Source organism: Crinia signifera, chromosome 1, assembly GCF_055691185.1.
Source record: "Crinia signifera chromosome 1, ASM5569118v1, whole genome shotgun sequence".
Taxonomy (NCBI): domain Eukaryota; kingdom Metazoa; phylum Chordata; class Amphibia; order Anura; family Myobatrachidae; genus Crinia; species Crinia signifera.
The window spans coordinates 471740794-471877959 of record NC_139217.1 but is presented as its reverse complement, the minus strand read 5'-3'; the positions used below and the strand labels follow the sequence as shown (position 1 = coordinate 471877959).

The 137166-nt window shown below is 50.2% G+C and overlaps 3 protein-coding genes across 5 annotated transcripts; all 3 read right to left on the bottom strand.

Annotated features, from left to right (window-relative positions):
* Positions 1 to 6326: 6326 nt before the first annotated feature.
* On the bottom strand, positions 6327 to 33960 carry PIGO (phosphatidylinositol glycan anchor biosynthesis class O). 3 transcript variants are annotated; one of them, XM_083155414.1, is made up of 11 exons: positions 33806 to 33960; positions 29121 to 29617; positions 28067 to 28210; positions 27539 to 27662; positions 27130 to 27289; positions 17075 to 17254; positions 14441 to 16013; positions 11830 to 12033; positions 7276 to 7481; positions 7116 to 7186; positions 6327 to 7016 (listed from the first exon to the last, which is right to left on the bottom strand). In XM_083155414.1, exons 2-11 carry the CDS (start codon positions 29605 to 29607, stop codon positions 6887 to 6889), a joined length of 3279 nt encoding a protein of 1092 aa, XP_083011540.1. In that variant the 5' UTR covers positions 29608 to 29617; positions 33806 to 33960; the 3' UTR covers positions 6327 to 6886. The 3 variants fall into 3 exon arrangements, with proteins under 3 accessions (XP_083011540.1, XP_083011539.1, XP_083011541.1); XM_083155413.1 differs by having other exon boundaries at positions 29121 to 29642; positions 33806 to 33890; XM_083155415.1 differs by lacking the exons at positions 6327 to 7016; positions 7116 to 7186 and having other exon boundaries at positions 7291 to 7485; positions 29121 to 29642; positions 33806 to 33893.
* A 9547-nt stretch (positions 33961 to 43507) lies between these two features.
* Positions 43508 to 54988, bottom strand: STOML2 (stomatin like 2). The gene is made up of 10 exons (XM_083155412.1): positions 54847 to 54988; positions 52937 to 53089; positions 52136 to 52235; positions 51741 to 51799; positions 51505 to 51606; positions 50890 to 51024; positions 47063 to 47207; positions 44335 to 44414; positions 43808 to 43936; positions 43508 to 43725 (listed from the first exon to the last, which is right to left on the bottom strand). The coding sequence occupies exons 1-10, from the start codon at positions 54886 to 54888 to the stop codon at positions 43600 to 43602; spliced, it is 1071 nt and encodes a 356-aa protein (XP_083011538.1). The 5' UTR covers positions 54889 to 54988; the 3' UTR covers positions 43508 to 43599.
* A 19401-nt stretch (positions 54989 to 74389) lies between these two features.
* ATOSB (atos homolog B) lies at positions 74390 to 126580 on the bottom strand. The gene is given in 10 exon segments (XM_083155410.1): positions 74390 to 77771; positions 79054 to 79256; positions 80535 to 80603; positions 81098 to 81256; positions 82685 to 82784; positions 82949 to 83001; positions 98962 to 100136; positions 100139 to 100209; positions 100842 to 101042; positions 126292 to 126580. Coding segments are annotated over 9 exon segments (2058 nt in total). The 5' UTR covers positions 100916 to 101042; positions 126292 to 126580; the 3' UTR covers positions 74390 to 77617.
* Between the last annotated feature and the right edge of the window lie 10586 nt (positions 126581 to 137166).

Sequence of the window (137166 nt, the reverse complement as noted above, 5' to 3'; positions counted from 1 at the left end):
AGGGGTGTGTGGGGCAATAACGCAGGACTGAGACGCCAAACTAGGGAGAAAGGGGTGTGTGGGGCAATAACGCAGCACTGAGACGCCAAACTAGGGAGAAAGGGGTGTGTGGGGCAATAACGCAGGACTGAGACACCAAACTAGGAAGAAAGGGGTGTGTGGGGCAATAATGCAGGACTGAGACACCAAACTATGGAGAAAGGGGTGTGTGGGGCAATAACGCAGGACTAAGATGCCAAACTAGGGAGAAAGGGGTGTGTGGGGCAATAACGCAGGACTAAGATGCCAAACTAGGGAGAAAGGGGTGTGTGGGGCAATAACGCAGGACTAAGACACCAAACTAGGGAGAAAGGGGTGTGTGGGGCAATAACGCAGGACTGAGACACCAAACTAGGGAGAAAGGGGTGTGTGGGGCAATAACGCAGGACTGAGACGCCAAACTAGGAAGAAAGGAGTGTGTGGGGCAAGAACGCACGACTGAGACACAGAACTAGGGAGAAAGGGGTGTGTGGGGCAATAACGCAGGACTGAGACACAGAACTAGGGAGAAAGGGGTGTGTGGGGCAATAACGCAGGACTGAGACAGCAAACTAGGGAGAAAGGGGTGTGTGGGGCAATAACGCAGGACTGAGACAGCAAACTAGGGAGAAAGGGGTGTGTGGGGCAATAACGCAGGACTGAGACGCCAAACTAGGGAGAAAGGGGTGTGGGGGGCAATAACGCAGGACTGAGATGCCAAACTAGGGAGAAAGTGGTGTGTGGGGCAATAACGCAGGGCTGAGATGCCAAACTATGGAGAAAGGGGTGTGTGGGGCAATAACGCAGGACTGAGATGCCAAACTAGGAAGAAAGGGGTGTGTGGGGCAATAACGCAGGACTGAGATGCCAAACTAGGGAGAAAGGGGTGTGTGGGGCAATAACGCAGGACTGACACCAAACTAGGGAGAAAGGGGTGTGGGGGGCAATAACGCAGGACTGACACCAAACTAGGGAGAAAGGGGTGTGGGGGGCAATAACGCAGGACTGACACCAAACTAGGGAGAAAGGGGTGTGTGGGGCAATAACGCAGGACTGAGACGGCAAACTAGGGAGAAAGGGGTGTGTGGGGCAATAACGCAGGACTGAGACGGCAAACTAGGGAGAAAGGGGTGTGTGGGGCAATAACGCAGGACTGAGACAGCAAACTAGGGAGAAAGGGGTGTGTGGGGCAATAACGCAGGACTGAGACACCAAACTAGGGAGAAAGGGGTGTGTGGGGCAATAACGCAGGACTGAGATGCCAAACTAGGGAGAAAGGGGTGTGGGGGGCAATAACGCAGGACTGAGATGCCAAACTAGGGAGAAAGTGGTGTGTGGGGCAATAACGCAGGGCTGAGATGCCAAACTATGGAGAAAGGGGTGTGTGGGGCAATAACGCAGGACTGAGATGCCAAACTAGGGAGAAAGGGGTGTGTGGGGCAATAACGCAGGACTGACACCAAACTAGGGAGAAAGGGGTGTGGGGGGCAATAACGCAGGACTGACACCAAACTAGGGAGAAAGGGGTGTGTGGGGCAATAACGCAGGACTGAGACGGCAAACTAGGGAGAAAGGGGTGTGTGGGGCAATAACACAGGACTAAGATGCCAAACTAGGGAGAAAGGGGTGCGTGGGGCAATAACACAGGACTGAGACGCCAAACTAGGGAGAAAGGGGTGTGTGGGGCAATAACGCAGGACTGAAACGCCAAACTAGGGAGAAAGGGGTGTGTGGGGCAATAACGCAGGACTGAGACACCAAACTAGGAAGAAAGGGGTGTGTGGGGCAATAACGCAGGACTGAGACACCAAACTAGGGAGAAAGGGGTGTGGGGGGCAATAACGCAGGACTGACACCAAACTAGGGAGAAAGGGGTGTGGGGGGCAATAACGCAGGTCGACATGGGTTTTTTGACTGTTTTTTTTTTAACCCGAATGCTCGGTACACTATTTTATTCTCCCACCACGCCCTAGTGAATGGTAGGGCATGAAATACCGCCTGTCGGCATATGTCGGCTCCAAAAAAACTGTAAAAATACCCACGTCGACCATTTGACTGTCGACCTAACGCATGTGTCGATCTAGACTATGTCAACCTAGTCCCTTTTTGACCTAGACCCATGTCGACCTTCCTGTATGTTGACCTAATGGTGACGACCTAGTGACTGTCAACCATCTTATGGTCAACCATTCGACTGTATCCCCTTGCACCTATGGTAGTTACGCCCTTGTGTGCGCAAAGAGGAATATCCTTAAAACTTGGACTTTTTGGGGTTTGGAAAATGTATCTAATCATTTAACTCATTCACTATTGGGGGCAGGCCAGGATACAGGAAGACGCAGATCAATGTTATCTATCTTCTGTCTGTGTATATGAGGCGCTTTAAGCACCTCCCAACTATGACAAGATGGCCGGCACGATTACGCGCCTGTGATGAGCGCACAAAAGTTGCGGACATGGCCTAGCATCATGGGGGGTGGCCTAACATTGACGCCAGTTCCTGTCCCATTTTGCCGCTGTGTGGGGCATGGCCAGAGGCTCTGTGAGCTGCTTTCCGCGAACCCCAGCCCTTCTGCCTGTGGGAATAGGTCGCAGGTCTCCGGGGAACAAATGGCGCCTGCATCACGTTCCCAGGACATCTCTATTGCACATGTGCGAATCACCAGAAAAGGTAAACGGCGGCCATTTTCCCAGGGATATTTGAGGAGAGGGGAGTATAGATAAATGGGTGCAGGGTGTGTGGGACCCCATTATACTGTAGACACACCAGTGCTATCTCTATCACACCCTGTATCTAACATTCCCTCCGATACACTAATACATCAGCAGATTGCGTGTAACTGATCATACCTGTGACACACGTGACGTCTGGGTTAATCCGTCAGCTGATCAGAGACAGGAAAACGAGGACACACAGGAAGGAATTTAGCAGGACTCCTCCTTCCCCTCCATGGCTACATACAGAGACGTGGGAGGGAGACGAAGGGGCTGCCATGGCGATGTGCCACTGAATGAAAGGGCACTGTAAACCCCTGCAGCCCTGCCCCTGCCAGCTTCTTCCCACAGTGATTGTCTTATATATATATTATATTTATAACGGCATTGTTCTTCCACGTTCGCTGACATATATTATATACCTGATTTTGACATTTTAAAGGATAATGGGACGATTCAGGCCTGCTCAGTGAGCAGCGAATTCGGCCATGTTTTCGATGGTGGGGGAGTGCAAATGTGCACCCCTTAGGAGCGAGCGCCTTCAGCAAGTTTTACACTCACCGGGGCATTCGTAAATGACGGACAGGCGTGTGGGTGTTCCCATGGACACGCAAGGTGACCCTGCCTGTTTGGGGTGGGCGGATGCCGTCATATTACATCAGCGCCTGCCCCACCATTCGCGAATATACACAGCCTAGTGAGCAGGTCTGAATTACCCCCAGTGTTAGAAGACTATCGGTATATTTGGAATAACGGGCTATTGCATAATCATCAATCAGTTCTAGAATAGAGACAGAACTGCCCTCTCTGTGCTGCTGCTGATATGTACAGTTAGTACCGATGTTCTGTGTGGTACAACAACGCAGCACGCACTGAACTAGAATCGTTACATCGACATAAAGGTCACGACCTCTGTGGAGTTTGCGCCACAGATACTGTGGCATGTGCATGGCATCTGTCCAGAGATCACCTGCCACAGTGACCACAGGCTCCCCAACTTGTCCCACTTGCAGGACCCTGCAGCCAGTGGGAGGAACAGAAGGACAGTCTCCAAATAGCGGCACTGTCCTGCTACAATAGGAACAGTTGGGAGGAGAAGATCTGGGCACTTCAGAAGCTTCCTGCCATCAATGGTGCTTCCCCACCCTACAGAGACATGGAGCATAACTCCACCCCCTGACTCTCACGAAGCCCTGACCCCAGCTTCTGATAGGCCCACGGACCACTAAGTGGAACTTTTGTGAAGACAATTGGTTTGTGCAACCAGCGATGGTCATCTATTGCATAGTATGCAACCATCGATGGTAGGCCATACCCATCATGGGGGCTCCTGTTGCTTTGGCTCTGCATAGGGAAGCTCAGGAAGCGCTGGGCATGCCCTCAGTGTGACAAAAACAGGCACAGGATTCAGTCAACTATCGCAAGACCAGTTCCCTTTTTTCTGCGCACCCCTTACCAGTAGGCACAATCTCCCGTCTCCCCCCAATTCCATGAGGTATGATGGAACTTTGTTACACAGTAATGACCGTTCAGTGTTCAGAACATCAGAGATTTGGGTGAAGTGTTGGTCCTTGATACAGATGCTCCAGCTGGGTAGAGGCCGTACTGTGAGCCATGATCTGTGATGCCATAATGGGAGGGCTGCTGTTACTTCTGCTGCTGCTGGTCGTGTGATCTTATGTGGAGCACCTGTTAGAACCCTGAGGGAGACACATCCCAGGACGGGTCCTACTACGGCTTCTCCCAGGACGGGTCCTACCACGGCTTCTCCCAGGACGGGTCTTACCACGGCTTCTCCCAGGACGGGTCTTACCACGGCTTCCCCAGGACGGGTCCTACTACGGCTTCCCCCAGGACGGGTCCTACTACGGCTTCCCCCAGGACGGGCCTTACTACGGCATCCCCCAGGACGGGCCTTACTACGGCATCCCCCAGGACGGGCCTTACTACGGCATCCCCCAGGACGGGCCTTACTACGGCATCCCCCAGGACGGGCCTTACTACGGCATCCCCCAGGACGGGCAATTTAAGCATTGTATAGATACATTACAAGCTTATTAATTATTCCATGCATGGAAATGCTTCGATATTAGATATTGTGAAGGGAGGATAAAGCTACACAGAGTGGCTATAGTAGGAGACACAATTACACCAAATGGCAGAGGCCAAGCACCTTTAATGCACAACCCTGCATTGACTTATCAGAAGTGTATCTGAAACCCCTGCCTCCTGATTGGCCAAGCAGGTGAAACAGTGTCACAACCCCACCTCTTGCGTTCACCGGTCTCTCTCAGCTGCTGGATAAATCTGTCAGTTTCTACTATTTCCTACTGACAGTTTGTAACATATAGGGGGTATTCAAACCTGAGCGCTGCAGTGCGGATTTGTAATCCAAACGATTATCGAACGACTGCACGTGCATACAGATTGTAGTGCGCATGTGTGACTAGTGTAAGGATCTAACTGCAATTCCCTCGCAGTTTGACTGACAGGAAGCCAGGGTTTGGGGGTGGTTGCCGGCTGTTTTCTGGGATTATCATATAAAACGCTGGTGTGCCCAGGCGTTATAAGGGAGGGTCTATGACATCAACGCTAACCTCTATCAGCCTGTTTGTGCGCACAGTTGTGGATAGGATTGCATGTTTTGTGCTTAATACTGATACTGTGAGCTTGTTATTGCAACTAAGGCCCATATTCCAAGCTGGGGGCGAGCTGTGACAGCGGGCAGGGTCAGTATTCACCTGCATACGCTGTTTCCCCCTCGCTCCGTGTTTGGAGAGAGGGAGAAACGCTGTATGCGGCCACTAAAACAGCGAGACTCGTGGTTAAATGCAGCGGGTTTCCTGCATTAGCCATGACCCTCGTGTTTGGGGGAATACTCACCGTCCTCTGACAGCGAGGATTCCCCCGGAATGTAGAATAGGGTGAGCGGCCGGCGCCATGGGATACACCCCTTTATGCTTTGTATTCACAATACAGTGATTCCTATGGATGGATCCGCCAGGCACTTTACACATGGTAAGGTAAGAATGGTTTAACATTTCATAGTCTGGGAACACAGACGATATATAATCTGATATATTATTACGACAGATAACGGAACACACTATCGGGCATACTGTCTTATGTTCACCTCCAATTGTGCTCTCCCTCGGGTTGATGGCTGGGCAACCCCCAAATGAAAGAACCCTGGACATGATGGAATATCGCCATGACTACAATATATCTTTTAGTGTGTAGGGTTGGGAAACTCATTGTCATCTTATGGAATTTTACAAAGTGTGAATAACTGTCCCTTCCCCAGAATTCTGGTAACCTTACTACAATGTCACGGCGCAGTGGTGTGGTCTGACAAGTGATGTGTGACATCATAGGGAAGGGGGAATTATGTCATTAGGGGCATGGCAAAGGCCAGGTAGATCAGAACTTGAAGGACACAACCCCCTTTTACCTGTAGCCTGCACAGAGGGCTCTGGTACACCATGCCTCCTGCAATAACCACAATGACACATAGGATATGACTTCGGTTACAGGACACCGTAAATAGATTGTGGGTAATACATTGCAGAGAAGTAAAAGTCCTATCCCCATAATTAAGAAAATCATATTAGTTTTTAATTCATGAAGAACAAGCTCCACATTCACACATTGAACAATTCATTCCTTAGTTACCCCTGCGGCCAGCTACGCAATGTGCGCAGCGCACCGCAGTGTGCTGCATCCCCGGTTTGGCAGTAACATTTTGCTTCTTTTCTCAGTATTGTGCATTTCTTCTGACCTAGAATGTAATAGATTATTTCCTATAGTTTACACAGTCCGGTACAGTACAGTAAACGTTGTGGAGAGTCACAGCGGTTGTACTAGAACCTTAAGGAGATTTCCTATTTCATGCATATAGCGCACCGGAACTGCAATAATCAGTTACATCCAACAGCCGGAACGGTTACAGATGCCGCACATGAGCATATAGTCCGCCACAAGCCTTTAGTCTTCCACCGGCTGCAGGTTTATCACCAGACACTGGGTTGTGGATTACGCTGTAGCACATGTTCCGGCAGCTGGGTAGAACGGTTCTTGAGGCACTGAGTGAATTCTGAGCAGCATTTTTGTTGGCTGGTTGATCCGGAATATAGAGGATTAGGACACTCCAGCGCTACCTGGTCTTCTGGTTAATGAGGTTCTTGAACCAGTCACTGACTGTACAATCGACTCTGAAGATCAGCGCTATCCCAAAGAGGAGGAAGATGCTGCTGATGGCAAAACCCAGCGCTTCAAACAGGAACCTGGGGGGTGGGCAGGAGACCAGAGAGATTAGGGATCAGTCTACAACCAATGAAAGGACACGGCAACATCTCCTGGTTATAAAACTATCCTTCACTTACTTTGGTGCAAACACTTTCCAGACCATTAGATGGCGACGCAGGATCATGGCAGCGCAGACGCAGGACAGGAGCTGTCGGGAGGTATAGTGGAGTGAATAAATCAGGTGTGTAATGGGAATGAAGCTCAGCGTATGGGAGCACGGGGCAGTGGTCAGAATACCTGAACTCCCTGGATGAAGAGGTACTTGGTCCCGAGCTGCAGTAGAGCCCTGTAGAACTTGTCTGGGTTCTCCCTCAGCCTCATCTCCATCATGGGCAGGTCATCCTCGCCTGTCTCACCCTCCCGGCTCTCCCCCTTTGTCTTCTTCTTCCGGCTTGTGGGGGCTTCACACAGAAACGGCCAAAGCAGTAACAGACAGGATCCGGCTTCCTCAGGGGAGAACACAGAACTTCATTACAACAGTGACATACAGAAGAATCTATCCAGACCACAACCACCTACTACTCCCCCGATCTGTACTCCACCTGCCCTGACCATGGCCACCTACTACTCCTCCTCATCTGTACTCCGCCTAGTCAGACAACAAGCCCCTACTACTCCCCCCCCCCCATCTGTACTCCGCCTGCCCTGACCACTGCCACCTACTACTCCCCCCATCTGTACTCTGCCTGCCCTGACCAAGGCCACCTACTACTCCTCATCTGTACTCTGCCTGCCCTGACCAAGGCCACCTACTACTCCTCATCTGTACTCTGCCTGCCCTGACCACGGCCACCTACTACTCCCCCCATCTGTACTCCGCCTGCCCTGACCACGGCCACCTACTACTCCTCAACTGTACTCTGCCTGCCCTGACCACGGCCACCTACTACTCCCCCCATCTGTACTCCGCCTGCCCTGACCACCTACTACTCCCCCCATCTGTACTCCACATGCCCTGACCATGACCACCTACTACTCCTCCTCATCTGTACTCCGCCTAGTCAGACAAGCAGCCCCTACTACTCCCCCCCCCCATCTGTACTCCGCCTGCCCTGACCACGGCCACCTACTACTCCCCCCATCTGTACTCTGCCTGCCCTGACCAAGGCCACCTACTACTCCCCCCATCTGTACTCCGCCTGCCCTGACCATGGCCACCTACTACTCCTCATCTGTACTCCGCCTAGTCAGACAACAAGCCACTACTACCCCCCCCCCCATCTGTACTCCGCCTGCCCTGACCACTGCCACCTACTACTCCTCAACTGTACTCTGCCTGCCCTGACCACGGCCACCTACTACTCCCCCCATCTGTACTCCGCCTGCCCTGACCACCTACTACTCCCCCCATCTGTACTCCACCTGCCCTGACCATGGCCACCTACTACTCCCCCCATCTGTACTCCGCCTGCCCTGACCACGGCCACCTACTACTCCTCAACTGTACTCTGCCTGCCCTGACCACGGCCACCTACTACTCCCCCCATCTGTACTCCGCCTGCCCTGACCACGGCCACCTACTACTCCTCAACTGTACTCTGCCTGCCCTGACCACAGCCACCTACTACTCCCCCCATCTGTACTCCGCCTGCCCTGACCACCTACTACTCCCCCCATCTGTACTCCACCTGCCCTGACCATGGCCACCTACTACTCCCCCCCCATCTGTACCCCGCCTGCCCTGACCATGGCCACCTACTACGCCCCCCCATCTGTACAAGGCCTGCCCTGACCATGGCCACCTACTACTCCTCAACTGTACTCCACCTGCCCTGACCATGGCCACCTACTACTCCCCCCCCCCCTCCTCAACTGTACTCCGCCTGCCCTGACCACGGCCACCTACTACTCCCCCCATCTGTACTCCGCCTGCCCTGACCACGGCCACCTACTACTCCTCAACTGTACTCTGCCTGCCCTGACCACAGCCACCTACTACTCCCCCCATCTGTACTCCGCCTGCCCTGACCACCTACTACTCCCCCCATCTGTACTCCACCTGCCCTGACCATGGCCACCTACTACTCCCCCCCCCATCTGTACCCCGCCTGCCCTGACCATGGCCACCTACTACGCCCCCCCATCTGTACAAGGCCTGCCCTGACCATGGCCACCTACTACTCCTCAACTGTACTCCACCTGCCCTGACCATGGCCACCTACTACTCCCCCCCCCCCCTCCTCAACTGTACTCCGCCTGCCCTGACCACGGCCACCTACTACTCCTCAACTGTACTCCGCCTGCCCTGACCACGGCCACCTACTACTCCTCAACTGTACTCCGCCTGCCCTGACCACGGCCACCTACTACTCCTCAACTGTACTCCGCCTGCCCTGACCACGGCCACCTACTACTCCTCAACTGTACTCCGCCTGCCCTGACCACGGTCACCTACTACTCCCATCTGTACTCTGCCTGCCCTGACCATGGCAACCTACTACTCCTCAACTGTACTCCGCCTGCCCTGACCACGGCCACCTACTACTCCCATCTGTACTCCGCCTGCCCTGACCACGGCCACCTACTACTCCTCAACTGTACTCTGCCTGCCCTGACCACAGCCACCTACTACTCCCCCCATCTGTACTCCGCCTGCCCTGACCACCTACTACTCCCCCCATCTGTACTCCACCTGCCCTGACCATGGCCACCTACTACTCCCCCCCCATCTGTACCCCGCCTGCCCTGACCATGGCCACCTACTACGCCCCCCCATCTGTACAAGGCCTGCCCTGACCATGGCCACCTACTACTCCTCAACTGTACTCCACCTGCCCTGACCATGGCCACCTACTACTCCCCCCCCCCCCTCCTCAACTGTACTCCGCCTGCCCTGACCACGGCCACCTACTACTCCCCCCATCTGTACTCCGCCTGCCCTGACCACGGCCACCTACTACTCCTCAACTGTACTCCGCCTGCCCTGACCACGGCCACCTACTACTCCTCAACTGTACTCCGCCTGCCCTGACCACGGCCACCTACTACTCCTCAACTGTACTCCGCCTGCCCTGACCACGGCCACCTACTACTCCTCAACTGTACTCCGCCTGCCCTGACCACGGTCACCTACTACTCCCATCTGTACTCTGCCTGCCCTGACCATGGCAACCTACTACTCCTCAACTGTACTCCGCCTGCCCTGACCACGGCCACCTACTACTCCCATCTGTACTCTCCCTGCCCTGACAATGGCCACCTACTACTCCCCCCATCTGTACTCCGCCTGCCCTGACCATGGCCACCTACTACTCCTCAACTGTACTCTGCCTGCCCTGACCACGGCCACCTACTACTCCCCCCATCTGTACTCCGCCTGCCCTGACCATGGCCACCTACTACTCCCCCCATCTGTACTCCGCCTGCCCTGACCATGGCCACCTACTACTCCCCCCATCTGTACTCCGCCTGCCCTGACCATGGCCACCTACTACTCCCCCCATCTGTACTCCGCCTGCCCTGACCACGGCCACCTACTACTCCCCCCATCTGTACTCTGCCTGCCCTGACCAAGGCCACCTACTACTCCCCCCATCTGTACTCCGCCTGCCCTGACCACTGCCACCTACTACTCCTCATCTGTACTCCGCCTAGTCAGACAACAAGCCACTACTACTCCCCCCCCCCATCTGTACTCCGCCTGCCCTGACCATGGCCATCTACTACTCCCCCCATCTGTACTCCGCCTGCCCTGACCACTGCCACCTACTACTCCTCATCTGTACTCCGCCTAGTCAGACAACAAGCCACTACTACTCCCCCCCCCATCTGTACTCCGCCTGCCCTGACCACGGCCACCTACTACTCCTCAACTGTACTCTGCCTGCCCTGACCACGGCCACCTACTACTCCCCCCATCTGTACTCCGCCTGCCCTGACCACCTACTACTCCCCCCATCTGTACTCCACCTGCCCTGACCATGGCCACCTACTACTCCCCCCATCTGTACTCCGCCTGCCCTGACCACGGCCACCTACTACTCCTCAACTGTACTCTGCCTGCCCTGACCACGGCCACCTACTACTCCCCCCATCTGTACTCCGCCTGCCCTGACCACGGCCACCTACTACTCCTCAACTGTACTCCGCCTGCCCTGACCACGGCCACCTACTACTCCCATCTGTACTCTGCCTGCCCTGACCATGGCAACCTACTACTCCTCAACTGTACTCCGCCTGCCCTGACCACGGCCACCTACTACTCCTCAACTGTACTCCGCCTGCCCTGACCACGGCCACCTACTACTCCTCAACTGTACGCCACCTGCCCTGACCACGGTCACCTACTACTCCCATCTGTACCCTCCCTGCCCTGACAATGGCCACCTACTACTCCCCCCATCTGTACACCGCCTGCCCTGAGCACGGCCACCTACTCCCCTCCCCAACTGTACTCCGCCTGCCCTGACCACGGCCTCCTACTACTCCCCCCAAACTGTACTCTGCCTACCCTGCCCTTGGGGACAAAAACTCTCCTCCCACACTTTCTAGAGTACTGTCCCCCTCACTCTCCTTTTGCATCTAAACTACTGTCTACACTAATTATTATCCCCACCACTATGCTCAAATATCACAGGACTGAGGCTGATTAGCCAGCATGTTGTATGAGGATACCAGGGATAACCCCATCTGTATAATAAGCCGAGATGGGGGAGATACCAGTGGCACGCATACTGCACATATTGCAGTCCCAGGTCTTATTATTGGGAGAAGGCACCATGCATTACAGTAACATATATAGCACAATACAGAAAGGAAAGTGATACAGAACCTGGTCACAGCCATTGTTACCTGAGAAGAGGATGTTAGAGGAGAAGGTATTGGCTGCCACAAGGAGAGCCGGGACCACATTGCCTGTATGTCCATCTTGGAACCCTACGAATGCCGCATTCCAGTGGATGGCTGGGAAGACTGGCTGGTGACCGGTGGAGTAGAAGCTCTGGGTGGCAATGAGTGCCCACGCTATAACGGCGTACCACGGTACATAAAACATATCTGCCGGTAAAAAACAACATACAAGATAACACTGAGCCATTTGTATTTGTACATCTCTTTATGAGAAAATCAATAATTGTTAGTAATGAAGTAATATTAATTTGTTAAGAAGGAGAAATTGCAAAACAAGTTTGGCATTCAAATAAAACTCCTTTTCTTTAACGTTCTTTTCATTTGCTTATTGAGGTGTTTTCACGTCAAATGACAGTGATGCTCCGGCTGAGTGCAGCCATCTTGCAGGATGACCCGTAGGCAGTGCCGGCTGAGTGCAGCCATCTTGCAGGATGACCCGTAGGCAGTGCCAGCTGAGTGCAGCCATCTTGCTGGATGACCCGTAGGCAGTGCCGGCTGAGTGCAGCCATCTTGCAGGATGCCCCGTAGGCAGTTCCGGCTGAGTGCAGCCATCTTGCTGGATGCCCCGTAGGCAGTGCCGGCTGAGTGCAGCCATCTTGCTGGATGCCCCGTAGGCAGTTCCGTCTGAGTGCAGCCATATTGCTGGATGCCCCGTAGGCAGTGCCGGCTGAGTGCAGCCATCTTGCTGGATGCCCCGTAGGCAGTGCCGGCTGAGTGCAGCCATATTGCTGGATGCCCCGTAGGCAGTTCCGTCTGAGTGCAGCCATATTGCTGGATGCCCCGTAGGCTGTGCCAGCTGAGAGCAGCCACCTTGCTGGATGACCGGTAGGCAGTGCCGGCTGAGAGCAGCCATCTTGCTGGATGCCCCGTAGGCTGTGCCAGCTGAGAGCAGCCACCTTGCTGGATGACCGGTAGGCAGTGCCGGCTGAGAGCAGCCATCTTGCTGGATGCCCCGTAGGCAGTGCCGGCTGAGTGCAGCCATATTGCTGGATGCCCCGTAGGCAGTTCCGTCTGAGTGCAGCCATATTGCTGGATGCCCCGTAGGCTAAGCTGAGAGCAGCCACCTTGCTGGATGACCGGTAGGCAGTGCCGGCTGAGAGCAGCCATCTTGCTGGATGCCCCGTAGGCTGTGCCGGCTGAGAGCAGCCATCTTGCTGGATGCCCCGTAGGCTGTGCCAGCTGAGAGCAGCCATCTTGCTGGATGACCGGTAGGTGGTGCCGGCTGAAATAACTGAACTGGTTTCCTCCCTACAACAGCGGTCAAGTCTAACACCGGCTCCCATTTACCTATATTATATGTAGAATATGGACCGCAGTTGTCCTAGGAGCCATTTAATGATACAGCCACTCGGTGGAACAAGCAATCAGTCTGACACTGACTGCTCCTTGTTTCAGCAATTACTGGAAAACCTGGCGCTGCTGGTAAATCGGTATATTCTGGCCGGGGTCACTGTACAGCCATACACATAAATGGCACTTATGTGAGCACAACGCAGCAGGACATTAATCTACAATACAATGATTTGTACAACATCCTGGTGTTACCACGGCGAAAGGCCAAATGTTCACAGTACAAAACTTCCGCTGGGTTCTCTAATTTTATTATTAAAAAGGAAAAAGCCAGAATATTGTTTAAGTCATCTGAAGATTCTTACAGTAGACCAGTGGTTCCCAAACTGTGCGCCGTGGCTCCCTGGGGTGCCTCGGGACACATGCAGGGGTGCCTTGGGTTGGTGGTTCAGGACCAACTCAAATTATTAATGGTTCATTATTTATGAGCAAAACCAGTGCTTGGTGGCTGCCAATCATAAAATGTGTACAAACAGAAGCAAATCCTGTCCTTTACCACATAACTGACCTTAAGAATTGCATATAAACCCAGTCTAATTATTTTATTTTTGGCTTAGGGGTGCCGTGAAAAAATTCTGATACTCCAGGGTGCCGTGATTCAAAAAAGATTGGGAACCCCTGCAGTAGACAATAATACAAATACTGGGTTCTGCGCATCATGTACATAATCTCTGGGACACAAATTTTGTAAAATAAACGTATTAAAAAAAAAACTCAGTATTTACGTAGAGCTCCGGCGCTCGATAAAATATATTACTTTGATCCCGGTATCCAGTCCAACATGGAATTAGCATGTACAAATATACTTTCAATGGAGGGACGGCAATCGGAGATTTGCCACTATAATACATGTATTAAAATGTTATCGCGTAACTCAACATTGCCAAGCTTAAACCACTGTCTTCAGGACAAACACCGTCATTTTATTTTGGTGCATGACATGTTTGTCCTGAAGACAGTGGTTTGAGCTTGGCAATGTTGACTTAGATTTACATTACAAATGTATTAAAGTTCCTGAGTGCTGTGGACACCTGACCAGCAGGGGTGCTGCGCCTCATCTGCCGAATGCGACAGAGACCTCCATTAAACCAATCATTCAATGCAGTGCAGCTTACATTATAATACACTGTAACCGTCATTCTAATGCGATTTACCAGCTGCCATTCATTTCTCTTCTCCCCTGTGGATACAAGTATGTACTCACCAGTTCCATCAGCATAGAGGTTCGACACGTTTCCGTGGATGTGCAGGACAACGTAAGCCTCCAGAATCAGGAGCAGGAACGCTGGGGTCATTCTCTCACTGTGCAGTAATATCAGAACCAAGGTGAGGAGCGTCAGGGTGAGGACCACCGCGGCTGAGTACACACTGCCCAGCCCGTAGGCCTCAACCGATGTCCCTTTCTTTCCGTCCGCCGCCTCACCTCCCTGCTGGAGCCGGCTCTTCAGCGAGCGCTGCATCTTCCGGTAGATCTGTGGGATGATGTGCTGCAGTTCAGCCTGAGAACCAGGGGCTCCCCGGTAGGTGGTTACTGTGCTGTCCGCATTGGGGTCCCGGCTCCTCTTCATAAAAACGGTCATAGGGTTCCAAAGTACCAACAGCAGGCCAAGCCCGGAGAAGACGTAAATAACCCGGGGGCAGGCCACGAGGGCCAGATGCGTGAGTTCTCGTAGGTTGGCCAGGCTGTCTTCCGTCCCTGAGCTAAGGGCCCAGAAGCAGGAGATTCCCAGTGCAATAAGTGGGAACCCCCAGCGTACATACAGCACCGGTGGGGAGGGGCTGTTGAGGTTTCCGTAATGCTGCAGCCACTTCCTGACAAGAAAGATGATAACCCCAAGACACATGACGCAGCAGACATAGGAGAAGTTCTTAATCTGAAGGTCTTGTACACTAGATAGAGGGGTCAGGAATGGGGACGGCTGACAGTCTGGGCTCTCCTCCCGGCAGTTATGAAAGAATCCAGAGAGGCGGGTGCAGACCCCCAAGGCCAGCAGCAGCCACAATAGCCGAGATCCGTCCTTCCTGTACACCGGGGAAGCAGATGGTTTCAGGGACTCGCCCCCTAGTGGGGTTAGAGTGGGGAGTGTTAGCTTGCCGTCCCAGTGTAGTTTCACCACCGTCCACATGAGCAGAGATGTGAGGAAGAAAGGCGCCACTTTCCCCTCTGCCACCACGAAGCTGTCTGAGAACAGGACGCAGCAGCGGAAGAAAAGCACAGCGCAGGGTCCGGAGAGTAAGGCGGACGTGGGATGGGACCACCACCTCAGCTGCACTGACGTCCTTTTTCTGAACACGTAGAAGAAGCTCATCTGAGAGACCGCACAGGCTGAAGCGCAGAGAGAAACGACATCTAGCTCAACCACAGAAGTCCACACACCCAGGCCGAGCGTGGCCAACACCGACGCAGGTAAGGCGAGGGGGTATCCCAGCAAATCCCTGCAGGACACGTTCAAGGTTGGTGCCATCTCCGCGATCATATAACTGAGGAAACAGGACACGGACAGGAGGAGGCAGCCGATGATCATGCGCAGCGGGTGGAAGCGGGCCCAGGTCTCCATGCACATGTCCCTGGCTTGGCGGAGGTAGAGCTTCGGACGTTGTATGAACCGCTGCAGACGGGCCTCCATCTCTGCGCCGGACGCAGTGCGCAGGTCCCACTCCGACATAAGCTGCTCGTACTCCGATTTCACCGAGGAGAAGAGATCTTCTAGGACCCGCATCTTCTCCGGGGGAAGGTCCCCTGCAGCCTGGGAGTAGGAGACCAGGTAACGAGCCACCTGCGAGAGAGGGAAGGCAGCTGTCGGTCATCCATATTATTATTTATATGGTGCCACAAGGGTTCCGCAGCGCCTAACAATACATAAGTGAGCAGAAAGTTACAGTACAAGGCAATTTAGGACAAGTACAAGACAGATCCATCAGGGGACAGGACACTGAAGCAATTATTAGGGTGGCAAAGATCTATATATTACAAGTAAAGCACATGAGGAGAGAGGGTCCTGCTCGTGACGGCTTACATTGTAAAGGGGAGGGGCAGACAGACAGGAGTGACACAGAAAGGGTAGAAGTGACCATAGACAGAAGGTTAGGATGAGAGATGGCTCGGTCTAATGAAGTGGGTCTTAAGAGCCCATTTAAAGTTTTGTAGGGTGGTGGAGAGTCTGATAGGGAGGGGTAGAGAATTACAGAGATAAACGGCCAAAATCTTGGGGAGGAATTCACCAGTTGACAGGAGAGGTGACGTGCATTTGTGGAGCGGAGAGGGTGGGTGGGAGTGTGAAGAGAGACCAGGTCAGATATGTAGGTGGGAGAGGACTGGGTGATGGCTTTGTAAGTGAGGAGCATGAATTGTATTCAGGGTTGAAAGAGATGGGAAGTGGATGTAGTGCATGTGGAGAGGAAGATGAGCCGGGCAGCAGCTCAGCAGATGTCAGGGAGGCCACATAGGATGAGATTACATTAGTCCACGGCTGGGCAACACCGGCCCTCCAGATGTTGATGAACTACACATCCCAGCATGCCTTGCATCAGCTTCAGCATGGCCACATAGCAAAACTAATGCAAAGCATCCTGGGATGTGTAGTTCATTAACATCTGGAGGGCCGGTGTTGCCCAACTCTGCATTAGTCCAATCTGGAGATGACCAGTGAGTGGATGAGGCACATTGTAGCATCCTGTTTGAGATAGGGTCTGATCCTGGGAAGGAGTGGACTGTGAGAGATGCTGAATGTGTGGTTTAAAGGAGAGAAAGGAATCAAGAGTAACGCCGAGGCCACGCACTACATACATATCATCAGCTGGGGTGGATGTATACAGAACAAGGGAACCTACACCGCACCTGCTGGGCGTTCAGCTGATACGCCTGGGCCTTTGTACGAAGAGCCGATAACTTATCTTCATCCGCAGACCACCAGAAGAGGTCGTCCATCACAGCCCCCAGGTTACTGTATGGGATGGGGATTCCCAGCAGCAGGGAAAGGCTCGGCACCAAATTCACCTGAGGGACGGCTGCAGGGGCCTAAAGGAACAACACTATTATATATATGTGTGTGTACATGTACAATCCCCAAATACACCCGGCCATTGCACAGCCCATAGACTCAGATATACACCCGGCCATACCACAGCCCATAGACTCAGATATACACCCGGCCATTCCACAGCCTATAGACTCAGATATACACCCGGCCATTCCACAGCCTATAGACTCAGATATACACCCGGCCATTCCACAGCCTATATACTCAGATATACACCCAGCCATTCCACAGCCTATAGACTCAGATATACACCCAGCCATTGCACAGCCTATAGACTCAGATATACACCCGACCATTCCACAGCCTATAGACTCAGATATACACCCGGCCATTCCACAGCCTATAGACTCAGATATACACCCGGCCATTCCACAGCCTATAGACTCAGATATACACCCGGCCATTCCACAGCCTATAGACTCAGATATACACCCGGCCATTCCACAGCCCATATACTCAGATATACACCCGGCCATACCACAGCCCATAGACTCAGATATACACCCGGCCATTCCACAGCCCATAGCCTCAGATATACACCCGACCATTCCACAGCCTATAGACTCAGATATACACCCGACCATTCCACAGCCCATATACTCAGATATACACCCGGCCATTCCACAGCCTATAGACTCAGATATACACCCGGCCATTCCACAGCCTATAGACTCAGATATACACCCGGCCATTCCACAGCCCATATACTCAGATATACACCCCGCCATACCACAGCCCATAGACTCAGATATACACCCGGCCATACCACAGCCCATAGACTCAGATATACACCCGGCCATTCCACAGCCCATAGCCTCAGATATACACCCGACCATTCCACAGCCTATAGACTCAGATATACACCCGACCATTCCACAGCCCATATACTCAGATATACACCTGGCCATTCCACAGCCTATAGACTCAGATATACACCCGACCATTCCACAGCCCATAGACTCAGATATACACCCGGCCATTCCACAGCCTATAGACTCAGATATACACCCGGCCATTCCACAGCCCATATACTCAGATATACACCCCGCCATACCACAGCCCATAGACTCAGATATACACCCGGCCATTCCACAGCCTATAGACTCAGATATACACCCGACCATGCAACAGCCCATAGCCTCAGATATACACCCGGCCATTCCACAGCCTTTAGACTCAGATATACACCCGGCCATTGCACAGCCCACAGACTCCGATATACACCCGGCCATTCCACAGCCTATAGACTCAGATATACACCCGACCATACCACAGCCCATAGACTCAGATATACACCCGGCCATACCACAGCCCACAGACTCAGATATACACCCGGCCATTGCACAGCCCATATACTCAGATATACACCCGGCCATTCCACAGCCCATAGACCTAGATATACACCCGGCCATACCACAGCTCATATACTCAGATATACACCCGACCATTCCACAGCCCATAGACTCAGATATACACCCGGCCATTCCACAGCCCATAGACCTAGATATACACCCGGCCATACCACAGCTCATATACTCAGATATACACCCGGCCATTGCACAGCCCATAGCCTCAGATATACACCCGACCATTCCACAGCCCATATACTCAGATATACACCCGGCCATTCCACAGCCCATAGCCTCAGATATACACCCGACCATTCCACAGCCCATAGACTCAGATATACACCCAGCCATACCACAGACCATAGCCTCAGATATACACCCGGCCATACCACAGCCCATAGACCCAGATATACACCCGGCCATTCCACAGCCTATATACTCAGATATACACCCGACCATTCCACAGCCCATAGACCCAGATATACACCCGGCCATTCCACAGCCCATAGAATCAGATATACACCCGGCCATTCCACAGCCCATAGCCTCAGATATACACCCGACCATTCCACAGCCTATATACTCAGATATACACCCGACCATACCACAGCCCATAGAATCAGATATACACCCGGCCATTCCACAGCCCATAGCCTCAGATATACACCCGGCCATTCCACAGCCCATAGACTCAGATACACACCCGGCCATACCACAGCCCATAGACTCAGATATACACCCGGCCATACCACAGCCCATATACTCAGATATACACCCGACCATACCACAGCCCATAGAATCAGATATACACCCGGCCATTCCACAGCCCATAGCCTCAGATATACACCCGGCCATTCCACAGCCCATAGACTCAGATATACACCCGACCATTCCACAGCCTATATACTCAGATACACACCCGGACATTCCACAGCCCATAGACTCAGATATACACCCGTTCTTACCACAGCCCATAGACTCAGATATACACCCGGTCTTACCACAGCCCATAGACTCAGATATACACCCGGCCATTGCACAGCCCATAGACCTAGATATACACCCGGCCATACCACAGCTCATATACTCAGATATACACCCGGCCATTGCACAGCCCATAGCCTCAGATATACACCCGACCATTCCACAGCCCATATACTCAGATATACACCCGGCCATTCCACAGCCCATAGCCTCAGATATACACCCGACCATTCCACAGCCCATATACCCAGATATACACCCGGCCATTCCACAGCCCATAGACTCAGATACACACCCGGCCATACCACAGCCCATAGACTCAGATATACACCCAGCCATACCACAGACCATAGCCTCAGATATACACCCGGCCATACCACAGCCCATAGACCCAGATATACACCCGGCCATTCCACAGCCTATATACTCAGATATACACCCGACCATTCCACAGCCCATAGACCCAGATATACACCCGGCCATTCCACAGCCCATAGACTCAGATATACACCCGGCCATACCACAGCCCATAGACTCAGATATACACCCGGCCATTCCACAGCCTATAGACTCAGATATACACCCGACCATACCACAGCCCATAGACTCAGATATACACCCGGCCATACCACAGCCCATATACTCAGATATACACCCGGCCATTCCACAGCCCATAGACCTAGATATACACCCGGCCATACCACAGCTCATATACTCAGATATACACCCGGCCATTGCACAGCCCATAGCCTCAGATATACACCCGACCATTCCACAGCCCATATACTCAGATATACACCCGGCCATTCCACAGCCCATAGCCTCAGATATACACCCGACCATTCCACAGCCCATAGACTCAGATACACACCCGGCCATACCACAGCCCATAGACTCAGATATACACCCAGCCATACCACAGACCATAGCCTCAGATATACACCCGGCCATACCACAGCCCATAGACCCAGATATACACCCGGCCATTCCACAGCCTATATACTCAGATATACACCCGACCATTCCACAGCCCATAGACCCAGATATACACCCGGCCATTCCACAGCCCATAGAATCAGATATACACCCGGCCATTCCACAGACCATAGCCTCAGATATACACCCGACCATTCCACAGCCTATATACTCAGATATACACCTGACCATACCACAGCCCATAGAATCAGATATACACCCGGCCATACCACAGCCCATAGAATCAGATATACACCCGGCCATTCCACAGCCCATAGCCTCAGATATACACCCGACCATTCCACAGCCTATAGACTCAGATATACACCCGACCATTCCACAGCCCATATACTCAGATATACACCCGGCCATTCCACAGCCTATAGACTCAGATATACACCCGGCCATTCCACAGCCTATAGACTCAGATATACACCCGGCCATTCCACAGCCCATAGACTCAGATATACACCCGGCCATACCACAGCCCATAGACTCAGATATACACCCGGCCATTCCACAGCCTATAGACTCAGATATACACCCGACCATACCACAGCCCATAGACTCAGATATACACCCGGCCATACCACAGCCCACAGACTCAGATATACACCCGGCCATTGCACAGCCCATATACTCAGATATACACCCGGCCATTCCACAGCCCATAGACCTAGATATACACCCGGCCATACCACAGCTCATATACTCAGATATACACCCGGCCATTGCACAGCCCATAGCCTCAGATATACACCCGACCATTCCACAGCCCATATACTCAGATATACACCCGGCCATTCCACAGCCCATAGCCTCAGATATACACCCGACCATTCCACAGCCCATAGACTCAGATACACACCCGGCCATACCACAGCCCATAGACTCAGATATACACCCAGCCATACCACAGACCATAGCCTCAGATATACACCCGGCCATACCACAGCCCATAGACCCAGATATACACCCGGCCATTCCACAGCCTATATACTCAGATATACACCCGACCATTCCACAGCCCATAGACCCAGATATACACCCGGCCATTCCACAGCCCATAGAATCAGATATACACCCGGCCATTCCACAGACCATAGCCTCAGATATACACCCGACCATTCCACAGCCTATATACTCAGATATACACCCGACCATACCACAGCCCATAGAATCAGATATATACCCGGCCATTCCACAGCCCATAGCCTCAGATATACACCCGGCCATTCCACAGCCCATAGACTCAGATACACACCCGGCCATACCACAGCCCATAGACTCAGATATACACCCGGCCATACCACAGCCCATATACTCAGATATACACCCGACCATACCACAGCCTATATACTCAGATACACACCCGGCCATTCCACAGCCCATAGACTCAGATATACACCCGGTCTTACCACAGCCCATAGACTCAGATATACACCCGGTCTTACCACAGCCCATAGACTCAGATATACACCCGGCCATACCACAGCCCATAGACTCAGATATACACCCGGCCATACCACAGCCCATAGAATCAGACATACACCCGGCCATACCACAGCCCATAGCCTAAGATATACACCCAGCCATACCACAGCCCATAGCCTCAGACATACACCCGGCATTACCACAGACCATAGCCTCAGATATACACCCGGCCATACCACAGCCCATAGAATAAGACATACACCCGGCCATACCACAGCCCATAGACTCAGATATACACCCGGCCATACCACAGCCCATAGACCCAGATATACACCCGGCCATACCACAGCCTCAGATATACACCCAGCCATACCACAGACCATAGCCTCAGATATACACCCAGCCATACCACAGCCCATAGAATCAGACATACACCCGGCCATACCACAGCCCATAGAATCAGATATACACCCGGCCATACCACAGCCCATAGCCTCAGACATACAGTACACCCGGCCTTACCACAGACCATAGCCTCAGATATACACCCAGCCATACCACAGCCCATAGACTCAGATATACACCCAGCCATACCACAGACCATATTTTATTTATTAACAGTTTTTTATATAGCGCAGCATATTCCGTTGCGCTTTACAAAGGGGACAGTGATACAACAAAACAGGGTATTTACAGACAGTCAAAATGTAGGAGGGCCCTGCTCGCAAGCTTACAATCATAGCCTCAGATATACACCCAGCCATACCACAGACCATAGCCTCAGATATACACCCGGCCTTACCACAGCCCATAGCCTCAGATATACACCCGGCCATACCACAGCCCATAGCCTCAGATGGGTTGGGATCATTTGGTCTATTGCATTATGGTAGAAAGTCATTAGGTCGAATCCATTAGGTCGACATGCTAAAAGGTCGACATGATTCTAGGTCGACATGGGAAAAGGTCGACATGATTCTAGGTCGAAAGGTCATTAGTTCGACAGGTCATTAGTTCGACAAGGTCATTAGTTCGACATTGTCTATGTCGACATTCACAAGGTCGACATGGGGTTTTTCACTGTTTTTTTACCTGAATGTCAACACAGTCGACATGGACACAGTTTAAAGTGCACTGCATCCCCTCGCATCGCTCGCTGCGCTCGCAATGCGTCGGGCACGGTGCCTCGCTACGCTCGGCACACTATTTTATTCTCCCACCACGCCCTAGTGGATGGTAGGGCATGAAATACCGCCTGTCGGCACATGTTGGCTCAAAAAACAGTGAAAAACTCCATGTCGACCTTGTGAATGTCGACATAGACCATGTCGAACTAATGACCTTGTCGAACTAATGACCTGTCGAACTAATGACCTTTCGAACTAATGACCTTTCGAACTAGAATCATGTCGACCTTTTCCCATGTCGACCTAGAGTCATGTCGACCTTTTAGCATGTCGACCTAATGGATTCGACCTAATGACTTTCTACCATAATGCAGTAGACCAAATGACCGCATCCCCCTCAGATATACACCCGGCCATACCACAGCCCATAGAATCAGACATACACCCGGCCATACCACAGCCCATAGCCTCAGATACACACCCGGCCATACCACAGACCATAGCCTCAGATATACACCCGGCCATTCCACAGCCCATAGACTCAGATATACACCCGACCATACCACAGCCCATAGAATCAGATATACACCCGGCCATTCCACAGCCCATAGCCTCAGATATACACCCGGCCATTCCACAGCCCATAGACTCAGATACACACCCGGCCATACCACAGCCCATAGACTCAGATATACACCCGGCCATACCACAGCCCATAGACTCAGATATACACCCGACCATTCCACAGCCTATATACTCAGATACACACCCGGCCATTCCACAGCCCATAGACTCAGATATACACCCGGTCTTACCACAGCCCATAGACTCAGATATACACCCGGTCTTACCACAGCCCATAGACTCAGATATACACCCGGCCATACCACAGCCCATAGACTCAGATATACACCCGGCCATACCACAGCCCATAGAATCAGACATACACCCGGCCATACCACAGCCCATAGCCTAAGATATACACCCAGCCATACCACAGCCCATAGCCTCAGACATACACCCGGCATTACCACAGACCATAGCCTCAGATATACACCCGGCCATACCACAGCCCATAGAATAAGACATACACCCGGCCATACCACAGCCCATAGACTCAGATATACACCCGGCCATACCACAGCCCATAGACCCAGATATACACCCGGCCATACCACAGCCTCAGATATACACCCAGCCATACCACAGACCATAGCCTCAGATATACACCCAGCCATACCACAGCCCATAGAATCAGACATACACCCGGCCATACCACAGCCCATAGAATCAGATATACACCCGGCCTTACCACAGACCATAGCCTCAGATATACACCCAGCCATACCACAGCCCATAGACTCAGATATACACCCAGCCATACCACAGACCATATTTTATTTATTAACAGTTTTTTATATAGCGCAGCATATTCCGTTGCGCTTTACAAAGGGGACAGTGATACAACAAAACAGGGTATTTACAGACAGTCAAAATGTAGGAGGGCCCTGCTCGCAAGCTTACAATCATAGCCTCAGATATACACCCAGCCATACCACAGACCATAGCCTCAGATATACACCCGGCCTTACCACAGCCCATAGCCTCAGATATACACCCGGCCATACCACAGCCCATAGCCTCAGATGGGTTGGGATCATTTGGTCTATTGCATTATGGTAGAAAGTCATTAGGTCGAATCCATTAGGTCGACATGCTAAAAGGTCGACATGATTCTAGGTCGACATGGGAAAAGGTCGACATGATTCTAGGTCGAAAGGTCATTAGTTCGACAGGTCATTAGTTCGACAAGGTCATTAGTTCGACATTGTCTATGTCGACATTCACAAGGTCGACATGGGGTTTTTCACTGTTTTTTTACCTGAATGTCAACACAGTCGACATGGACACAGTTTAAAGTGCACTGCATCCCCTCGCATCGCTCGCTGCGCTCGCAATGCGTCGGGCAAGGTGCCTCGCTACGCTCGGCACACTATTTTATTCTCCCACCACGCCCTAGTGGATGGTAGGGCATGAAATACCGCCTGTCGGCACATGTTGGCTCAAAAAACAGTGAAAAACTCCATGTCGACCTTGTGAATGTCGACATAGACCATGTCGAACTAATGACCTTTCGAACTAATGACCTTTCGAACTAGAATCATGTCGACCTTTTCCCATGTCGACCTAGAGTCATGTCGACCTTTTAGCATGTCGACCTAATGGATTCGACCTAATGACTTTCTACCATAATGCAGTAGACCAAATGACCGCATCCCCCTCAGATATACACCCGGCCATACCACAGCCCATAGAATCAGACATACACCCGGCCATACCACAGCCCATAGAATCAGACATACACCCGGCCATACCACAGCCCATAGCCTCAGATATACACCCGGCCATACCACAGACCATAGCCTCAGATATACACCCGGCCATTCCACAGCCCATAGACTCAGATATACACCCAGCCATACCACAGCCCATAGACTCAGATATACACCCAGCCATATCACAGACCATATTTTATTTATTAACAGTTTTTTATATAGCGCAGCATATTCCGTTGCGCTTTACAAAGGGGACAGTGATACAACAAAACAGGGTATTTACAGACAGTCAAAATGTAGGAGGGCCCTGCTCGCAAGCTTACAATCATAGCCTCAGATATACACCCAGCCATACCACAGACCATAGCCTCAGATATACACCCGGCCTTACCACAGCCCATAGCCTCAGATATACACCCGGCCATACCACTGCCCATAGCCTCAGATACACACCCGGCCATACCACAGCCCATAGAATCAGACATACACCCGGCCATACCACAGCCCATATAGCCTCAGATATACTCCCGGCCATACCACAGACCATAGCCTCAGATATACACCCGGCCATTCCACAGCCCATAGACTCAGATATACACCCGACCATTCCACAGCCCATAGCCTCAGACATACACCCGGCCTTACCACATACCATAGCCTCAGATATACACCCGGCCATACCACAGCCCATAGAATAAGACATACACCCGGCAATACCACAGCCCATAGACTCAGATATACACCCAGCCATACCACAGCCCATAGACTCAGATATACACCCGGCAATACCACAGCCCATAGACTCAGATATACACCCGGCCATACCACAGCCCATAGACTCAGATATACACCCGGCCATACCACAGCCCATAGACTCAGATATACACCCGGCCATACCACAGCCCATAGACTCAGATATACACCCGGCCATACCACAGCCCATAGACTCAGATACACACCCAGCAATACCACAGCCCATAGACTCAGATATACACCCGGCCATACCACAGCCCATAGACTCAGATATACACCCGGCCATACCACAGCCCATAGACTCATATATACATCCGGCCATACCACAGCCCATAGACCCAGATATACACCCGGCCATACCACAGCCCACAGCCTCAGATATACACCCGGCCATACCACAGCCCATAGATTCAGATATACACCCGGCCATACCACAGCCCATAGATTCAGATATACACCCGGCCATACCACAGCCCATATAGCCTCAGATATACACCCGGCCATACCACAGACCATAGCCTCAGATATACACCCGGCCATACCACAGCCCATAGACTCAGATACACACCCAGCAATACCACAGCCCATAGACTCAGATATACACCCGGCCATACCACAGCCCATAGACTCAGATATACACCCGGCCATACCACAGCCCATAGACTCAGATATACACCCGGCCATACCACAGACCATAGCCTCAGATATACACCCGGCCACGTCACACCTCATAGGCACATGTGCCACATCCTGGTTCCCTCATATAAATACCCAGCTGTGCTACAAGCCTGGTACCATCAGACAGACACCCAGCCATGCTACAACCCTGGTACACTCATACAAACCCACAGTACTGTAACACAGGAGACGGATGTCCCCACCCCTGCAGCAGTACCGTATGGAGCTGGTCCATAAACAGCGGGGTCTTGCTGTACAAGAAGAGCGCTGCAGTCACTTCATTCTCGCTGTCGCCTCCGTGGTCACCAGTGTCTGTCATACCGTGGTCTCCAGCCACCACCAGCAGGGTCTTATCATCCAGATGCTCTACGAGTGAGCTGTGGGCCAATAAACAAAGGACATTCTACCTTACTCCTTGTTTGTAACACAACACTTTACATTAACTCATTGTTGCTGTAAAACTACAGAGTAATAAACATTACAGATGATTTGTCACATGAGATTACGGATCTCTAACTGGGGGATTTGGTGAGTACTAGGTGATTATTAATGACGTCCACAGCGCTGGAAGCTGGTCACATAAGCAGTCACAAATGTGCACAACAGAAGCAGCAAGGCGCACTCACCGGATCATGTGATTCATCTGCATCAGCTTCTTGGCGGTCTCTGGGTGGTCCGGGCCGTGTTTATGTCCACAATGATCAACCCCAAGGAAGTGGGCAACCAGGACGTCCCAGTCCCCCCCATCCACTGAGAGAAGAGAAGAGCTGGTGGTTAGGATGCAGTATAGAGGGGTATATACTGTAGCCGCAGCAGATGCATCATTTAGGGAAGCGCTACTCCGTGAAGACGAATCAAAGCAGTATCCAGACGTGTGAACGATACGCCCTATTTACCGATACACCCCAATTTGTTCCTTTGTAAGGACGGAAATGTTACTATTTTCTGCCTTTTCCTTTCATATTAAATATCACAATTACTGCATGTATCAGAGTACACCCAGTTATGAACCAATAGTAATTTCACCCCATAAAAGGGCAGAAGCATATCCAGCATTACCCTGCCTGACCCTCACGTCTCCTGGCTCTGTCCACAGTGGAAGCTCTTCAGTAGATCTGACCTGGACAAGTCTCTGCAGGAGGTCAGACCCTTACCTGTAGGATGCAGGTGCTGCAAGATCCCATCGTCCACGGTGTGCAGGTCCTTTACGTTGAAGGACGGGAAGAAGTAGGACTTGTGGAAGTGTTTGGGGAACAGCCCATCCCAGGTGTCATCTCCCATAAACACGACTCTCTTCCCTGCAAACGGCAATGTACGGTCAGTGCACAGAGTGTATTCTAGGTCAGAGGAAGTTCCATTCACACTAACGATATTATATACCATATGGACAGAAGGTGGTATTCTGTTTCCAGCTCCCTGTTCTGTTACTACGGGGAGAACGCCGATTATCCGGCGTTGTCGGTTCCAGCACTGAGCCAGTTTACAGATTATGCTGGATACATCAGTGGTGTCAACAACATGCAGGGAGCCCCATCATCCAAGTCTCCGCAGTGCAACCCCCCCCCCCTGCATCCAGACACCCTTCTAAGCCCTGCACAGCCCCTTCTACATCTACACCCACCCAAATCCTTACTGCCCCCTGGGTGATACATAGAAATATAGGAGTCTGCTGGTCTTCTTCCTTAAGGCAAATATTAGTGGTGAGATGAGATAAGAAACTATCTAGTCTGACCTAAATACATATATATAGTGTTCCCGCTAGGTTGTTTTAGCGGGGCGCTGCGCCCTGCCCGATTTTTAAAGGGCAAAATGCGCCCTGCCCCTCTCGCAGCACCCCGCTAAAACAGCCTCACGGCGAAGCCCAGCCCGGTGCTTCCCCGGCAGCACAGTGGCTTCGGAGGGGCCGGGCCTTTGATGACGGTGGCGGCCCGGGCACGCCCCAGCTGTGACGTCGGTGTGCCCGGTCCGCCCCCCGGCGCCCTCCCCGCTGTCACTCCTAGAGTGAACACTTCATACACACTGCCACACTACAGTTCAGTTTAATGGAGTATATTAACCAAAACCGGGGCAGCCGCAGGAAACCTACACAAGTACGGGGAGAAAATACAAACTCCCCACAGTTATGGCCATGGTGGGAATTGAACCCATTACACCGTCCACACTGCCATCCTAGGATTCCTGTAAGGGGATCACGTTTTCCACACTCACCGCTCTGCACCAGTTGGTGGATCAGGTTGTCTTCTTGAATGGCGTAGCTGGCAAAGTTACTGCCCACGTCCACGAAGGTTGGCAATGAACCGGTGGTGAAGCCCTTAATCCTCTGCATGGTGGTGGTGGGGGGGTCGGCGCGGAATGGGTAGAGTCTGGCATGCCGTGGCTGAGATGTGGTGAGCTGGTGAATCACTTCCATCTTGTTCTGGTATGGCTTTGGGTTGGCGATTCCCGGGTCATACTTGGCGAAGTCATATTTCAAAGCATCAATAATGATGATGACAGCCTTATCGAACCTCTGCGGAAACCAACAGGAAGTGGCCTCAGGACTCCTCAGAGGCTCCAGGGATGGAGGCTCAGAACACTGACTTTGGTTGTTCAGCTCAATTCTCATGAGAAGGAAGCCGCTCATGAAGAGCCAGATGCTGGAATAATACAGGACGGAAAGCCAGGCCAGGAAAAGTAGCACAGCCCCCTTCTTCATCCTGGGAGATCTAATGGGGAATCGGTACAACGGACCTGGTTACAGAGGATACAGATAACACTGCAGTACTACACTAGGCTATATGTGTTATGGCGGGCTGACCTACACAGGAGTAATGAGGCCTCATGACTGTGGTACAAATAACTGTGACAGGCACTGACTTGTCACAGGCAGCCCAGACTCAGACCCTGAGACTTGTGGCCACTCTGGACTACTGTTGTACACAGATGGAACCGTAGCACGTGGCCAGATGAATGTACAGAACTATGGGTTCACTCCTAACACTGAAAGGAAGCGGTCACTTCTGGAGGTGACTCTGCCGCACCACACAGTCAATCCCTGTGTGCACAGGAGGGTGAGAATAACAGGAAAGGTTGGAGATTAGCACGTGGAGATAACTTGGGTGACCTTGTACAGCTCAATAACAATAGTTACAGGGGCTGCTAATGAGGAGAAATGCTAAGAGAGGAGGGGGGGGTGTCCGGGCTTTAAAGCAGACATTCAGCAGCAGGGGAGAGGGAGGCTCCGGGCTGTAGAACCCGTGCTGTCATCTAGATTGAAGCAGGGAGGGAAGTGTCTTTTCACTGCCGCCCTCTGTCCTCCCATCGCGTCTGCCCCTTCCTGTGACCCCGGCTGCTGCTACTACACTGGGGGTTGGACTGGAGGAGGTCCACAGCGCCGGAGAGGAGGTACCCGGAGTTCTATAGATATATCGGATCTGAAACATCGTGGGTGCTAAAAAGCGCCCATGATGGCTCAGATTCCGATATATCATATGTTCAGCAGGTCCGACCACCTGATCCAATCTGATGAGCACGGGAACGCGCATCAGATTGGATCAGATGTCACAAACATGCGATTTTGGGCAGATTTCACCCGATTTATCGGCCCAAAGTGCCGAAATTGGGTGAAATCGGCCCAAAATCGCATAGTGTATGGGGGCCTTAAGTGTTCATTACCTAAGCACCAGAATATCAGAAAGCACAGATTACCCCACATGGTATCTCAGGGGCCATGGAGTTCCTGACAGGTGTGACTATATGTAGCTCAGGAACCAAGCAGGCAATGCACCTTAAACTGTGCCCAACACCTGGGACCCTCCAAACTGATGTTATTTATGCTGGACGGGAGTACCAAATTATACAGGTGAGGTATACAGGGAGGATATACGGGGTTATTCTAGTTCACTCGCAAAGTCACAATCACTCTCTAAAGGACAAAACCATGTGCACTGCAGGTGGGGCTGATGTAACGTGCAGAGAGAGAGAAGCCCTGTACACACGCTTCAATTTTTGGCTATTTTCGATTAGATTTTGCTTATAGAAGCAATATCGAATCCACATCGAATGGTTTTTAGGACACTCTGCATTCGATTCGATGCGCGCTCCCGTTTTCTCAAAATCGAACAGAAAAATCTACTGTGCAGCCAATGAAATATCGAATTTGATCCAGTAAATCGAATGTGTAGAATGTACCATGAATGTAAATCGAATTCGATATTGAATGCAAAAGTACAGATCTAATGCCAGATCTAATAGAAAATCGAATCTAACATCAAATCTAAAGCAAAAAGAAGTGTCTGTACAGGGCTTTAGATTTGGGTGGGTTTTGTACCTCAAACTAATATCTATATTGCAGTTTAAAAATAAAGCAGACAGTATTTACCCTGCACAGAAACAATAAAACACCCACATCTAATGGTGTGTACACACTTGTACAATGTGCATGAGATTTTGACTATATAGTCAAAATCTCATCTGGATCGCATGCAGATTGCACAGGTTTTAACCCTTGCGATCCCCAAGCCCGCTCCCGTATCGCTGCCAGAAAGTCTTTACATCTGCCCCACCTGCAGTACATATGGTTTTGTCCATTAGAGAGTGATTGTGCCTTTGCGAGTGAACCAGAATAAGCCCCATAGACCAAGCATGTTCAACCTTGGCCCCTAAACTGTTGAGAAACTATACATCCCAGAATGCCTTGCAATAGTTTAAGCATTCCCTAATAGCAAAACTCTGGCAAGGCATGATGGGACTTGTAGTTTCCCAACAGCTGGCGGTTGGAAATGCCTGATATAGACTATAGGTGAGGTACAGAGGAGGCCGTACAGAACACAGGGGATGTACAGAGGAGGCCGTACAGTAAAACGGGGAGGTACAGAGGAGGGCGTATACCGTTGGCTACGTGCTATACAGGTGAGGTATACCGGGGCCTACGCACTATACAGGTGAGGTATACCGGGGACTACGCTTCATACATGTGAGGTATACCGGGGGCTATGCAGTATACAGGTGAGGTATACCGGGAGCTACGCGCTATACAGGTGAGGTATACCGGGGGCTACGCACTATACAGGTGAGGTATACTGAGGGCTTTGCAGTATACAGGTGAGGTACACCGGGAGCTACGCGCTATACAGGGCGTTATACACTTTATAGGTAAGGTATAAAGCATACAGGTGAGGCATACAGGGGATATCCATTAAACAGGTGAAGTTTCCTAGGGTTATATAGTAATAGTATACAGGTGAGTTATACTGGGGGCTACGCGCCATACAGGTGAGGTACACTGGGGGCTACGCGCCATACAGGTGAGGTACACTGCGGGCTATGCGCCATACAGGTGAGGTACCCTGGGGGCTACGCGCCATACAGGTGAGGTACCCTGGGGGCTACGCGCCATACAGGTGAGGTACCCTGGGGGCTACGCGCCATACAGGTGAGGTACCCTGGGGCTACGCGCCATACAGGTGAGGTACCCTGGGGCTACGCGCCATACAGGTGAGGTACACTGGGGGCTACGCGCCATACAGGTGAGGTACACTGGGGGCTACGCGCCATACAGGTGAGGTACACTGGGGGCTACGCGCCATACAGGTGAGGTACACTGGGGGCTACGCGCCATACAGGTGAGGTACACTGGGGGCTACGCGCCACACAGGTGAGGTATACTGCGGGCTACGCACCATACAGGTGAGGTATACTGCGGGCTACGCACCATACAGGTGAAGTATACTGCGGGCTACGCACCATACAGGTGAAGTACACTGCGGACTACGCACCATACAAGTGAGGTACACTGCGGGCTACGCACCATACAGGTGAGGTATACTGCGGGCTACGCGCCATACAGGTGAGGTATACTGCGGGCTACACGCCATACAGGTGCGGTATACTGCGGGCTACGCACCATACAGGTGAAGTATACTGCGGGCTACGCACCATACAGGTGAAGTACACTGCGGGCTACGCACCATACAGGTGAGGTACACTGCGAGCTACGCACCATACAGGTGAGGTACACTGCGGGCTACGCACCATACAGGGGAGGTATACTGCGGGCTACGCACCATACAGGTGATGTATACTGCGGGCTACGCACCATACAGGTGAGGTATACTGCGGGCTACGCACCATACAGGTGAGGTATACTGCGGGCTACGCACCATACAGGTGAGGTATACTGCGGGCTACGCACCATACAGGTGAGGTACACTGCGGGCTACGCACCATACAGGTGAGGTACACTGCGGGCTACGCACCATACAGGTGAGGTACACTGCGGGCTACGCACCATACAGGTGAGGTACACTGCGGGCTACGCACCATACAGGTGAGGTACACTGCGGGCTACGCACCATACAGGTGAGGTATACTGCGGGCTACGCACCATACAGGTGAGGTATACTGCGGGCTATGCACCATACAGGTGAGGTATACTGCGGGCTATGCACCATACAGGTGAGGTATACTGCGGGCTATGCACCATACAGGTGAGGTATACTGCGGGCTATGCACCATACAGGTGAGGTATACTGCGGGCTATGCACCATACAGGTGAGGTATACTGCAGGCTACGCACCATACAGGTGAGATATACTGCGGGCTACGCACCATACAGGTGAGGTATACTGCGGGCTACGCACCATACAGGTGAGGTATACTGCGGGCTACGCACCATACAGGTGAGGTATACTGCGGGCTACGCACCATACAGGTGAGGTATACTGCGGGCTACGCACCATACAGGTGAGGTATACTGCGGGCTACGCACCATACAGGTGAGGTATACTGCGGGCTATGCACCATACAGGTGAGGTATACTGCGGGCTATGCACCATACCTCATAGTGGGGGTGAGGTATACGTGGGGGGAGGGGGGGCTATACATATAGCACAATACAATGAATGTATACACACCTGGGCAGCTCTCAGTCCTCACATTGATTCTGAATTTCTGAGGTCGGGAGGACCCGGAAGAACAGACCAAAGTCACCAGGGTAACGGCACCATAGAGAGGGAGCAGAGAAACCATAGAGAGGACGGCCGCTTGCTGTCACCTACTGGCCGCCTGCGGTACTGCGCCTTGGCTAGCAGCAGACATATACTAGGGCAGTAGAGTGTGTACAGGCAGAACCTGACCACAGTAATTATCAGCTGCTTCATCAAACACTATCTGTGTGTGACATTTACAAATGTATAAAGGGCACATTTATCATTTAATATCTGCAGCTAGTTCCCCCAAAAAACACCCGTTTCCATGGGATAGCCGGAAATATTAAATACCCACCCCTGGAATGTATCACGGAGTGACCGCAGCGCAGCAGTACAATCAGGATCAGTGCTAACCGCGCATGAGCAGGCCCCAGGAATCACAGGGATGGGCTCCTTTCAGATGTTAGGATCGCATATTACAATGCTATCCTGGGTGGTAAGATTCCGCCCAGATCACATTGTATATGCAATCCTTCTTAAATGGGCCCCTAAGTAAAAGAGGAGAGAACATGCAGAATGTGTGATAAAGCAAAATCAGAAATTAGAATGAAAAGTGCGGAAAAGGGGGTATCGACAATTCCGGGCTTTGTCACGTCTGCCTACATTAATAAATGTCCTTCCTAAAATGCCTGCTGCCTTCTGTAGTAACCATAATAACTGTCTCCTCTACAGTGTTGGCCATTTTGGGAGGGACATTCTAAACAGGAGGTAGCATTCCAGTGGTGGTGGTGGTGGGCAGAGGACGGCAACAAGCATGCATTAGTGGTAGCAATAGTTCTTGTAGACCCTCAGTGCCCAAAAGCCACCCAGCGCCTCCAAGCCACCACAGGGTCTGCCAATGGACAGAGATACCACCATATATATTAAGATGCAATTGTGGGAGTGGGTGCACATTGTGAAATATAAGTCGATGATTCTTTAAAGCCCATCCAAGTGAATCGAGCTATTGTCAAGGCTGTAGGTTTGAAGAGCATGTGAGATCGTCCATGGTCATGTAGAGATCAATCCTCTAGAACAGGCCTGGCCAACGTGTGGCTCTCCAGATGTTGTCAAACTACAAATCCCATCATGCCTTTCCACAGTTTTGCTATAAGGGAGTGTTAAAACTGTGTCGAGGCATGCTGGGATTTGTAGTTTCACAACATCTGGAGAGCCACAGGCTGGCCTGTCCTGCTCTAGTCTAGAACCACTGAGAGGTAGGAGGCCGGGTATGGGACCTCCAGAGGAAGGGATGACTGCTCTTGTTGCGTTCATGAGATAGCGGAGTAAAGATTTCTTAAATTGCGATGATCATTACATTAAAAAGCCAGACCCTTGTCCGGGAGCTGGAGACCTGTTGTCAAAATTGTCTCAGCACTGGGCACAGCCGCCAAATGGGGTAACAGACTCCCGACTACACCTCCAGCAGAGGTCAGAGTCGCTCGGAAACATCTGGTGAATATCTAAAGGACATCTTTACCAGCGAGACAATATTTTATATTAAGAGGCAGATGTATCAAGCTTCAAAAAGTGATAAAATGAAGAGAAATAAACAGCCAGCCATTCAGCTCCTAACTGCCACATTACAGACTGTTTGAAACTGGCATTTAGGGGCTGATTGGCTGGTTCTTTTTGAAGCTTGATACATCTGAGTCTCAAGCGCCTGTATGGAGGAGGAGATGGCAATAGTGTAGACAAACATCTGAGACCACTGGTCAGTCAATTCTTTGGACAGCACTGTGCAGATACATCATTAGGCAGAGGGGCTGGCCAGACATATTTGACATAATTTGTATATTAAATGTCTGGGTGGAGGTTGTGTGAGGTATAGAGATTCCCAAGGAGTAGAGTCACACGATACCAATGCGAGGGCAGAAAGTGCCTAACATGAAGGTAAGCCAGAGACCAGAGACACCAGGCTGGATGTACAGATAGTCCCAGCGGTAACTCTGGGTTAGGAGTCACAGGAGTGAGTAATGAGGTACTTGGGTTATACCAAGAGATGAGCGTAGGAGCTAAAGTAGGGTGATGGCAACGAGGGATTTTGTGAAGCCTTGGTTGATGAAAGAAGAGAGTTTGACGGAATGACCTTCAATAAGAGGCCATTAAACCTATATCGTTACTATTCTGGGCAGATCTGCAGTGATAGCTAAGTAAGTGATGGAGTTAAAAGCCACCTCCTGTGAGGTGTTGGATAAGCAGTTTTCTGCCAGCAGCCTAACCCTTTCCGCTAGTGCCTAACCCCCCTCCCGCAGCCTAACCCTAATCCCCCCTTCCCGCAGCCTGACCCTAATCCCCCCTCCCGCAGCCTGACCCTAATCCCCCCTTCCCGCAGCCTAACCCTAATCCCCCCTTCCCACAGCCTAACCCAATCCCCCCTTCCCCACAGCCTAATCCTAATCCCCCTTCCCCACAGCCTAACCCTAATCCCCCTTCCCCACAGCCTAACCCTAATCCCCCCTTCCCGCAGCCTAACCCTAATCCCCCCTTCCCCACAGCCTAACCCTAATCCCCCCTTCCCGCAGCCTAACCCTAATCCCCCCTTCCCGCAGCCTAACCCTAATCCCCCCTTCCCCACAGCCTAACCCTAATCCCCCCTTCCCCACAGCCTAACCCTAATCCCCCCTTCCCGCAGCCTAACTCTAATCCCCCCTTCCCGCAGCCTAACCCTAATCCCCCCTTCCCCACAGCCTAACCCTAATCCCCCCTTCCCCGCAGCCTAACCCTAATCCCCCCTTCCCCGCAGCCTAACCCTAATCCCCCCTTCCCCGCAGCCTAACCCTAATCCCCCCTTCCCCGCAGCCTAACCCTAATCCCCCCTTCCCGCAGCCTAACCCTAATCCCCCCTTCCCGCAGCCTAACCCTAATCCCCCCTTCACCACAGCCTAACCCTAATCCCCCCTTCCCCACAGCCTAACCCTAATCCCCCTTCCCCACAGCCTAACCCTAATCCCCCCTTCCCCACAGCCTAACCCGGTACTTATGTAATATCTGGGCTCCCGGTTTTCTTTTGAGACCGCGTCCCCTCGCCACGCTTCGGGCACGGTGGCTCGCTGCACTCGCCACACTATATAAAATCAACTCCATGCGTAGTTGGATAGTAGGGGTATGAAAAAATGGGGTGCATTTAACATGGGAGCCCAGATAATACATAAATACCCCTAATCCCCCCTTCCCTACAGCCTAACCCTAATCCCCCCTTCCCCGCAGCCTAACCCTAATCCCCCCTTCCCCGCAGCCTAACCCTAATCCCCCCTTCCCGCAGCCTAACCCTAATCCCCCCTTCCCCACAGTTTAACCCTAATCCCCCCTTCCCCGCAGCCTAACCCTAATCCCTCCTTCCCCACAGCCTAACCCTAATCCCCCCTTCCCCACAGCCTAACCCTAATCCCGCCTTCCCCGCAGCCTAACCCTAATCCCCCCTTCCCCACAGCCTAACCCTAATCCCCCCTTCCCCACAGCCTAACCCTAATCCCCCCTTCCCCACAGCCTAACCCTAATCCCCCCTTCCCGCAGCCTAACCCTAATCCCCCCTTCCCCGTAGCCTAACCCTAATCCCCCTTCCCCGCAGCCTAACCCTAACACCCTTTCCCTACACCCTAACCGCCTCTTTCCGCAGCCTAACCCTAACACCCCTACTAGTGCATAAACCTATCCCCTGTACTCTGAGGACCTACCCCCTCCCTAATACTCCCTTCCTCGCCCGCACACTAGTGCGCCGCCCCCTGCATACTTGTTTGACATCGCAGCAGTCGGTATACTGAACACCAGCATTCTGACCATATCCCGTCTCCCCCACCAATGCTCCACTTACAAGAGGTTCCTTACAGGCTCAGAGCCCTGCTTATGGAAAGCTGACTATGGTCTGCCTGTTTTATTGGTGAAGCCCCAGAACCCAGGAATGCCATCGCTGCCATCCCTGTTCCCCCTGTGGATCTCTGCATGCAGATCGGTGCGCCAAGAGTAGTGGTGGATACTGGGCGGGACAGGAGAGGCGGAGCACTGTAGTGGGGGCAGAGATGCCTGACCCACTACCAGAACCTTAACCCTGCCCCCCTGCAGTGTAACCGTACCCCCCCTCCCCCCCCCCCCCAGCTGCATAATCATAACTTCCCTCAGCAGCCAACCTGAAACCCACCAGGCCCTAACCCCCTCCATCTCCGCAACCCTAACCTTAGCCCACTCACACACCCCTGCAGCATAAACCTAACATCCCTCAGCAGTCAATCCCTAAACCGAACCCCCCCCCCCACCCCTGCAGCCTAAATAACCCTAACTCCATCCCCTGCAATGTAATCCTTCCCCCTAACCCCCCCCCCCCCCCCCCCCCCCCCCGTTCGGCTCGCACATTGGATCGGGGTAAATTCTTGGCAAGATCCCATTGAATATATGATCCATATATTTGTTTTTTATACCGCACTTAGCCGCTCCTGAGAAACGGATCGTAAATGTGTGTAAGTAACGAAACATCTGTATTATATCACGGTCATCGATATAGCGTATAATAAACCAATAACATGCAGTGGCCCAAACATCTGTAATCTCGGACCTTGTGGCTCAGCTGTAGAAACATACATCTAAGCAACCAATCAGCTTCTGGGGCAGATGGAATAAGCCTGGTAAATTGATAAAGTGGTCAGTAATAACGCAGCATCCAATAAGCCCCCAACTGTAATTTTCACTTGAGAGGAGATGATTGGTTGCTGCATTATCACCTTCCATGTGATCACTTTTCCAGGTGTAATATACCTGCCCCTCTGTCACTTATCCAGTGCTGAAATAGGTCAGTTAGAAGCTGATTTGGGCAACGCCTCCATGTTATTAGGGAGGTACCCAATGAGGAGAGCTGGGAAGGGGACGGTATAGGGAATTATTCATGGCGATGCGTGAGGGCTGAGATGCAGATGGGCGATATACACTACGCTGCCATGAGTACATGACTAGCGCACCAGCAGTGCCAGCTCTAGACACCCAGCAGCAGCAGAATGGGTCATATGGACCAGCTCAGTGACTCCCAGCGTGACTGCTATAAGGTCTCACCCATCCACCAGGTCAGATCCTGCTCCAGCTGCCCCGCTCTCAGGTCTGTGCTGCTATAAGATCTCACCCATCCACCAGGTCAGATCCTGCTCCAGCTGCCCCGCTCTCAGGTTTGTGCTGCTATAAGGTCTCACCCATCCACCAGGCCAGATCCTGCTCCAGCTGCCCCGCTCTCAGGTCTGTGCTGCTATAAGGTCTCACCCATCTACCAGGTCAGATCCTACTCCAGCTGCCCCGCTCTCAGGTCTGTGCTGCTATAAGGTCTCACCCATCCACCAGGTCAGATCCTGCTCCAGCTGCCCCGCTCTCAGGTCTGTGCTGCTATAAGGTCTCACCCATCCATTAGGTCAGATCCTGCTCCAGCTGCCCCGCTCTCAGGTCTGTGCTGCTATAAGGTCTCACCCATCCACCAGGTCAGATCCTGGTCCAGCTGCCCCGCTCTCAGGTCTGTGCTGCTATAAGGTCTCACCCATCCACCAGGTCAGATCCTGCTCCAGCTGCCCCGCTCTCAGGTCTGTGCTGCTATAAGGTCTCACCCATCCACCAGGTCAGATCCTGCTCCAGCTGCCCCGCTCTCAGGTCTGTGCTGCTATAAGGTCTCACCCATCCACCAGGTCAGATCCTGCTCCAGCTGCCCCGCTCTCAGGTCTGTGCTGCTATAAGGTCTCACCCATCCACCAGGTCAGATCCTGCTCCAGCTGCCCCGCTTTCAGGTCTGTGCTGCTATAAGGTCTCACCCATCCACCAGGTCAGATCCTGCTCCAGCTGCCCCGCTCTCAGGTCTGTGCTGCTATAAGGTCTCACCCATCCACCAGGTCAGATCCTGCTCCAGCTGCCCCACTCTCAGGTCTGTGCTGCTATAAGGTCTCACCCATCCACCAGGTCAGATCCTGCTCCAGCTGCCCCGCTCTCAGGTGTGTGCTGCTATAAGGTCTCACCCATCCACCAGGTCAGATTCTGCTCCAGCTGCCCCGCTCTCAGGTCTGTGCTGCTATAAGATCTCACCCATCCACCAGGTCAGATCCTGCTCCAGCTGCCCCACTCTCAGGTCTGTGCTGCTATAAGGTCTCACCCATCCACCAGGTCAGATCCTGCTCCAGCTGCCCCGCTCTCAGGTCTGTGCTGATATAAGATCTCACCAATCCACCAGGTCAGATCCTGCTCCAGCTGCCCCGCTCTCAGGTGTGTGCTGCTATAAGGTCTCACCCATCCACCAGGTCAGATCCTGCTCCAGCTGCCCCGCTCTCAGGTCTGTGCTGCTATAAGATCTCACCCATCCACCAGGTCAGATCCTGCTCCAGCTGCCCCGCTCTCAGGTCTGTGCTGCTATAAGATCTCACCCATCCACCAGGTCAGATCCTGCTCCAGCTGCCACGCTCTCAGGTATGTGCTGCTATAAGGTCTCACCCATCCACCAGGTCAGATCCTGCTCCAGCTGCCCCGCTCTCAGGTCTGTGCTGCTATAAGATCTCACCCATCCACCAGGTCAGATCCTGCTCCAGCTGCCCCGCTCTCAGGTGTGTGCTGCTATAAGGTCTCACCCATCCACCAGGTCAGATTCTGCTCCAGCTGCCCCGCTCTCAGGTCTGTGCTGCTATAAGATCTCACCCATCCACCAGGTCAGATCCTGCTCCAGCTGCCCCACTCTCAGGTCTGTGCTGCTATAAGGTCTCACCCATCCACCAGGTCAGATCCTGCTCCAGCTTCCCCGCTCTCAGGTCTGTGCTGCTATAAGATCTCACCCATCCACCAGGTCAGATCCTGCTCCAGCTGCCCCGCTCTCAGGTCTGTGCTGCTATAAGGTCTCACCCATCCACCAGGTCAGATTCTGCTCCAGCTGCCCCGCTCTCAGGTCTGTGCTGCTATAAGATCTCACCCATCCACCAGGTCAGATCCTGCTCCAGCTGCCCCACTCTCAGGTCTGTGCTGCTATAAGGTCTCACCCATCCACCAGGTCAGATCCTGCTCCAGCTGCCCCGCTCTCAGGTCTGTGCTGATATAAGATCTCACCAATCCACCAGGTCAGATCCTGCTCCAGCTGCCCCGCTCTCAGGTGTGTGCTGCTATAAGGTCTCACCCATCCACCAGGTCAGATCCTGCTCCAGCTGCCCCGCTCTCAGGTCTGTGCTGCTATTGTGAGGTGACAATGCCTAGGATCGTCACAGAATGGGGCACCGTGTGCTGATGAGAGCAGTGACAGCCTTTCCTTGGCTGCAACAGTCGCTACACAATGTCCTTACTGCCTCTGTAACGTCACCAGGAGCAGCAGGCCTTGTGTTAGTGTGACCCAGCAGCCGGACACAAGTCACCGCGTGCTGTGCCAAAGGTCTCCTGGGCGGGGGTAAAGCATGCCACTACTGGATTCGGAAAGAGTGGAAATGTAGTCTCTGGTGTGGGCAATCATGTCACCACCTGGCAAGTCTGACAGATGAATTCAGATCCGGCAGGTGCCAAGAAAGTTCCCTCAGTCCATACACCTGTGTTCCGGTGCTGGTTTCCAGGGTCTGGCCTGTGACGGGAACATTAATGCCGCAGCAGTGACAGACTACAAGATTGTGCGAATACAACGTTGTGACAACAGTTGGGGGGAAGGGTCTCTTCTGCCCCCTGCCCAGAGCGAGGACCATCACACGGTAGATTCTTCCTCTAGGCCACAGGATCTGGTCGTCAGATCTACGATGTCTAGAACACCACGTAACGGTCAACCAAGCGTCTAGTCGTCTAGTTAGCTGCCTAATGTTAGTCAAATACGTCTACAGTCACGGTGCCAGCCTTAGATCGTCAGCTCCATGGTCCACATTATAGTAGTGCAGGTCAACTTGGTTCATACTTTACCATCCAAGCAGACATAGGACCTTACGCACAGGGCTGATGCTGGGTGCACGCACACGCACACACCCATCCTTGCAGGGGCAGCGGACTAAGCCATTAGCATATGAGAACGCCCAGCATTTCATCAGCATTCCCATGAGAACACTGGGCGTGGTTATGCTAATGAGGCCGTGACGGACATGCGGGGGGCAGGCAGCTGACATCACTGCCGGACCACTTCCCCCCCCGAGTGTACACACATATGTAAGGCAACCTTACATGTGCGTGCACCTTCCACATCCATGGAAACATGTGGGAAGGTCCCAGTGGCATGGGAATGGAGCCATTGCGAACGTACGCGCCTTGTGAACGCTGGGCCGGCATACCACCATTTGCAAGGTGGGATCGCATCCGAGCGATTGAACCAGAATAACCCCCCTAGAGTTATGGGGCCTACACATGTAGTGATTTGACTTAATTTATCTAGATTGCATAGACAATGCCCCTACATCGCGCTGTGTGTGGGGGTCATAGTGATAGCGATGTGCGGTCCGAGAATCTCTATCGCCAGGCGACTAATATCCTGCATGCTGGATAAATCTAGATGTCACCGGTAATCTAGTGGTCTCACCGGAGAGCATCTACCTGTGTATAGGCCCCATTAGATTATAACAGCGAGCCATGCGAGGGGACACTGTTTACGTCGACCTATGTAGACATCGCCACCATAAAAAACTCATATTGACCATGTGACCGTCGATCTAACGCTGGCGTCTAACTTTTGTTGCTTTAGATCTAGGCGCGGTTGACTATTTTTAACTAGACGGTTCGAGTAGGTGTCCTTGTTCGGCTACACCATAACTATGCCCACTGGGATGTAAAAAAAACAAAAAAAAATCTTGAATAATGCATGTCAACCTTTTTCATGTCGACCTTTTGACTGTCTATTTAGACACTGTCCACCTAATGACTGCATCCCCAGGAACCACGGTGCCCACCCGCCCAGCCAGACCCCCGCACACAGCTACATCACCAGCAGGAGGAGCACTGTGGTATAACAGGAAGTGGGGCTGTACAGGGTGGTGCTGGGAGAATTTACACGTTATAACTGCTTCTCCAGAATGTCTTATCAGTAGGCGCTGCCACAATCCTTAATCCGGCCTTTGCCCAATATCAACCCACTAAACATCATTGGGATGATTTGGAACTCGGGCTGCACACTAGGCCTCGGCGCCCAGTGTCAGTGCCTGGCCTCGGTGCCCGGCGTTGTCAGTGCCTGGCCTCGGTGCCCGGCGTTGTCAGTGCCTGGCCTCGGTGCCCAGCGTTGTCAGTGCCTGGCCTCGGTGCCCAGCATTGTCAGTGCCTGGCCTCGGTGCCCAGCATTGTCAGTGCCTGGCCTCGGTGCCCAGCATTGTCAGTGCCTGGCCTCGGTGCCCAGCATTGTCAGTGCCTGGCCTCGGTGCCCAGCATTGTCAGTGCCTGGCCTCGGTGCCCAGCGTTGTCAGTGCCTGGCCTCGGTGCCCAGCGTTGTCAGTGCCTGGCCTCGGTGCCTGGCAATCCCAGGAGACGCGGCAGGAACCCTTCCCAGAACGCGAAGGCTGTTATTAATATGGAGTTGGTCTCACATTTGCTATGAGTATTGCAAAGACGTTCAACCAGCCATATGAGGAGTGATGTTCAGGGTCCACGCCTCTGTCCATGTAGTGCAGGACCCCACACCCAGATTTATTATCTAACACCAGAAAAACGGCCAGAGCCCAAGCAGAAACCCACCACACCTGAACAATGCAAAGGAGACTTGGTTCAAATGTTATATTATTTCATGTGACAATTAATAACAATAATAAAAAAAAAAGTCCTATAAACAATCATTATCTCGGGATAATTCCTCAGTTGCTCTGGGTCACCTCGTCTATCCTCCTGAACCGGTTTTCCTCTGTGCCAGTGTCTGTGAGGCGGCCCGGGCGCCCCTTCTGAGGTAAGCTTTTGGTCAGCGTGCCGTAAATCCCCATAGCCTAGGAGGGACAGAGCAAAGACATTACGCAGAGTTATAGACGGCAATATGGCGTATACAGATCATGTGACCTTTGTACAGACCTGAGTCACCATGCCACTGATGTCACCGGTGTTGGTGGGCAGCAGAATAGTGTTGGACTCCTGTGCCAGCTTGGAGAAGGCGGCCACGTACTGCTCGGCCACAGAAAGAGACGCTGCAGCATCGCCATGCTAGGGAGACAGTATAAGCAGGGCATTAGTACTAAGGTGTGTGCTGTGCTGGCTAAGAATCACTCCAATAACTGCATATTTTGCTTTCCAACTGCAGGGATGGAGTGCAGTACCGTCACATGAATGCAGGTGGCGCTGTTTGACATGTATTAGCTGCTGCCTGTAAACACACTGTGGCATTTGTCTGAGATCCATCCCAGCAGAGGGCGCTGATACATAATATTCACTGCACTATAATGCTCATGTTAGACATGCTACTGCTACTGATATCTCACGGGGCCTTCATTAGAACAAGTTCCTATTTCTATATATCTATAGATGTAATACTTCTATGTAAGCACAGAGGAGTACAGGTAGCAGACATGGTAACCGGAGCACAATCCCCTCTGGGGCAATACCTGCTTTGTGAGCGCCTCAGCTATCATACGGATGGCCTCTCCCCGGGCACTGGCTCTGGCCAAGATGGCGTTGGCTTCACCTGTTGTAATGACACAGAGAGGAATATTACTGTAACAGGAGGAGAGGTGTGTATACAGCGCTGATCAGAGATCAATAAGCTGTGGTAGTTCCCAGGTCACAGTTCTGTGTTACCTGTGATGTCACTAGGAGGGGAGACATGAGGTCACAGTTCTGCGTTACCTGTGATGTCACTAGGAGGGGAGACATGAGGTCACAGTTCTGCGTTACCTGTGATGTCACTAGGAGGGGAGACATGAGGTCACAGTTCTGCGTTACCTGTGATGTCACTAGGAGGGGTGACATGAGGTCACAGTTCTGCGTTACCTGTGATGTCACTAGGAGGGGAGACATGAGGTCACAGTTCTGCGTTACCTGTGATGTCACTAGGGGGGGTGACATGAGGTCACAGTTCTGCGTTACCTGTGATGTCACTAGGGGGGGGGAGACATGAGGTCACAGTTCTGCATTACCTGTGATGTCACTAGGGGGGGGGGGGGAGACATGAGGTCACAGTTCTGCGTTACCTGTGATGTCACTAGGAGGGGTGACATGAGGTCACAGTTCTGCGTTACCTGTGATGTCACTAGGAGGGGAGACATGAGGTCACAGTTCTGCGTTACCTGTGATGTCACTAGGAGGGGTGACATGAGGTCACAGTTCTGCGTTACCTGTGATGTCACTAGGAGGGGAGACATGAGGTCACAGTTCTGCGTTACCTGTGATGTCACTAGGAGGGGAGACATGAGGTCACAGTTCTGCGTTACCTGTGATGTCACTAGGAGGGGAGACATGAGGTCACAGTTCTGCGTTACCTGTGATGTCACTAGGAGGGGAGACATGAGGTCACAGTTCTGCGTTACCTGTGATGTCACTAGGGGGGGGGGGGAGACATGAGGTCACAGTTCTGCGTTACCTGTGATGTCACTAGGGGGGGGGGGGGAGACATGAGGTCACAGTTCTGCGTTACCTGTGATGTCACTAGGAGGGGTGACATGAGGTCACAGTTCTGCGTTACCTGTGATGTCACTAGGAGGGGTGACATGAGGTCGCAGTTCTGCGTTACCTGTGATGTCACTAGGAGGGGAGACATGAGGTCACAGTTCTGCGTTACCTGTGATGTCACTAGGAGGGGAGACATGAGGTCACAGTTCTGCGTTACCTGTGATGTCACTAGGAGGGGAGACATGAGGTCACAGTTCTGCGTTACCTGTGATGTCACTAGGAGGGGAGACATGAGGTCACAGTTCTGCGTTACCTGTGATGTCACTAGGAGGGGAGACATGAGGTCACAGTTCTGCATTACCTGTGATGTCACTAGGAGGGGTGACATGAGGTCACAGTTCTGCGTTACCTGTGATGTCACTAGGAGGGGAGACATGAGGTCACAGTTCTACATTACCTGTGATGTCACTAGGAGGGGAGACATGAGGTCACAGTTCTGCGTTACCTGTGATGTCACTAGGAGGGGATACATGAGGTCACAGTTCTGCGTTACCTGTGATGTCACTAGGAGGGGTGACATGAGGTCACAGTTCTGCATTACCTGTGATGTCACTAGGAGGGGAGACATGAGGTCACAGTTCTGCATTACCTGTGATGTCACTAGGAGGGGAGACATGAGGTCACAGTTCTGCATTACCTGTGATGTCACAAGGAGTGGTGACATGAGGTCACAGTTCTGCATTTCCTGTGATGTCACTAGGAGGGGTGACATGAGGTCACAGTTCTGCATTACCTGTGATGTCACTAGGAGGGGTGACATGAAGTCATAGTTCTGTATTACCTGTGATGTCACTAGTAGGGGTGACATGAGGTCACAGTTCTGTATTATCTGTAATGTCACTGGTTGGACAGGTGTGAGAGGGGAGACATGAGGTCACAGTTCTGCGTTACCTGTAATGTCACTGGGGAGATGGCTGGGAGGGGGGGGCATGAGGTCACAGTTCTGTGATGTCACTGGGAGGAGGTTGGAATAGGAGAAATGAGGTTACAGTTCTGCATACTTGTGATGTCACTGGGGGGACATGAGGTCACAGTTCTGCGTTACCTGTGATGTCACTGGGGGGACATGAGGGACCATTTTTAAGGTCACATTATCCCCAATCTCCTCATACAGGGTTTCCCCAGAGCAGCTGGATTTTCATACACAGCACAGAATGTGGCTGTTAAACAATACATTGCCTTTATTAGTAACAGGGCTGGTAATCCTGGTTCCGAGACCCCGGTGAGAGGAGCACTGGATGCGGCAGGAGCACAGCGGCTATAACCGGTCTGTCATGTCTCACAGAGCCAGAACTACCCACCTCGGGAACAAGACTGCATTGCTGGCTTCCTTATCATCCCGTGTGTATGTGTGTGACAACCCACCTGCCGCTTTGCTGCATATGCACCACCACCCGCTGTGCTTCGATGCAGACGTGCCACCAGCCACTGTGCTTCCCTGCGCGTGCACCACCACCCACCGCTTTGCTTCCCTGTGCATGCGTCACCACCCGCCATCCGCTTTGCTGCACGACAACCCGCCTGCCGCTCTGTGAGACCACCCACCTGCCGCTCTGTGAGACCACCCACCTGCCGCTCTGTGAGACCACCCACCTGCCGCTCTGTGAGACCACCCACCTGCCGCTCTGTGAGACCACCCACCTGCCGCTCTGTGTGACCACCCACCTGCCGCTTTGTTTATTTGCTCAGCTTTCTCCCCTTCGGAGGCCAGGATCTGGGACTGTTTCTGGCCCTCGGCCACGTTGATTGCAGACTCTCTGGCCCCTTCGGACTCTAAGACCATGGCCCTCTTCCTCCTCTCTGCCTCCACCTGGGAATACAGCAGATGGGGTCACCATAAGTCAGCGTTATCCCTGTTACATTTGTAACAACCTAAATGAAAACATGGGGAACATGTCCGGAGATTGGCCCAGAATCTGACAATATCCTCTATGCTGCTGGAGGATATAATCACCCCCACAACACTAATATATCAGAATGGGGACATGACAAATCCTCTGCAGGAGATTATAATGCCTTATACATGATATAATAACCGTCGTACTTCAGGTTATAGGGAGAAGTCACCAGGAAATTCTGTGTCCGCAGAGACTTGTATCATCCCGGATGAAATAATATGTGTTATATACAGGAGGTGATATTACGTAGCTCATACGGGATGCCGTCATTAGGTCGGCACAAGAAAGGTCTACACTCCTAACGTCGACAGGGTCCATTGATTTTTTCCCCACTGTGGTTCCAGAACAGGCAGCATTTCCACTAGGTCATGGAGGGAGAATAGAATAGTGCCGAGCACAGCGAGAGGGTGCCCTACACTTAGACAGTGTCCAGAACTAAAAAATACCTGTCAACCGTCAGTCCCTGTCGACCTTTCATGGGTTGACGCAACGATCCATACCCGCTCATACACCGCACATAATACTGTCACTCCTCCTAATGCTACGAGAGGTCCTACACCGGATCTATGTTCTAAAGCTCTCTCTATCTGCCACCACACGGGATTGCCGACTTACTCCTAGCGTTGTATGTCGGCTTCCTGTTGTAGTTCCGCTCATACAGAATACCACGATATGGAATGAAAGATCAATGCTCCCTATATATAGACACAACTCCATCAGTGTGGGGAGACTGGTCTGACCTGGAGATCATCAGGACACGAGGGACGAGAGGTAAGTGCCGGATGGGCATCAGGACACGAGGGACGAGAGGTAAGTGCCGGACGGGCATCAGGACACGAGGGACGAGAGGTAAGTGCCGGGCGGGCATCAGGACACGAGGGGCGAGAGGTAAGTGCCGGGCGGGCATCGGGACACGAGGGATGAGAGGTAAGTGCCGGACGGGCATCGGGACACGAGGGACGAGAGGTAAGTGCCGGACGGGCATCAGGACACGAGGGACGAGAGGTAAGTGCCGGACGGGCATCAGGACACGAGGGACGAGAGGTAAGTGCCGGACGGGCATCAGGACACGAGGGGCGAGAGGTAAGTGCCGGACGGGCATCAGGACACGAGGGGCGAGAGGTAAGTGCCGGACGGGCATCAGGACACGAGGGACGAGAGGTAAGTGCCGGACGGGCATCAGGACACGAGGGACGAGAGGTAAGTGCCGGACGGGCCTCGGGACACGAGGGACGAGAGGTAAGTGCCGGACGGGCTTCAGGACACGAGGGACGAGAGGTAAGTGCCGGACGGGCCTCGGGACACGAGGGACGAGAGGTAAGTGCCGGACGGGCTTCAGGACACGAGGGACGAGAGGTAAGTGCCGGACGGGCATCAGGACACGAGGGACGAGAGGTAAGTGCCGGACGGGCCTCGGGACACGAGGGACGAGAGGTAAGTGCCGGACGGGCTTCAGGACACGAGGGACGAGAGGTAAGTGCCGGACGGGCATCGGGACACGAGGGACGAGAGGTAAGTGCCGGACGGGCATCAGGACACGAGGGACGAGAGGTAAGTGCCGGACGGGCATCAGGACACGAGGGACGAGAGGTAAGTGCCGGACGGGCATCAGGACACGAGGGACGAGAGGTAAGTGCCGGACGGGCATCAGGACACGAGGGACGAGAGGTAAGTGCCGGACGGGCATCAGGACACGAGGGACGAGAGGTAAGTGCCGGACGGGCTTCAGGACACGAGGGACGAGAGGTAAGTGCCGGACGGGCATCAGGACACGAGGGACGAGAGGTAAGTGCCGGACGGGCATCAGGACACGAGGGACGAGAGGTAAGTGCCGGACGGGCATCAGGACACGAGGGACGAGAGGTAAGTGCCGGACGGGCATCAGGACACGAGGGACGAAAGGTAAGTGCCGGACGGGCATCAGGACACGAGGGACGAGAGGTAAGTGCCGGACGGGCATCAGGACACGAGGGACGAGAGGTAAGTGCCGGACGGGCATCAGGACACGAGGGACGAGAGGTAAGTGCCGGACGGGCATCAGGACACGAGGGACGAGAGGTAAGTGCCGGACGGGCATCAGGACACGAGGGACGAGAGGTAAGTGCCGGACGGGCATCAGGACACGAGGGACGAGAGGTAAGTGCCGGACGGGCATCAGGACACGAGGGACGAGAGGTAAGTGCCGGACGGGCATCAGGACACGAGGGACGAGAGGTAAGTGCCGGACGGGCCTCGGGACACGAGGGACGAGAGGTAAGTGCCGGACGGGCATCGGGACACGAGGGACGAGAGGTAAGTGCCGGACGGGCCTCGGGACACGAGGGACGAGAGGTAAGTGCCGGACGGGCATCAGGACACGAGGGACGAGAGGTAAGTGCCGGACGGGCCTCGGGACACGAGGGACGAGAGGTAAGTGCCGGACGGGCATCGGGACACGAGGGACGAGAGGTAAGTGCCGGACGGGCCTCGGGACACGAGGGACGAGAGGTAAGTGCCGGACGGGCTTCAGGACACGAGGGACGAGAGGTAAGTGCCGGACGGGCATCAGGACACGAGGGACGAGAGGTAAGTGCCGGACGGGCCTCGGGACACGAGGTAAGTGCCGGACGGGCTTCAGGACACGAGGGACGAGAGGTAAGTGCCGGACGGGCATCGGGACACGAGGGACGAGAGGTAAGTGCCGGACGGGCCTCGGGACACGAGGGACGAGAGGTAAGTGCCGGACGGGCATCAGGACACGAGGGACGAGAGGTAAGTGCCGGACGGGCATCAGGACACGAGGGGCGAGAGGTAAGTGCCGGACGGGCATCAGGACACGAGGGACGAGAGGTAAGTGCCGGACGGGCATCAGGACACGAGGGACGAGAGGTAAGTGCCGGACGGGCATCGGGACACGAGGGACGAGAGGTAAGTGCCGGACGGGCATCGGGACACGAGGGACGAGAGGTAAGTGCCGGACGGGCATCGGGACACGAGGGACGAGAGGTAAGTGCCGGACGGGCATCAGGACACGAGGGGCGAGAGGTAAGTGCCGGACGGGCATCAGGACACGAGGGACGAGAGGTAAGTGCCGGACAGGCATCAGGACACGAGGGACGAGAGGTAAGTGCCGGACGGGCATCAGGACACGAGGGACGAGAGGTAAGTGCCGGACGGGCATCAGGACACGAGGGATGAGCGGTAAGTGCCGGATGGGCATCAGGACATAAGGGATGAGAGGTAAGTGCCGGACGGGCATCAGGACACGAGGGAGGAGAGGTAAGTGCCGGACGGGCATCAGGACACGAGGGATGAGCGGTAAGTGCCGGATGGGCATCAGGACATGAGGGATGAGAGGTAAGTGCCGGATGGGCATCAGGACATAAGGGATGAGAGGTAAGTGCCGGATGGGCATCAGGACACGAGGGATGAGCGGTAAGTGCCGGATGGGTCTTCTCTGCCAGCGTAATAATGGCAGCCCCAGATCTGGTGATACCCGGTCATTTTACCCTTGCATACCTGGCATGTGTAGTAGGGTGGGAGGTACACGGGTAACATTACAGGCAGGGCTGGCACGCGGGGAACCCGGGGTAACGCCACTTACTGAGAACCTACCTGCATCTGCATGGCATCTCGGACTTTGGGGGGCACGTGAATATCTTTAATCTCGTACCGCAGACACCGAATACCCCAGTCATCGGCAGCTTGGTTGATGGCGTCCACAATGTTGGCATTCAGACATTCTCTCTCCTGTTAAATAGATTCAGGATACACAATGTATAAGTGCCCGGCCTAGGCATGGTCAGTGCCCGGCCTAGGCATGGTCAGTGCCCGGCCTAGGCATGGTCAGTGCCCGATAGTCCGCAGGTAATATACACAGGGGTTCCGCTACAGGTAGATACAATATCTACATTGGTTCTGCCAGCGTAAGTAGTAAATTGGAATTGCCCAAAGATTGCGTACAACAGTATAAAAGGCATCACAAATATTGTCACATGTAAAAACATTTTCACAATACAAAAACTAAAATCAATTTTACACTGTATCCGGATTCCTAAGTTTCTTTATAATAAGTAACTCAGGCAGCGATGTTTAGCAAGCCAGCTCCTGAAACCACCGTGGCTATGGTTCCTGAGGGATCGAATGTATGGCGCAACCCCATCTCGTCTCGTAATCGCACACATACACACGGCACTGTATGAAGTGTCATTAATTATACACCATACTCACCCTGAACACCTTGTCCAGGGACAGCTTGCCGAGTTCTGAGCGCATGGTGGTCTGCGCCAGCTGCGTCACTGCATATTCAGGGTCTTCCACCCCATAACTGGCCTGGGCACAGAGCATTGAGGAGACGGGTGAGAGGACAGTAATACGGCTCTTATTTTCTCTTTCTGCCTATGTAGCAATCACGGACAATGAAAGCAGAACACAGCTCGCGGTGGTGGTGTGTGTGTGACAGTTACCTTGTATGGATCCATGACCCGCAAATACAGCACTCCGTCTATCTGTAAGCTGACATTGTCTGCAAAATAACACCGCTCATCAGTCACACTACGGTCCAATATAATTACACATCCCTGTTATACGCAGCACACTCGGGTAATGCTTACATAGAATCCTACTAATCCACTGACTATACATCGGCTACTGTTACTCTCATCCTTACATGCCTGACCTGCTCTCCTGCCCCCACACCTTCCTAATACGATTTGCCTGTGTAGATTGTAAGCTCTGATGGCCAGGGCCCTGTACTGTAAACCACAAGAACCCATTGCCATATGCATGCCTCCAGTTATACAATTATTAGTGCAGAGTCAGGTCACAGGGCAGAGGGCAAAGGGCAGAGACCATGACTCACCCAGAGACACAGCAGACTGCTCCGGAACATTGATCACTATTTCCTTCAGGCTCTGTACATAGCGGATGCGATCCAGGATCGGAATGAGCAGATTCAGACCCTACAATCAGGAAGAGATTGTATGTAACATACGACTACTGCCTCTTACACATGACTCTAGCGATGCACCATGTTTTACTCATTGTCCAATAAACATTATATCCGTCACCTAATATTCAGATAACAGAACAGATTCCAAAGCTTAATGGGAACAGAATACAGCGCGCACAGATCTGTACGGATGGGGAGAGATCATTTCTCTGCACAGCAGACTTCCTGCCAGTAAGCGCATGGAAAGACACTGTGACCACTACGCTTTGTTGTCTGGAAAGACTGATAGCAGAGAATACTAGCTTGCATTCAGGCAAGACATAGGTCTTACGCTATGTCATGGTAAGGGACAAGTAACTCCAATATAATGCTATTTGTATTCTAGGCAAACGCCCACTTTTAGGAGGGGGCAACGCTAAAATCAGGTTCAGCTGCAGGAACAGGACAATAACCCCGGAAGTGGAACAGAATAGGGGAACATATTCTCTAACTGGGCTGCAGAGGGAGATCTCGCGTCCGTGGTGACAAGATGACAGCTCCCTTTACCCCTTCTTCTTCCAGAACGGGGACAGCAGGCAGTGTAGACCATTGAGGAATAATAAATAAATGACTTTAGTTTTAGGAGTTCTCCCCCTGGGTGGTCAGTGTGTTCTATAATGCATGCCACTCATATACTAGGATAAACGATGCATCAGACATTACTATACTTACAGGCTCCAGGATACGGTGGAAGCGGCCCATGCGTTCCACTACCCAGGCCTCCTGTTGGGGTACGAACAAAATAGCCGTGTTCATGGGGAGGCCGGAGGAAACACATCGCCGGACTTCATTATTCCAGGTGTTGGGGGCCTTTATCTGGGCACCCTGTAGAGAGAGGGAGAACAATGTGAGTTTAGTGCAGGCAGAACACTACTTAGTGCTGTAGGTAAGTCCTGAAATGCATAATAGGAGGTATCGTAATACCATGTATGGGTGGGTGCCACACTGCTGGGGCTGGTCCTGTAATATATACACTGCAGAACACTTACAACACCCGCTGTAACCTGGGTGCGGATGGGGTGGTGTGAGCTGGATGCAGCTGGTACCATACCATGTATGGGCGGGTGCCACACTGCTGGGGCTGGTCCTGCATTATATACACTGCAGAACACTGACACCATCCGCTGTAACCTGGGTGCGGATGGGGTGGTGTGAGCTGGATGCAGCTGGTACCATAACATGTATGGGCGGGTGCCACACTGCTGGGGCTGGTCCTGCATTATATACACTGCAGAACACTGACACCATCCGCTGTAACCTGGGTGCGGATGGGGTGGTGTGAGCTGGATGCAGCTGGTACCATAACATGTATGGGCGGGTGCCACACTGCTGGGGCTGGTCCTGTAATATATACACTGCAGAACACTGACACCGCCCGCTGTAACCTGGGTGCGGATGGGGTGGTGTGAGCTGGATGCAGCTGGTACCATACCATGTATGGGCGGGTGCCACACTGCTGGGGCTGGTCCTGCATTATATACACTGCAGAACACTGACACCATCCGCTGTAACCTGGGTGCGGAGGGGTGGTGCGAGCTGGATGCAGCTGGTACCATAACATGTATGGGCGGGTGCCACACTGCTGGGGCTGGTCCTGCATTATATACACTGCAGAACACTTACACCATCTGCTGTAACCTGGGTGCGGATGGGGTGGTGTGAGCTGGATGCAGCTGGTACCATACCATGTATGGGCGGGTGCCACACTGCTGGGGCTGGTCCTGCATTATATACACTGCAGAACACTGACACCGCCCGCTGTAACCTGGGTGCGGAGGGGTGGTGTGAGCTGGATGCCGCTGGTATCATACAATTTATGGGTGGGTGCCACACTGCTGGGGTTGGTCCTCTAATATATACACTGCAGAACACTTATACCACCCGCCGTAACCTGGGTGCGGTGGAGTGGTGTGAGCTAGATGCAGCTGGTCCTCCCTCTCACACTTTGCTCTGCAGTTATGTATGGAAATGCAGCAGCAGGTACTAGGAACATACTATTATATATAGATAGAGAGGGACATTTAGTCCTTTAGCTTTGTATTCCAGGGTTCCCACTGAGCTCTACGGCAATGCCAGGGAAACATCGGGGCTCCACGGCAATGCCAGGAGAACCTTGGGGCTCCGTGGCAATGCCAGGGGAACCTTGGGGCTCCGTGACAATGCCAGGGGAACCTTGGGGCTCTGTGACAACGCCAGGGGAACCTCAGGGCTCCGCGACAATGCCAGGGGAATGCCACGGAAACCTCGGGATTCCGCGACAATGCCACGGGAACCTCGGGGCTCCGTGACAATGCCACAGGAACCTCGGGCATTGCGACAATGCCAGGAGACCTGCAAGGCTCCATATCAAAGACAGGATCTGGGGGTGACAGGATTCCCAGGTTCTGTGGAGGCTCTCAGAGTGGTCTATGTACTAAGCCTCGTAGAGAGATAAAGTAGAGGAAGATGAAGCACCAGCCAATCAGCTCCTATCTGCCATGAGTTAGGAACTGCCCTGCTGGTACTTTATCTCTCTGTCTCTCTCTCCAGTACATTAGTAAATCTGCCCCAGTGTCAGAGGTCAGGCTGTCGCACTCTCTTACCCGCAGGAGGGCGCTCCCGGCCCGGCTCGCTGCTCTAAGCATGTTCCTGCGCCGACTCCTACAGTCTGTCTCAGCGCCCTGTGATGACGTCACGTCGCCAGGCTGAGGCTGGGACTGCCGGGTGTAGGCTGGACGCGGCGCTCAGTGATGATACCAAGTGTAGTAGCGCCATATTGTGGAGGGCACGCATACGCAACGGTCGCGCTGTGATGGAACGGCGCCGGTGAGAGTGCCGCCATGTTGTGGTTGGCAAACTAACTCATAGCCCTCACCTTCTGTAACCTCTAGTGTTCATCCTTCTCCTTATTACTGGCTGGTTGCATCATGCAGCTCATGTCCCAGCATCCTATGTATTATACAATGGTGGCCCCTACACCTCATCATCTCCCTCAGATCACCCAGTCACATCCTACTCACTCATAATTATTATTATTATTATTATTATTATTATTAATAAGCTTTATAACATCGGAAGCCGATATCAGCAACCACCAATGTCCCCAATCTGATGTATTTTTCTTTAGGAATTGCCTTCAGCGGGATAACCATCGGTGGTACAATAGATGGTTTACCTTGATGATGGGAAATCATCTGCAAGAGACCATTAGTCTATCGATGGTTTCACCCACCGATGGTCATTACTGCTTTACTAAGCACTGGGATACAGCCAATCAGAGTCTGGGTGTGGGGCGTCATGGGAGCGCTGGGGACGTAGCTAGACACCTTGCAGAAAAGAGAACAAAACATTTGGTGTTTCTGTATCATCAATGTTCTAGCCAATTCATGGTAAAAAGTATTCAACATCGGTCATAGTTTATCGTTGATTTTGAATCATTGATGGCCATCTTTTTCCATCACATTTCAGGTATTGGATAGTTGCCAGACAGTGGCTGCTGCTTTCCGATGCCCATCCGATGTTTGCTGCCTTCTATGTAGCTGCAGATGCCCAGAGATGGTGCTCTGGGCATCTGACTGCGTACAGTAACCATCCATTCTTATACCACCAAATTGCTGGGATATGATGGCAGGAAGATGCCATGCTGGAAGCCCGGCAACCATTGTATGCCAAGGTTCTGATCTCAATACCTAATTCCCACCCACCGAGCGCAGTTCCTGTACTATGGGGTGATTCATTAACAATTGTACCCCTTCCAATGGTGGGGGGGTCTGCGCATGTGTAGACCCCAGGAGCAAATGGCTTCAGCGAGTTTCGCACTTCCTGAACCATTCGCTCCAGTGGGTGGACACCTATATAATAACTGGTAATAATATTCTCTGTACAGCGCTGTGGAATATGTGTGCGCTATATAATAACTGGTAATAATAGTCTCTGTACAGCGCTGTGGAATATGTGTGCGATATATAATAACTGGTAATAATATTCTCTGTACAGCGCTGTGGAATATGTGTGTGCTATATAATAACTGGTAATAATAGTCTCTGTACAGCGCTGCGGAATATGTGTGCGCTATATAATAACTGGTAATAATAGTCTCTGTACAGCGCTGCGGAATATGTGTGCGCTATATAATAACTGGTAATAGTCTCTGTACAGCGCTGCGGAATATGTGTGTGCTATATAATAACTGGTAATAATATTCTCTGTACAGTGCTGCGGAATATGTGTGCGCTATATAATAACTGGTAATAATATTCTCTGTACAGTGCTGTGGAATATGTGTGTGCTATATAATAACTGGTAATAATATTCTCTGTACAGTGCTGCGGAATATGTGTGTGCTATATAATAACTGGTAATAATAATCTCTGTACAGCACTGTGGAATATGTGTGCGCTATGTAATAACTGGTTATAATAATCTCTATACAGCGCGGCGGAATATGTGTGCGCTATATAATAACTGGATAATAATCTCTGTACAGCGCTGTGGAATATGTGTGTGCTATATAATAACTGGTAATAATAATCTCTGTACAGCACTGTGGAATATGTGTGCGCTATGTAATAACTGGTTATAATAATCTCTATACAGCGCTGCGGAATATGTGTGTGCTATATAATAACTGTTAATAATAATAATCTCTGTACAGCACTGTGGAATATGTGTGCGCTATATAATAACTGGTAATAATAATCTCTGTACAGCACTGTGGAATATGTGTGCGCTATGTAATAACTGGTTATAATATTCTCTATACAGCGCTGCGGAATATGTGTGTGCTATATAATAACTGGTAATAATATCCTATGTACAGCGCTGCGGAATATGTGTGCGCTATATAATAACTGGTAATAATATTCTCTGTACAGCGCTGTTGAATATGTGTGCGCTATATAATAACTGGTAATAATATCCTATGTACAGCGCTGCGGAATATGTGTGCACTATATAAATAACTGGTAATAATAGTCTCTGTACAGCGTTGCGGAATATGTGTGCACTATATAAATAACTGGTAATAATAGTCTCTGTACAGTGCTGCGAAATATGTGTGCGCTATATAATAACTGGTAATAATAGTCTCTGTACAGCGCTGCGGAATATGTGTGCGCTATATAATAACTGGTAATAATATTCTCTGTACAGCGCTGTGGAATATGTGTGCGATATATAATAACTGGTAATAATATTCCCTGTACAGCACTGCGGAATATGTGTGCGCTATATAATAACTGGTAATAATATTCTCTGTACTGCGCTGCGGAATATGTGTGCGCTATATAATAACTGGTAATAATATTCTCTGTACTGCGCTGCGGAATATGTATGCGCTATATAATAACTGGTAATAATATTCTCTGTACAGCTCTGCGGAATATGTGTGCGCTATATAATAACTGGTAATAATAGTCTCTGTACAGCGCTGCGGAATATGTGTGCGCTATATAATAACTGGTAATAATAATCTCTGTACAGCGCTGCGGAATGTGTGTGCACTATATAATATAACTGGTAATAATAATCTCTGTACAGTGCTGCGGAATATGTGTGCGCTATATAATAACTGGTAATAATATCTGTACAGCGCTGCGGAATATTTGTATGCTATATAATAACTGGTAATAATACTCTCTGTACAGCGCTGCGGAATATGTGTGTGCTATATAATAACTGGTAATAATAGTCTCTGTACAGCGCTGTGGAATATGTGTGCGCTATATAATAACTGGTAATAATAGTCTCTGTACAGCGCTGCTGAATATGTGTGCGCTATATAAATAACTGGTAATAATATTCTCTGTACAGCGCTGCGGAATATGTGCGCTATATAATAACTGGTAATAATATTCTCTGTACAGTGCTGCGGAATATGTGTGCGCTATATAATAACTGGTAATAATAGTCTCTGTACAGCGCTGCGGAATATGTGTGCGCTATATAATAACTGGTAATAATAGTCTTTGTACAGCGCTGCGGAATATGTGTTCGCTATATAATAACTGGTAATAATAGTCTCTGTACAGCGCTGCGGAATATGTGTGCGCTATATAATAACTGGTAATAATAGTCTCTGTACAGCACTGTGGATTATGTGTGCGCTATATAATAACTGGTAATAATAGTCTCTGTACAGCACTGTGGAATATGTGTACGCTATATAATAACTGGTAATAATATTCTCTGTACAGCGCTGCGGAATATGTGTACGCTATATAATAACTGGTAATAATAGTCTCTGTACAGCGCTGCGGAATATGTGTGCGCTATATAATAACTGGTAATAATAGTCTCTGTACAGCGCTGCGGAATATGTGTGCGCTATATAATAACTGGTAATAATAGTCTCTGTACAGCGCTGCGGAATATGTGTGCGCTATATAATAACTGGTAATAATAGTCTCTGTACAGCGCTGTGGAATATGTGTGCGCTATATAGATAACTGGTAATAAAAATAAGGCACCACAAGGGTTCTATAACGCCGCACAGGGGAAAAGAACCGCTGATGTGTAACATTAGTGCATGTAAGGTAACGGCAGGACACATTGCCGGTCAGAGGTTTTTATTGAAGCGAGCGCAGTGGAATGTGTGATTTGAAGCGATGTGTTGATGGGAACGCCATGCACATGTGCAGTAAAGAAACATTGCTTGCGCATTTGCACGGGTGCGCATGGACCAGAATAAGCTCCTTAGTCTCCTCTGCAGCCTCCGGAGTTAATGCCACGAGCACAAACCTACACGTACAGCAGTCACCGTCATTGTATTCCAGCAGAGGATACTGAAGGCTCCTCATAAAGGCAAATAATTACAGATATACAGCTCTTTATCTTATAGTATAGAGCAGAATACGGGATAGAATATGTATTATGTAACAACGGGCAAGGGACAAATACTTGGCGCCAGGATGCTCAATATTTCTAAGGCACATTGGGGTCCCATTCGTTTGCTGCAGTGGTCAGTATTGCTGTACGGCTAAGGGAAAAAGTATTCACTGGGAATAATCAGGCGCCTTGCTGAGAGTTGCTTCTCTGGCAAGAGCTGCTGCTTAGATGTGGGGGTAGTCACTCCCCACTTAGAAAAAGACCGCAAAGTATCTCACGCTAGGTGAGAGTAGCAGCGCTCAATTCAATGAATGAAACAAATATTTGAAATGTAACAATTTTTACTGTTGATTAAAATACAATATAAAAAACATATATAAAAACAATAATAACAATAATGGTATAATGGTACAGGGGGGGGAAAAACGTAAATTGGAATGAATGTCAAAAAATAGAAATAAATATGTGCCCCGCCTCAATGGACACGTCGGATTGGGCTGTGTCGACACTTTGTGTAGAAGAAACAGGTAAGTGCACTTTACCAATGGTTTTCGTGGATCCTTTAGAAGAAGATGTTAACTGGGAGTCCTCACGATGATGACGGCTTATGGGACAGCCGCTGGAGGGATAGAATACCGCCAGAAGTGGAGCAGACCTTGTGTCGGTGTAGAGCCGATCTTGGGGGTTCAAACCACCGGTTTGTCTGCAGCGATAGCCCAGATGTAAGTGAAGGCAATGCAATGAAGAAGTGGATTCCGTGCTGAATGACAGTCCACACTGGTCTGGATGTTGTATACCAGTGGATCAGAAGCACGGTGTCCGCCAAATAAACGTCCAGTGAGAAGAAATGAATGAAAAGGAATCCAAATAGAGCTGGGGTGTCACAGCTAGGTCCAGAGGTGGGGGGCAATCACCTAACGCGTTTCACTGCGTCCTGCAGCTTTATCAAAGGTGTGGGGGACTGTGGGTTTGGGCCAGGTATATATACCATTCTTAATGAAACAATCAAAACACCTGTCGTTCAATTAACACAACCAATACATATACCATCTAGAATATTAATATTAGAATACAGAAACAGACATATATCTTAGAAATAAGACAAGGTAAATAAATGAAGATCCGAATTTTACAAAAGAAACATGTAAAAACAATAATGACAATGGGTTATACCTATTAGAAACTCCATTGTAGTCTCCGATCATGTGACTGAGACTGGTCACATGATCGGGATAGATAGAGAGGTGTAACGATGAACTTACTCGTTTATAGACTGATCTCAGCCTCACCATGTAGTGGAAATAGCTGGGAGGAAGGTGGATTACTCACATGTAAAAACGATTGCATTTAGCGCACTTAATCCAAAGAATTAGTATATGGAAGTAGCGCATATTCGTTCCATACTAAATCACTTCCGCTCGCACTCCGGAAGTGAAAGGGGAGCCAAGTGAAATTGATGTGTGCTGGGTGAGATCCGTGTTTGAAACGCATATGCGCTCCACAGTGCGACTGGATTAACATACTTCCGTTTGAGTCCCGGAAGTAGGGCACAGACATGAAGCATTTAACAATGATGTAAAAACGAGAGTGTGACACAAAATTCATTGGTGAAATACAAGCGGAAGTATCTGGGTAATGATAAACAAAATAATGGTAAAAGTGGGCAATAACTAATAACCAAAATTGCAGGTATAAAGGAACATATAAATAAAAGGTGACGGAGGGGAGAATGTGGTCATGTGACCTAATGTGTAAGGCATATATTAGTATGTGGAACGCATTATGCGTTCCACAGCTGCGATCACGTGTTAAAGAGTACAGGAATTATCCTATAGTCCAAAGAATACAGGAATGATAAAAATTATATTAAACTGGGGAAAAATAGTACAAATCAATGAGGGAAACATTCTCAATGTATACATAAAAATATATATACATACATAAACATTGTCTGCTCATTAAAGATAAGACCCTCAGTAATCTTACTATTATGACTATTTTATATATGGAATTTTATCAATATTAATCCCAAAATCCTATGTTTAGAAGAAACGAGAGAAAAGAGCTATTATAGTAAGAGATCACACCATTTTTCATTTTTCATTATTACATTTCATTTTTATTTTCATTATTATTATTATTCATATCTGCACTTTCATTATTATTCATATTCCAATCATCATTAATCATAATAAAAGGAAGGGGGGGGGGAGGGAGAAGGTAAAAGGGGTTTACAGGACAATGTTTAATTCCATTGCCTCGTTTAAACCTCTTGGGAAAAGGCAGTCCATTTTGAAGGTCCAGAATATCTCCTGTTTGCAAAGAGTTCGGAACCTGTCGCCACCCCTTTTGGTGGGTGGCACGTGTTCCAATCCCATTAATTTAAGATGTTTGGGGTTATTTGCGTGGTGTTCGGCAAAGTGCCTTGATACACTGTGAAGTAGTGAGCCTTTGATGATATTTCGGCGATGTTCAAGAAACCTGGCCTTTAACGGCCGTGTGGTCCTGCCCACATACTTTAAATTACAAGTACATGTGAGGAGATAAATAACAAAAACGGTATTGCAATTAATAAACCCCTTTATCTTGATCTTCTCGGTGGGTGTGTTTATAGTAGTTATTTTATTGGAAATAAAATCGCAAGTGATACATTGATTGCTGCCACATTTGTAGCAGCCCAATGGTTTTGAGGGGAGCCAGTCTGAAGAGGAGGTGGATGTTTGAGGAGGCACTTTTTGTTGTTTTAGACAACTAGGCGCTAATATATTTTTTAATGATTTGTTTTTTTCTAAATATGAAAGATGGCTGGGGTGGTAATATTTCTTTTAATAACGGATCCTGTTTTAATATGAAATGGTTTTTTCTTATAATTTTTTGAATTTCTTTATAATCTCTATTGAAAGTGGAGATAAAGGAGATACGGTTCTCTCTGGTGGAGGTAGACTCCGCGGGGCGTCTGTCGCACAGTAAAGTGTCCCTATCTCTTTCTCTGCTAGATTGATATGCATCTTGAACCAATTGGGAGGGGTAACCGCAATGTTGAAATGCGGTAATAAGATCTACAGCTTGATTATCAAAAGAGTCCAGCTCGGAACAATTACGTCTAAGACGCAGCATCTGTCCCTTGGGAATATTTTTTACCCAAGGGGGGTAATGGGCACTCTTGAAGTTTAGGTAAGAATTGGTGTTTACTGGTTTTTGGTAGTTACTAGTCTGAATGGAACCACCAACACTTATTAAAGTAAGATCCAGAAATTAATAGTGTGGGGGTGATAATCGTGAGTGAATTTAAGGTTAAAGGAATTAGAATTTAAGTGAGTGACAAAGGAAGTGATTGAAGTGACATCCCCATCCCAAATGAAAAATAAATCATCAATATAACGGCCATAGAGGACCAGATTCGCTCCAAAGGAGGACCCCCAAATGAGTTGGTCCTCAACCTCCCCCATGTAGAGGTTGGCATAACTTGGAGCGAACCTGGTCCCCATGGCCGTCCCCATCACCTGTAAATAAAACGTGTCCTGAAAAAGAAAATAATTGTGTTTAAGAATAAAAGAAATGGATTTAGTGATAAACTGCTGTAGAACCACCGTCAGATCACCATCCTCCTTTAATCTTTTAGAGATAGAGTTAATACCTAACTCATGCGGTATATTAGAATAAAGGCTTTCTACATCGAGAGTTAGAAAGTAGTATGTCTCTTTCCAGACAACATCTTTTATTAAATTTAAAAAATGGGTTGAATCACGGATGTGTGATCTGAGGGTGGTAACTCGTGATTGTAAGTGAGAATCAACAAATTGTGAAAGGTTGGAAGTGAGTGTACGGCTAAGCAAGTTCTGCAGGGGAATTCTTCTTATAGTGGAAGATGGAGCAGGGCTTCAAGAGTGGAGGAGTAACCCATAGCAACCAATTAGCACCTACCAACCACTCTAGGAAATATACTTGATAAATGCTACCTCAAGACTGATTTATTGCTATTACACATTTCCCTCTTCGGAGTCACTCTCTCCTGTTTCCAGAGTCACCTGCTACTACTCCAGTGTCATCACACGTTCCCTCTCCAGAATCACCCGCTTCCCCTCTTCAGAGTCACTCTCTCCTATTTCCAGAGTCACCTGCTACTACTCCAGTGTCATCACACGTTCCCTCTCCAGAATCACCCGCTTCCCCTCTTCAGAGTCACTCCCTCCTGTTTCCAGTCACCTGCTCCCTCTCCAGAATCACCCGCTTCCCCTCTTCAGAGTCACTCCCTCCTGTTTCCAGAGTCACCTGCTCCCTCTCCAGAATCACCCGCTTCCCCTCTTCAGAGTCACTCTCTCCTGTTTCCAGAGTCACCTGCTCCCTCTCCAGAATCACCCGCTTCCCCTCTTCAGAGTCACTCCCTCCGGTTTCCAGTCACCCACTTCCCCTCTTCAGATTCTCTCCTGTTTCCAGAGTCCCCTGCTCCTACTCCATTGTCACCTGCTTCCCTCTTCAGAGTCACTCCCTCCTGTTTCCAGAGTCACCTGATCCCACTCCAGTCTCATCACACGCTCCCTCTCCAGAATCACCCACTTCCCCTCTTCAGAGTCATCTGCTCCTGTTTCCAGAGTCACCTGCTCCTACTCCAGAATGCCCTGCTCCCATTTCCAGAAACAACCACTCCAGTCTCCATCACTTGCTCAAGTCTCCAGAGTCCCTCGCTCCCATCTCCAGAGTCACTCTCTTCTGTCTCAAGACGCATTGAGTGACTCGCGCCAATCCCTAGAGTAATTTGCTCCCTTGTCCAGACCCCCCCCCCCTTCCTTCTCCAGAGTCACTTGTTTCCTTGTCTAGTGTCACCGGATAAAGTCGAACCCTGGGGACAGTGACACATTTCCGCCATTAATCAGTATTATACTGTAAGCGCAGTGGTAGGTGACTAGAAGTAACCCCTAGCCGCACGCTCGGACATATACTGCGGAGAATCACAGCACATGATTCTCAGGTGACGGTCATCCTCATAGGTATAACGCAGGGACAGCGATTCGTCCACTAACGCAGCGTGTAAAGCGACCACCAATCACAGACGAGCATCCACCTGAGATTCATATATGGATATTGTCATGGCCTCAGTGCCTGCACTCGTCATACATGTTACATGTCAGAGTATTCTGGCCGCTGCTGTGTGACCAATCAGCTGTGAGGTTTGATCCTTGTAGAGGAATCATAGACACAATAGGATTAGACTGGAAGAGTCAGCGCGGCCTGTCAGCAGCTCTGGAATCCTCTTTAGGTGCATACTATCAGTCTGTATACTACTGGTGGGTATAGATCAGAGGGTTGACAGTAATGAGGTCGACACAAGCAAATGGTGGACACATAACATGAGGTTTTTCATTTATTTTTCTGTCAGTTTGCAGTCTCTCGCCATGCGTCGGGCCAGGTCCCTCGCTCCCCTACCGCTGCGGTCATCACGCTTTTCCATTCCCAATCCTAGTCCTCCTGGATAACAATGTCAAAGTTCAACAAATTTTTAAAAAATGCGACAAACTCGTGTTGACCTTTTCACATGTTGACCTTTTGCTTGTGTCAACGTCACCCTAATCCGTGTCTACCAATACTGGTTGACCTATTGATTGTCCCCACCCACTACAGCTATGGAGGATGATGCAGCTGTCATTTAGGCCGGTGGTTCTCCGCTCCAGGCCTCGCGTATTGTACCCCCAACAGCTGATGGTCTGTGAATGCAGATGGGACAGTAACTGACCCAGCAGAGTATATTAACCCCCCTGAGTAGGGTGAAATAAATCCAGAAAACATGTCCCGTTAGGGGTACTTGCAGACTGACTCATGTACTGTACCGGTATAAATGGCTGCACCGGAGTGAATGGAACGTGTGTCGCATTACATTATAACCTATGTGTTTTATTTAGGAAAGACTGTATATGGCGGACGTCTGAGAACACCTATGGACCAATCAGATGGATGCGTCATTCTGTGGGCAGCAGAAAAATGGATTTAGGCTTTTTAAAATGCTTTTGGGCCCGACTCACAGCCCTGGCAATTAACCAATGATCGGGAATGTGCATGGTATGGATCGCCATTGCCGGCCATTTGCCATATGATTGACAGCTGGTGGATGTTTGCGGGCGGTACTGCAGCTTTTTCTGTGAGTGCCGCGGGTAACGCAGGTGGCGCTCAGCCGTTGGAGGGACGACATCAGCAGCGGCCTCCATCTCCCCACAGCACCAACTAAATCTAGACTTACTGCGGACCCGTCCAAGACTCTGATGCCCAGACAGAGTGCCTAAACCAGGGGGACAGATATACCTGGTGCCCGCGGGACGTCCGGAGGAGTGTGGAGTCCTGAGGTGTGCTGGACGGAGCAAGTAGTGACAGCCGGCACCTGAGAGCGCGAGGCGAGAGACTGACACGCCGGAGGCGCAGGGGGGCGCAGAGGAGTGACGCAAGCAGGAAGCCGCAAGCCGGCGCGTCCTCCCTCCTACCCGGCACACAGCGTGGAGCTGAAAGGCGCGTGTCACCGGGAGGCAGCGTCAAACAGCAGCTAACAGGAGGGCTGAGCCGGTGCAGGCTGTGTAAGAAGCCATCTTCTCCCCAGCTCAAACAGGAGGAAGTACGGAGGTACTGGTGGCAGCGGCAGGTGCACACAGGAGGCTGGGTAGGCGAAGGCTGTGAGAGAGCCATCCTCTCCCTGTCCGGGAACGGTGCCCTGAAATTCAGCAGCCACTTGGCAGACGCTGGAGGTGACAGACGGAGGTGCGAGCAAGTCTGGCGAGGGGTGGCGTGCTAGCACCCAATACAGACTCTTCATTGCCACTATATTGCAAGGCCGCCAAGTAGCCAAGGGGATACCTGATCTGTGCCCCTGCAGGTGTATACCGAATGGAACACAGCCAGCAGAGAACAAGAGCAGGCGCAAGGGGGGGAATACCCCTATACAACAAATCCATATATTCGATGGTCCTCAGCAGAAAGTAAAGTGATATTTGAACCTCAAAGTCTAGGAAGCAACAAGCCGGTGCAGAATTGCTGACGAACTTGTTGACTTGGACCCCACCACTCGCGTGAGAAGGCTACAGATGGTACCCGATAAGAAGAACTGTCCAGAACTGTCTATATGCAGAAGTCTCTGATTGGTTCAAGGCTCGGGTGGAGTGGGTTCTGTAATGTGTATATCAATGTCACTGTTACTCATGGTCGGGGCATCAGCAGACTGAGCGCTCATGACCTATTACGTGTAAGTGCATTGCTGTATGCCACTTTGATGTAATGTCATTCTGCTATATGAACTTCTTAATTTGACTACAGCTGTTCACGTTGTTGTTTTCTTCCTTAACAATTACTATTACTATCTGTGACTTTACATGCATTATTCCTGGCTCTAAATACCTGTGTGGCACGTAAAAGTTAACTGAGATAGAGAAGGTCGGTGTGCCCTAAGCAGTATAAGGGGACATTTTGACAACTTGGACCTGCTCCTATATAAAATGGGAAAAACAGGCAATACATCAGCTGCCGCTCGGTAAGAGAGGTATGCCCGCAACCAGAGCGGAAATACGGCACAAACCCCCACATCTACACCGCAGGCTACCCCAACTAAAAGCAAGAGCCCAACCCCAGTACCGGAGATTATACTCCAACAAGTATTGGAGGCAATAAACAATTCTGAACAACGCCTGTCCGAACAAATCAATGAAGTGCAGCAAGATATGGCCGCAATAAAAACTGAGCTAAAGGCATCCACGGAGAGGATTAAAGCGGCAGAGGTCCGCATATCCGCACTTGAAGATACCGACAATCATTGGTCGAATAAAGTAAAAAAGATGGCCCTGCAAATCTCAGCAATGAGGAGCCAGATGCTGGATGTCGAGGGAAGGCTTAGAAGGAACAACCTTCGTTTTGTGGGTCTGCCGGAGCATGAGGAAGGAGCAGACGCATCCAAGTTTATTGTAGAATGGCTTTGTGCAAAATTTGGGAAATCTTCATTCACTGATCACTTTTCGGTTGAAAGGGCACACAGGGTGCCATGTCGGCCTCTACCACCCGGAGGCCCTCCTAGAACTCGGATTGCCAAGATCTTAAACTTTCAGGATCGGGACACCATATTGCGTCTGATACGCGTGAAAAAAAAATAGATAAAAAATGTCATGTCAGGGAGCCCCCTGCCAATTGGTGGCTTTACTGGTATAGCCCCCTAAAAAAGAAGGAATTTAATTTCTTTCTTGTTTTTTTTTTTTTTAGTTGTTGTTAATTTTTTTTTCCCTCTCTTCTTTTTGGGGGAGGGGTAGAGGAATAGGTATGCCTAGGGATAAAGGGTATACAGGGAGGAGGGAGGGATATATGTGGGAAGGTCTCAATGTATGTTATTTAGTCTATGTATGTTATTATGTAGGTACATGCTCATACTCGGGGGGGACACGTAAGGGGGTATATGAATGTGGGGTTGTATGGAGGTAATGATGTCTGTACTGGCCTGCCCTTACTAGAGAACATACGACCTCAGGAAGAGGGGCATGAGGGAAAGGCAATGAGAAAATGGCCCCCGGCATGATTAAGGTGCTCGCATGGAACATACGCAGGCTAAATGATAAAATAAAAAGGTCCCTTGTGTTAAACCAACTTAGGCAATACGGGGCAGACATAATGTGTCTGACCGAAACACATTTAGTGGGCGGGAAGTTAATTGCCCTTAAAAAATCATGGGTCGGCCATATGTATCATGCCCCATTCACGTCCTCATCCAGGGGAGTCTCAGTTTTAGTAAGGAAAACCCTATCCTTTACCTGTAACAGGGTTTCTATCGACCCCGGGGGATGCTATGTTTTTATTGATTGTGTGATTAATACAATGCAAATGTTATTATTGTCAATATACATTCCGCTGCCGTTTGCATATAAAGTCTTGATTAAGGCCTCAGATTTTGTGGCCCTCTCCCCACTTTCGCCAGTACTATGCATGGGCGACTTCAATAACGTCTTGAACCCCCAGCTAGACCGGTGCAGGAGTGTTTCACCAGGAGCAGATAAAGGAAATATGGGCTTCTTCAACTTTATTAAGGATATAGGATGGGTAGATCCTTGGAGAGAGCAGAAACCAAGTGTACAATAGTATTCCTGCTTCTACGCCACCTATGTAGCATTTTCCAGGATCGACATGATGTTGGTGTCCAGGAATTTCATGCCATTGATTCACAGGATGGAGTACAAATCGAGGGGAATATCAGATCATTCCCCAGTATATATGGAATTCGCCGAGCCTAATGAAAGGGGGTGTAACTTTTGGAAACTCAACCCTATGTGGCTGCGAAGTATTGATCAAAACACGGATCTTGTGAGTCAGTGGCAGGAGTTCTGGGAAAGAAATTTGGGATCTGCTAGCCTGCCTATAATATGGAACACCTTCAAGGTGTTTATGAGGGGAACATTTAGAAAGCAAATAGCCGAGGTTAAAAGGAGAAGTAGAGAACGTATACAGGCAAAAGAGACGGAATGTGCGGACAAGGAAATAGAATATCGCATGAAAAAGTCCAATACATCATATTTAGAGTGGCAGGAGACCCAGTCAGTCTGGCTTGAGGCTGTTAAAAAGGCCAATCTCAATAGAATGTCCCATAGAGCCATACAAAAGTACAAAAACTCTGATCGCTCAGGGAAATACTTAGCCTACCTAGCGCAGGTAGAGAACCCTCCAAATATCATACCAAGCAGGGGTAATTGTGAAGACGCCTGCACAGATAGGGGGCGCCTTTGAGGCATACTTTACCCAGCTATACGAAAGCAGGTTAGAACATAATGCAAGGGAAATAAAGAGCTACCTGGGAAACATTCAACTACCTAAGCTAAATGGGGAAGACTCTTTATAGATTTACGCCCCCCTAGAAATTGAAGAAGTAAGGAAAGCCATAAAGTTCCTACCTAGCGGGAAAGCCCCAGGATTGGACGGCATCCCAGCTGAGGTTTATAAAAACTATATAGAGGTACTTGCACCCATATTATATGACACTCTTAGGGGTAGCTTCGAGATGGGGGCCGTTCCGAAATCCATGACTGAGGCCAAAATAATTGTATTATTAAAACCAGGCAAGAACCCATTGGAGATGGATGCATATAGGCCTATCTCCCTTATCTCCTCTGAGGCAAAGGTGCTGGCCAAAATTCTTGCAGAGAGGCCGAGCAAGCATATCTTTAAATTTATCCATACAGATCAAACCGGCTTCATGCCAGATAAAGCTACCAGCATAAGTATACGTAGGTTGTATTCACACCTCCAGATAATGGGGGTGGGGGAGAGGGAGGCGGCCATCGTCTCATTAGATGCTATAAAAGCGTTTGACGCTGTAGAATGGCCATATTTATGGGCTGTTCTGCAAGCATATGGACTGGGCCCAAACTTTATAAAATGGAACCAGCTATTGTACGCAGATCCGACCGCTAGGGTATCCGTAAACAGCTAGACGTCTCCTTCTTTCCAACTCGCCAGGGGAACAAGGCAGGGGTGTCCGCTCTCCCCTGTCTTGTTCGCCCTGGCGATCGAACCCCTGGCATGCTTGATTAGGCATTTAAGTATCTCGGTATCTACGTATCCCGGGATCCTAAAGAGTTTATTCTATTGAACATACAACCGTTTTTCGAGTGGATAGCAAAAAAAATAAAATCGTGGAGTAAACTGCCGTTGATCGCAACAGGAAGGGTCAATTTAGTGAAGATGACAGTTCTTCCTAAATTTTTGTATATTTTACAACAATCACCAATACACCTCCCAAAATCACTATTTAGAAAACTTAATAGTATTATATCGTCATTCATTTGGAACGGAACCCGTCCGAAGATCCAACTTAACAACCTAATGAGGTCAAGGACAGACGGGGGCATGGGGCTCCCCGACTTCAGGAGATATTATATTGCCTCACAGGCAGCGCAATTAAGATCATGGTTAAGAGAGGAGGAATATGGGAACCAAATGGCCAGAGCACTAGTAGCAGTCTCTACAACGGACATCGGCCCTCTACATAGGATTATTCAGGGCAATAAATACCCTAGGGACCTACCCCTAGTTACACAGGCAATGACGATATGGCAGGAAATAAATCAAAATATGGGAACAACTGATCTAGACAAGGAATATCAAATAGAAGATCTTTTAACATCTAGGGAAGCTAAAGATCTACAGATTAGAGAAGTATGGGTTTCCTTTTCAGTGACCAATCTTACTCAGGTTAATGGTACAGGGGGAGTTAAAACCTTCCTGCAGCTAAAAGAGGAGTACAATTTACCAAGGACATACTTCTTTCGTTATCTCCAATTAAGAAGCACCTTAGAAGCAGATTTTCCCAACTCTCCCCCCGAGTTCGGAGAATCCCTGATTAAAAAAAATCATTAAATCAATAGATAAAAAAAAGTAGTGTTAAGGATTTATGGAAACTTGGGAAAAAAAGAAGTATATAGACGGTTTAACATCACTAAGGGGGAAATGGGAGGAGGATCTGGGGGAACTTAGCGAAGAGGAATGGGTAGCTGCAAAAGCTGTAGTGGCTAAAGCCACGAACTCGCTTCGTATCCAACAGACCCAACTACTCATTCTCCACAGATCTTACATGACAGCTACGAAACTTGCAAAATTTGCCGGGAGGGCATCGTCAAACTGCCCCAAATGTGGAATCCTTCCAGAGACATTTATACATTTAATGTGGGAATGTGGACTGGTCGCCGAGTTTTGGGATAAAGTGATACAAGCCATAATGGCCACTGGGATTGCGGAAGCGATTCTCTCTCCAAAGTGTTGTATGTTAGAAGTAGTTGCAGGTAGAGGCGGGCCAAACGAGAAAATGTATGTCAATAGCTTGTGCTCCATAGCGAAGGTAATGGTGGGGAGAGCATGGATGTCTAACATAGCCCCAGACTATGAGGCCTGGAAATCACGAGTAAACTAGTCGAACTAGTTGAACAGGAGAAACACTTAGCACACGGTCGGAATACACTAAGTAAATTTCACAAAGTCTGGAATCACTGGATACAATCACCCTTGTATAAGGAAATTAATTTACACTAATTTACAGAAAAAAATAAATAAAAATTCTAGCAAAATTCATCAGTAGGACACTAAAATGATTACACGTCTGTTGACATTTATAACACTAGAAAATAATTTGAATAAGAGGAAAACGAAGTGACGACCAGGCACAGAGTCAGAGCTAGGAAGAACCATCCATTGTTTATTTATCTCACACCCAATGCTAAGAGTAAAAGAGCAGGAGAATACATATGTATATGTTTGCTGAGGTAGGGAATACTGAGAGAGGAGAACACGGGTGAATAAACGGGAGTCCCCCCATAAACCCCACAGGGCAAGAAGGGTTAAGTATAAGAACTGATAGGGCATATAAACCAGGGTTGCCGACCCTCCCGGAATTTGCGGGAGCCTCCCGAAAATCGGGTCCTTCCTCCCGGCCCCCAGAAGGGTGGGCAACCCTCCCGGAATCAGGGGGACCCCCACTGAGCCCCCCGATCGCGGCATTTATATGCCGCAATCCGCGGGTCTCAGGGGAGAGGGCGGAGCTAAAACGGCACAATCGTGACGTTTTAGCCCCGCCCCCTCCATGGATAACTGACATTTCGGCTATTTGTTGTAATGGGGGCGGGGCTTAATGATGTCACAGTTAATCCCCGCCCCCAAAACGCGTAATGCAAGATTCCTCTCCGGGCTTCTCCCGGAGAGGATTTTTTCAAAGTCGGCAACCTTGATATAAACTGAGAAATGTATAAGGGAAACCAACCCCTGTGAACCTCCATGTGATAGAGTGCATATACCTATGAATTGTGGTGAAAATAGCTAACTGATTAAGGGTAAACCCTCCCCAGTGTATCCCTTCAGGATAAGTGAGTGAATGTACCTACGTATTGTATTGTAATTAAATGTATGTTTGTTATGTAATTGTTATTTTGTAAAATTAAATAAAGATGATAATATAAAAAATAAAATCTAGACTTACTCAGCTGCGAACAGGGGCAAATCAATTCGATGGCGAGTGATTTAGAATTTCCCCCTATGCGCACAGCTGCGAACGCATGCAGCAAGGCCCAGCGATCAGGTGGGAACCAGATTCTAAGCACCTATTTATCAGCCAGTGACGAAGGATCAGGAACACTAATTGGGGGGCAGAGAAGTCATAAATTGGACTATGTTCACTTATCTCCTGCTGGGAAAACCAATAAAATGGGGGGAAATAAATAGAATGCCGACAGGAGGGGTGCGCAATAAGTATCTGGAGGCACCACAAGTATATTATTCGCCTACGGAGTCCATACAACGCAGCACTTGGTGGAGCAGTCGGACCAGTCCGGAACAGGTAGGTCTTCTACATGGTGGATGAAGCTTCCGGTGACTCAGAACTTATCCCACACATACCGCGCTCTATTTGTGGGGACACAAAGTCGCAGGGGCCAGGTCTGGACTGTACGGTGGGTGACCAAGCTCCTAGATTCATTCATGAGCCAGATAATCCACCGCTACGCTGGACTTGTGGGCAGGTGCGTTGTTGTCATGGAGAAACTCACCAGGTTAGTTATTGGTCAACCTAGAAATGGCCTTCAGCACTTGCGGCAGGCACTGGTTGGTGGACCAATCCCCAGTGAAGGTACGCTGCTCCATGAGTGGTACTGTAGTTTACATGACTTGGCCACAAAAACACCTGCTTGGTCATGCAAACCCATCTGAACTTCTGTGGCGCCACACATACAGCTGGGGTCCGCTGGGGCGCCTTTTTTTTTTGGTCTCGGGGTCAAAACTGTAGGTCGCCAACGATCATTTCTCAGACAGAGTTGAGCAACCACCATCTAACCTGGCCAGCGTGTGGCAGCATCAAGTCACCCAAGTCTCCTTCTGCTCTCGAGCTGGTGGTTCGGACACCCGGAGTGCAGAAACCTTTCTTCAAGCCAAGAATTTCCTGTAGTGTCAAGTGGATCGATGCTGAGGAGATGCCTGTATGGTTCTCTAACTGGGCCATCGTCACCCTGACATCCACCTCAACTCAACTATGGACCTCACAGAAGCAACATGGTCTTTGGTGATGGTGGATACAGGTTGGCTGCAGTACCGACATTCTGCAAACCATTCACACATGGGCCCTCATTTTGGTTCACTTGCAGAGGCAAATTCCTTCTCAAATGGACAAAACCATGTGCACTGCAGGGGGGCAGATGTAAAATGTGCAGAGATAATTAGATTTGGGTGAGTTATTTTGTTTCTGTGCAGGATAAATACTGGCTGCTTTATTATTACCATGCAATATAGATCTCACTTTGAAGTAAAACCCCACCCAAATCTAATTCTCTCTGCAACAGTTACATCTGCCCCACCTGCAGTGCACATGGTTTTATCCATTTAAAAAGGAATTTGCCTCTGCGAGTGAACCAAAATAAGAACCATAGTGGTTCAGGACGGTGCCTCTTCCCCCAAAAGCATCTCAGTCTGTCTATAATCTGCTGATGCCCCAGACTCTTGTAGCCGTGGACAATCCTGGCTCTCCCGTGGCCCCTGCTCCACTCCAGACCAAGTTAGGGAAGGAAGGGAACACAACGACGTCTTCTGTGTGCAGTGCTGCTTATATACGCAAGTCAGAGAGCGTCAGATTGTGTCTAGTCCACCTGGGCACTGGCATATTGCACACCCCTCGTATGGGTAACAAGTCAAACCTGAACGCGCTTACAGTGATATTTCTGCCCCCCCCCCCCCCCGGCTTTCATATAATGCCCCCTGTAGTGGTCACTGACCAATCCAGGCGCCACCGCTGCTGCAGGTCACTGTTAAGGGAAGAAAGCGGAGCACAGACTTCTCCCATGCCTCCGGCAGACGTCTCAGATATGGCACCTGCTAAGTAAGCCAATCAGAGCTTGCAGTCCCTGCAACCACTCACTGTGGCTGCTGGAACGCAAGCTCTGATGGTCTGGTGGCGCACTTAAAAATGGCCACCAATCACCAGAAGTGGGAAGAAACCTGTGCTCCTCCACATAGAGGTGCCACGGGAGCAGACAGCATCTGTGAGGGCAGTTGGTAGGTGCGTTCGCGGGTATGACCCTGCTAGTGAGGCCACTGTGGCAGAACAGACGGCCAAGGGGGCCAGAGGCACAGAACAGACGGCCGAGGGGGCCAGAGGCACAGAACAGACGGCCGAGGAGGCCAGGGACATGGCACAGAACAAAACCCGTCACAGCTGTCCCCTTTGACCTCGCCTGCCTGTTGCCAGGCCTGAATACGGAGTGAATAAGAGATGGACGCAAATGCTGGTGCTAATATCCTAAAGCCCCAGCCAGGGGTATTTGTTCATCGTTGGTGTCTCTGTTCTACCACTAGCCTATAAAATCCACAACGACGAACTTATGAGCAGCCCTATGGTTGCTCAGAATGACCAATAAAACCAAGATGGCAGTCACTGGCTAGGACACTTTACAAATGAGCCATCGATAACATAATGCCGCACGTGTGTAGTATTACTGATCGCAGTGTGAATACATCACTATGGTCCGTAACCATCGTCACTGCGTCCATCTCTGAATCAGACCCTTATTATGCGGAATGACACATAACACTTGACTGCATGCCTAAACCTGAAGATAATTCTGCCTGAAAGCTCCATCCTGAAATGCAGAAACATACTGCTGCTGCCATTTTACAGATGGCTTGTTATCCAGATTTGATCACATGGGTGTGGGCTGCAGTGTTACTATGGTTTCAAACAAGTGTCAGCGATTCATCTGTGAGTTTCTAGGTTTTAAGCAGGAGATTTCATGCAAAAGCTCAACTAAGCAGCAAAATGATCGCAACTATTTAAAGAATAACCCTATGTTTATACAGTAGCTTTAAACTAGAAAGCAAAACGAATTTCTAAAGGGGTTTAACCATTCAATTTGTTTCTGTCCTTACTTACTAATTGTTCTGGCAAAGCAAGCTTGGGTTAACGAACAATCCGTTATTAATGGAATAAACCAACATAAATATAAGACTTCAGCCCATTGCTAATGTCTGCCGTGAACGGTGATCCAATGAACATGTTTTCGGGATGTCACTGTGCATGACTAGAGGATACGGATTAGATCAGATTCCATTACAGGAAGTAACATGCGCTCGCCAATCTGCATGGATCTGACCGCTTAGTACGCAGCATCGTTCCTGTAATCACAATACGAGACCTCGCTGTGCAGAATTGATTTTTTTTTTGAAAATTTCCATTTTAATGAAAATATTTGAACAAGTTTAAATTACAGAATATGAAACAATGTAAAGGCCATCGGGGAAGGAAGTCAGACGTGGTCGGAAGTCAGCACTGAATGACGCAAGCGTACTCCGAGAGCAAACACGTGACCAAAAGAAACGGAAGCACCAAATACAGTTATACGGCCTCACCGGTCACTCCTTGTCCCAAAATGTATATAACTTTAACCAATGCATTACGGAACCTTCCATAATGCTCTGCAGTTGGGAAGAGAATACCGCAGAAGTAGACAAGCTATAGCTCTCGCACTACAAGTCTCAGGATGGCTGAATAAAGCCAGTTATGGGACTGGGACCAATTGCAGCTAGGATTAAGCCTTTTATCCTGGCATCACAGATATAAGACCCCACTATGTGAGTTCATTGCTAGTTTATTTGGGAAGCCCCAGAACCTCCACCCCATGCTTCTGTATTCAGGTGGTAATATTTGGCACATAAATCCCTCCGCGCATTTTAGTTTCTCTACCAAGAAATTAAACACCGGAACAGAACGGGGAACCAGAGATGTAACTGGGGCATAGTGCGTCTCATTGAGGTCACCAATTAGCGGTTGGTCTATAGACTTTTGATAACCTGCGAATGAAGGATATATTATGGATGCCGCCATTGGTTCATATTCACTCCCAGAATGCTTCGCTCTTATTTTTACGTAACTTCCAAAAACGGAAAGCAAATGTACATAGAACTTGATGGATTCCTAGCATACAGTCTCAGCGGACCAGCTGACAAACCACCGCTGAAGACTAGACATGTCCGCCAGAACAAGAAACTGCGCAATGGGTGGGGTTAAAATAATATGGGGCCTGTTAGGGGCACATCTTATTAATAGTCCAAAAACAACATAGCCTAGTCATGAAGAATTGTTTTACCTAAATGTATGTGTTCACATTATTCCCTTTTATGGAATCACCGGACATTCTGCGACCTTAGGAGCATTTACTATCGCACACATTCGTTAATTCTGTAATCCATATTGAAATGTTCATTTAAAAGTAAAATAAGAGGAGGGAGGTGCAAACTCCTTGTAAAGAAGAGGTATGTATAAGGTACGCTGGTCACCTGTATGACGGGAGACTGAATTTCCAACTTAATCATAGGTTATGATTTAAGCTACTAATAGCAATTTACAGTTTGCTATTACTATGGCAACCACAGTCATATGACTTGATAGGCTTAGGAACGCCCTTGTTAACGGCATACGACTGCAACATATTCTGCCCTCTATCTTAACGCTGGACAACATTGTGTAGTGTGGAAGCTGCAGAACTGGAGGGAACTATACTATGCCTACCATTAGCCGCAGTTCCCAGAAATGGGTGTGGCTTAAAGGAAACTGGGTGGAGTTTGTTGGACTTGCACAGTAATGCTGTACACGGAGGTTTGGGAAGGACCATGACACAGCAGTTCGGTGACCCTGCCTCCCTAGAACAACTTCCAATACACAAATAATTTGCCTCTAATTCTCCTGTGCAGACAATGGACAGTGTTGATAAATGAAAAACATCCTGGATAAATGACTGACCACTCCTTCTTATAAAAAGGCACAAAAAATGGTGTTTTAAATAAAATAAATGTCTACGGGGGACTGGCTGCACCTTCTAACGTCAAACCTTTGTACCAGTAACATGTGACAGTAAACGAATAAGCTGAAATGGACAACTGCACGACACAGCTAAGTATACTGTAGGTACTCTCATCTCTGCGGGATACTCCATCAAACCGCCACCCTCTAATATCAGGCTCTGCAAGGTGCAGGGGTAAAGCATTTACCTGGTGACAAGAGAACAATATAAAGTATGCAGGGGTGCATTAGGTGCACCCCAACATTCATATCACACTGCCTATTGATACAGATGTATATTGTAATGTCCCACTGCACACTTCCATCACTCCATACCGGCACAGTGGCAACTCGGACAACCCCCCAAATCTCAGAATGAACCCAGGTATTATCCACGCACTTATCTCACAATACACGTAATTTACAATCTCAGCCCCTCCGCGTGGAGCAAACACACTCTGTGCGGCGCGATGACTTTACGCTGTACAAGATCTCAGCTCGGGTTGTTGGACATCGCAGACGTCTGGACGCCGGGTGAAACAAAAAGGTGCACCACCAATCCAGTCATCCAATCATCTACCTTCTAAGGGCCCACTGCTGACTGCTACAAAGTTCAAGGGGCGGGGTTAGCAGGGTGCAGGTAATAAATAAGATCGGTAAAATCGACAGGGGGATCAAGGTGTGCAGTCGGCATGAAGGCGGGAAGGGGTCCGACACCCCTCACTAGTGCTGAGTCCTTAAACTCGGGGGGAATATTTGGGATTCTTGGGGGCTTCGGTGAAGGACTTCAGTTCGTAGGGAATGCCAGTGTCCACCTCGATAGACTTGCGGGAGAAGAGTAAGCGGATATCTTCGTTGAGGTAAATCTTCCCAGACTTTGATCGCTGAAACCTGAAACATACAGTTTGTGCATTACTCAGAGAGGACATGAGACTGTCTTACTAACACGTAAGCTTCTTACTGACAGGAACGTGGATGACAAGACCTAGAAATCTGTTAAATCTGGCACTTGCTGCATCACGCCACTTATCGCCACACTGCAACAATCATGGCTGACTAAATGGAGACCATCTTCTGTATACAGCACAGCATACAGCGGGCACTTGTGCGCTATGGAGGCAGCCATATTTTCCACGCACAAACCACACTAGGAATGTAAGAGGAAAGGGGGACACCACTGAGGTCACATGTGATACAGTGTCCCCAACCCTCAGATGTCCCTGCAGCTTTATGAATACCCTCCATGTTAGGACCACAGGGCAGATACATGACCACTGTATTCATTCATTCTAAAGAGACTCAATATAACATTCGTGAGCAGACGCCTTCCCGGGACACGTGTAGGACTTACACACTGTACAATATACACCCAGCACAACTTCAGCAGTGACTGGACCCAGTGTTGGTTTATACACACTAGCAGATGCGGGAACGACGGCCAGAATAGCCATCGCTAACGACATCCCCCCATCAACACTGCATATAGGGCAGGCGGAGGCTGACGCTGATGACCCGGTGGAGAGGGCATAGTCAGTGATATAGAGGGTACACACTACAAGATGAACCAGATATGTTGGTCCGATCTACCAGATTGGACAACATAATGGGATTCAGTATTGAATCCCGGCGGTCGGGATCCCGGCGTTCAGAATCCCGACGCCGGAATCCCGACGCCAAAATGCCGACAAGGGGGGGGACGTGGATCGCCCCCCCTTGCGGGCTCGCTGCGCTCGCCACGCAGCGGGCCCGGTGCCTCGCTACGCTCGGCACACTAATTTATTCTCCCTCCAGGGGTGTCGTGGACACCCCGGGAGGGAGAATGTGTCGGCATTTCGGCGGTCGGGATTCCGGCGTCGGGATTCTGAACGCCGGGATCCCGACCGCCGGGATTTTAACTGCGTCCCACATAATGACTCATATGTACCCTGCTTTACGGGCAGGCCCTAGAGGGAGAGACAGGGGCCCCAGGAAGGGCTAGAGGCGGGCCCCAGGAGGATTATAGTTAGTCATACCACAGTAAGTGACGCAGTATCCACCACATGCAATCAGGAAGGTAGCCTGTAAAATATCCCCTTTGATTACATGGAAGTGAAGCTTTATGCGGGGGGAAAGCCTAGTTACATCCTGTACTTCCCCAGTAATCTCTCCATAACCGCACTGGGAGATCCCATACCTCAGATGCATAAGGTAGCACAGGATCCTCTTGGCTTTCTCCTTAGCAGCACTGTCCTGACCGTCAGGTTCCCCGCCATTCTCCTGCACCGGCACCAGGAAGATGCGGTGACGCAGGAAGGTCACGTGATTCGCTGGCATGTCTGTGAAGTCATACGTGACGAGGAACATCTTCACTACGGTCTTGTTGGGGTTAAATAAGGTCTGGAAAGGAAGCAGAGCGCAGACATCAGAAGATGCCCAGGAAGCCACGGAACGTAAAAATCTCTACAAATATTTTATATAATACATTTAATATATTACTTGATTTAATAAGTTTCTTTTACAGCGCAGCAAACACCATTGCAGTTTAATATTGATATTGGAGTCTTGTTTTGTACCCCTGTCGGCTAAAGGGTTAATCTCAAAAATCTGGGGGGGGGGGGGGGGGGGGGGGTATGACATAAGGGAGATTAATGATGAATGCATTAGAGAACTACTGATATCAGGAGTCGTGGCAGCGCAGGGTTGCATACTAAGATGGCAGTACGTATGGATCTGGTCTATGCGGCGCTACCGCCGTGACCGGGGAGCAAATGATGGGTCTCCCTGGGAATAAGTGCACCACTTGCTGCTTGCCTCATTCCTCATTGTCACAATGTCCCCTCTGAGAGCAACAAGCACTGAACTCCCCCTGTGGTGGAAATGTGTACTGCGAGCTAGACAAAGGAACCGAGAATTCTATCTATTCTATCAAATTAGTGGCTTGCTTGCAAGGCATGCTGGGGAATGTTCTGTAGTTCTATAAGAGATTTCCATATAAGAAATAACTTCATTGTGCTGTTAAAATGGTCCCCGTCACTTAACACAATCTTTATGGGCTGAAGCAATATGTAAAAGAATCGTCTCACTGTCTCACAGACATATCATAGTGCACAAACAGGATGCACGGTCAGTGATGTCCCTGGCTCCTAGTGACTGGATAGGCTGCACTCTCAGTGATGTTACTGGTTCTAGTGACTGGATAGGCTGCACTCTCAGTGATGTTACTGGTTCTAGTAACTGGATAGGCTGCACTCTCAGTGATGTTACTGGTTCTAGTGACTGGATAGGCTGTACTCTCAGTGATGTCACTGGTTCCTAGTGACTGGATAGGCTGCACTCTCAGTGATGTTACTGGTTCTAGTGACTTGATAGGCTGCACTCTCAGTGATGTCACTAGCTCCTAGTGACTGGGATAGGCTGCACTCTCAGTGATGTTACTGGTTCTAGTGACTTGATAGGCTGTACTCTCAGTGATGTTACTGGTTCTAGTGACTTGATAGGCTGTACTCTCAGTGATGTTACTGGTTCTAGTGACTGGATAGGCTGTACTCTCAGTGATGTCACTAGCTCCTAGTGACTGGATAGGCTACACTCTCATTGATGTCACATGTTGCTAGAAAATGGCTTCTCATGAATATTGGTTGAATTGTACAGCACGCAGCTCCTCACTGGACCTACCACTTGTATGGTTCCTGTGCTGGGGACACTGTATCCCTTCCTGCCGACAGCATCCAGATCAATCACACCCTGTGGGGGGAGGAGCATAGAACAGACATTTGGATACTGGTAGTTATAATAATGAGCATCACTCCCACGATGTAAAGTAGATGATCGGAGAGTCGGTTTATGGATTGAGATTCATTTAATTACTGTAATAACATGTGACTGCTGAAAATTATGTAATGGTCACATGTAATTGTGGACTGAAGCCCCTTTCCAGTGGGTGACCACTTTTGAACAATCCCTCCATAATATGGTGAAGAGACCCAGCAGACTCTAACCACGCGCTATTGGAATGCCCAGACTTCGGTTACTGTGCCCGTTCCCTCTTCCTGGTAACAACTACATGTCCCTCTGCTCAGTCACCTGCATCCAGACAAAGCCATCTAGTACCGGCGTAATGGATGGAACCGGTAACTGCGCGATCACTCTCAACACCTGGCCTCTATATGAGAAAGGTCCCAAATGCCAAACACATGACCAGCCATGTACCAATACAGGGTGTAATGTCATATTCCTACCAGAAAAGGCGAGGGGGCGCTGTGCTCTGAGATGTGGAAGTAGGTGACCTCCACCGGTAGGGTGACGTGCTGAGGACAGTACGATCCACTGGCGCCAATCTCCGCTGTGAATCCTTCAATCTGACCAGAGGGGGCAAATCGGCCCCTTAGAACGGACTCCTTAGATGAAAAATACAAAAAACGCTGTATTCGATGTTCCCACATACATCTATCCTCCATACTACATAAGTCACAATATACATAATGCATAAGCCCTGTGTGAATTGGTAAGCTCGGGGAGGGGAGGGGGGGGGGGGGGGGGGTTTGCAAGTTTTTTTCCATTATATTCGTCTTATTTGCACAAATAGGACACACAAGCATCTTCTGCTGATTAAAATGATATACAGCATCCCTATATTTTGTGCGGGACTGCGGGCACTGTAACGTTCCATTTCTTATGCAGACACAGCTGCAGTCACACACGGAATATAAGCCTGCTGCATATCATTTTAATCAGCAGTAGTATATTGTGCATCCTATTCTTTTTGCGAATAAGACACATTTTAAAAGAGAAATGAAAGGGGTGAAGTAGCCGACACAATGGGCGGTATTCAATGAGCCTGATTCGCCATGTTTTTATGGCGAATTTGTGCTAATTGGCGAATTTTTGACTAAAACGGTGAATCACCCTATTCAATGACCAGATGGCGAATACATTTCAAGGTTTTTTTCGCCATGATTCACCGAGTAGCAATCGCTATCTTTTTATGGCGAAGTGGAATGTGAACTTTTAAAATAAAGTGTTTTGTTTTTTACATTTTTTGTCAAAAAATCAGGAATTTTATTCTGAGGAGGGGCATGCTATTTTTATTCATGTGCTGTAAGCACATGAATATATATTTAATAAAAAAAATAAATATATATATTTTTTTTACACAGCAGCCAGCAGGGGGCGCCGGAGCCGAGCCGCTCATTAGATATTCATATATTCACTGCACCCGATCGTTACATATGCACGATCGGGTGTAGTGAATATACCCGGTCCCCTGCTGGCACCCCCGGGGGGCAGCCTGCGCTGCCTGGCAACCGGGGAGCCCACCTCCCCCCACATACGCTCTGGGGCAGGCAGAGAGACTTCCATCTCCCTGCCTGCCGCCGTCCTCAGGCTCCCTGCGGCGTTCGCCGCAGGAGCTCATATTCGCCGGTCAGGGGCAGCGAGCCCCTGACTCGTTGAATACCGGAGCCGGCGAGGCTCCGGAACGTGGCGAATGTGCAGCGAATCCTAAACAGGATTCGCTGCACCTCGCCGGTATTCACATTGAATACCGCCCAATGCTGGAAGCGAGGAATGAAATGCACAAGAAATAAAACCTAAAATACAAAACTATTAATGAGATCAAAGACTTTCATCAACATCAGTACATTTGTAGACAGGAAATAGGGTGTGCATGGAAAGACATTCCCTCACAAACCATCACCATCTGCTGAATAAAAGTCACATTAAAAGCAGGAGGAGGCAAAATAAGGAGTAGGTGCCCCCAACACTGCGACCAGAGGAGGGCATTTCCCACTTCACGGTAGCGGTAATAGTTCCGGCAAGAGATTTACCTCAAAGTTCCCGAGCAAGGAGCGGCTGACACACGATGTGGTCCAGCTCCCAGTACAGCTCCTTCCCGGTGATCCTTTCTTTGTACTGCGTAACGTTCTCCTTTAAAATAAAATAAAAATGGAAATAAAAAAAGTGGATGACCCCAAGAGCTTGCAATCTAATAGCATACTGGAAAATAATATTATAATGGAAGAGATCACCTACAAGTCTGAGGACAGATAAGAGGGGAGGTGACGCAGAAGAACGGCAGAAGCAACACTTACGACTTCAGGCGCAGTCCTCGCTTTAACCTCCTGCCGGCGCAGTCTGGCGGGCTCTGGAACAGAAAATTGCCAAAATACGTTATCAGAAACATAAAGGCTACAGAACAGTCAATGTGAGGATGGGGACGGTAGAAAATGGGAGAAGACTCGGCTTACACTTCCCAAGGGCAGCCATTTATGCAGATAGCCAATCATATCACAAGACACTTGTGGGCGGAGACCCAGCACATAGGATAAACATGTGGAGCATGGACGAATCAACGCTAGGCGCAATATACTGTAAATGTTCCGGGAATAAATGAGTTTGAACATGTTATATGTAGTGCGATACGTGGTTGTAGAATTGTAAAATAAAATATCTTCTGTGTCCAAGAGGGTTTGACATTTGGGAACAATCGCATTGGGGACATCCTGGTATAGAAATGAAGATGTTAATGATCCCGGCACCAATTTCCTGTTGAAGGCTGAATAAGCCGAATTGGTTTTAAGCCACATACACACTAACAGATAGGGGCGGTGGCCAATATAATTACCGATATTGTCCGCGTGTCTTTATATTGTGCGTACACACTGAACGATAATCAACAGCCGATATCGTTCCGTGAAGTCACCGGGACCCGCTAATCATTAACGATGTGTGCGAGTGCACATTGTTAATGATATTCAGAATAATTATGCGTACTACGGGCCCATCCGCCATGCAATCAGCTCTGAATTACCCCATTGAGTGTACACACCAGTGCTAGGGTTTGGTGACTGTGCAGTAACATGATTCCAAGTGCCACGTAGCAGGATCCTGGTGGTGGATCCACTGCGCAGTGGGTGGAGTCAGTAACATGTGGTTACTGACAGCAATAAGGAACCCCCTATTGGCCCAGGTCTCCTGAGTCCTCACTGAGCCACTGTAGTGTGACGATTTTACATGTCTGATGATTATCAAACAACTGCTTATGCGCGAGGCCATCCAGAGATAAAATCCAGCATCTTTTCTATTCGCAAGATATTTGATTTACAGGAAGCCGCTGTTTGTGGTCGTCACCTGGGTGTCTTATAAGAGCGTCAGGAAAAACGCAGGTGTGCCCAGGTGTTTTCAGGGAGGGCGTGTGACGCCAGCTCCGGCCCGATCAGCCTGTTCCTATGGCATTGGCAGAGTAGGTCCTGGGTTACGCACAGACTGCGCACACTGAAAACCATCCCATGGTGAGGGAGCTGTGAATGGAAACGGATCGACAATACAATCACAGGCTTACTACCTGTTCGCGGGGCTCTCCAAATTAGCAGAGAAGCGATCAGTTGTGAATAACCCCATCAGCCTTTAATTCAAAGCTTCCCAATGTTTTACTTGACGCGTAGTACCGCTGCTGTCCTGCAGGCGTCAGTCTCGCAGACAACCGTTTACTACACAAATGCAGTAAAGCGACAGCATCTCAGCTACCTCCTAGATCAGGGCTGGGCAACACCGGCCCTCCAGATGTTAGAGAACTACACATCCCAGCATGCCATCAGTTTCAGCATGGCCACATAGCAAAACTAATGCAAAGCATCCTGGGATGTGTAGTTCACCAACATCTGGAGGGCCGGTGTTGCCAAGCCCTGTCCTAGATCATGATGGCTGCTGTGCCCTGATCCTGACCAATGAAAACCAGAGCAGCAGGGACTGCGGTCTGGAAATGGTTTAAAACCATTGCCGCATTTTACAAACACAACCCCGACTGCAATTGGATGGATCTGTTTCCGATTCATGAATAAAATGTACATATAAACGTTGGTATGGTCGCAGGAACGGAGGCGCTGGCGCAATGTGCTCTGCGTACTGGAGCGCAGTCGCAGGCTACAACGCACTGCAAAAATACATGTGCCTTTTCGCCGTCGCTTCCCATTCCTCCACACAAATGACCCGCATGCAAGTCACCTGATAGACCCAGAGACCGGTTACTTGCCACACGTACATCGCCACGCACGCACAGTTGGCCGATAACCGCTGAACATCGTAAATATCAGCGCTGTGTACAACCCTATGGGGCAGATTTATTAAGTCGGGTGAAGTGATAACGTGTCCAGTGATAACTTAGCAGCCAATCAGCTTTCACCTGTTTAGTCAAACGTGGTGTTTAAAAAAATTAGTTAGGGGCCGATTGGCTTCTGCGTGATCACCGGCCCTCTTGTCACTTAAGCAGGCTTAATACATCTGCCCATGTTCCCTATTAAATGGGGCCACACACGCGAGGAGAACATACAAACTCAACTGAGATATCAGACATCGTTCTATTACATTTGGGAACGTTTACACACATTTCCCATAGTAATTAGTGTTCTAGGTAATTAGCGATGCCGATAACCCATAAATGAGACACAAGGCCAGATTCTCTAAGCTTCAAAAGTGATAAAATGGAAAATGATAAACAGCCAGCCAATCAGCTCCTACCTGCCATGTCACAGACTGTGTTTGAAAAATGTCAGACAGGAGCTGATTGGCTGGCTGTTTATCACTCTCAATTTTATCACTTTTGAAGCTTCGAGAATCTGGCCCGGAATCTGCTAATAAGGAACCTACCAGTACTAGGTCCATCGCACTGGGATCTCCTGAACGTCTCTGCCCCCGCACACCTCCTCTGTACCCAGGCCAGCATGACAGGACCCCAGAATTCTCTCTGCCCCTGTCCCACAGCTGCCCCGCCCTAACACACTGCTGACCCTCACTGTAGGGTGTTCTGCATTGTCCTCACCTACCTGCCAGTGGTCACACACCTGTGACAGGAAGTTTCCAGGTGTGACAGCCCCATGGTCACATACCCACAGGATGGGCCTGACACGTGTATGGGCACATACGCAGTCACCTCTAGTGACCCAGGCGAATCGATGGGAACAAAGGGACAGCTAAAAATGAAACACAGGAACGGATTTCCTCAGAAGTACCGCAACTGGACAATTTATGTGCGCAGCAGAGGATTGCAGCGATTCTCTGCAGCACATCGCTCTGAAAGGTTTCCTCCATTGTGTCTTATGCTGGAAGAATGTCATGTTTCAGTTTGGCCTACAGACCACCGTGTGCAGGTCATACATACATACATACATCCCATTACATATAGAGCTGGTAATGAGACTGAGTGAGGCTGCGGCCTGTGACATCACGAGAGTACAATGAGGCAGAAGCAGTCGCTCAGACGCACTGAATGGGTTCTATGTAACCACAAACACGTCGCGCGGCGCGGGATGATCGGGCTGAATGAGGCCACATATCGGGGATTAGGTGCCCCATAAAGGCCCCGGGGAGAGCAGGATTACAGCGACAGGAGACCCGCTGTGCGGGGACATTAGTAACCCGTCACCATGAATAATTCCGTCATTAATATAATCAGTGTTTATAGCAGGGAATCGCCCAGGGGACGTAGCATTCACACCCTAGCGTCACTGGAATCACACCAGATTAACCGTCTCCTGCCTGTGACAAACCCTCACAGATGCAGCGTTACAGGGGCTGATACTACATCCCAGGGGGAGCGGAGGCTACATCAGGACCCGCAGATGCCAGAGACATGCCAGACAGGGAGAGTCCTGAGCATGAGGGGAAGCGAGACACGACAGTCATGCGCACAAGCACATGTAGGGTAAATACCGGCTGCTTTTGCATGTAACTCACACATACAGGGCAACCTTATTCTTACACTGCAATTTAGAACTAAACACCCCAGTTACATCTAACATTCTCTGCTCACGTTACACCTGCCCCCTGCAGCACAGCATGGCGTTACCCAGGTGCATGTTACACCTGCCCCCCTGCAGCACAGCATGATGTTACCCAGGTGCACATTAGACCTGCCCCCCTGCAGCGCAGCATGGAGATATCCATGTGCAGGTTACTCCTGTCCCCCTGCAGCACCGCATGAGGTTACCAAGGTGCGCGTTAGACCTGCCTACACCTGCCCCCCTGCAGCGCAGCATGGCGTTACCCAGGTGCACATTAGACCTGCCTACACCTGCCCCCCTGCAGCGCAGCATGGCGTTAACCAGGTATACGGTAACTGGATCCTTATGCTTTGCTCCCAGCGCAGCATCAGCCCCTTTGCATTCATGTAGGTTTATATGTAGGGCTCCTACACAACATGCCGGCCGGTCTCCACATCACTCACTGGCCCACTATAAGCTCTGATGAACAGGAATCTCTCATTGTATTATCACTATATAACCAGGAGGAAGGATACAAGGGCCAGAGGGAGCCCGCGGAGAGAGGAGTGCGGGCAGTGGGCAGACACTGGGAGATCATGGAGGGGCACAGAATGCCAGCAATGAGCGAGGGGGTAGGACACCATGACACCAGCAGTACTGCTGAGCACAGCACAGTGTACAATGCAGTGACCTGTGCCAGGCTACAGTGACTGGGACTCTCCCCAGGTCCTATCGCCCTGACCTGCGGGTGACTGTCACATTCCTGTCTCCACATCAGTCACAGCCTTCAGGGGTGACACATAGCAGCCGCCTCCTGGCTTATACACCCAACAGACTCACCATGGTCAACCTGCCTGTAAGGAATCCAAAAACCAGATTCCCCTCAGCCTGCCTTACCCCAGCACCCTGTTCTGCCCCATGCCCCCAACCTGAAGTATGCCCGGTACTCTGACCTGCGCCATGCCCCCAACCTGCAGTAAATATATATATATATATATATATATATATATATATATATATATATATATATATATATATATATATATATATATATATATATATACATATATACATACACATACATACATACATACATACATACATACATACATACATACATTCCATTAAATCCGGCTAAGAACCGGTGCATGTGGAAGGCGCCGCCATTCTGATTGAAACCGCAGTGCAGTGTGTGAATCAGCCCAAAGAGTTCATGTTTTCAAGATCACCTGTGGATCTTTGAAAATGTGTCAGGTAGTGATGACGGTCCCACCATTGTCCTAGAGGTAAATCAGTCAAACACCACAGTGTGACCGAGAGCCAGGTGCTGCTACAAATAACACAGTCACATATCACGTGTGCGGCAAGACAATGAGGAGAGGGCACCTATCACGTGCGGGAAGACAATGACGAGAGGGTACCTATCACGTGTGCGGCAAGACAATGACGAGAGGGCACCTATCACGTGTGCGGCAAGACAATGAGGAGAGGGCACCTATCACGTGCGGGAAGACAATGACGAGAGGGTACCTATCACGTGTGCGGCAAGACAATGACGAGAGGGCACCTATCACGTGTGCGGCAAGACAATGAGGAGAGGGCACCTATCATGTGCGGGAAGACAATGACGAGAGGGCACCTATCACGTGCGGGAAGACAATGAGGAGAGGGCACCTATCACGTGTGCGGCAAGACAATGAGGAGAGAGAACCTATCACGTGTGCGGCAAGACAATGAGGAGAGGGCACCTATCACGTGCGGGAAGACAATGACGAGAGGGCACCTATCACGTGTGCGGCAAGACAATGAGGAGAGGGCACCTATCACGTGTGCGGCAAGACAATGAGGAGAGGGCACCTATCACGTGCTGCAAGACAATGAGGAGAGGGCACATATCACGTGTGCGGCAAGACAATGAGGAGAGGGCACCTATCACGTGCGGGAAGACAATGACGAGAGGGTACCTATCACGTGTGCGGCAAGACAATGACGAGAGGGCACCTATCACGTGTGCGGCAAGACAATGAGGAGAGGGCACCTATCACGTGCGGGAAGACAATGACGAGAGGGTACCTATCACGTGTGCGGCAAGACAATGACGAGAGGGCACCTATCACGTGTGCGGCAAGACAATGAGGAGAGGGCACCTATCATGTGCGGGAAGACAATGACGAGAGGGCACCTATCACGTGCGGGAAGACAATGAGGAGAGGGCACCTATCACGTGTGCGGCAAGACAATGAGGAGAGAGAACCTATCACGTGTGCGGCAAGACAATGAGGAGAGGGCACCTATCACGTGCGGGAAGACAATGACGAGAGGGCACCTATCACGTGTGCGGCAAGACAATGAGGAGAGGGCACCTATCACGTGTGCGGCAAGACAATGAGGAGAGGGCACCTATCACGTGCTGCAAGACAATGAGGAGAGGGCACATATCACGTGTGCGGCAAGACAATGAGGAGAGGGCACCTATCACGTGTGCGGCAAGACAATGAGGAGAGGGCACCTATCACGTGCTGCAAGACAATGAGGAGAGGGCACATATCACGTGTGCGGCAAGACAATGAGGTGAGGGCACCTATCACGTGTGCGGCAAGACAATGAGGAGAGGGCACCTATCACGTGCGGGAAGACAATGACGAGAGGGCACCTATCACGTGTGCGGCAAGACAATGAGGAGAGGGCACCTATCACGTGTGCGGCATGACAATGAGGAGAGGGCACCTATCACGTGTGCGGCAAGACAATGAGGAGAGGGCACCTATCACGTGTGCGGCAAGACAATGAGGAGAGAGAACCTATCACGTGTGCGGCAAGACAATGAGGAGAGGGCACATATCACGTGCGGGAAGACAATGACGAGAGGGCACCTATCACGTGTGCGGCAAGACAATGAGGAGAGGGCACCTATCACGTGCTGCAAGACAATGAGGAGAGGGCACATATCACGTGTGCGGCAAGACAATGAGGTGAGGGCACCTATCACGTGTGCGGCAAGACAATGAGGAGAGGGCACCTATCACGTGCGGGAAGACAATGACGAGAGGGCACCTATCACGTGTGCGGCAAGACAATGAGGTGAGGGCACCTATCACGTGTGCGGCAAGACAATGAGGAGAGGGCACCTATCACGTGCTGCAAGACAATGAGGAGAGGGCACATATCACGTGTGCGGCAAGACAATGAGGTGAGGGCACCTATCACGTGTGCGGCAAGACAATGAGGAGAGGGCACCTATCACGTGCGGGAAGACAATGACGAGAGGGCACCTATCACGTGTGCGGCAAGACAATGAGGAGAGGGCACCTATCACGTGTGCGGCATGACAATGAGGAGAGGGCACCTATCACGTGTGCGGCAAGACAATGAGGAGAGGGCACCTATCACGTGTGCGGCAAGACAATGAGGAGAGAGAACCTATCACGTGTGCGGCAAGACAATGAGGAGAGGGCACATATCACGTGCGGGAAGACAATGACGAGAGGGCACCTATCACGTGTGCGGCAAGACAATGAGGAGAGGGCACCTATCACGTGCTGCAAGACAATGAGGAGAGGGCACATATCACGTGTGCGGCAAGACAATGAGGTGAGGGCACCTATCACGTGTGCGGCAAGACAATGAGGAGAGGGCACCTATCACGTGCGGGAAGACAATGACGAGAGGGCACCTATCACGTGTGCGGCAAGACAATGAGGTGAGGGCACCTATCACGTGTGCGGCAAGACAATGAGGTGAGGGCACCTATCACGTGTGCGGCAAGACAATGAGGTGAGGGCACCTATCACGTGTGCGGCAAGACAATGAGGTGAGGGCACCTATCACGTGTGCGGCAAGACAATGAGGTGAGGGCACCTATCACGTGTGCGGCAAGACAATGACGAGAGGGCACCTATCACGTGTGTGGCAAGACAATGAGAAGAGGGCACCTATCACGTGTGTGGCAAGACAATGAGAAGAGGGCACAGAACATTCTGGATCACCTATCCCCGTGATCGCAGCCTATCTTGCTGCAGTAGGGATCAATGCTCCATAAACCAACAAACAGAAATATTCTATTCTATATGAATTATTATTCCGCCTCGTTAGCAGCGATGTTCTGTTCTGTCATTTACACGTTTCTGACATTCTTTACATACGCTTCCCTCATATAGCGGATATAGGAATATGGTGTAGCTAGATGAAGGTGCCGTTACCATTGTTGGTTGCTATGCGTCTCAGCATGTGTCCTAAGGAACATCTAAGGTCATTGGTGCACAGAAAAAAAAAAAGTTGCTTAAAAAGGTCCAAGAGTTTTTTGGCGCTTAGTAAATGAAAAGTAGATTTTTACTGGTTGCTGTTGGTTACAGCTATATATCAAAGGTGCAAAGCATAGGTCAGGTACAGAGGTAGCATATGACAGGTTGCTATGGGTTACAGCTACATACCAGAGGCGCACAGTGTAGTGGAGATAAAGTGGAAAAAGATAATCACCAGCCGATCAACTGTATTTGAAAATGACAGTTGGGAGCTGATTGGCTGGTGCGTTATCTCCTTCCAGTTTATCTCTTCACCTGGCTTAATACATCTGCCCCAATGAGAGAGAGCGGTTATACAAGGGTATATACAGGGAGCACTACCTGATGGTGAGAGAAGCGCTGTTATACAGGGGTATATAGAGGGAGCACTACCTGATGGTGAGAGAAGTGCTGTTATACAGGGGTACATAGAGGGAGCACTACCTGATGGTGAGAGAAGCGCTGTTATACAGGGGTACATAGAGAGAGCACTACCTGATGGTGAGAGAAGCGCTGTTATACAGGGGTACATAGAGGGAGCACTACCTGATGGTGAGAGTAGTGCTGTTATACAGGGGTACATAGAGTGAGCACTACCTGATGGTGAGAGAAGCGCTGTTATACAGGGGTACATAGAGGGAGCACTACCTGATGGTGAGAGAAGCGCTGTTATACAGGGAGCACTACCTGATGGTGAGAGAAGCGCTGTTATACAGGGGTACATAGAGAGAGCACTACCTGATGGTGAGAGAAGCGCTGTTATACAGGGGTATATACAGGGAGCACTACCTGATGGTGAGAGAAGCGCTGTTATATGAGGGTACATAGAGGGAGCACTACCTGATGGTGAGAGTAGTGCTGTTATACAGGGGTACATAGAGGGAGCACTACCTAATGGTGAGAAAAGCGCTGTTATACAGGGGTACATAGAGGGAGCACTACCTGATGGTGAGAGAAGCGCTGTTATACAGGGGTACATAGAGAGAGCACTACCTGATGGTGAGAGAAGCGCTGTTATACAGGGGTACATAGAGGGAGCACTACCTGATGGTGAGAGAAGCGCTGTTATACAGGGGTACATAGAGGGAGCACTACCTGATGGTGAGAGAAGAGCTGTTATACAGGGGTACATAGAGGGAGCACTACCTGATGGTGAGAGAAGAGCTGTTATACAGGGGTACATAGAGGGAGCACTACCTGATGGTGAGAGAAGAGCTGTTATACAGGGGTACATACAGGGAGCACTACCTGATGGTGAGAGAAGCGCTGTTATACAGGGGTACATAGAGGGAGCACTACCTGATGGTGAGAGAAGCGCTGGTATACAGGGAGCACTACCTGATGGTGAGAGAAGCGCTGTTATACAGGGGTACATGGAGAGAGCACTACCTGATGGTGAGAGAAGCGCTGTTATACAGGGGTATATACAGGGAGCACTACCTGATGGTGAGAGAAGCGCTGTTATACAGGGAGCACTACCTGATGGTGAGAGAAGAGCTGTTATACAGGGGTACATAGAGGGAGCACTACCTGATGGTGAGAGAAGCGCTGTTATACAGGGGCACATAGAGGGAGCACTACCTGATGGTGAGAGAAGCGCTGTTATACAGGGGTACATAGAGGGAGCACTACCTGATGGTAAGAGAAGAGCTGTTATACAGGGGTATATAGAGAGAGCACTACCTGATGGTGAGAAGCGCTGTTATACAGGGGTACATAGAGGGAGCACTACCTGATGGTGAGAGAAGCGCTGTTATACGGGGGTACATAGAGGGAGCACTACCTGATGGTGAGAGAAGCGCTGTTATACAGGGGTACATAGAGGGAGCACTACCTGATGGTGAGAGTAGTGCTGTTATACAGGGGTACATAGAGTGAGCACTACCTGATGGTGAGAGAAGCGCTGTTATACAGGGGTACATAGAGGGAGCACTACCTGATGGTGAGAGAAGCGCTGTTATACAGGGAGCACTACCTGATGGTGAGAGAAGCGCTGTTATACAGGGGTACATAGAGAGAGCACTACCTGATGGTGAGAGAAGCGCTGTTATACAGGGGTATATACAGGGAGCACTACCTGATGGTGAGAGAAGCGCTGTTATATGAGGGTACATAGAGGGAGCACTACCTGATGGTGAGAGTAGTGCTGTTATACAGGGGTACATAGAGGGAGCACTACCTAATGGTGAGAAAAGCGCTGTTATACAGGGGTACATAGAGGGAGCACTACCTGATGGTGAGAGAAGCGCTGTTATACAGGGGTACATAGAGAGAGCACTACCTGATGGTGAGAGAAGCGCTGTTATACAGGGGTACATAGAGAGAGCACTACCTGATGGTGAGAGAAGCGCTGTTATACAGGGGTACATAGAGGGAGCACTACCTGATGGTGAGAGAAGCGCTGTTATACAGGGGTACATAGAGGGAGCACTACATGATGGTGAGAGAAGCGCTGTTATACAGGGGTACATAGAGGGAGCACTACCTGATGGTGAGAGAAGCGCTGTTATACAGGGGTACATAGAGGGAGCACTACCTGATGGTGAGAGAAGAGCTGTTATACAGGGGTACATAGAGGGAGCACTACCTGATGGTGAGAGAAGAGCTGTTATACAGGGGTACATAGAGGGAGCACTACCTGATGGTGAGAGAAGAGCTGTTATACAGGGGTACATAGAGGGAGCACTACCTGATGGTGAGAGAAGAGCTGTTATACAGGGGTACATACAGGGAGCACTACCTGATGGTGAGAGAAGCGCTGTTATACAGGGGTACATAGAGGGAGCACTACCTGATGGTGAGAGAAGCGCTGTTATACAGGGAGCACTACCTGATGGTGAGAGAAGCGCTGTTATACAGGGGTACAGAGAGAGAGCACTACCTGATGGTGAGAGAAGCGCTGTTATACAGGGGTATATACAGGGAGCACTACCTGATGGTGAGAGAAGCGCTGTTATACAGGGAGCACTACCTGATGGTGAGAGAAGAGCTGTTATACAGGGGTACATAGAGGGAGCACTACCTGATGGTGAGAGAAGAGCTGTTATACAGGGGCACATAGAGGGAGCACTACCTGATGGTGAGAGAAGCGCTGTTATACAGGGGTACATAGAGGGAGCACTACCTGATGGTAAGAGAAGAGCTGTTATACAGGGGTATATAGAGAGAGCACTACCTGATGGTGAGAAGCGCTGTTATACAGGGGTACATAGAGGGAGCACTACCTGATGGTGAGAGAAGCGCTGTTATACGGGGGTACATAGAGGGAGCACTACCTGATGGTGAGAGAAGCGCTGTTATACAGGGGTATATAGAGGGAGCACTACCTGATGGTGAGAGAAGCGCTGTTATACAGGGGTATATAGAGGGAGCACTACCTGATGGTGAGAGAAGCGCTGTTATACAGGGGTATATACAGGGAGCACTACCTGATGGTGAGAGAAGCGCTGTTATACAGGGGTACATAGAGGGAGCACTACCTGATGGTGAGAGAAGCGCTGTTATACAGGGGTACATAGAGGGAGCACTACCTGATGGTGAGAGAAGAGCTGTTATACACGGGTACATACAGGGAGCACTACCTGATGGTGAGAGAAGGGCTGTTATACAGGGAGCACTACCTAATGGTGAGAGAAGCGCTGTTATACAGGGGTACATAGAGAGAGCACTACCTGATGGTGAGAAGCGCTGTTATACAGGGGTATATACAGGGAGCACTACCTGATGGTGAGAGAAGCGCTGTTATACAGGGGTACAGAGGGATCACTACCTGATGGTGAGAGAAGAGCTGTTATACAGGGGTATATACAGGGAGCACTACCTGATGGTGAGAGAAGCGCTGTTATACAGGGGTATATACAGGGAGCACTACCTGATGGTGAGAGAAGCGCTGTTATACAGGGGTACATAGAGGGAGCACTACCTGATGGTGAGAGAAGCGCTGTTATATGAGGGTACATAGAGGGAGCACTACCTGATTGTGAGAGAAGAGCTGTTATACAGGGGTACATAGAGGGAGCACTACCTAATGGTGAGAAAAGCGCTGTTATACAGGGGTACATAGAGGGAGCACTACCTGATGGTGAGAGAAGCGCTGTTATACAGGGGTACATAGAGAGAGCACTACCTGATGGTGAGAGAAGCGCTGTTATACAGGGGTACATAGAGGGAGCACTACCTGATGGTGAGAGAAGCGCTGTTATACAGGGGTACATAGAGGGAGCACTACCTGATGGTGAGAGAAGCGCTGTTATACAGGGGTACATAGAGGGAGCACTACCTGATGGTGAGAGAAGAGCTGTTATACAGGGGTACATACAGGGAGCACTACCTGATGGTGAGAGAAGCGCTGTTATACAGGGGTACATAGAGGGAGCACTACCTGATGGTGAGAGAAGCGCTGTTATACAGGGAGCACTACCTGATGGTGAGAGAAGCGCTGTTATACAGGGGTACATGGAGAGAGCACTACCTGATGGTGAGAGAAGCGCTGTTATACAGGGGTATATACAGGGAGCACTACCTGATGGTGAGAGAAGCGCTGTTATACAGGGAGCACTACCTGATGGTGAGAGAAGAGCTGTTATACAGGGGTACATAGAGGGAGCACTACCTGATGGTGAGAGAAGCGCTGTTATACAGGGGCACATAGAGGGAGCACTACCTGATGGTGAGAGAAGCGCTGTTATACAGGGGTACATAGAGGGAGCACTACCTGATGGTAAGAGAAGAGCTGTTATACAGGGGTATATAGAGAGAGCACTACCTGATGGTGAGAAGCGCTGTTATACAGGGGTACATAGAGGGAGCACTACCTGATGGTGAGAGAAGCGCTGTTATACGGGGGTACATAGAGGGAGCACTACCTGATGGTGAGAGAAGCGCTGTTATACAGGGGTACATAGAGGGAGCACTACCTGATGGTGAGAGAAGCGCTGTTATACAGGGGTACATAGAGGGAGCACTACCTGATGGTGAGAGAAGCGCTGTTATACAGGGAGCACTACCTGATGGTGAGAGAAGCGCTGTTATACAGGGGTACATAGAGAGAGCACTACCTGATGGTGAGAGAAGCGCTGTTATACAGGGGTATATACAGGGAGCACTACCTGATGGTGAGAGAAGCGCTGTTATATGAGGGTACATAGAGGGAGCACTACCTGATGGTGAGAGTAGTGCTGTTATACAGGGGTACATAGAGGGAGCACTACCTAATGGTGAGAAAAGCGCTGTTATACAGGGGTACATAGAGGGAGCACTACCTGATGGTGAGAGAAGCGCTGTTATACAGGGGTACATAGAGAGAGCACTACCTGATGGTGAGAGAAGCGCTGTTATACAGGGGTACATAGAGAGAGCACTACCTGATGGTGAGAGAAGCGCTGTTATACAGGGGTACATAGAGGGAGCACTACCTGATGGTGAGAGAAGCGCTGTTATACAGGGGTACATAGAGGGAGCACTACATGATGGTGAGAGAAGCGCTGTTATACAGGGGTACATAGAGGGAGCACTACCTGATGGTGAGAGAAGCGCTGTTATACAGGGGTACATAGAGGGAGCACTACCTGATGGTGAGAGAAGAGCTGTTATACAGGGGTACATAGAGGGAGCACTACCTGATGGTGAGAGAAGAGCTGTTATACAGGGGTACATAGAGGGAGCACTACCTGATGGTGAGAGAAGAGCTGTTATACAGGGGTACATAGAGGGAGCACTACCTGATGGTGAGAGAAGAGCTGTTATACAGGGGTACATACAGGGAGCACTACCTGATGGTGAGAGAAGCGCTGTTATACAGGGGTACATAGAGGGAGCACTACCTGATGGTGAGAGAAGCGCTGTTATACAGGGAGCACTACCTGATGGTGAGAGAAGCGCTGTTATACAGGGGTACAGAGAGAGAGCACTACCTGATGGTGAGAGAAGCGCTGTTATACAGGGGTATATACAGGGAGCACTACCTGATGGTGAGAGAAGCGCTGTTATACAGGGAGCACTACCTGATGGTGAGAGAAGAGCTGTTATACAGGGGTACATAGAGGGAGCACTACCTGATGGTGAGAGAAGAGCTGTTATACAGGGGCACATAGAGGGAGCACTACCTGATGGTGAGAGAAGCGCTGTTATACAGGGGTACATAGAGGGAGCACTACCTGATGGTAAGAGAAGAGCTGTTATACAGGGGTATATAGAGAGAGCACTACCTGATGGTGAGAAGCGCTGTTATACAGGGGTACATAGAGGGAGCACTACCTGATGGTGAGAGAAGCGCTGTTATACGGGGGTACATAGAGGGAGCACTACCTGATGGTGAGAGAAGCGCTGTTATACAGGGGTATATAGAGGGAGCACTACCTGATGGTGAGAGAAGCGCTGTTATACAGGGGTATATAGAGGGAGCACTACCTGATGGTGAGAGAAGCACTGTTATACAGGGGTATATACAGGGAGCACTACCTGATGGTGAGAGAAGCGCTGTTATACAGGGGTACATAGAGGGAGCACTACCTGATGGTGAGAGAAGAGCTGTTATACACGGGTACATACAGGGAGCACTACCTGATGGTGAGAGAAGGGCTGTTATACAGGGAGCACTACCTAATGGTGAGAGAAGCGCTGTTATACAGGGGTACATAGAGAGAGCACTACCTGATGGTGAGAAGCGCTGTTATACAGGGGTATATACAGGGAGCACTACCTGATGGTGAGAGAAGCGCTGTTATACAGGGGTACAGAGGGATCACTACCTGATGGTGAGAGAAGAGCTGTTATACAGGGGTATATACAGGGAGCACTACCTGATGGTGAGAGAAGCGCTGTTATACAGGGGTATATACAGGGAGCACTACCTGATGGTGAGAGAAGCGCTGTTATACAGGGGTACATAGAGGGAGCACTACCTGATGGTGAGAGAAGCGCTGTTATATGAGGGTACATAGAGGGAGCACTACCTGATTGTGAGAGAAGAGCTGTTATACAGGGGTACATAGAGGGAGCACTACCTGATGGTGAGAGTAGTGCTGTTATACAGGGGTACATAGAGGGAGCACTACCTGATGGTGAGAGTAGTGCTGTTATACAGGGGTATATAGAGAGAGCACTACCTGATGGCGAGAGAAGCGCTGTTATACAGGGGTACATAGAGGGAGCACTACCTGATGGTGAGAGAAGAGCTGTTATACAGGGGTACATAGAGGGAGCACTACCTGATGGTGAGAGAAGAGCTGTTATACAGGGGTACATACAGGGAGCACTACCTGATGGTGAGAGTAATGCTGTTATACAGGGGTACATAGAGGGAGCACTACCTGATGGTGAGAGAAGCGCTGTTATACAGGGGTACATAGAGTGAGCACTACCTGATGGTGAGAGAAGCGCTGTTATACAGGGGTATATACAGGGAGCACTACCTGATGGTGAGAGAAGAGCTGTTATACAGGGGTACATAGAGGGAGCACTACCTGATGGTGAGAGTAGTGCTGTTATACAGGGGTACATAGAGGGAGCACTACCTGATGGTGAGAGTAGTGCTGTTATACAGGGGTATATACAGGGAGCACTACCTGATGGTGAGAGAAGCGCTGTTATACAGGGAGCACTACCTGATGGTGAGAGTAGTGCTGTTATACAGGGGTACATAGAGGGAGCACTACCTGATGGTGAGAGAAGAGCTGTTATACACGGGTACATACAGGGAGCACTACCTGATGGTGAGAGAAGCGCTGTTATACAGGGAGCACTACCTGATGGTGAGAGTAGTGCTGTTATACAGGGGTATATACAGGGAGCACGACCTGATGGTTAGAGTAGTGCTGTTATACAGGGGTATATAGAGGGAGCACTACCTGATGGAGAGAGTAGTGCTGTTATACAGGGGTACATACAGGGAGCACTACCTGATGGTGAGAGTAGTGCTGTTATACAGGGGCACACCTGTTCTAGTTAGAGATGATGTGAAAGAAGATGTCGCCTATACTGTACACCAGAGCACAGAACATAAAGTATATACTGGGGGGGGACGGCTGGGAAACCAGTGCAATGTAAAGGGCTGGCTGCAAGCCTCACCTTCTGTGAATTCCGAGCTGTTGGCAGGAGATGGTTCCAGAAAGGTGCAGCCTTGGAGTCTGTGCTCCTGCAGGAGCCATGGAGAGCCTGACAGTTCTCTCCTCCTCTCAACCTCTTGCTGTGTCCTTCATCTTCAGAACAAGATTCCCCGGTCTCTGAGGAGGGAAGGAGCTTTCTCTTCACCGCGTTACTACTACTACTTCCAGAGGAGCACAGACGGACAAGACCAGGGGGAGTCCTCTCTATAGAATTCAGGTCTTCTCCATCGGCACCCTGGAGAACCTCACCAGGAACCGATGTATCTTCAGGTGCTACAGAACCAGCCAAGTTCCCATTGGAACAGTCGAGACTACCTTCCAGGTGGACCTCTTCTAGCTTTCCTGTGGATGTCTCCGGATGTGCATTGTTGTGCAAAACAATATCAAGTATATGCTGGTGACCGCCAGACTCCTCTGAAGTCTTTGGGTCGATTGAGATATTTGTCCCATTGGCTTCAGAGGCGGTGGACAGTCCTTCAGAGTTCCCCAGCTGGGTTTCTTTTGGGGTGCTTTTGTGCAAAGTGGTGCAGGGTGGAGGGCAGGGGGAGTCAGTCCTTTTAAGACCAACTATAGGTGTAGGTTGAACGATCAAACGCCTGCCGAGATGATCCTTGGAAGGGAAGCCATCGGCTCTGTGTTCGGTGACTTGCAAACCACTATGGGAGAAATGCTGAGCGGAACTGCACATTGGCATCTCTTCTGACAGTAATCCGTCCTCAAACACATCCTCTTCATCTTCATCAGGCTGAAAGTGCCCAGGGGGGCCATCATTCCTAGCCTGACCCCAGAGTGCTCTCCTTGGACTTCTTGCTGGTTCTACAAGCGGTTCTGGTGGTCTCTTCAAGGCTTGGCGGCAAATGGCTTTGGGCCCAGGCACGTCTGATGTTATGGAAACGTGATAAACCTTCTGGAGTTTGTGCTCCTCTGGAAACCCCACAACTACCCTGCAGTCCTGAGCAGCATTTAGAACTCCAGTCTGGCCTGGAGAGGTGTCCACAGGCACAGACTGGCTGCTATCTCCATCTACCTCCTCCGTGGGTGATGTGTCCATCTGGATGTGCCTCATGGATCCACCAAGACTGATCCGCCAAAGTGCAGGACAGACTGGGAGAAGTGGTGAGCTCCTGCACAGCTTTGTATAGGTGGGGCCAGGGAGGAGCCCTTCTCAAGTGGTCTACACGAACCCCGGGGAGTCCAGATTATTCTGCATCTGAAGAAAGATTGAGAAAGTCACGAAATGCAGAATTTACCCTAGTTATAAGCATGTAAAGTTGAGATATTAAAAGTAGAAGCGCTCCTGCTGAACAGTGCCCCACAAGCTACCCCCCACCCACCCCACCGGGTGCTTTTCCAGCGCGCCACCGACCTGCCCCTGCGTGCTTTTCCAGCGCGCCACCGACCTGCCCCTGCGTGCTTTTCCAGCGCGCCACCGACCTGCCCCTGCGTGCTTTTCCAGCGCCCCACGGCCTGCGCGCTTCCAGCGCCCCACCAATATGCCCCTGCACGCATTAAGCGCCCCACAGATATGCCCCTACATGCTTCTTGCACCCAACTGAACTACCCCTGCATGCTTCTAGCTTCCCCACCAACCTGCTCCAGTGTGCTTCCAGTGCCATCCATCTGCCCTTTTCTTGCCTAGCACTCTGCCCATCTCCCCTTTGCGTTTCCAGCTCCCTGACCACTTAACCATGTGTTCTGCCAACACCCCAACCTGGCCAGCCCCTTGGTGTTTTTTGCATCCCCCCTCACCCAGTCATGCTTTTATCACCTACCCCACCATTCACAGGTTTCAGCATTTTGCCACCAGCTATGACTCGGGAACACCCACAGATAGACTCTTACCCCTGCACGTCCGTGTGCTGCCCGTGGCAGGTCGGTGGCCCCTCTGTGGCAGCTCGTACACTTCCCTGGCACATCTAGCTGGCTAGTCCGATCATGCTGGCATCCACAGCTGCGAGAGAGGCGCAGGGTCGGAGCGACACCCCACACCATTCCGAGAGGAACCCCCACTCCGAAACCAGCGCTGCCACGATGCGTCTACTGCTGAGGAAACACAGAGACAGGATCAGTGACACCAAACATAAAAAGGTATACTAAACTGTGCATAAGTACGAATACACACACACACACACACACACACACACACACACACACGGTACTAGCATCCGTACAACAAATGCAACCACCATATTGGAACATAAAGTTTGAACATTACATTTACAGCCCACCCCATCATACCCAATAAGTTCCACACACACACACACACACACACACACACACACACACACACCAGTGTACAAGCCACGCACGTCACAGACACAATCAGAAGAGGATGAAGGTAAAGATGGACACATATGACAGGGAGAGAATGGGGAGAGCCCGTCCAGCCTCCTTATCCCCCTCTCAGTCAGTCAGCAGCACAATGGGGGCGTCGGTGCGGTCAGGCGAGGACAAGCCCTGGGGTCAGCACATTTGGTCAGCATTCTGTGGCAGCCAGTAAGAATTCCCCCCCTATGAGGAGAGGGGCTCCCAGCAGCCCAGGCACCAGGGGGTTAGGTTACCTTGCAGTGACAAGAGCAGAACTCGCAGGCAGGCATATTTATTCTGATCCTAGAGCTCTGGCTGCATAAACCTGAGGCCTCTGAGGGCTTATCCATCTGTAGTACGGGCGGCCTTCCCTAACAGGAGCCTGTGCACCTTGCCATATACACTGACATCAGCCAGCCATGGCAGGGGGGAGGGGAATCCCTCAGGTAAGGGACCGGGGAAGGAGCAGTCCTTATCCGGGGACACACCAGCTCTCTGCCAGCTCACAGGGAATTCCTAGCCCGTGAGATAACCGCAGCCAGGATGCAAAAATAGCTCCATGTATAAAAAGACAGCGGCACGCCCAGAAGCGGTGTGTGACTCATTTCATAGGATGCATCGGGGGACGCCGGCAGGACAGGCGTGCGGTGTCACCACAGATGAAGTGTCAGCTCTTTGCAGTCACACAGCTCTGTGCCAGCGTTTCAGGACAAAAGGCAGAAAGCACAGACAATGAATCCGCTGCTTCAGACATGCAGAGAGCCCAGCCCCCCTCCCCAAATGCTGAATATTTACACAGGAGGCCGGGGTCACCCTAACTCTGCATATCCGACCCAGTCCTAGTCAAAGACATCGGCCCAAAACCTCCAGCGGATTCCATGCTGGGTTCTTGGCCTCCTGCCCCTTCCATGCAGAGGAGTCTAACAGGAAACCAGTTTGGTTCAATAGGCCGAAAGGGTCTTCTGCAACCCCCAAAATGTCAACACGAACCAAACGCCGACACAAGTTTATTTTAGGTTTTTGTGGTGTCTTTATCTTGTAGCACATGGGCCCCAAATTAGTGCCATGCTTACCAATCATAGTCCACATAGGGTTGAAAAGTATAAAAAAATTATGTCGACCATTTTCGTGTCAACCTTTTAAACAGGTTGACCAATAACGGTTGATCGATTTATTGTCAACCTTATAACGGTCAACATAAAGTCCGGATACCTCTGGAAACACTGTGGACATCCATGCGTGTCAAGCAGACATAGGGGCCAGATGTACTAAGCCTTGAAAAGTAATAAAGTAGCAGCCAATCAGCCGTCTACAGCCTTGGTTTGAAAAATGACAGTTGGCGCTGGTTGGTGGAATGGTGGCAAAACACTACTACAATGTACAGAGACTATCACCAGTTATTTATATAGCGCACACATATTCCGCAGCGCTGTACAGAGACTATTATTACCAGTTATTATATAGCGCACACATATTCCGCAGCGCTGTACAGAGACTATTATTACCAGTTATTATATAGCGCACACATATTCCACAGCTCTGTACAGAGACTATCACCAGTTATTATATAGCGCACACATATTCCGCAGCGCTGTACGGAGACTATTATTACCAGTTATTATATAGCGCACACATATTCCGCAGTGCTGTACAGAGAATATTATTACCAGTTATTATATAGCGCACACATATTCCGCAGCGCTGTACAGAGACTATTATTACCAGTTATTATATAGCGCACACATATTCCGCAGCGCTGTACAGAGACTATTATTATTACCAGTTATTATAGCGCACACATATTCCACAGCGCTGTACAGAGACTATTATTACCAGTTATTATATAGCGCACACATATTCCGCAGCACTGTACAGAGACTATTATTACCAGTTATTTATATAGCGCACACATATTCCGCAGCGCTGTACAGAGACTATTATTACCAGTTATTATATAGCGCACACATTCCGCAGCGCTGTACAGAGACTATTATTACCAGTTATTATATAGCGCACACATATATTGCAGTGCTGTACAGAGAATATTATTACCAGTTATTATATAGCGCACACATATTCCACAGCGCTGTACAGAGAATATTATTACCAGTTATTATATAGCGCACACATATTCCGCAGCGCTCTACAGAGAATATTATTACCAGTTATTATATAGCGCACACATATTCCACAGCGCTGTACAGAGACTATTATTACCAGTTATTATATAGCGCACACATATTCCGCAGCGCTGTACAGAGACTATTATTACCAGTTATTATATAGCGCACACATATTCCACAGCGCTGTACAGAGACTATTATTACCAGTTATTATATAGCGCACACATATTCCGCAGCACTGTACAGAGACTATTATTACCAGTTATATTATATAGCGCACACATATTCCGCAGTGCTGTACAGTGAATATTATTACCAGTTATTATATAGCGCACACATATTCCGCAGCGCTGTACAGAGAATATTATTACCAGTTATTATATAGCGCACACATATTCCACAGCGCTGTACAGAGATTATTATTACTAGTTATTATATAGCGCACACATATTCCGCAGCGCTGTACAGAGACTATTATTACCAGTTATTATATAGCGCACACATATTCCGCAGCGCTGTACAGTGAATATTATTACCAGTTATTATATAGCGCACACATATTCTGCAGCGCTGTACAGAGACTATTATTACCAGTTATTATATAGCGCACACATATTCCACAGTGATGTACAGAGACTATTATTACCAGTTATTATATAGCGCACACATATTCCACAGCACTGTACATAGAATATTATTACCAGTTATTATATAGCGCACACATATTCCGCAGCGCTGTACAGAGACTATTATTACCAGTTATTATATAGCGCACACATATTCCACAGCGCTGTACAGAGAATATTATTACCAGTTATTATATAGCGCACACATATTCCACAGCGCTGTACAGAGAATATTACCAGTTATTATATAGCGCACACATATTCCACAGCGCTGTACAGAGAATATTACCAGTTATTATATAGCGCACACATATTCCACAGCGCTGTACAGAGAATATTACCAGTTATTATATAGCGCACACATATTCCACAGCACTGTACAGAGAATATTATTACCAGTTATTATATAGCGCACACATATTCCACAGCGCTGTACAGAGACTATTATTACCAGTTATTATATAGCGCACACATATTCCACAGCGCTGTACAGAGAATATTACCAGTTATTATATAGCACACACATATTCCACAGCACTGTACAGAGAATATTATTACCAGTTATTATATAGCGCACACATATTCCACAGCGCTGTACAGAGACTATTATTACCAGTTATTATATAGCGCACACATATTCCGCAGCGCTGTACAGAGAATATTACCAGTTATTATATTGGGGGGACGTCAAACATCTCATCTGTGACTATTTCCCAGCCTGATGCGTCAGGATCAGATGAAATCCGCCCAAATCAAACTCCACTTTATCACCTTTGAAGGCTTAGTACATCTCGCCCATTGTCAGCGGAGAACTGGAGATCTGCCGATATCTTGTTTGGGAGAATCCAGCATGTAGGAAATTCACTATTCCCAGATACCAGATGAGAAATGATAGGGATCGGTGTTTAGCGTACTGGTTTCACAGGCTCCCTGGCGGAGCACCAATCAGAGGTTTTTGATTAATGATCGGCAGACCATATTGGCATCGTAAAAATCACCCGGCTGATGTATGGCCCATGTAGGGATGTGCGGATATTGGTCTTATAAAGTATCATCCAAAACAGGACTCCATCGGCGATGTCTGTGCGAGCAAACAGAAAGCGCATTTTAGGGGGTTGCGTAAGCTCCAGAATATCGCACATAACTGAAATAGCCATAGAGGGAGAGTGGTGCCAGCTACCATGCCCAACCACAAGGGGACATTTACCAAGATGAGAGTTCTATTCCCCAAGGGATCTTGCTATGAGCAACCAATCAGAAACTACTTTTATTTATTTAGCGGCTTCTACAAGATAATAGATGGTATCTGATTGGTTGTCCATAGATCCAACCCATCTGAAATAGAACTCCCATCTTAGTAAATGTCACTGTATGATTTGGCATGGGTAGCGGGCACCCTCTCCCTCTGACTCAGCTTCCTCCTCCTGCACTGCGACCCTAAGTAGTGCCAGGGGCATTAAAGTGTAAGGCCACACCAGCGGCAAATTTGCAGTTCCGGGTTCCTGTCCGCGGTGTTCTGTTCCTGGTATCTCTCTCTCTCTGTATTCCATGTTCCTGCTGACTAACTCCTGCCCTTCCTTTACTTGTACACCATTCCGTACAGAGGGCCCGTGACCTGTGTGTCTGGTGCACAAGTCCAAACCTTGTTGCACAGGTCAGTGGTCAATACCACCAGCATATTACACTCCGTGCCACTGGTCAGGGTCTTGACCTATCCCACGGTACGGGTTTGGACACGTCATTGATCGGTGACTTGGTTACTCTGACCCACAATACGGATGCAGTCAATAATCTCTTGCCACGAGAGTTGCTGGAAAATCTGCTTACGGGTTTAGAAGCAAGAGCAACATCAAGCCCATTCACTGAGCTGGTACCATCCAGTCAACTTCCAGTACAGCTGGGGCCACCTCCACTAGTCCTCTTCAAACTGCAGGAACTTTTGCACCACTAGTCAAGAACTGGTACCACTGATCTCAGGACTATTCGATCGGAAAAAGGTTGAAGTTGATACAACACTGCCTGGGGTTTTACTACTTCTACAACAGTTCATCGGGAACTACTCATTTGAGGAAGACTATGTTCTTGAGGATATGCAGACTTTGAACTTTGCTTGCTTTGTAGGGGTGAGCGTCAAGGCTCCTCTTGGAACCTGGAATATTTGTGGCACAAAGGTCCTCGAATAGACAAAGTTGTCACACTTACTAGTCACGCAGGTGTAAAGAGAACCTTGGAACCAATTTTCAGGGACTACTGGTGGCCGACTTTGTTAACTATATCTTTATTGTCTTTGTTATAGATCTAATGTCCTTCCAAGGAATCAGTAAAATCCAGGTGGTGGACAGGCTTCTTTTTTGTTTCATCAAAGGGTTGATCTTCACAGATAACATTGGCAGAAAGGGAAATTTTTAGGCTACACAGACATAGCTTGACATACTATTTAACACGTTAACCTGGAGGGCAATATGTAGGTGCTTTGGTGTCAACCGGAGATTCCCTTCAGACTACCACATTCAGAGTAATGAAGAGATAAAGCAAGTAAGTCCAAGATTTGGAGAATTCTTTGACGAAAATTACATCTCTTCCAACTAAGATGACTGGGTGTCCATATCTCCATATTACCATGGGTCTCCATATTTCCATGGACTGAAACTGTCATCAAGAATCTTTTCAACAAGACTTCCAGTCACTCTGTCCAATATGTTCTGCATCCTGTTGTACCAGAACCAACAGCCTATGGGTCAGTATCCTGTTACCCAGCTATCCATGAACTGTTTCCTCAACATTTGGAAAGCTCTGAAAATGAATATGTGCAAAACTTTGTTTACCGATAAGAACAGGGCTGGGCAACACTGGCCCTCCAGATGTTAATGAACTACACATCCCAGGATGCTTTGCATTAGTTTTGCTATGTGGCCATGCTGAAACTGATGCAAGGCATGCTGGGATGTGTAGTTCATCAACATCTGGAGGGCCGGTGTTGCCCAGCCCTGGATAAGAAGATGGGGAAGGCTCCATTGCAGAAACCTTGTGCTTGACGGTGTCCACCATGCAGTTTGTTCCCTGGTTCATTGGGCTCTTACAGTTGCCCCAAGTGACTGGATTGACAACATACCATCTAGATTCCAGGCACTCAGAATACCCAATGTGTGACATCTCCCCCCTCAACCCACCAGTTCTCACTTTTCGTCATCCTGTAATCCGCTACTCAATTGGAGTATGAGGGAAAGCAAATCCTGAACTTCAGAAGTTCTCGAAGCTTAGTCCAAATCTTAATGGACTGGAAAGTATATGGCCACATAGAACGCGGTGAGTCAAGGCCTTCAGATAAATCGAGCACCTCAACTCCTCTGGAGAAGTTTCCTAAAAAGTGGGGTGTTTGGTGCCCATTCCTAGAGGAAGGGGGTAATGTCACAGTGCACTGGATCCCAAAGCTCACTTACTGGGTCCAGCAGTGCTGGTCTATGGCTTCTGGGATGGGGCAGTTGGTGGTAGGAACGCATCCACTTTACATCAGTTACTTTGCAACATTTCAACTATATAATAGAATCACATCTCCAATGAAAAAACAATGTCTAGCAATACGTTGATAGTGAAGATTATTAAACATACAAATAATATTTTCCCTGTTTAGTCTCATATTCCACTTTATACCAATTTATTCCCCCCTGACCTGACCCATCGCTCTATCATATTCATAGGAAAATCAGGGCAGCCAAGGCACGCATCCAAGATGGCCACCAGTGCATAAATGTTAGGGCTGCGCCACCACCAAGGGAAAATGCTGGCACTATGTGGTCACTGGTCCACCTATCTAGAAGTAAGCGGTTCCAGATGCCGGTATAGGAGCCTTGTGCAACAAGTAGCTCCAGGTTACAGTGTAGGGGCTTGGTGGTAACAAGATACCTGCCCGTTACGCAGTGGGAGGAGTCACTAATGGCGAGAATGGAACTGGATGACAGGGATGTCAGAGGAACCTACCGCACAATATGTACCGGCCAGAGGAATAAGGCCACTGGGTCACAGAAACAGAACCTAGCCCCTCTTATTGATTCACAAATAATTTCCCTGCTATAACTTGGCACATCTGGCATATTAGCAATAGCCACTGTGTATAGCGGGAAGAAATGACAAAGCGCTGCATACAATGAAGATTGCAAGCTCTGTGGTTAAAAGATTTAGGGGAAAAGATGGCAAGCTCTGCAGGCAAGACCCAAATCTGGGGTGAAGATTGTAAGCCCTGTGGCAAAGAAAAGACTGCACTGCTGTAGACATGGTTAATCATTATCATCTGGGGCACATTTTGTCCTGTAACGAGGAACATAATAGTTTCCCTTCTAAATAAATACCCAAATATATCCACATCCCAGGACTCATCCTGGCATGGTGCCTGGGCATGCCTTAGCTCAGGACACTGGTAGGCAGGGCCGCTAGTCCGTGCCAGGCAGAGAGTGGGCACAGCTTATCTGCCAAAGACAGCGAGATTCCCTTCTATGCTCCATGCCAGGAGGGCCGGAATCTACCATTATCCCATCTGCTCAGGGGCCGCAGCGCAGGAGGCGGATCCCGCCGTACAGAAAACACCTTACGCCCGCCATATGTACACCTGCTTTATAAACAGGGGCAGAATGAGACGGTGGCACCTTGTGGGGCTTAACATCGAACAGTAAAGATGGTTTATTTCAGATCAAAACGCTGCAGTTACAGGACACCAAAAAGGTACTTGTTTCCTAGCACGGCCACAATCGCGGGCATCGTGTACCTTAAAGTTAAGGTACACGATGCCCGCGATGGACCCGATCTCCTTTGAAATCAGGTCCATTTTACTGTGAAAGGCAAAATAGGGGGCATCGCGTCGGTCGCGGCCATTAACATGGCCCCCGACGCGACCTACGCGATGCCCGCGATTTTGCCATAGGCTTCAATGTTAAAATATTTTTTTACATTGAAATCGGGAGCATCGCGTCGGTCTTGTGCCATTATAATGGCACAAGATGAGATGGACTTGATTAAGTCCATTTTACATAGCAAACAATGTGAAATGGGCCAATATGACCCATTTCACATTGTATATGGCCCCGTCATCACCCCACGATTGACGCCAACCCGAAGCGTGGCAAGCGCAGCGAGCCCGCGAGGGGTGGCGGTGCGCACCCTACGACCTTTTCATACCCCTACTATCCACGTCGGCGTGGAGTTGAGAATATAAAGTGTGGCGAGCGCAGCGAGCCACCGAGCCCGAAGCGTGGCGAGCGCAGCGAGCCCCGCGTATACCTGTGAAGTTATACGCGTGCGCTCGCCACACTTTATATTCTCAACTCCACGCCGACGTGGATAGTAGGGGTATGAAAAGTTCGGAGGACGCGCACCGCTGCGCTCGCCACGCTTAGGGTTGGCGTCAATCGTGGGGTGGCGGCGTTGAGGATGTAAAATTGGGGGTCTGGGGAATATTTTACATTGAATCCAATGTAAAATAGGGTCCCAGGGACCCTATTCACATTTGATTTAATGTAAAAATCGGGTCGATCGCATGCGATTTTTCCGCATGCGATGCGATCGACGCGATTTTTCCGACACGACCACCCCGATGCAAATCGGTGTGGCCGTGCTAGGAAACAAATACCCAGCAAAATGTACCTGCTCGGCTACAACCCGAGGAAGCAGAGTACGCTGTTCAGCGCTACCCTGACAATGGCGCTCCTACCATGACCGTACAGATTACGGAGGCCATCAGACCTTTGCGGGGCGAAATGCACCAAACCCGGCGCCACCTGCGGGTGTAGGCTGGTAATGGAAATATATTTATATGCACCTATTTAATGTGATTAAAGTAATGACGGGAATTTTGGGAACATGCAAAACAAAATCACTATAGACATTGACACAAAAAATAAATAATTAAAACTCATGTCGGAAAGTTACTAAAAGATTTAGACTACGTATATCCGATTTACAAATTTGTACAGATATTGGTATTTGTATCCAGTTATATTTCTGTTTTGTTGATCATTATTCCTATTGTAATGGAAATTATTACCATTTACAAGGCTTTGTTCTCTGTACAATGTTTTACTGTCTCATTGTTTTTGTGAACCTTAATATATATATATATATATATATATATATATATATATATATATATATATATATATAAAAAATGATAATAAAACTCATGTCGAGTGTCAACGTCGACCCAAGTGCACATACCAACCCGACCTCTACGCTCCTCACAAGATCTGCGTCTCTCATCCACACTCATTACTCGCTCCCATTCCCGACTGCAGGACTTTCTTCGGGCTGCACCCACTCTGTGGAATGCCCTCCCAAGCACAATAAGACTCCTCCAGTCTCCAAACCTATAAGCGTTCCCTGAAAACTCATCTCTTCAGGCAGCTTATCAAATTCCAGAACCAGTCATAGAACCTTGCATTCTGGTGGAATCGATGCAATAAAGAATACAGTATCTATCCTTATGTATCAATGCCTATTTCCCTATAGATTGTAAGCTGTGAGCAGGGCCCTCCTACCTTTTGACTGTCCTGTAAATATCCTGTTTGTTGTATCACGGTCTCCTTTTGTAAAACGCAACGGAATATGCTGCTATGTAAGAAACTGTTAATAAATACATAAATAATAAAATACAATTTTCCCCTGAGAGTGGCGAGGCGATGATGGGAAGATGCCAGGAAATGACAGCAGGGAACTAGGACCAACGCCAAGGAGCTGATGAAGGCTCAGAGCAAGGGGTGGTATATAAGCCATCGGTGGTCTTCACCGGGGAGCTCCGCGAGGGGATTTAGGCTTCACTGCGCCCGACGGGCAGGTCGCAGCCTCGGCTGGGTCCCTTGGAGCGAGCACACAAAGGACTATAAACTAGAGTCCTGGTAGCTGGTATAATGGTTAGACTGGAATGGATTTCAGAAATTACTAGATCGGGCGGGACCGATGGTAACACAGGATCGGGTGGGACCGATGGTAAACACAGGATCGGGCGGGACCAATAGTATCACAGGATCGATGGTAACACAGGATCAGACGGGACCAATGGTAACACTCGATCGGATGGAACCAATAGTAGCACAAGATCAGAGACGGAACCAATAGTATCACAGGATCAGATGGGACCTATTGTAGCACAGGATCGAATGGGACCGATAGTAGCATAGGATCGGATGACACTTATAATATCACAGGACTGATGGTAGCTCAGGATCGATGGAAAGCGTAGAGAACAATCTCACACATAGGGGGTAATTTGACCTGATTGCTGGGCTGCTATTTTGCTGAACCAGCGATCAGTGAGCCACCACCCCGCCATAGTGATCCAATCACGGCCTTCCCTGTGTGCAGCGGCTGAGTACCCTGTGATTTACACGGCAATACGATCCGGGGCCAGCGCTGATGTCAGAGGCCCTGCATTCCAACGTATGGGACCACCTGCATGTTCTCCTGACACTCCCGAGAAATATCTGGGTGCCACCCCCCAAACACTGGACGCCTGTCAATCAGGGTGCATATGGACAACAATGAAAAGTCGTCAGGATGGCGATGCGCATGCACACTACCATTTGCGCAGACGTTCAATAAAGTTACGGATTATACTTACGATAATTCCTTTTCTTCGGAGTACTTCATGGCAGCCATACAATGGGTTCATCCCTCTCTCCCCTTACAATTAGACAGGTAGTTTTTCCCTAGGACACGCCCCCTTCTTCCACCAGTACATAGCCAGCACCTTCCCCCATGACTCCAGTCTTTTGACTCGTCTCCGCCACCGATCCTAGGGAAAAACACAAACACGGGGGGGGGGGGGGGATAATAATACAGGCTGCCATGAAGTACTCCGAAGAAAAGGAATTATCGTAAGTATAATCCGTAACTTTCTTCTTCTTACTTCATGGCAGCCATACAATGGGATATACCAAAGCAGTAGGGTGGGCTACAATACCTTAAATCAAGGCCTGATGTAGAACTCTGCTCCCAAAAGATTCTTCAGCTACATCCAATGCATAATGTTTTGCAAAGGTATGTATGGACGACCATGTCGCAGCTTGGCATATGTCTTTGACCGAGACGTTAGCCTCTCTTGCCCAGGAAGTTGCCATTGCCCTAGCCGAGTGTGCCTTTATACCTTCTGGAACTTGTCGGCCAACTTTCTTGTAGGTGAAACAAATAACTTCTTTGAGCCACCTTGAGATAGTTTGTTTTGAAGGCGCAAATCCTTTCTTTGCTCCTTGTGGAATCACAAACAACGATCTCGTTTTCCTGAAGCTTGCTGTACGATCCAAATAAATTTTGATTATTCTCACCATATCCAGCGTATGAAGATCTTTTTCTCTTCTAGTGGATGGATTTGGAAAAAAACAAGGCAAAACAATATCTTGACTCATATGAAAAGATGAGACTACCTTCGGAAAAAATGAAGGTTTGGTTCTTAGGACTACTTTGTCCTGAAATAACTTAAGGTAGGGTTCACAACATAGTAACGCATGTAACTCCCCTACACGTCTTGCCGACGTAATAGCGACCATAAACGCTACCTTCCACGTAAGAAATTTTAGCCCAGCTCTCTCACATGGTTCGAATGGGTTTGCCATGAGACCGTTTAGTACCAGATTGAGGTCCCACTGAGGAATCACTGGTCTAACTCTTGGACGGATTCTTTTAGCTGCTTGAAAAAATCTTTTTATCAGTCCTTGGTCTGCTAACTTCTTATCCAGTAGAACACTAAGGGCTGAAACTTGTACCTTCAGAGTTGCTATGGATAGGCCCTTATTAAAACCTTCACAGAGGAACTGTAGAACATGCGCCAGTCTAGCCTTGGGAAAAGGAAATCTATGTTCAGACCATCCCGCGAAGATCCTCCAGATTCTATAATATATATCAGAGGAAACTTTCTTCCTTGCTTGAAGTAGCATGTCTACTACGACTGCTGACAGGCCTTTATCTGTCAGTTGCTTCCTTTCAAATTCCATGCCGCTAAATGAAGTTTCTGTGGGTCCTGGCACATTACTGGGCCCTGCATCAGAAGATCCTGTGACACTGGAAGAAACCATGGCTCTGCCACCGCCATGCCCTCTGCCATCGGGAACCAGGCCCTTCTGGGCCAATATGGGAGAATAACTATCGCCCGAACTCTCTCCGATCTGATCTTCCACAGTACTTTGTGTATGAGTGGGAAGGGTGGGAAGATGTATACCAGGGAGAACTGCCATCTCTGGGACAGGGCGTCCACGCCTTCCGATCCTCGTGCCGGGTTTCTGGAGAAGAATCGTTGAACCTTCGTATTCTCTGGCGTCGCCATCAGATCTATTTGTGGCTGGCCGAATCTGCGAACGATTTGTCTGAAGACTGAGTCCTTCAGCTCCCATTCTCCTGGCAGAATTTGAGTCCTGCTTAGGAAGTCTGCCAGCTGATTTTCTTCCCCTGGCACATGTAATGCCGAGATGGATCGGAGATGTTTCTCTGCCCAGCCCATGATCAACCGGATCTCTTCTAGCAGTGGGCGACTTCTTGTCCCCCCTTGCTTGTTGATATAAGCGACTGTCGCTACGTTGTCTGAGAAGATGCTTAGGTGGGATTTTCCTATTTCGCCTGAGAAGAACTTCATGGCCATGAAAACTGCTCGAAGTTCCCTGTGGTTGGATGATAGATCCGATTCTTGGACGGACCAGATACCTTGGGTAGTTTTGCCTGAGCAATGTGCTCCCCACCCTGTGACGCTTGCGTCTGTTGTCAGCACTACATACTGTGGGCTTGAAAGAGACATTCTTCTGACCGCCATGTACCTGCTTTGCCACCACTGAAGTGACGACACCACTGATCGAGGGAGTGTGATGTAGCGTTCCAGAGAAACTTGGTTTCTGGTATAGGGTAGGAGATGCCACTGTAGTGTCCTCATATGCCACCTGGCCCATGGTACGACCTCCACTGTTGAAGACATCATCCCTAAGAGACTTATTGCTAGTCTCAGCGGAACCTTCCGATTCCCTTGGATTACCTCTACCAGCTCTTGAATCTTCTCGCATCTCTGGCCGGACAGGGTGACCTCGAACCGTGCTGTGTCCACGATGACGCCTAGGTATTGGATGGTCTGTGTAGGAGACAGATGGCTCTTGTTCCAATTGATCAGCCACCCGTGATCTTGTAGGAACTGGACTACTATTTCTGTATCTCGGACGGCTTCTGCTTTTGACTTTGCTGAGATAAGTAGATCGTCCAAATAAGCCCATATTGCTATGTTCTTTCTCCTTAAGCACTCTATCATGACTACGAGTACTTTCGTAAATACCCTCGGTGAGGATGTGAGACCAAAGGGAAGGCAGGTAAACTGAAGATGTTTTCCTCTGACGCAGAACCTGAGAAATTTTCTGTCTGGTATATAGATAGGGACATGGAAATAAGCGTCTCTTAGGTCTATAGAGACCATGTAGTCTTCCCTTCTCAGACCCATAAGGATAGTCTTGGCTGTTTCCATGTGGAACTTGCGTTTCCAGATTCTGGCGTTTAGATCTCTTAGATCCAAGATTGTTCTGAAACCTCCAGAACTTTTTGTTACCACGAACAAACGGGAGTAGAACCCTAGGCCCTGCTCTGCCTCTGGGACCGGCTCCACGGCCCCCGAATCCGCCAGATCTCTTATGCTCAGGGCCAATGCTTCCTGCTCCGCCCTTAAAACTGGAATCCTTGAAACTAAAAATTTTTCCCTTCTGGGTTTTGAAATGAACTCTAGGCGGTATCCCGTGGACACCACTTCTAGAACCCAGGTGTCTTGTACCGTTTGTTCCCACACGTGGGTAAACTGCAGCAATCTTCCGGCCACCTGTAAATTGTCCACGGGACACAACTTGTCACTGTTTCTTATCCCCTCTTTTGACAGTCTGTCGAAAGAAGGCTCTGGAAATACCTGAGGTATATCTCTCCCGAAAAGGCCTCCCGGGCCTATAGGCTCTGGCTTGTCTGAAGCTTTGCCTGGGGAAATAATTGAAACCTCTTCCCCTTTTATCTTGGGGGAGTCTCACTGACTTCCCCCCCGACATCCTCTGTATCATCTGGTCGAGTTTGCTGCCGAAAAGGAATTCCCCCTCGAACGGCAGGGTTGCCAGTTTATTTTTAGAGTGGGTGTCTGCTGCCCAAGACTTGAGCCACAGGGCTCTCCTTGCCACCACTCCAGAGGTCAACGCCTTCGCTGAGTAATCCAGCACGTCCAGGGATGCCTCACATATATAATCAACGGTAAGTTGGATTTGTGCCAGACTGCTGATCATTTGCTCTCTAGCCACCCGTTCTTGTAGGTCCTCTTGTAAAGAGGCGCACCATATCCTAAGGGCTCTAGCCAAGGAGGCAATAGCCACTCCTGATTTGATAGACGTGGCGCTAGAGATGTGCAGCCTTTTTAAAGCGCTCTCCATACGCTTCTCCATAGCATCTTTAAGAGATGCCCCGTCCTCAAGAGGAATCGTAGTTTTGGTGGTGACTTCGGACACTGCCGCATCAATTTTGGGGATACTACACCACTTTAGAAATTCTGCATCCTCTATGGGGTACATCTTCTCTGTCCTTTTCACAGGCCCAATCCGTTTGTCCGCATTGGACCACTCCTTAATTAGGATCTCCTTGACCACCTTGTGCACGGGAAAACACCTCCCCTTTCTTGACCTGTCCTCAAACAGAGCGTCATACTCGGTTCTCACTGGTTGTTTATAGTTCAGTGTCTTATACAGTTCTTTAAGAACCACCTCCACCAGCTCTAAATTAAAGGACCGTTCCTCTTCCACTAGTTCACCGGCTTCTGTGCCGTCATCCCCATCATCATCATCATCATCATCAATATCTGCAGCCGCAGGTAAATCACATTCTACATCCAGACTGGTCTGTGACCTGGACCTTTTCCCCTGATATTCTTTCTTGGAGACAAAGTTATCTTTCATCCAGGCCATAAGCTCACTAATCTGGGAAACAGTCCCAATACTGGTATCAGCTCCCTTGTCACAGCTGCGGCACAAGGAATTCTCTCCAGTGAAAATCTTATCACAACCAATACATGTCTTGCTAACATGTTTCTTCTTGGCCAATTTCTTCTTAGTCCCCACAGGCACACGAGAAGATTAAATAACAATAATCACTAACTACTCTGCGTAATTTTACATATATAAAAAACTCAGTCCTCTGAGAGGACCTACCTGGGCAGCAACGTAGAAAGTTTTTGAGAGGCTTCCTCCTCCATGTCTCTGGTGCCACGGGGCTTGCAAACAGCACAGCTAGCACGAGGAAGCGCCTGTAACACCGACCAGGCGCATTAAGAAGGCTACTTCCGCCTTCCGGCAGCGTCAGGCAGCGTGCGCATCATCCCGACGCTTGGAACGCACGCCCGCCTGACTTCCTGCCCCGTGGACCGCAAGGTTGCGTCACAGTACTGCGCGGGGACAGCGTGTTTGGGTCAGAGCAGCGCGCCTGAACGCCTGCACATCGGGAGCCCAGCACGCGCCGCACAGACGCTTCTGTCTGCCGGCGGGGATTTAACTAAGAAAAAACCTCCGGGCTCCCTCCGCTTATCAGTACACGCAAACGAGGTACATGCCGCCGGCCAGACCTCCTAATGGGAAAGGCACCGCCACCCCAACGCTGCCCAGGACTGGCAGCGTAACGCCTACCAGTAGGTAAGAAAATAAAATAAAATAAAACCTGTACTACCCTGTCTATCTGTCTAGGAGACAGGAAAAAGACTGGAGTCATGGGGGAAGGTGCTGGCTATGTACTGGTGGAAGAAGGGGGCGTGTCCTAGGGAAAAACTACCTGTCTAATTGTAAGGGGAGAGAGGGATGAACCCATTGTATGGCTGCCATGAAGTAAGAAGAAGAAATACTGGTGCTGCAAATTTGCAGCCCAGAGTACTGGTCTGAATCAGGCCCATAGAGCAGTGTAACTTGTGGCACTGGCCATCTGAGACTTGTAGATTAGGGAGCTTTATACCCTTGGGGAGGACCGGATTGGTTGCGCCTGTCAGCCGGTTTGGGATTGGGGAAATTAATGTCACGTGATGAGCAAGATGGCGCCGTCCGTGTGGTGGAATTGTCGGGAATCGGAGCATAAGGCATGCCAGAATACCATCCCGCACACTGTCATGAGCCACTGCTGTGGCTCATCATTTTTATGTCAGCTTCTGTTATGGGACTCGCTGATGGCCTCCTGTGGTGAGTCTGTGCTATTGCAGCTCTATTCGTTGTGATTGTTCTGCACAAGGCTGTCCCTTAATTAGCTTAACTTTAGGTCTCAGCTGCAGTAATTTGTGCTTCAGGAGGCCTGTGCCTCTCCCGCAGTGCTGATTGGAGCTTGCTCCTGTTATATTCTCTGCAGACCCTGACTCCAGTTATAGCTTCAGCCCCTGTAAATTGTTCCCAGCTTCTAGTAACAGCTTCTTGCTCACTGCTTCCAGCAGTCTAGTTCCAGGTATTCACTTGCCTTCCAGCAGCTTCTGGTCTCATTTTCTCCTGGACATTCCTGCCTGCTTCCAGTCCTGGGACAGCTTAAGTTCTCCACCTGAAGCCCCGATTTATTCCATTCCTACTTGTTTTTGCCATATTGGTACATTCCCTCTGGGATGGACAGAGGATTGCCCCAGGTCTGTAGGTTTATTTCTGACCCACGCAAGGTGGTTTCCTGGGTATTGCGTCTCAGTCCTCTGAGTATCGAGTACCAGTCTCTGTGTCCTTTGCTGTGTCTGGTTGTGTGGTGTTATATGGGGGATTTTGGGTGGCATCTTTGGTTTGTGACGAGGTCGCTTATACAGTTGACTCATGAGCCGTTAGTTAAGGTGTGTACAGATGCATAGATTTGCTATTGCTTTGATTTAGTTTTCCCCTCTCTACCACCTTTCGATTTTGCCTTTGATTTTCCATTCATTTTCACATTCGATCTGCACTTTTGCATTGGATTCAATATCGAATTCGATTTACATTCAAGGCACATTGTACACATTCGATTTACTGGATCGAATTCGATATTTTCTTGGCTGCACAGTATTTTTCTTTTCGATATAGAGAAAACGGGAGTGTGCATCGAATCGAATGCCAGTCGAAAGGGTCCTAAAAACCATTCAATTCCGATCGATTTTGCTTCTATAAGCATAATCGAATCGAAAACAGGAAAAAAATAAAATCGAAGTGTGTGTTTACACAGCTTTAGTTTTTCCCAGTCAGGACCCTGTTAGTCAGTTTCACCTTTTGACTGTCTCTGAAGGATCTCCAGTACCTTGGTCAACCATAAGACCTGGTTGCACCAGAGTTGGGGCATACTTGGGCTGCATAAGGACACCCATACCTACCTACCAGGACCTATCTGGGGATACCATCAGCTTTCACATAATTACCGCCCTAAGATACCAAACATAGTGCCTAATTCACATGGTGGTGTGGGGACTATATTTTAGCAGTCGACAATTGTTTTTTTTTACAGTGCATACGACCGAGACGCGCTGTGCATATTCTGCAATGGCTTAGAGGAGGTAATAAAGGGTGTGTGGTAGGTACTATCTCCAGAATTTCCACCACCAGCGATCCCGAACAAGTGCGACTGATGAGATTATCTTGGTGCCGATGGTGCAAAGCCTATGGTCGCCATTTAGACCCCGCCATGATAAGTCTGACACCGGCTTCCCATCTCTACTCCCGCACGACGTGTGTGTGCTCCGCTCGTCTGCGCATGACTCCCAATTCATGGATGGAGCAAAGTGTCCTCCGTAAGGTGCATGTGCACATTGCACCAAGCAGGCTAATGCTGACACCAGCGCATGCGCAGTCTGCTAATAACCGTGGGCTGTGACCAGCGCAGAATCAGGCCCCATGACGTTAACTGAAGCTCACTGAGAACCGGCAGCTTACTAACTTGGGACATCGCTGCCAGGAACTTTATCATCTACTTCTCAGCACCCGGCACTTTCACAATTTCCTCCCCGTCTCATATCGGAACTATTTCCTCATTGTTCTAATCACCAAAACCATAAGCAATGAAATCGGTCGACACCAAAAAGGTCAACATGCAGTAGATTGACCCAAAAGGTGGACACAGGCTAAAGATTGATTTGGAAAAGACTAAACATAAAAAGATTGACATGAATTACTCAATTTTCTTGCTGTGTCGTCATCGTTTTATGTGACTTTTTTCAACCTAGCGCATGTCCACCATATCACCTCTCAAAAGGGGGAGATTATCAAAGATTGGAGGGAGACTATAAACTCGCCAATCAGCTGCTGTCATACTCAAGCACAGCCTGTCACATGGCAGTTAGGGACTCGCTGGCTGATACTTTATCTCTCCGAGCTTCGATAAATCTCCCCCAAAAAAGATCTTAAAACAAGCTGAACGCCAGAACAGCGCCGCTCCCTAACTCCATAGATTCACAATCTATCTATTCTTGTGCGCAGCGCAACTATTTACCCACGCCAGCGCTGGACATGATTCCGCCGCGATAATCCCGCCCATTCAATAAAACAGTGTAAAATCTAAACTATCCAAGTCCAGAATAGGCGCTTAGTGGCTTTTACATAGCGGCCATCTTGGGTCGCTGCCACAGGCTCCAATAACCGTTCAATGGAAACCTAAATAGGAAATACAGGGTTGATTGTATAGGAAAAATTTACTAAGATGGGAGTTCTACTGAAGATGGGATGTTGCCCATAGCAACCAATCAGAAACTACTACTTATTTATTTTTGGCACCTTCTGGAAGATAATAGTTAGACGGGAATGGTGTCATTTTAGCCCCGCCCCTGCTCGTGGACCCGCAAAGTTTGTGTGGATTGGGGCTTTGAGAGTCAGCCTTGCAAATTTGGTTGTCCTCTCCGCAACCTCAAAAGGTAGGCAAGTATGCTATACACTGGACCAACAGAGCTTACGATCTAATCACTCCTGCCGATTCACAGGATGACAAAGCTATTTTCACAAAGGAAGAGACGGTGAAACTGGGACTTTTTTCATAAAAAAAAAAAACACTAATATTTTGGGATCAGCCTTTAACCCAGACATGTCCAAACTATGGCCCTCCAGTTGTTGTGAAACTACAAGTCCCATCATGCCTTGCTACCATTTTGCTATTACTATGGCAAGGCATGATGGGACTTGTAGTTTGACAACAGCTGGAGGGCCACCGTTTGGAAATGCCTGCTTTAACCCCTCTAATAATAACAATGACAAAGCTGGTATCACTTACACACAGTACGTAGAGTCCTGGGGGCTGGCGAGCAGGTCACGCTGTACTGCATGCTCAGACTGGCTTCTAGCAGGGCACCAGATAAGAATATACTGGCGGCTGCAGAGTCCCATGACTTAATAACCTCTGTACTAGTGCACACGGTGCTCTGCTGACTCTATACCAGCAGGAATAATATATATGTATATGTCTAGTGTCCGTGAGTCTCCGAACCCCGCCATCTGGGACCTGGGCAATGTGAACTGTGTGTGGCCCTGAGGACCAAGCTTGAGAACCTCTGGTTTAGGTTGACATTCATTTGGTCAACGCGAAGAAGGTCAACACTCACAAAATGTCGACATGAGTGTTTCACTTTTTCTGGTGTTGATGTCAGCACCTGAGGGGAGCCGGTGTCAGCCATGTACAAGCAGCTTTCTGACTCCGATAAGAATCTCAGCAGTGCGACACTTTGCTGAGAGCCGGCTAACGTCAGGATTACAATAGGTGGAAACTGGATCTATAAAACTTTATGAACAATCAAACAAAACTCGGGGCTGTTGGTGTTGGATGCATCATCATAAGTCTGCAGACAGAGGAAGAAAACAGCAAATATGGAGAAATCTGTCAGGTTCCACCCCACCCCCGTTACATACGAGTCTATATTTACAATGGGAATGTTTACACCTGTGTGTTGCAGCGATAGCAAGTACAGAGTATGCTGGCAGCTCAGCACCCGGCAATATAGGGGATGATCAACATTTATGGGACATTTTTCTTTCAGCAGAAAATGAATCAGCAATTTTATCAAGCGTGTAGAAGTAAACAAAGGAACTCCCAGGGCTTAGAGTAACTCGGCCTAAGTACCATAAGCTGCTATAACCCGTTCCCTTCTCTCTACACAGCTCACGCAGAACTTACATGTGTTCTCTACACTCACACATCCCACTGACCCCAGGCCAAAACTGCGGTGTGATTTCCTCATACCTGGAAGGACCGATATGAAATGCGAAGCAGTAAAACGCACTTACTGTATCAACTTCCTATTTCCCTATAGGATGTAAAATTGTGAGCAGGGCCCTCCTACCTGGTCGGGAAAACAACACAATACCGCTTTTTTCCCCAAGCGCAAATATAACTACAAATTTACCAGATGGCAAAACAATGATTAAAAACATAAACCATATTACTTTTAGGACAATTTGGACCCTGAAGGGCTGTGGGTTCCATTTAACCTTTGTCAAACATGGCAGCAGGTGCTCAGGAAATAATCAATAGAAATTGGGTGCTGTTTTGGACTTACAGTGGGACCAGTACCCAACAGAGAGCACTGACGAAGGGTCACAAACTACCACCCCCTCTATAAATTTGTGTCCTACCTTTCATACTTTATAAAAAGGGACAGTAACCTCACAAGGAATGGGTGCGGTCACACAAAAGTATCCCCAAATCAAGGTATGATTGTACAAGTTGTACAGTCTTAAGGGGCCTACATACGCAGAGATTTGTGCCAGAGATTCATAACGGGAGATTCAGCACGAGAGATTTCCCTAAAACGGAATTTTTTTAGATAATGAGCCACACACACACACACAGATGTGTGCCAGAGATTCATAATGGCAGATTCAGCATGAGAGATTTCAAGTCTCTCACAGAAACTTCAGGGGAATAAAAAAAGTATTAAAATGTAAATAAGGGGTTGGAATAAAGCCTGGGGGAGTGTCACCTGTCAAACTCTCTGACCTGCAGACCCATTCAAGTCTACATCAGGAAATCCCAGATCATAGTATTCTAGCTTTTACTGCAAGCAGACCTGTTTCCCAGCAGCCACTGGGCACCAATGAATTTAATGTTCCCCATCAGGGGAGGGGGGCCATATCCACTGGCCAGCAATGTTTATTTATAAGCTGTGCCACCAGGGTTTTTTTTCTATATCTGGGAGGGGGGTGGGGTGGTTATTACATTAGGGAGGGCAGGGGGGGGGGGGGGGTGCATTGTGCCACCGTGCCATTATGCAATAAGGCCTGCATCCCCCATACACATGCAAATAAACACATTGATGGCACAGTGTAATCCCATCCCACTGCCCCCCTAATATTCATATGTAATAACCCCACCTCCCTCCCATATATAGATAAAAAAAAGCTGGTGGCACAGCTTATACATAAACATTGCTGGCCAGTGGATATGGCCCCCTCCCCAGATGGGGAATATTAAATTCATTGGTGGTCAGTGGCTATGCACCCCCCCTCCCGATGGGGAATATTTATCTCATTGGTGGCACAGTGGTTGTGGGTATGTCTGAAGGGTATTGCCCCCCCAGATGGGCAATACATTGGTGGTGCAGTGGGAAAAAAATACTTACCAACTCCAGGGTCCAGCGTCGCTTCCTCTCTGTCCCGCAGCGTCCACATAATGAAGAGTGAGGTCGCGGCGGGATAGGCCGGCTAGTCCTGAGGTGTCCAGCGCCCGGCGTCATCAGGGGATGCGGCGGTGTCCGGCGTCATGGGGGGGCGCCGGTCTCCTGCTGCTCCAGCGGTGGCCGGTGCGTCATTGGGGGCGGCGTCCGGTGTGTGAACGGGGCGGCGACCGTCGTGTCAAGGGGGGGCGGCGGCGTTGTGGGACATCAGAGAGGCGTCCAGCGTCGCTCAGAATGCCCTGCTCACATCCGAGGCCACATATGAACAGGAGCTTCTGAGCGACTGCTCTAGATTGACAGGCAGGTCCGATCTGAATCCTGGCCAGATTCAGAACGGCGGGGGCGCGCCTGTAAATCGCTGTGTGGGCTATACACACAGCGATTTACATGCATTTTCAGGGATGTTCTGAGTGATTTGTTAAAATCGCTCAGAAAATGCCTGAAAATTGTGCTGTGTGTGGGGCCCTTTACTCAAGTTACGCTGCACGGTAGTGCCCCTTATTCAAGTTACGCTGCACGGTAGTGTCCCTTATTCAAGTTACGCTGCACGGTAGTGTCCCTTATTCAAGTTACGCTGCACGGTAGTGCCCCTTATTCAAGTTACGCTGCACGGTAGTGCCCCTTATTCAAGTTACGCTGCACGGTAGTGCCCCTTATTCAAGTTACGCTGCATGGTAGTACTCATAATACATGTATGCCACACAGTAGTGCAGGGCAACAACGGCCCTCCAGATGTTATTTAACTACACATCCCAGCATGCCTTGCATCAGTTTCAGCATGGCCACATAGCAAAACTAATGCAAAGCATCTTGGGATGTGTAGTTCACTAACATCTGGAGGGCCGGTGTTGCCCAGCCCTGCAGTAGTGTCACATAAACATAATGCCCACAGCAGTAGTGCCCCTTACACAAAGTGTCACGTACACCGTGCCAGAAAAAGATGCCACTGGGACAGTTCTGTTGGAACTACTGTGAAGGGCTGTGGTGGAGGTGGAACTAGTTCCCCTAAAATTACCGTTCTCCTACACCACCACACACTTTAAACTCCTGGGTGCAATGAAGTTCTGGGAAATGATACATAGGTTTGTGACCACAACGATTGCGATAGTCTGCAGAATATGCGAGAACGTGCGTGAGGCCAGGATACATGGACATGGCCACGCAGGTAGGTGTCCGTACAAATTACCAAAATATAGATTAACTGAGGCGCCAGACACTTCCAAATTGGATAATGCACTGAGGAACAAGCAGAGGAGCGATTTCTTCATCCAATTCTACACTCTGAGGCCGAGTCTATCAGTACATACATAAAGGGTACATGATGGTATGGCAATACCTTAAGGCGCCTGTACAACCCAGACTGGGGGCCCTCAATGGTGCCTGAAAACCCAGACTGGGGGCCCTCAATAGAGCCTGAAAACCCAGACTGGGGGCCCTCACAGGCTTTGCTGCGCACGGCACTCCTGCTGAATTAAGTGTACATCTTAGCTCCCTGCCTCTTTTAAAACGGTGCAGTCCCTCTTTCCTGCCTGAAACATCGCTCTCTGCTGTGGTACTCCTAGCACAGGTCTGGTCTGCATATCAGTGCTGATATACAGCCCACCCTGTGCTAGAATACCACAGCAGAGAGCTAACTGCATGAGTTTTGGAAGATGAAAGAATGAATACTACAGTATTGCCACGCATCACTTCACAGCCTCCTCCTAATCGCCAACAAAGCACCGTTCTCCGACGCCAGCAGTACCAGGCCCCAACACAAATGGCACCGCAGCCTTGATATTCATATGAATTCCTTATAAACCAGATGAAATTTGGTCCCTGTATTTGGGCACCGAGTGAATGCAGATTATCCACATTCTTTATGGAGTCCCTGATCCAACCAGTTCCTGCAGTCAGGAGTAAGATGCACGGTCTGTCCCGGTATGGTAACACATGCACACGCCCGTATACAGGGGACAGAAACGAGGTATGACTTCAGATGGGTGTGGTATAGTTCACAGACTATGTCTAGGTCCTCTGTCAAAAGTTCGACCCAAAAAAGTCAACATGCACAAGGGCAACACTGGAAAAAGGTTGACACAGAAAATGTCGACATGAGTTTTTTGCTTTTTTTTTTTGGTGACACCGAAGCACGCAGAGCAGCATTTAGTGTAGCGCTTCACTTGCCATACTTCGGACCGGACGCCTAAACGCACTTGGGAAATCCTTTTCCGTTCTCCATCGGAGTCCAAAAAAGGGTCAAAAACCTAAAAATCCCCAAAACTCAATGTTTTCATATGTCATCCATACATTGTCAGTCACCCGGCACCACTTCAGATGTAGAGATGGCTCTTGGGCCTGAATGGCTCGCAGACAAGACATATTGGCCCGGATTCAGAGGTGGTCGCAAATTGTATGGTTTCGCAGTTGCACAAGTCACACTGCGCATGTTCCGTAATGGTATTGAGTCGGTTGATGCGGTGTCACAATACACACCCTGAATCGAGCCCAATGACCTGACTACGCTGCCTAGTAACAGTAGGGTGGTGAGGGACACATCGATGGTACCATCTTTGATTTCCATCAGTGGCAGGGAACCATCAATGGTTTGCAGTATAAACGGCATCAGTGCAGCAGCTGTCAGTCATTGGGAGATAAGAATCGGTGGCAAACCATCGATGCCCATCTCTAAGCTGGCATCAATGCGGAATCCATACTTTGTATATGAATAAGACAACTTTACGAAGTCCGAGAATGTTGCGTCAGGTGTTTTCTCACACAAGTACACAAGGTAAATGGTGACACATCTGTAGATTGCAAGCTCTTCTGTTCACTGCTTTCCAAATACAGAAAAACATTGCTACTCACTGGTAGACCTTCGTCAGGTAATTCTGCCTACCGAGAGGGGCATGTGCCTGGGCTGGATAGGTATTGGTTGCGTACAGGTCATAAATCAGTGAAAGCCTTAAAACCTGGCCTGCATCTGCCACTAGAGGCCCAGTATAGGCCAAGCCGGTCACCTGTAGGCCTCAGCAGCTGTTCTGAGGTGAGCCACTCGTAAGCCTAATACAAAATGCTTTCCAATGTACCACAACGAGCGACGCCACCATGGCACCTACCTATACCATAACTCCCATCACCATATGCAATGCCCTGTTTGTGTTACCACTACTTATTGGGTGAGGTGGAATACGTACGACTGCGATTTATGTGTATGTATGGTGCACCAGTATAATCCTGCTCTATACTGTACACATCCGCCTATGGTGCCAAAGGAGTCCAGGTAAGTGTCCCATGGGGTGGGAGGTGAAGGGGGTCCTGTATATCTCTCTAAAATAAATACACACACACACACACACACACACACACACACTAGTGCATTTATCAGGGTGGAGGATTACAGCACCAGCCAATGACCTGGTCAGTAACTACAGGAACCCAGCACCCTGCATGCAGCATAAGGATGAGTGGGTGCCATTAGATTGCAAGCCTTTAGGTCAAGGCCCTATAAGGATGTGCAGCTCACACAGTGCATTGCTACACACAGCCCTGACTCATCCACTTCCCCTGCTCACCCCCCTCCCCAGCCCCAGGAGGGGGGAGAGCTGCCCCCCAGCCCCTCCCTACACAGCAGCAGCACAAACAAGCAGCAGACTTACCCCAAACTTTCCCAGGGAGGAGGCAGAGTGTCCGGGGCCGGAGGGGGCACTCCTGGGAGTGTGCACTGCACAGAGGGTGAGTGTGCCCCGGGCTGGGGGGTCCGGCTGCAGATCAGGGAGGAGGGGGGCTGCGGGTGTAGAGGGGGGGGGGGACACTGGGGCGATGTGGGGGCCGGGTGTTGGGGTGACCAGCTAGTGCCCCGTACACTGCACACTCACTGCTGCTGCTGCTGCTGCCAGCTGATTGTGCTCTCACAGTCCCCGCCCCCTTCTCACCCGCAGCCTGTGACTGGTGCACAGCTCTGCTCTGCTATTGGTGGGCCGGGGTGTCACTGCAGCCTGCACCCGCCTCCTACCTCATCCTGCCCCGGCTCCTACCCCAGCCTGCACCCGTGACCCGCCTCCTATCCCGGCCTGCACCCGCCTCCTACCCCGGCCTGCACCCGCCTCCTACCCCTTCCTGCACCCGCCTCCTACCCCGGCTCCTACCCCAGCCTGCACCCGGCTCCTACCCCAGCCTGCACCCGTGACCCGCCTCCTATCCCGGCCTGCACCCGCCTCCTACCCCGGCCTGCACCCGCCTCCTACCCCTTCCTGCACCCGCCTCCTACCCCGGCTCCTACCCCAGCCTGCACCCGGCTCCTACCCCAGCCTGCACCCGTGACCCGCCTCCTATCCCGGCCTGCACCCGCCTCCTACCCCGGCCTGCACCCGCCTCCTACCCCTTCCTGCACCCGCCTCCTACCCCGGCTCCTACCCCAGCCTGCACCCGGCTCCTACCCCTGCCTGCACCCTCCTACTCCTGCCTGCACCCGCCTCCTACTTCATCCTGCCCCGGCTCCTACCCCTGCCTGCACCCGCCTCCTACCCCGGCTACTACCCCTTCCTGCACCCGCCTCCTACCCCAGCCTGCACCCGCCTCCTACCCCGGCCTGCACCTGCCTCCTACCCCGGCTACTACCCCTGCCTGCACCCGCCTCCTACCCCGGCCTGCACCCGCCTCCTACCCCGGCCTGCACCCGCCTCCTACCCCGGCTCATATACCCCTGCCTGCACCCTCCTACCCCAGCCTGCACCCGGCTCCTACCCCTGCCTGCACCCTCCTACTCCTGCCAGCACCCGCCTCCTACTTCATCCTGCCCCGGCTCCTACCCCTTCCTGCACCCGCCTCCTACCCCGGCTCCAACCCCAGCCTGCACCCGCCTCCTACCCCGGCCTGCACCCGCCTCCTACCCCTTCCTGCACCCGCCTCCTACCCCGGCTCCTACCCCAGCCTGCACCCGCCTCCTATCCCGGCCTGCACCCGCCTCCTACCCCGGCCTGCACCCGCCTCCTACCCCTTCCTGCACCCGCCTCCTACCCCGGCTCCTACCCCAGCCTGCACCCGGCTCCTACCCCTGCCTGCACCCTCCTACTCCTACCTGCACCCGCCTCCTACTTCATCCTGCCCCGGCTCCTACCCCTGCCTGCACCCGCCTCCTACCCCGGCTACTACCCCTTCCTGCACCCGCCTCCTACCCCAGCCTGCACCCGCCTCCTACCCCGGCCTGCACCTGCCTCCTACCCCGGCTACTACCCCTGCCTGCACCCGCCTCCTACCCCGGCTCCTACCCCGGCCTGCACCCGCCTCCTACCCCGGCCTGCACCCGCCTCCTACCCCGGCTCATATACCCCTGCCTGCACCCTCCTACCCCAGCCTGCACCCGGCTCCTACCCCTGCCTGCACCCTCCTACTCCTGCCAGCACCCGCCTCCTACTTCATCCTGCCCCGGCTCCTACCCCTTCCTGCACCCGCCTCCTACCCCGGCTCCAACCCCAGCCTGCACCCGCCTCCTACCCCGGCCTGCACCCGCCTCCTACCCCTTCCTGCACCCGCCTCCTACCCCGGCTCCTACCCCAGCCTGCACCCGCCTCCTATCACGGCCTGCACCCGCCTCCTACCCCAGCCTGCACCCGCCTCCTACCCCTGCCTGCACCCGCCTCCAACCCCTGCCTGCACCGGCCTCCTACCCCGGCTCATATACCCCTGCCTGCACCCTCCTCCTACCCCAGCCTGCACCCTCCTACCCCAGCCTGCACCCGCCTCCTACCCCGGCCTGCACCCGCCTCCTACCCCTTCCTGCACCCTCCTACCCCGGCCTGCACCCTCCTACCCCTACCTGCACCCTCCTCCTACCCCAGCCTGCACCCGCCTCCTACCCTGGCTCCTACCCCGGCCTGCACCCTCCTACCCCTACCTGCACCCTCCTCCTACCCCTTCCTGCACCCTCCTCCTACCCCGGCCTGCACCCTCCTACCCCTACCTGCACCCTCCTCCTACCCCTTCCTGCACCCTCCTACCCCTGCCTGCACCCTCCTACCCCTACCTGCACCCTCCTCCTACCCCTTCCTGCACCCTCCTACCCCTGCCTGCACCCGCCTCCTACCCAGGCTCCTACCCCAGCCTGCACCCGCCTCCTACCCCAGCCTGCACCCTCCTACCCCTGCCTGCACCCGCCTCCTGCCCCTTCCTGCACCCTCCTCCTACCCCTGCCTGCACCCTCCTACCCCTGCCTGCACCCTCCTACCCCAGCCTGCACCCTCCTACCCCTGCCTGCACCCTCCTCCTACCCCTGCCTGCTCCTGCCTCTGCCTGCACCCGCCTCCTACCCCAGCCTGCACCCGCCTCCTACCCCATCCTGTACCCTCCTACCCCTGCCTGAACCCACCTCCTACCCCATCCTGTACTGTACTACCCCTGCCTGCACCCTCCTATCCCTGCCTGCACCTGCCTCCTACCTCATCCTGTACCCTAGGCTCCTACCCCTGCCTGCACCCTCCTATCCCTGCCTGCACCCGCCTCCTACCTCATCCTGTACCCTAGGCTCCTACACCTGCCTGCACCCTCCTCCTACCCCTGCCTGCACCTGCCTCCTACCTCATCCTGTACCCTCCTACCCTTGCCTCCTACCCCATCCTGCAACCTCGTACCCTTGCCTGCACCCGCCTCCTACCCCATCCTGCACCCCCTACCCCAGCCTCCACCTGCCTCCTACCCCATCCTGTACTCTACTACCCCTGCCTCCACCCGCCTCCTACCCCATCTTGCAACCTCCTACCCTTGCCTGCACCCGCCTCCTACACTTGCCTGCACCCTCCTACCCCAGCCTGCACCCGCCTCCTACCCCTTCCTGCACCCGCCTCCTACCCCATCCTGTACCCTCCTACCCCTGCCTGAACCCACCTCCTACCCCTGCCTGCACCCTCCTGCCCCAGCCTGCACCCGCCTCCTACCCCATCCTATACTCTCCTACCCCAGCCTGCACCCTCCTCCCGCTGCCTGCACCCACCTCCTACCCTTGCCTGTACCCGCCTCCTACCCCAGTCTGCACCATCCTACCCCTGCCTGCACCCACCTCCTACCCCAGCCTGCACCCTCCTACCCCAGCCTGCACCCGCCTCCTACCCCCATCCTGTATTGTACTACCCCTGCCTGCACCCGCCTCCTACAGAACCCTTGTACCCCTGCATTCATCCACCTCCTATCCCTGTATGCATCTTTCCTACACCCCCCTACCCCTGCCTGCACCCTCTTGCTCCTGCCTGCACCCTCCCAGCTCTGCCTATACCCCCTCCCCATTCCTGTACCCTTCCGGCTTTGCCTGCATCCTCCTGCCCCCTCCTACCCGTGCCTGCACCCTGCTACCCCTGCTTTACTAACCCTTACATTGCCAGCTCTGCCTGTACCCACCCAGCACCAGTAACCCTTACATTGCCAGCTCTGCCTGTACCCACCCAGCACCACTAACCCTTACATTGCCAGCTCTGCCTGTACCCTCCCAGCACCAGTAACCCTTAAATTGCCAGCTCTGCCTGTACCCACCCAGCACCACTAACCCTTACATTGCCAGCTCTGCCTGTACCCACCCAGCACCACTAACCCTTACATTGCCAGCTCTGCCTGTACCCACCCAGCACCACTAACCCTTACATTGCCAGCTCTGCCTGTACCCTCCCAGCACCACTAACCCTTACATTGCCAGCTCTGCCTGTACCCACCCAGCACCACTAACCCTCACATTGCCAGCTCTGTCTGTACCCACCCAGCACCACTAACCCTTACATTGCCAGCTCTTCCTGTACCCACCCAGCACCACTAACCCTTACATTGCCAGCTCTTCCTGTACCCACCCAGCACCACTAACCCTTACATTGCCAGCTCTGCCTGTACCCACCCAGCACCACTAACCCTTACATTGCCAGCTCTGCCTGTACCCACCCAGCACCACTAACCCTTACATTGCCAGCTCTGCCTGTACCCACCCAGCACCACTAACCCTTACATTGCCAGCTCTGCCTGTACCCTCCCAGCACCACTAACCCTTACATTGCCAGCTCTGCCTGTACCCACCCAGCATAGGCGAATCTAGAAATATGGTAATGGGTGGTCCCAGATCTAGCCACAATAGCAGGGGGACCTTTGCGCGGCGCAGCCGCGCGGCAAATAGGGGGCGTGGCCTCATATGAAGGAGGCGTGGCATCACAAAAAGGGTTGTGGTATTACACTTAAGACCATACACAGTAATGCCCATTACACATTTTAGCAAACTCCGTAATACACATTACACATAAAGCCACACGCCGTAATGCCAATTACACATAAGGCCACACACCCTAATGCCCATTACACATTGTGCCATACATCATGATGCCCATTACATACTATATAACAAACCGTAATGCCCATTACATATTTGCTACATAAGTGCTGCTTACCTACGTGCTCATTGCTAGGGGGTTCTTGCTTGATGGCACCATAGTACCCATTACACATGATGCCGCACACCATAGTACCCATTACACATGATGCCACACACCATAGTACCCATTACACATGATGCCGCACACCATAGTACCCATTACACATGATGCCACACACCATAGTACCCATTACACATGATGCCGCACACCATAGTACCCATTACACATGATGCCACACACCATAGTACCCATTACACATGATGCCGCGCACCATAGTACCCATTACACATGATGCCGCGCACATAATGTCTCTTACACATGATGCTGCAAACATAATGCCGTTTACACATGATGCTGCACACCGTAATGCCCCTTACACATTAAGCCACACATTATGCGTAATGCCCCCACATACCGCTACTTGTAGTGTCCCTTAAGCAATGCGCCCAAAAGTGCCACTTACTGTAAATTTTTATATGAGCCTTCGCTGCTGCAGGGAGAGATGGAGAGTGGTGCAGCTGCTTCTATGGGGAGAGGAGCAGAGCGCAGCGCAGAGCACGCGCCCACTCCACTCCTGGTGTCCCCTCTAAGAAGAATTGGAGCGGAAGCTGCAGGGGTGACAGTCATTGACAGCTGAGCAGAGAGCAGGGGGCTGCCCGGCTGTATTCAGAGCACTGCAGGTCACTGCTGTTTGAAATAATACCCCTTTCACAACAGAAAATGCAGGGATTTACCCGGGAATATGGTCCCAGGATCATGCAGGGACATTTCCAGGCTGACCCCTTACCCCTTTTACACCAACGAAAAACCCAGGTCGGACCCAGGTCGGACCCAGGTCAGTGTTGGTGTAAATGGGACCAACCCAGGTCCATTGACACTGGTCTCCTACCCAGGTCCTGACCAGGGTTGAACACTGGTCGGACCTGGGTCGTGAGCGGTGTAAATGGTCCCAACCCAGGTCAGGACATCTGGGTAGTGCTGAAAGGATACGAGAAGCATGGGACGCCTTTCCGTAAGTCAGTACCATGCATTCCACAGTGCATTGCAGCAGCAGAAGACAGCAACCCGTGCGGACAGTGCACACAGGCTGCTACCTGGCACTCCACAGTTGGACCTGCCACAACCCTAACTGGCACTAGGATGCAGCGCTGTCAGGCAGTAGTGGGACCAAGAGCTTAAAGGAGGAGGGTGCGTGATGTGCCTCCCACTCCAGTGACTCCATTTTTTAAGGGATAAATACTCTACCTACAGAAATCATTTCTGTTTGTTTTGGGGGGGCTGGGGGGAGGGGTATGGATTGTATGGTCGACCTAAAGATTGTCGACAGTCATAAGGTCGACATACTGCAAGGTCGACAGGTGTCTAGGTCGACATGGGATAAGATCGACAGGTCATCAGGTCGACACAAGCATTAGGTCGACATGGTCTAGGTCGACAGTCAAAAGGTCAACATGGGGCTTTTCACTGGTGTTTTTTTTTACCCGAATGTCGACATAGTTGACATGGACACAGTTTTAAGTGTGCATGCACTCGGCACACTATTTTATTCTCCCACAATGCCCCATTGCAGTGATGGCTAACCTTGACACTCCAGCTGTTGTTGAACTACACATCCCAGCATGCCCTGCATCAGTTTTAGCATGGCCAAATAGTAAAACTGTAGCAGGGCATGCTGGGATGTGTAGTTCAATAACAGCTGGAGTGTCAAGGTTAGCCATCACTGCCCTAGTGGATATTAGGGCATGAATTACCGCCTGTCGGTATATGTCGGCTCATTAAACAGTGAAAAATCCTATGCCGACCTAATGCTTGTGTCGACCTAATGACCTGTTGACCTTGTCCCATGTGAACCTTGCAGTATGTCGACCTAGTGGTTTCGACCTAATGACTGTCGACCATCTTTAGGTCGACCAACTGACTGCTGCTGCATCACTGAATATAACTTTTTGACAAAATATTTTGCTAAATAAACCAACCAACATTTTTCAATGCTAACTTTTCATGTCTTTTAATTTTTATTTAAATCATTGAGGGAAGGTTGGCTGGCAGTTTATCAGTCCTAAAATTGACATTTTTAATGTCATCCATAGGGAAAAGCAGGGCTGACCCAGGTTCAGTGTAAATGGTGCAGACCCAGGTCCGACCCAGGTTGAAGTGCTGTGTAAATGGGGTATGAAGCAGGGTCCGACCCTGGAAACTTCCGTGTTCAAAGACCAGGGTCCGACCAGGGATTTTGGTGTAAAAGGGGTATGAGTGTGCACTGCACAGTGACCGGGAGCACGCTGCCCCCCACTCCTGGATAGATAGTGCGAGGAGCGCTACTCACAGGAGGGAGGGGGAAATGCGCCTGTGTGAGAGCGCAGCTGTGTCCTTGGTGGTGGAGCAGCTCAGACTGGAGTGGACGCATCAGAGCGGGTAAGTGTCAAACTCTCTGCCTATGTGTGTGTGTGTGTGTGCACTGGCACATTGCAGCCCATCATTAATTGCTGTGTCCCATGATAATAAGCAGGACATATGCCCTAAGACTGAGTGCTGCCCCCCTGTGCAGGCAGCGTGTGCCCTAATGCACTGCAGTTCACAGCAATAGCAGGAGGGAAATGCTACTGTTGATTTAGTAGTATTGTTTGGGACATACTTGTATGAAGGACACTATTATGATAATAAAGAGTGGATACATAGTCCTACAGATACAACCGGCCCTTTGAGGGTGACCAAACTGCTGATGCGGCCCCCGATGAATTTGAGTTTGACACCCCTGCTCTAGATCCTGCCGCTTCACTAAGGTGTGGGCAAGATGAGGGCGAAAAGGCAACTTCCACCAGAGTCGGAAATTTTGACCAAAATGTCTGATTATTTATTAGTAAATATAGCCAAAGCCATATTTGTGAATAATCACTGGAAACATTGCAGACCAGCAGGTAAAGGTGTGCAATGGGTACAGGTTGGCGGGAGGGGCATACCCTGCACCCCTTATATATTTGTCACTGATACCTCACCTGTTCCCTGTAGCTGGGTGACCTGGGAAGGGCTTAGGGACACCCCTTCCGATGGGGTCCTCAATCAATTAACCTGTTAACACATTCATTTCCAGACAGTTCTTTTTTTTTTAGGGGGAAAACTGCTGTTGTGGAACTGCAAGTCCAAGCACAGTCTGCCGGCGTGGACGGGGTTAATGCTGGGAGGATAAGGGCAGAGCTGGTAGCACACAGATAATGAGTCAGGGTAAAGGGGGAGGTGGAGCAGACTGTGGTGCAGAGATACAGCTGATGGTTGTATAAAGGCGAGGTGATCTGGGCGGCGCCAGCGGCAGGATTACCAACTCTCTCGTTTGCTACAGTGTGAGCTGGGGGTGAGAATGTTTTATTGGTAACAGACACATAGGATTCCTTGGTCTATCTAATCTTTAGTTAAAGCACACAAAAAGGACAATACAATTTTTTCAAATCCATTTTTGGCCAATAGACGATCATAGAAATGAGAATGTACACAAGGTGAAATTGCATTTGGAATCTATTGCACAGACATTACAATCATTATCATGTACTTTGTGCTGAGTGAACAAATATAGATCACAGCAAATGTGTGCAAATAAATCCAATATTAGATGCAGCGACTTTCTCAATGTTTGCTAAATTTGCCAAGATACTGTATATAGTTATATAGAAATATCTCACACAATCATTTAAGCACATATACATCCATTTATGGAACTAGACACGCCCCTTGCACACCTCCCATCTGTCTCATTTACAGCGGGACAGTCCCGCTAATTGGAGACTGTCCCGCTGTCCCTCCCACGGGTCGCAACGCATCTCTTTACTGCAAGGAGCGAGCCTGGGGCCGCACAGCTGGGAAGGAAGCGCTGGGCACGCCTTCAAAGTGACATGAATGGGAATGAGTGCTAGGCCACACCCACTCATCTCATGGCTCCGCCCCTTTTGGGGCAGCCGCGCCTGATTAATTAATAACAAAAGTTGGGAGGTATGTTGTGGATCATGGCATTATGCTCAGTATGTATATTTGTGTGTGTGTGTGTATGCATACCTCCAATTACAGCAGGACAGTCCTAGGCCACACCCCTCCATGAGGTCCCACCCCCCACACCCAATGCCTCAACCTCTTTCCCTCAGCTATTCTGCGTAGGGAAATCGCATCGCATGGGCCATTTAAATTTTTTTTTATGTAATTTATTCACTGCTCTCTTCGCCCCGGTGGATCGCATCGCATCTCACCTCCTGCAAAATCGCAGGCGATCGCATGCGATTTTATAGGGTGTACGATGCCATTACATTAGCTATACAATAATATCATTGTATGACATACAATGATGTTTTACGCACCCCCCACTATCCACGCCACCCCGAAGCGTGGCGAGTAAACACGTAATACATGTAAAGTTAGCCACGTCCGCTCGCCTCGCTGCGCTCGCCACACTCTATAAAATTGACTCCACGCCGACGTGGATAGTGGGGGTATGAAAACGTCGGAGGACGTGTTCCGCTGTCGCTCTCCATGCTTCGGGGTGGTGTGGATAGTGGGAGGTGCGTAAAACATCATTGTATGTCATACAATCATATTATTGTATAGCTAATGTAATGGCATCGCAAACCCTATAAGATCGCGTGCGATTTTGCGGTAGGTGCGATGCGATCCCCTGGGGCATACAGAGCAGTGAATAAATTACATTACAAAATCGCACTAAAATGGCCCATGCGATGCGATTTCAATACGTTAGCGTACGTAGAAAGTCTGGGCACCGTGCTAGGAAACAAGTACCTACACTGCTAATAAATAAATGTTAACAGCACCAGTCCCACCAGTCCCACCAGTCCCAGTCCTTCGCAATCAGCACCAGTCCCAGTCCTTCGCAATCAGCACCAGTCCCAGGACCGTGGCAGAAGTGGAGGTGTTGGGAGGGATCCTTTCACATCTAGGGCGGGATGTATTAAAATACATCGCCGCCCTTCGCCGCGATGCCAGCACATATGTACTATCATATGCGGCTGGCATCGCGATGCGGTGACGGAGCCCTACCCCGATACCTGTACTCTGGTGTGTGGGGGTTCTCCGTCACCTCACGCCGGGGACAGCTAAGCAGGCTGTCCCCGGCACCTCCTTCTCCCCCCTGCAGCTGGAAGGATGTCCGGCTGCTTCACTAGGGGGAGGAGGGGCGATACCCTTCAATGCGGTATCGGTTTTGATACATTGGAAAATGCGGTAAAACCAGGGTTTTACCGCATTTTCAGTTTGATACATCTCGCCCCTAGTACATGCAGTCAAAACGGCAAGAAAGTAGTGGTAATATCGCTGTACGCTATTGGTGAGAGATAGTACGTCCCGCCATGAGGAAGAAGATGAGGTAATATCGCTGTACGCTATTGGTGAGAGATAGTACGTCCCGCCATGAGGAAGAAGACGAGGTAGTATCGCTGTACGCTATTGGTGAGAGTTCGTATATTCCGCCATGAGGAGGAAGACGAGGTAAGATCACTGTATGTTATTGGGGAGAGGTAGTACATACATGGTAATATCGCTGTACGCTAATGGTGAGAGGTAGTACGTCCTGCCATGAGGAAGAAGACGAGGTAATATCGCTGTACGCTATTGGTGGGAGCGAGTACATACATGGTAATATCGCTGTACGCTATTGGTGAGAGGTAGTACAACCCGCCCTGAGGGAGAAGACAAGGTAAGATCACTGTATGTTATTGGGGAGAGGTAGTACATCCCGCCCTGAGGAAGATGAGGTAAGATTAATGTACGCTATTGGTGAGAGTGAGTATGTCCCACCCTGAGGGAAAAAATGCAGTAAGAATGCTGTACGCTATTGGTGAGAGTTAGTATGTCCCGCCCTGAGGAAGTAGACGAGGTAAGATCGCTGTACGCTATTGGTGGGAGCTAGTATGTCCCGCCCTGAGGGTGAAGACATGGTAATATTACTGTACACTATTGGTGAGAATTAGTACGTCCCGCCATGAGGAAGAAGACGAGGTAAGATCGCTGTACGCTATTGGTGAGAGATAGTACGTCCCACCATGAGGAAGAAGACGGGGTAATATCGCTGTACGCTATTGGTGAGAGATAGTACGTCCCGCCATGAGGAAGAAGACGAGGTAAGATCGCTGTACGCTATTG

Excerpts from the sequence above, each read along its gene's own strand:
- PIGO (XM_083155414.1), bottom strand. The coding sequence starts at position 29,607 with ATGAAGAAGGGGGCTGTGCTACTTTTCCTGGCCTGGCTTTCCGTCCTG. Across the intron at positions 28,211-29,120 it reads CCACCAACTGGTGCAGAGCG|GGAAGAGAGTCGTGTTTATG; the intron begins GTGAGTGTGGAA and ends TGCCGTTTGCAG. Across the intron at positions 12,034-14,440 it reads CCTCTATGCTGATGGAACTG|ATATGTTTTATGTACCGTGG; the intron begins GTGAGTACATAC and ends TTTTACCGGCAG.
- STOML2 (XM_083155412.1), bottom strand. The coding sequence starts at position 54,888 with ATGCTTAGAGCAGCGAGCCGGGCCGGGAGCGCCCTCCTGCGG. Across the intron at positions 53,090-54,846 it reads CCGGGAGCGCCCTCCTGCGG|GGTGCCCAGATAAAGGCCCC; the intron begins GTAAGAGAGTGC and ends CTCTCTCTACAG. Across the intron at positions 51,800-52,135 it reads GCAGTCTGCTGTGTCTCTGG|ACAATGTCAGCTTACAGATA; the intron begins GTGAGTCATGGT and ends GTTATTTTGCAG.